This window comes from Eubalaena glacialis, chromosome 8 (genome assembly GCF_028564815.1).
Source record: "Eubalaena glacialis isolate mEubGla1 chromosome 8, mEubGla1.1.hap2.+ XY, whole genome shotgun sequence".
In the NCBI taxonomy this organism is placed as follows: Eukaryota; Metazoa; Chordata; class Mammalia; order Artiodactyla; family Balaenidae; genus Eubalaena; species Eubalaena glacialis.
This window is the reverse complement of record NC_083723.1, coordinates 6,232,635-6,376,813: the sequence shown is the minus strand read 5'-3', so window position 1 is coordinate 6,376,813 and position 144,179 is coordinate 6,232,635. Positions and strand designations below refer to the sequence as shown.

The 144,179-nt window shown below is 36.9% G+C and overlaps 1 pseudogene; it reads right to left on the bottom strand.

The window, feature by feature from the left end:
* Window positions 1-80,285: 80,285 nt before the first annotated feature.
* On the bottom strand, window positions 80,286-80,655 carry LOC133096083 (CST complex subunit TEN1-like; annotated as a pseudogene).
* Window positions 80,656-144,179: the final 63,524 nt, after the last annotated feature.

Sequence of the window (144,179 nt, the reverse complement as noted above, 5' to 3'; positions counted from 1 at the left end):
CTGAACCTAAAACCCATGCACTTCATATCTGATAAATTTCAGTATCATACATATAATATATATCACATGTATGTGTATTAAACATTAATATATACTGCAAATAATAGACATATCTCACAAATATGACAAATCTATCTTTCCATACAGTTGGGAAGAATTCTTGTTAGCAATCTCACCTCTGGTTTTAAAGCTATGAGATACAATTTCTTCTTTTTTCTTTGAACATTTTTTTAATTTTTCACACTTCGAGAATGATCCTTCTCATTATACATAGCTTTTATACATTCTCTTGTGTTATTAAAATGTGATTTTTTTTTTTACCTGATATCACTTTGCCTTAGCATGGTTCATTTAACTTCTTTCCTATACTGGACATTTAAGTTGCTTTAATTTATTCACTGTTGTAAATAATATTGTAATGAAATTCTTTTTTAGAGCTCTACATGAATATCTAAAAATTTCTATAAGTGAAATTTCAGTCTCAATGGTATGATCATTTTAAAGGATCATGGGTGAAAAAAGGCCAAATTTTTCTGAATCCTTTTCCATCCTCAATGTCATTAGCAGTGCATGATATAGCAGGATTTGAGAAGTGTGTTTTCTAGAGTTTTACATTTAAGTATGATGTTGGTTGTTTATTGAGGCTAATATTCTTGGTCTTTTATTCTTTTACTTCTTATAATTATGTTTTATTTGTACAAAAATGGAGTTTTGAAATTTAACAACTATTTATAACATCTATTAAATGAGATATGGTTGTTATTAATCACTATGATGAATAATTTATTAGAATTCACACTAATTAGTATGAAAGAATAAACATAACTGCAGGCACTAAGGAGAAGTTTTCAAAAATGAATGTTGATAAAAATAAACAACCCAATTAAAAAATGTGTGGGCATATCACTTGAACAGACATTTCCAAAAAGAAGAAAAACTATCCGGTAGGCACATTAAATGGTGCTTATTGTAATTAGACATTAAGAAATGCAAGTTAAACCCACAATGAGATGCTACCGTATAAAAATTAAAATGGCTAAAATTGATAAGACTGACAATACTAAGTGTTGGAAAAGATGTGGGACAACTGGAACTCTTACATTGCTGGTTGGAAGTAAAAGAGTAAAATCATTCTAGGAAATTTGTTGGCACTTTCTTTTTTAAATAATAGCTTTATTGAGTTACAACTCATATACAAAAAAAACTGCATGTATTTTATATATACAATCTGATGCGTTTGGACATATGTAAACACCTGTGAAATTATTACCACATCAAGGTAATGGACATCCATCACCTCTAAGAGTTTCTTTGTGTCCCTCTGTGGGTTTTTTTTTTTTTTAACATACATCTACTCTACGATCCAACAGTTCTACTCCTACATGTTTATCAAGAAAAATAAACACATGTGTTGACCAAAAGACATGCACATGAATATTTATGGCAGCTTTATTCATAATAGGTAAAACCCAGAAACAACTCAAATATCTATTAACAAGAGCACAGATGAACAAATTGTGGTGTATTCCAACAATGGCATTGTACTCAGCAATTAAAGCAATTATTATTACATGTAATAACATGCATAAAGCACAAAGCATTATATTGAGAACACACACATACACATATTCCATGTTAATCTGATTTATAATGATATAAATCAGTTTATTTTCTCACCAATTGGTCCAATTTGGTTACAGTTTATAAAATTGCACATTTTAACTTGATTAAATAAAACCAAAATCTCCATCTTGCTAAGACTCTCTTTTTTTGTTGAAAATTATTCATATTTAATGATAATATATATTTCACCAAGACATAAATTTAACAGGATGGCATCTGTCCAATTTTGCTATAATTCTTGTAGTAGCTGAGGAGATAAAGCCATCCAGAAGCTTCCCTCTTTTGACTGTTTTCTATTTAAACTTTGAAAAACTTTTCCTAAAATTCGTAGGAGGGAAAATTGTCTATAAATGATTTTAGTAGGCTTCGCTTTCAAGCTGCTTCAATTCTGTTCAAGTTTATTGGCAGATGGTCTACTCTTTACAGACGAAAGCTGTAGTGATAATTTGCAAGTCAAGCCATGAATGCAACTGTGACACTTTCAACAGTTCATAGAAGAGAAACTTGAATTTGAACATAACACTTTAAGTGGTATACTTACGTTAATTACTAGTGAATCAGGCAATTGTATAGGCAGAAGGGGAATAAAATATAACTTACTCCACCTCCCCGCCCCCATATATTCACATGTTCAAAAAAGCCCAGAAAAATTAACAAGTGTTTAGGTTATAAAAGTCCAACATGGCAGATAAGAGACTGGAACTCACTTTTCAAACCTGCTAGCCCTTCAAGCCTAGGGTTTTTTCCCAGTGCCTGGTGAGTGCACACTTCCTGGCTGTCTTCTTGATGTGTCCTCACATGGTGGAGAGAGAGATCGTCCATCTCATGCTTCTCCCCTTTTCTTGTTTTATTGAAGTATAGCTGATGTACAATATTATATGTTTCAAATGTACAACATAGTGATTCATGATTTTTAAAGGTTATACTCCATTTATAGTTATTAAAAATAATGGCTATATTCCCTGTGCTGTACAATATATCCTTGCAGCTTTTTTATTTTTAGTGTTTGTACCTCTTAACCCCCTAGCCTTATCTTGCCCCCCCTTTCCCTCTCCCCACTGGTAACCACTAGTTTATTCTCTGTAACTGAGAGTCTGTTTCTGTTTTGTTATATTCACTAGTTTGTTGTATTTTTTAGATTCCACATATAAGTGACATCATACAGTATTTGTCTCTCTCTGTCTGACTTACTTCACTTAGCATAATACCCTCCAAGTCCATCCATGCTCTTGTAAATGGCAAAATTTCATTCATTTTATGGCTGACTAGTCTTCCATTGAATATATATATACCACATGTTCTTAATCCGTTCATCTGTTGATACACATTTAGGTTGTTTCCATATCTTGTATTGTAATAACGCTGTTGTAAATGCAATTGTAAAAACAAGTGCTGTTGTAAAAAACAATGTAATTATAAATCATACTGCTATGAACATCGGGGTGCATGTATATTTTTGAACTAGTGTTTTCCACAGTTGCTGCACCAATTTACATTCCCACCGACAGTGTACAATGTTTCCCTTTCCTCTACATCCTAGCCAACATTTGTTATTTGTGTTCTTTTTGATGATAGCCATTCTGATGGCTGTGAGTTGATATGTCATGGTGGTTTTAATTTGCATTTCTCTGATGATTCACCATGTTGAGTATCTTTTCATGTGCCCGTTGGCCATCTGTATACATATCTTCTTTGGAAAACTGTCTATTCAGGTCTTCTGCCCATTTTAAAATCTGGGTGTTTGTTTGTTTTTTTGATGTTAAGTTGTATGAGCTGTTTTTATATTTTGTATAATCATTTGCATATCTTTTCTCCCATTCAGTAGGTTGTCTTTTCATTTTGTTGATGGTTGCCTTTGCTGTGCAAAAGCTTTTCAGTTTAATTAGGTGCCATTTGTTTATTTTTGTTTTTACTTCCTTTGCTTTAAGAGACAGATCCAAAAAAATATTGCTACGATTTATGTCAGAGTGTTCCGCCTATGTTTTCGTCTAGGAATTTTATGGTTTCTGTTCTTATATTTAGGTTTTTAATCCATTTTGAGTTTATTTTTGTATGTGGTGTTAGAGAGTGTTCTAATTTCACTCTATTACATGTAGCTGTCCAGTGTTCTCAGCACAACTTATTGAAGAGACTATCTTTTCTCCATTGTATATTCTTGCCTCCTTTGTTGTAGATTAATTGACCATAAGTGTGTGGGTTTACTTCTGGGCTCTCTGTTCTGTTCCACTGATCTAAGTGTTTGTTTTTGTGCCAGTACCATGATGTTTTGATTACTGTAACTTTGCAGTATATTTGAAAGGTAAGGAGCATGATTCCTCCAGCTCAATTCTTCTTTCTCAAGATTGTTTTGGCTAATTGGGGTCTTTTATGTTTCCATACAAATTTTAAAATGATTTGTTCTAGTTCTGTGAAAAATGCCCTTGGTGTTCTGGTAGGGATTGCGTTGAATCTGTAGATTGCCTTGGGAAGTATGGTCATTTTAGCAATATTAATTCTTCCAGTCTATGAACAACAGTATATCTTTCCATTTGTTTGTGTCTTCTTCAATTTTTTTCATCAGTGTCTTATAGTTTTCTGAATACAGGTCTTTTACCTCCTTAAGTAGGTTTATTCCTAGGTATACTTTGTTTTTAGTGTACAGAAGTGCAACAGATTTTTGTATATTAATTTTGTATCCTGCAACTTTACCTAAATCATTGATGAGCTCTAGTAGTTTTTTGGTGGCATCTTGAGGATTTTCTATGTATAGTATCATGTCATCTACAAACAGTGACAATTATACTTCTCCAATTTGGATTCCTCTTGTTTCTTTTTCTTGTCTGATTCCTGTGGTTAGAACTTCCAAAAGTATGTTGAATAAAAGTGGCAAGAATGGTTTTTTAGATTTCACACATAAGTGATATCACACAGTATTTGTCTTTCTCCCTCCGACTTATTTCATTAAGATTAATACCCTCCAATTCCATCTGTGTTTTTGCACGTGGCAAAATTTCATTTGTTTTTATGGCTGAGTAGTATTCCAGTGTATATATACCACATCTTCTTTATCCATCCATTTACTGATGGACACAGGTTGCTCCCATATCTTGGCTACTGTAACTAATGCTGCTATGAACACTGTGGTACATGTATCTTTTAATTTTTTTTTTCTTTCGGATATATACCTAGGAATGGAATTGCTGGATCATATGGCAGTTATATTTTTTAGTTTTTTGAGTAAACTCCACACTGTTTTCCACAGTGGCTGCACCAATTTGCATCCCCATCAAGTGTACAAGGCTTCCCTTTTCTAAGCCTAGGGTCTTCTGAAGTAAGAGTGAGAAGTAATGCCAGTCACCTTGCCTTATCATGCCTCATTTTATAACACATGAAAACACCTCATCAGCTGAAATCATTAGCACCCAAAGCCAAAAATCTCAACATGTGCTTGCCTTGCCAAATATCTAAACAGGGCTTCCATCAATTGTGGGAATGGGAATAGTTGTGAGAGCTCTTAGGATAACACCGTGGGTGAGGGGGCCAGTAGGAATATAATAAAGATCACACTTCAGGTTTCCAATTCATTTCCACAAATACTAAAGTGAGCTCTCATACAGACCCTGCAATAATTGCTAGAGAAACCAGAGTGAATCAGCTTTGGGATTTTTGTCCAAGGACTTCATAGTCCGAATGTAGCACAGATTGTGCAAAGCAAGTGGTGTTTTAAAGGAAGCAGAGAAGAACAGACTCTTGAGCCGAGTATTAGAACTCAGGTGAGCATTTGTCCGGAAGACAACAAGGAACAAGGGGAAGATGTTTATGCAGAGGGGAGAGAGAGTGCACAGAAAGTACTGAGAACATCTTGACATGCTCAGGGAATTTTTGAAGTTCAGTTTTGTTAAAAAATGTCATAGGTAATGGAAGAGATGATTTTGGACAATCCATCGGGGCCAAAATTACCAAAGAATGTTTTAAAGCTGCCACAAAAAATAAACATTTATTTTGTATGTCACAAAAAGCCATTACTTATTTTTTAAAAGAATATTTGCATCAGGGCCTCCTGAGAAAAATGACCAAGACTCTGGCCCAAGGTTTGAACTTAGAGAGACTTGCAGGGGGGGCAGCAGAGTGGCTCCAAAAAGACCATGTGAGAGGGAAGCACAGGAATGTCTCTCAAATCAAGTGTTTGCCAGAATAAAATAAATAAGTCATGGGGATCTATTGTACAGCAGGGTGACTATAGTTAGTAATACTCTATTGTATATTTGAAAGTTGCTAAGAGAGTAGATCTTAAAAATTCTCATCACAAGAAAAAAACTTTGTAACTATGTGTAGAGATGGATACTACCTAGGCCTATTGGGGGTGATCATTTTGCAATATATACATGTATCAAATCATAACGTTGTACACCTGAAACTAATACAGTGTTATATGTCAATCATATCTCAAATGAAAAAAAATCACCTGCAAAAAAAAAGAAAAGCCCCCAAACCAAAAACCAAAAGGCACCTGTTTGCCCAAACAGGGTAGCCCAGTTTAGTTACCAGAGCTCAGTAAAAAGGTTCTTGCAATAAGACCCGACTCAGATTCCTCTTAGTATCATTAAACTCTTAAATATATTCCTAACCTTATGCAGTTGGCACTATATATATATAGTAGACATTCCTCCAGGTTTCTGATATACATTACAGTCCAAATGGCATTATTTGGTGGCAAAGAGGCAATAGGTAAGGGATAAAAGCAAAGACGTTGCCCCCCAAGGTCTTGGATTTTGAGAGGGGGATCGCCACTGCAGGTCTGGTCCTTGCCTTCTGGGCTTGTAATCCTGGAATCCTGGTTTTTGTCAGTCAGCTAAGGGAAGACACATTTTTTTCACCTGCAGGCTCACATTAAACCAGCTGCTAGGGTGTGATGTGGAAAAGGGCACCTCGTGAACTCATGATGAGAAGTGCATCCGTCAGGCAGAGAGCAGACAGTCTGAGCGATGGAGAGGGCTTTGATCACGTCGGCTTACCAGCCGAAGCCATCCCGGTAGCACGTTTGCCTGTGATGTGGAATGAAGAAAGGGCCGCACATTTACGATCCCCCAGAGCAAGGCTGCAGACACAGGACAACAGCCCTCGGACCTTGTGAAGCAATCACCTCCCTCCTGGGACTGCTGGCGGAGCATCATGAGGGCATCGCGCTTCCTCTGCGCCTGCGCCTGCACGGCTACCTCGTCTGTGTGCTCCCCGGCATTACACCAACGTGTTGCTATAATCGACTGGATTTGTGCTTGTTACTACACCCCCATTCCAGTCAAGTTTTCTGAGCTTAGACTCGGGTCGAGGTGATGGGGTTTGGGTGTTTCATGCTGACAGAATCTGGATGCGCTCCCACGGATGACTGATGCTGTCTATTGTGCGTGGGCTTCACTCTCTCCGAAGAAACCTTCTTTCACTTTTCTGCAAGTTATGAGGAGAGACTGCGAGGCTGCCCACATACACCAACAACACAAACACAACACTGAAAGTCAAATTAAACACTCGGTTTCCAGTACTGATATATTTTCTGCCATATTTGCACATTTTTAGTGTTTTCTCGGAAATTTGGAAAGGGTAAGAGTTGCCCCCTGGGGTGTGCTGCCGTATTTTTTTGGAAAACACAACGTAGAACCAAATGGGAGAAAGACCGAGGCATAAAGGCAGTAGCAGAGACTTGTGGTTTCTGAGAAGCACAGACCTCTGAATACGTTTTCTGAAGAGTGGGTAAGGAATATTAAGTTATTGTAGACAAAATCAAGGTTGAGGTATGTGGGTGGGAAGCCAACAAGTCCTTGTATTTTATAGAAGGGAGCCAAGAAAAATTTGACCTTGATATTAAGCACATGTGAAATATACTGAAGAACAACTTGTACAATTAAAATGAGAGCTGTGTCTTTCTAACGTCAGACTGAAAAATAAAACAGAACACTATACATATAGCAAAATGTAAAAGTAGGACAGGCATAAACATGGGAAGTATGAGAAAGTACAGTAATCCTTAAAGGGAAGGTGGTTTCTATGTGTCTTGGATAAGAGTGTCAAATGCCTCTATAAACTGGGGGCTTCTCAGTATGAGGGCAAGGAGAATGTTCTAAATATCTGAGGACTGAGCCCTCAGACCATGCTTGACCATGGCAAGTAATTGGGGGCACCCACCGAGAGTTATGGTCACTTGTGTCTCAGATGAAAGATAATTTCTTCCACTTCCAGATCCAACATTGACAGTTTGAATTTTGCTATGCCTTTTCTATCATTTCAATTTTTTTTGTCAAGACACATTCATTAAAAGAACATTGCAAATAGCATCATTATTTGCTACATACATAAAGCATGAAATGGGATAAGGAAAAAAAAGAGGTTTGCAGTGAAATGTGAGTGACTTTAAGAACTTAGGGTGAAATAACTTCTAAAGAATAATGCACCTCTGCATTTTCCAGTGCTGTTACATCAGATATAATAACTTCAATTCATTGGTGGAGGAAAGATACATGGAGCGTGTGCTGATTTGGGGGAGTGCATACAACTGAATGGGGGAGAAGTATTAAATAATTTGTGACTAAATGGGGAATTTTATTTTATTTTTGTTACTTAAATCTTTTTTTCTTCTTTCTGTTTTTAATTTTCATAGCACTCGTTGGGAGGAAAGCACAATAGCAAATCCCTACTCCATGTCACTTCAGTATTTGATTGGGAGGATATCTTAAAAGGCTTTTTTTATTGAGTTATCTTTAGTTTCAAACATTTCGGAAAACTCAGAAATGAAAATGTGATGTAAAAGAAGAGTAACATGTACACGGATGAGCTGAAAAATTACAAACGACAGTGATATTCTGGACACGCAGCCTTCATTTCAACCTCTTGGTTAACATTCACTCTCGGTAAAGATTTGATTTTTTCCTACTTGCCTCTTTGTTACCAACTGTGACATTAATAGGGCTTAATTTCTCTCCACAATTCTTATAGACATATTTCTGGGCCGACTGAAAAAAATCTTGCGAGACTGGAGGAGTTAATTAGGGTTGGCAAACTTTTCACTGAAGCATTGAAAATTAGTTACTTCAACTCCTTCATATTTCAAAGTAGGATCTAATTTTAATACAAAATTAAACTGAGGGAAAATCTCCAATGTCTTTTGAAAGGTGCTCCACACTGTGGGTGCTGCCCACCCCAGTGGATGGCAACTCACTCGTTGGAGTACCTGATGGAGATGCCCCTGGAGTGAATGGTGTATGGAAGGATTCTCTGCTCTCAGAAATGTTACTCATCATGCAACCATGAAACTGATGTGATTTGAATGGACGCAATGCTGCCTGCTCTAGCTCCTTTTGCCTTTCACCACCTGATGGGTTGTCCCCCAGCGCCCACTCATCTGTCACTGCTGGATGCCAGGACCTCCTCAGCCAGGGCCTTGGAGCAGCCTTGGAGCGACAGCCGGGATTGAGAGTGGCCGCAAGCCTGGGTGCTGAGCACACAGTTTCTGAGCATCCCATTCCCCACTACTCACGGGTCCAGAAAAAGTGGTCTTGCTAAAGGAGATGGGCAGTGTGAAAACTGGTCATAAATCACTGAAGGGACACTCCAGATTACACTGGGCTGGCCAGAGAGCATCAGGCCAAGATGGGTAGATGTGAGCGTGAAGTTGGCAAAAGTCTTTTGCAAAAAGTCTGTCTCTAACATTGGTTTTATAGATTTCACTTCTCTACATTGTACCCTTGGATAAAATGTTATGTGTCAGTGTCTGACATCACAAACATTTACCTTTCTGCCTGTTCCTGTTACGTTTGGATTTCATTGCGTTCCTTAACTGTGTCTGATTAGTTGATCATATAAATTATGGTAATAGATTTCCTAATTTTAATCCATTCTTAAAACATTTTTTTGGTCATTGCAATTTTCTTTTCTTCTTCTTCTTCCTTTTTTTTTTTTTTTAATTTGACCATAATATGGTAGGCAATTTACTAGCATTTTCCTTAGGATTTATGCATTGGACGTGGTAAGTGTTTCTTTTTGTGAACTATCTCTATCGGTTTCATTATATGTGCTAATTATTTTTTGATGAAAAATGTAGCAACAAAGCCATTAAAAAATTACAAACTTTAAAAAAATGTATTGGTAGTTACTGGTTCAGTCAAGGTTTTAATTTCTTACTATGTTCAACTTTGTTCATTGGTGTGTTTATTGTATTTTCATATAGGTCCAGACAATTCAAATGCTTAGGCGAAACAAAATAGTCAAGTATAATTTTCTGACTCCAGGCTATTAAGAAATTTCTCCAAAGGGTATGCTAAGATTAGTACAGATCTGTCTTAAACCAGTGGGTATGTTCCCCTATGTTTGGGGTCAGAATACATTCTGTCCATTTTCTAGTCTCCACAATTAAGGAAACCTATTAGATGAGAGGGTACTCCATCTGAAAATTAGTCCAAGGTCCTTTCTGATAAAGTGCAAATCTGGGCTTCCCAAGCTAATCATATTCAGGGAACAGCCAGCTTTGATGCAGCTTTATCATCATCTATTTTTTTTTACACTGTGGGGATAAACATCCTTTTACTGATACACTGTCAGACTTTGATTCTGTGACTAGGAATCAGGTTTTAGCTAACCCTGCCTCTTTCTCCATCCTCACTGGCCAGTAGGGCCACTATTCCAGCTCATCAGCTCTTGCATGAATCTTTTAATGGTCTCTTAAAAGGTCTTTTATCTCTATTCCTACTCCATTCCAATTAATTGTTGACCTCATAACTAGGGAAAAATTTCAAAAATGCAAATATGACTATGCCATTTCTCAACTTAAAGCCCTAATACTCCTCTATTGCCCTTAAAATAAGCTCCGACTTCCTTAGGACAGCACAGTGCAGACAGCTCTTTAACATCTGTCCCTGTCCACAAGTCCAGCCCCATCTTCCCCCTTCCTCTTGCACACTGTCTGTGATTCTCCCAGCATGCTCAGTTCCTGCTTGTCCTTCAGGTCTCACCACCTGGGAGCTGAAGTTCCCTCCGTATCTGATCTCATAGCATCTTTTATGTGTTCCCTATAAGACTCATGCCATTTTACTGTAATACATTTTTTAGTGTCCCTACTGCCCAGTAATTTGTATACTTGAGACAGGAAAGTCCAATTGTTCTTATTCAAAGCTCACAGATATACACCAATGGCTAGTCCAGAGCCTCACATACGGTAGGTTCTTAATGTTTGTTGAAAAAATATGTAGTAACAAGGAAATAAGGAAAATAGAAACTACAGGATTTTCTGAGCAATGTAATGGAAGATGTGGATAATTGGAACATATTCCCTACCTATATGAGAAAATATCATGCTTGTTCAAGTAAGCTTGCATAATAAATACAACTACAAAAAATTAAAGAATAGATTATGGAATTGAAAAAACAAGTCTTCTAAAGTTCATCTGGATGAATAAACACAAAACAAAGGAAAGAACATCTTAAAAGCAACACGGGGGTATTATTGCCTCACCAGATAATAAAATGTGTAATAAAGCTAAAATAATCAAGTAATGTGTTTCTTGAGCAGGACTAAATAGATTAATTTAACAGAGTAGAACTTTCAGAGATAATTCTAGGCACAAATAAATGTGGGTGAAGATAGAATGGCAGTGTGTGACAACTGAACAACCAGCTGTAAAAGGACAGAATCAGATTCTCACATTCTGTACATAAAAGCTAATAATCCTATTATAAAAATGGAAGCATTTACAATTAAATTTTCACATCATTATTGGCTATGCAAGAGTTTTTAAAGCAAGGCACAAAAGGTAAAAACCATAAATATTTAAAATAAAAGACGTGAATACACACATTTTTAAATACGGTCAAAAGACCACAAAGTTAAAAGACAATCTACCTAGAATCTTTAGAACTAATTTCAACATAAATGCCAGATACTAGGTTAAGCTTTCTTTCAAATCACTCAAAGACTGAGACAACATAGAATAAAAGGCCAATGACAATCAATTTTCAAAATACGCCTGTGAGGGAAATAGATCGCTTTGATTAATATAAGAAAAATGTATCAAAATGCTACCTTTCCACATTTTTTCTACAATTAACACTTCACTTGTGTAACTGAAAATGAAACCATAGTACTGGCAATTATAATATTTCAACATAGAGTATAGGATGAGGCCAAAACTACTCTCAGAATTCAAAGCCTTAATGCTTTTGAATGACACTAGTGTAATGGATTTCTCTTTTCCTGAAACATAGTAATCACCATTTATTCACTCAATCCACAGGTACTGAGTAAGCATGTGGTATGAACCAGCCACTATTCTAGGCACTTGGACTACATCCAAGAATCAAAGATTCCTGACTTCATAAAGCTTTTCCGCTTATTCTGTTTTCTTGTGATTTGGAGCCAAAAGAGAAGAGAAGAGAAATTTCTTGCAAAAAAGTAGCCACGGTAATTAAAAAGTAAATGTAGGACATTATCTAAGAAGGGGTAAATAACCTGCCCCTACTGGTCAGTGTTGAGGCTGTAAAGGCCCCTTAAGTGACTCCTTCTGGTTCAGAAACAGCCAGGGGTCTTGTGTTCTCTCTTCATCCTTTCCCAGGACAAGAGGTGATGACGGAGGTGTGGGCACAGCCCAGCTGCCCTGGGGAAGGGATGCCCGTTCAGAGGCGTTAGTCAGAGGGACATCACCAGTTGTCCCTGGGCATCATCATCGCCACTGCTGCTACCTCTAGGAGGGGCTCTGACTGGGGAACCGGGGTGGCATGTGGTGAATGAACATCTCTACCCTCTCAAGCTTGTAGCTAAGACATCATGTTCATTGGAATAACCTGGATATTATCAGTGTCTGATTTGATTTCTCCCTGTGAGAGAGAGAAAGTAGAGTCCAAAGTACTTACAATGCAGGTGTCTTTGGCTCTCCTCATGAGCCCTACACCATGACTGAAATATTAACCATATTAGAATATACAAAGAATTTGTCTCTTGAAACCCAAATATCCAAGAGGACCCATATCCATAAATAAGGCTCCGTGACTTACCAAAGGCAACAAAAATATGCAACCACCACTCAGTGAAGAAATTGAACACTGCCAACTGCTAGTGTAAAGTGTTTCTTTGACAAACCGTACTATGACAAATCCTTGTTTTATGGGAATAAAGTATGCTTGTAAATTGATTACAGAAAAGAAACAATACAATTACTGCAATGAAGCCTTGACACTGTGTGAGCTCCCTAGAATGTGGTTTCAATCCTGGGGAAAATGGCATGGGGGGATTGATCATTTTTGAGCAGAATGGGAGCATAAACTGTAAATTAAGTTTGACTGAAGAAAACTAAAGAAGATAAACACACGTATACCTCCATGTTTTTTAAATTTGGTGAGCTGAAAGCGTACTTATTAAACACATGTAAGCAGAAGGAGAAAGATGCAATCACCTATAGTTCCATTATAGGATAGAATCACCTATGATCAACATTGCTATTGCTTGTACTACCTTCTCTGCTGTATCCTTTCTGTAGCACTTATCAGCCTACCTGTCATATTACATTTAAATATCTGCATCTTTTCATTCTTCCCACCACCCCTCAGGATTTATGCTTTACAAAAGTGTGTTCTTTTGTTCCCAGATATAAGCCTGGAGCCTATAACAATGCTTGGTGCATAGTAGCAGCTCAATAAATATTCATTAACTTGATGACTGAATTTTAAAACAAATTATATCTTTTTCTATTTTGTGTGGAACATGTTATAGAGTATGGAGAGATCGTAGTGACACTGGAAATGCTTCTGATGTACTATTATGTGCAAAGAATAGGTTACACTGATATCCCAACTTGATATGAATCCTGGACAGAAATGTATATATTTAGAATGATTTTTTTCTTGGTATAGATGCTTATTTTTCTCTTCTGTGCATTTCTACATTTAATTTGTTTTTACAATAAGTGTATATCGTGTTTATACCAAAAAGTAAAAATAAATAAAATAAATAATATGCAAATTATTTCCAGGAAAGTTATTCATTTGATGGTTGAGGACCTTTGGAGAGAGAAGCATGAGTCCATCAAAGGGAGTGAAGCTAAGTTTCACAAAAGCAAGATCCAATCAAGGACATTTGACCTAATCATGGTTAATGGATGAAGATGCAGCCCAATCAAGCTATAAGTGAATTGTTCTAGAGAATGCAGGGAACTGACCTAATCGCAGTCAATTGTGTCATGATGTTCTGAAGAAAGTTAGATAGAAGTTTCTCAAATTGTAATTCTGTTTCAACAGATTATATTATATATAATCTCATATATAATAGATATTACTACACATAAAATTATATATAATATATATGACTATTCATTCTCAATTCAATGAAAATGTTTTGAAGTATTTAATTGAGATAAAATAAAATTTAATTCCCGACTAAATTTTCTACCCAGGGTCAAATAATCTTATTTATTTATTTATATATTTACTTAATATATTCCTAGATTAGGGATATCTTCATGATGGAGTGATTTATCTATCTTCTCCCCTCATGCCCGTTGTTACCATCTTCAATGTATCATTTAGTGGTAATCCTTTTAATTGCGCCCCCAAATTTATTCAATTTGGGGTAATACTAATTGTAAAATGTTCTTGGTTTTAACGAGACGATAATTGTTTCCCATATTAAAAATAAAAGGGACATTAAAAAAAGGATTCTTTTTAGGAAAGCATTATCTTACAAACATATTTTGTTCATGACTAGCCTTCCTGGATTCTCAGCTCACCAAGAACTCAGCAATCTAATGCCTCCAAACCTGGGCAGACTGTGTCCCAAGTACACATTTTATGACAGTTTCAGTCTTCTCTATAAACAGGCTGTGCTTTGACCAGCAATTTACCAGGACTGATAATTAGCTTACTAACCAGGGGATCAGAAAGCAAGTCTCAAACAAGGGTGGAGAAAAGTCAAATTAAATTAGTATCTTAATATTGTTGAACCACCTCCCATTTTAAGTACAAAAGAGGGAAGTGTTGATTAAACATTTTAATTGATACATTCATTTATTCCTTCAAATGTTCATTGAATACTTACAGTATGTGAGGTGCAGTACTAAATCTATTTCATCATAGTCAAACTATTTTGGGACTATTGTATAGTTGAGTCAATCAGGATATTTTTATTTTGAGGATATTTTTATTCCTCAAATATGCAAGGATATTTTGACATAAGCATGCACTTACCCAAAAGAAATATGCCACTTATATTGTTCCACTGAGGAACACTGAATTATTCTTTGCATTTCTTTAGATCTTCTTCTGCGGAAGTTCCATCTATATTTAGATAAATATAATCATAATATCCCATCTGCAAAAGGGGAAATTAGCATTTTTGCGAGAAAGAGTAAATGAGCAGGGTATAGTTAGAATAATAAAAATGCTACAACTGTGCACATCGAACAATAAATATCCTTCTTCCTTCCCCCCACAGGGGTAAACCTCAACAGTCACAAAGTGTGAGGGAGCAAATATTTTCAACTTCTATATTTCATTAAATAGCCATATTTCGCCCTGGTTATTTGTAAACTGCTTCCTCACTGTGCAGTCCAATTAAAAATTTCAAACTTGAAAATATGAGTGATTATGCTTAGCTAATATCTAGAGGGAGAGCGAGCCACTGGCAGGCCAATCGCAAATTTTATTGATTAGAAATGGTTAAAACCTTAATTTTCAAGGAAGAAGTAGCCTAATTTTTTTCTTCTAGCTTCTAGACACATGAGCCAAGGTGTAATTCCTGGTACATCTCCCTGACTTTAGTCCTGAAAAGCAGGCAGATTTCAGACAGAACCTGTTTTTATCACAAGAATTGTCCAAAAAAGAAGACATCTGTTGCAAGGGAATAAACTATGGCTTGGAAAGTATTCTTTGGTGTTAAAGAAAAAGTACAAATATGTTCAGTGCTTGGTGAGTTGGAATTCACTGCTGCTAAGGGCCTCTATTACTCTATAAGGCAACGGATATTGAAATGCTCTAAAGGGATAAAGTGGGAGCTGGAGATTGGTGTCCAAGCCAGCCTCAACTGATATCTTAAAAAACAAAACAAAGCAAACAAACAAACAAACAAACAAACAAAAAACCCTCTTTCTACAAGGAGAATGAGGGTCAAGAGAAGTAAGCCTGGATTGGTCAAAAGTCCCTTTCCTGCTCTCTCCGCTGATACTGAGCTTTTTCCCACATCCGCTCACAGGTGAACCTAGAGTTGCAGACCAGAGACTCAGCAGGGAAGCACAAAGGTAGAGTTACTCAGTGCTCCCAGGCCTGTGGTCAATGCCCGCACAGTTGGTACGTGGAGAAAAGCTGAAACTCCTTCATTGAAGAACTGTTGGCTTAGCAATAACAGAAAAGAAAACAGGATTCTGAGAATGTGCCGCGGTATGCGGCCTCGTGCAAGGGGAAACACGGTAGTGTGCTTTCAAAGGGAGAGACGGGGCTGGGTGGATTTCAACAAGAGGCATTAGGAGGGCTCTTTACACTGCAATTGGGCTGGAAAAGAAACGAAACCAAAATACAAACAAAAATACTCTGCCTATCTGGGTGATCTGGAAACCTCTGGATGTTTTCCACAGTTTCCTTTTTTCGTGGTAATAAGCACAGAATATCAGCATCAGCGCTGGGTATGCCACCACTAACCCAGAGTCGGCAGGGACACAGTGTTCAAGTTTTGTCCATCTGGCCTTCCACATAGCTTCCGGGCCCAGGCAGGACAGAGGCCCCTCTTTTTATGTATCATAGCAGGTGGCCACACACAGAATTACAGTTGAAATATTCCCTGCATGGGGCAGACCAGGGACAAGACCTAGGGCTGTGGGGAGAGTTGCCACCAGGATCCAGTGACATAGAGCAGTGGTTCCTTCGTGGGCATAGAACCACCTGAAGAGCTTGCTGTGCGTCACTCTCCTGGCCTTTATCCCTAGAGGTTCTAATTCAGTGGGTGAGGCTGAGGTCCTTTAATTTGTTTTTCTAAAGACTTTGTGAACCTCCACTCTCATGTCCTGGTTCCCACACTTGAGTGTGTATCAGAATCACCTGCAGGGCTTTAAACACAGGGGTCTGAGAACTTTCCCAAGTGCCCAGATGATGTTGATGCTGATGGATGGGGACCACTGACCACAGATAGCCAGTGGCCACCCTGGTGTGAAAGGGGAGTGTGCAGCTCTAACAGGGCAGTGCCCCTGAGGGATGCCTGGGACGCAGGACAGCAGAAGTACCAGGACCTTCCAGTGCTGAGATTCTGACTCCCCTGAGGCTGAATGAAGCCAGGTTGTCTGGAGGGAGGGTGTGTAAATGCAGGGTACCCCCTGTGTGCAGCCCTGACCTGGAGGGCTCCCCAGGGCACACATCCAAGGCTCCCTTCTCCAAGTGTTAGTACCCATTCCCCGACAGACAAGGTCTGGTAGGGCCTTCTGTTGATGGAGAGGGACCACTGCCTGACACAGTTGCACCAGATGCTGGAAGAACGGTGTGTGAACTCTGGCCCTGGAAGGGCTGCTGAGACTCCCCCATATTTAGCCGATGGAACAGAACTAGACAGAAATCTGACAGCAGTAAAAAAAGAGAGGTGTTAATTGCAACCTTGCAGGTCAAGTAAGAGGAATGGGCAGTGGGTCGGAGGAGCAAAGCAGGATGCCAGCTCCCCAGCCTGAGGAACCAAGTCCCTGGTGAGGCTCACGAAGAACCACATATCAAGGAAAAGAGAAGAATTTTCTTGGAGGGTAAACATCTACACTGTAGAAGTGGCTCCTGCGTGGGGAAGATGAGAATTCTGCCCCACATGGAGGCCGGACTTTCGCTGCCCCGGGGAGACGCTTAGCACACAGCTTGGTTCTGATGGGCACGGGGAGGCCACAGCTCTCGGGGACAGTCCTGGGGAAGCTTCAAAAATGTCTTAGAAAGTGTGTGTTGTCTTCTAGTCACCCACTACTCAGATATAAATATATATATAACTATATGTATAACTGAATCACTTTGTTGTACACCTGAAACTCACATGCCATTGTAAATCAACTCTACATCAATTAAAAAAAAGAAATCTCTGGGTGCCCACTGTCCTGTTGCTCAGGATCTGGAGCTGGGAGTTTGGACTGAGGGTCTGTTCAGTCCTGAGGGTCAACTTGCAGACACGCGCCCAGGAGCCTGGATGCAGCTGCTTCTCCAACGGCAGCAATGTTCTCCCTCTGTCATATCTGCCATCTTCTATTTTGTGATTCCCTTATCCCTAGAGGCAGTCTTCCCTCCCATTCATATCAAGATTATAATGGATATAAAATAATCAATTATTTTGTTTACATTATTATCTGAGAACAGAAGCTGACAGGATCATTTTACTGAAGGAGCCCTATTAACAATCTCCACGTGTAACCTGAGTTGGAAATGACAAGATAAAACTTTATTCATTGACAGAGTTAAGTAATTGAAATTACAGAAAACTGGAGAGTCTAAATGAAGCAACACTTATTAAAGAAGAGGCAATTGAAACCAGGACACTCAAGGATGCTTATCAAATATGTTGGAACCTCATTAATTCAGTTCCCTTATATGAAAAAAAAAAACAAACCCTACAGGGCTCTTAATTATTAATATGTTCAAATATTATTTTTCCGCAAATTAGTCATGATTGAGAGGAAACCTACTTAGGGCAAAATCTGTATAAACATATTCAAATTTAAACATTTATAAGAAGACTTAACTTGTAGGAATAGAAATGAAATTTATATACTTGAAGTGCTTGATACTCATTCTATGCCATACATAAGGTCTAAATAATGAGACTTGTGTTTTCATAAGTTATCTCATTGTATGCACTTGGTGCGTCCCCCATTTTATTCTAGTGATGCATTTTATTTTAGAAATTATTAAAACTGCCTTTGAAATTATCTTCTAAAATATACTTGATTTTTTTTCAGGTGAGTTTCTCTCTTTTTGCCTAAAACTGAACTTTTCTCATCTCAGGCTGCTTCTCCCCCTGAGTTTCCTGTGTCCACTCTTGGCCCCTGCAGTCTTTCAGTTACTCAAGGCGGAAACAGAATTTTCACTGAGCACTTCCTCTCACGCTCGCAGCAATTCAGCCCCTAAGTTCAGAAAATTCTGCCCCCAACTAACTGCAAATCCTGCCTGAGTCTGTGCCTTCATCGAGCCCACCTGGAGCCGTTCCAGGACCCCTCTGATGAGTCTCCACTGGCCGTTACCGACTTTTCCCTGTCTTCTTGTCACACACATCGGATTTATTCCCTGGATAGTTTATGTACCAAAAGGACACGACGCGTCCCTGCTTACGTCCCAGGAAGGCCTCTCTGTTGGCTCCAGTTGTGTGAACCGCCACAGGCCCCTTTATCATGAGCTCCCGCTCTCAGGGTTACCTTTCTCCTCTGATGTCTTGTTGGCCCTCCATACATTCTGCTTTCCTGTCCTTTGGACTCTCTGCTTCTCCTGATTATACCTGGCACCACAATCCTTTGTCTGTGCTTTCCATTTCTAATGACTTTCTTCAATTTGTAAACCCTTTGTTGTCTTTCAGAAAACAACTCAATATCACCTCCTCTTAGAAGATCTTTTGGTCTCTCACCCTGGGACAAGTCAACAGAGACTAACGGTCTTAGAGCAAATATATGCAGCACATTCGCACATCGGAATCATCTAAACCCCGACTTCTCATTTGGCCGTATTTTGTCCGCGCACAGAAGACCACAAATACTGACTAGCTTGTCGAGTGGCTGATTAAGTGGATAAAGGGAGAAGTGGGATGGACATAGGTAATCCCGCCCTTTTTTCACACTTTGATGATGTCACTCATCCTTAATACTATTCTCTAAGAAGGATGCAGAGAACTGGAGAACATATAAGGGTGGTAAGGAGACCCGAAATCTTGCAATTAAAAAAGCGGAAGGGGGATGTTGAGACTGGCCCAAGAGAGTAAGCAGAACATTCAAATGCTTGACAAGGGTGTCGAGTGAAAAAAAAAAAGGAACTATTATATGTAGCTTCATGGATTAGAAGAGAACTAGTGGGCTAAAGCTACAGAAAGAGATAAGTTATTCACTCTCTCCTGTGTGTACTTTACTTGGAAATAATATTGGTCACTGAATGATGAATTTAAAAATTTAGACATATTCATATGCAAAGCCAGTAGAACATGTCTGACAGCTAAAGAAAAGATATGTCAATAAAAATGGAAGTTGTTAAATCATGGAAGATTGACAAAGAGGATTACAGAGACAGAAGTTGATCATGGCCATCTAAACCCTTTGCTTTTTCCTGGATAAAATAACCTTCCAGGTTAAATAACGTATTCAGCCAGCCTTGCAATAAGAGTTCTGTTTAGAGAGGGGTACAAAACTATCAGAGTCTAATAACACTAACTTTAATCATATAATTTAACTAATTTAACTACCCCTGTTGAGGCTGTTTATAGAACAACCTCATAAAAATTTACTTTGTTTTGGGGAGTATATACTAGTTGAACTGACACAAGTGTCTACTTTGCCTAACAATTCAAATTTGAATTTTAAATTACAAATTGGTTTTGGCAATCCATCTGGGACTCTGATAAAATTGATTTTCTGAGTAAGAAGAGAGAAGAGGAAAACTATGTTGAAATGATATGTACAGAATTCAGCAGGAGAATAGAAAAACAAGCTCTTAATTTTTCTCAGAGAATCAGGTCAAACTCCAGAGGGTAGGTGTTATCAGAGTTGAGACCTGAAAAATAAACAGAGTTCATTCATGCAAAAGTAGGAGCAGGTCATTGTAATCAAGCATCATGGATAATCTTTGTGTGGGTTAAAGAGGTGAGGAGCATTGAAGTCAGGAAGTGCAAATAGCTCAGGGCACCCTGGGGTGGAAAATGTGTGTGGAATCCCAGGAAGGGAGAAAGCAAGCCTCCACAGGTTGGCAGGGACCAATGCATCAAGCACTTTGCTGCAAGAGATTTTAGATTTTATCCAGTAAATAATTGGGATATATTGAAGAATTTTGGGTAGGTGAGTGACATTTTCAAATTTTTAAATGGATAGACAAGGCAACAATAGGATGATGAATTAGAGACAGACCTGAACAGAGACCTTAGGAAAACTATTCTAATAGACCAGCCAAGAGAAGAGCCACAGAGTGACAATAAGAATAGGTAAGAAATGGCAGATTTGCAAGATTTTATATACATTGAATTGACATAATTTAGGGACTGATAGGATTGGAGGCTAAGAGATGATTCATCTATTTCCAAAATATTGAGTTCTGGTTTTGGTGAAACTTCCTAGATAGTTTTAGCCTACATTGTTAGTTTCTTATTTTGAAATTCTAGTTACGTGTTTTTATTTATTTATTTATTTTTGGCTGTGTTGGGTCTTCGTTTCTGTGCGAGGGCTTTCTCTAGTTGTGGCGAGCGGGGGCCACTCTTCACCGCGGTGCACGGGCCTCTCACTATCGCGGCCTCTGTTGTTGCAGAGCACAGGCTCAGTAGTTGTGGCTCACGGGCCCAGTTGCTCCGCGGCATGTGGAATCTTCCCAGACCAGGGCTCAAACCCGTGTCCCCTGCATTGGCAGGCAGATTCTCAACCACTGCGCCACCAGGGAAGCCCACGTGTTTGTTTTTTCTTACTAGTTTTGGCTATTTGGTTTGTATTGTTTCATTCGCATATATAATGTGTCACCAAAGGGGCTAGAGTGTATTGTTTGACTTTTCACAAATATTCCTTCTCACCTCCCACACTAGGAGGAGTCTAATTTCCAACGAATTCATGTTGGGCTTGGATTGAAGCACAAAATAGAGCGGACTGGGAGTGGATCTGATAGAGGCCACACCAGCCTAGAGGCTTCAAGTGCCATTGTGGGGCTCAGCGAGCATTCCTGTGGCCTTGCTCTCTGCTAGGGAAACATCACGTTCCGGGTAGGGCAGCTCGTTCTGCCTGGTGCTGGAATAAGAAGAAATGTGATCAACCTCTCAGAACAAGCCACTGCCTTCAAACACGAGTAAGAAGTTAATGCTTGCGCTAAGAACTGGGATTTGGGGATTGTATGTTACTGCATCAAAAGCTGACTAATTCAGGGGCTGCATGGTCCTTTGGAGCAGAAAACATATTTCTGCACCTAGACATCTTTTTCGTGGTGTCTTAAAGGGGGTATTTCAAAAATGGGGTACATTAAAATAAAGAGTTAATTTGAAAGGTAGAGGATTTTTATAAAAGCACCCTCTTTGGAAGGTAAACCAAAGATCTTGCACATGTTTTTTTTTTTTTTCCAGAAGACCAGTTTTGAGTAACTATCTACTTGCATATTAACTTTTCTTGCATAATCTTTGTATTTCCAGATAATTATTTTAGAATACCTCCTTACATCCTGTATCATTATGGTCCTCTTCTTAGGGATCTGGACATTCCTGATTCACTATTTATAAATTTGAGAGAGTACTTTTGAGAATAAAACATTGTAAGATGTGAGTAGTAATGACATGATGATAAATTATCAGTGTTGTAGACCAGGTACATTATAGAAAACAACACAACCAAAATCTCTCCCTTCTTCCTCTTTTCTTCCTTCATTATGCAATATGGGCTTTGGTGGTGGTAAGAGCATTGAAGACCATATTTTAACATTTTCAAACTAAAAATTTTGTGGTAAAACTCTGTGCAGTGTTGAATTATACTGGTCCCTGCTGCCATGATATGGTAGATCTCTAAGGCTTAAACTGGACCCCCAAAAGAAGGAGTTCTAGCTTCAATAACAAGAATATGCTAGACCCATAATAATCATCCCTTACATACTTCCTGAAATAAATTGTTATATTTATTTCAATACAAGTATTAGTTTTACTACTACTAGTAATAGCTGCTATTTCTGAACATACCAGATACTATGGATTTACATACATTGACTCACTCAAGCCTCGCAACATTCTTAATAATAAGCATGAATATTCCCATTTTATAGACAACAAAACTGAAGTTGAAAGAGACTAAGTGATAGGTTTACTAATGCTGTAACCAGGCTTTGAACCTAGGTCTGTCCATGTTCTCACACACAATTACATCCAACACAGGCTGAAAGGCATGTACAAGTATACAGAGTTACTCTAGAAAAATATTATAACTTGTGGTCTGCCATTATTATATCACTTAATTTTTGTTCCTAATTCCTAATTTTTTTCCTCCTTGAGCTAACATCTGGGTCATTTAAAAAAGTCACAGCTACGCATCTTCTGTGGTGACAGACACCAGCAGTACATCTAGACTGAAAGTTACTGCTTCATTGGATTTCCAGATTCATTATGTGTGGGCTTAGTTATTAGGTATTATACTTCTCTGGTGAGTTTTTTCTTGTAGTTGAGAACATTCTGTGTTCACGAGAATTAAATCATTTTCATTATTTAATTTGTAGGACATTTCTTTATTAAAAGGAGAGAGTTAATACAACCACTGAAGCCCAAATTCACCATTGATTAAAGAGACCAACCATGTCACAGGACAGAGCATGGAGCCAGTGTCAACTTTCATGGCTACATAAATGAATACATGTTCAGCCATTGATACGCACGCACACAAGCATACACACAAAAATAAAAACAACTGAAATTCACTTTTCATTTTACATACTTTTATCGCACATGTGAAATAACAAGCATGGCATCTATTTTAAAGAACTTTAATATACAATATTTAAATTTTAATTTGTGCATTAAATGTTTAAAAAGTCAAATTAGAAATCTTACCTTAAGCATTGTCCATCTTATAATTACTACAGGTTGTGTAATTCCTAAGATGTCAATATATCTCTTTTTAACAGAAAGAAATCAAACTGCATATTAAGTCAGATTTTAAGCTCCTTGTCATCTATGTATTTGTATCATGATTCCATTTGTGTATGCAGAAAATTTACGAGGACAGAGACTTTTAGTATACCCAGAGGATACAGAGCTGGGCTATCCAATAAGGAAATGAAAAACTATCTTTTTTTTTTGCATGGCTGAATTTTAAAATCCTCCAGTCTCTCATTATGTCAAACAGCATATGCATAAACAATTTCTCAAGTTTTGTCTAATAATATGGCCACAAAGTGTTACTTCCCAAAATTATAAAAATGAGGAAATAAACTCAGGTACCCCTTATTTGGGGGAATGGCTATTTGGATAACATTTCTCTCCTATCATGCATTCATGAGTCCCTACAGATTTTAAATAACATAATTTACAGCTGTTCTAAAAGACTTACAAGTTCAGCAATATTCCCCTGGAACAGGAGGCTTGCTGTGTTTTCTGGATTATTGAATTCTCAAAGCTACCATTCGATAAAAATACAAAGCAACTTTTAAAAGTCTGTGCCTATTTTCCTTTCGAACTACTACTTCTTTGTTATTCTCATTGAGCTGGTTTTCCTTCAAAGTTAAGGTAAGAGGGAGATAAGATTTAGAATGAAAAAAATGAGTAAAAAAGAAAAAAGGAAGCAAGAGAGTAGGGAAGGAAGGGAGAAAAGAGTGAGGAAGGAGAGGAGGAGGGAAGAGGGAAGAAAGGAAAAACTATAAGAAAAAGAAGAGAGAAATAAGTTCGACAAGACACTCATTTTTTAATATTTTTGCATGTCTAAAATCAGTTTGTGTCTTGCTATTGATGGATCTTACAGTGTCTGTTTGCCACCCAAAGCATCGATCACATGCATACAGCTTGTTCTTTTTCTTGATGACATGACCAGTCAGCTGCAGTGTTCAATCACCAAATCTTTTAAGAAATTTTGAGGAAGGCATATGAGTCCCAGTTATTATTTGTTAGAATCAAGAAGGTGAGAGCATCAGAACTTGCAGAAGGGTACAGGGGTTTGACAAAATTCCCAGAGATAATAATGAAGCACTTTTATGAAACACTGCATGACAAATGCTTATGATGGCACAAAGGACAATATTGTGTGGAAACATGAGGATATCAACAAATATTATAGCTAAAATTATTCAGAAGAGTTAACGTCTGAAGATGAAGAAGTTTAGGAACACATCAATCAATTCATTTTGCTTATGTTTTTCTTCTTATGTATGTACAAGGGTGATTTATAATAAAAACTTACTAAAAAAAGCTTTTTCAGTAAATATAAAATAGAAATTCTGAGTTATTAGAAAGCACTCTGCCATTATTTGGCAGTTTTCTCTTTCTCAGTTATACATAAATTAATGTTACATTTAAATGATTACATGCATTAAATTTTATTGGAATTTAATTTTTAAAAGAATAAGGAAAAAAAAGAAAAGAGGCAAAAGATGTATGTAATCAGAAGAAAAACCAGAGTATATGAAAAAGTGTTCAACATCACTAATCATCAGGGAAATGCAAATCAAAACCACAATGATATATCACCTCACACCTGTTAGGATGGCTATCATCAAGACAAAAGATAACAAAGTTAGTGAGGATGTGGAGAAAAGGGAACATTCACATACTGTTGATGCAAATGTAGATTGGTACAGGTATTATGTAAAACAGTATGGAGGTTCCTCAAAAAATCAAACATTGACCCACCACCTGATCCAGCAATCCCACTTCTGGGTGTATATCTGAAGGAAACAAAATGAGTATCTTGAAGAGATATCTGCACACCCATGTTCACTGCAGCATTGCCCCATAGCCAAGATATGGAGACAACCTAAATGTATTTTGACTATGAATGGTTAAAGAAAATGTGGTGTAAGACTGACTCAAGAAGAAATAGAAAATTTGAATAGACCAATTACAAGTCAAGAGATTGAATCAGTAATGAAAAAAATTCCAACACAGAAAACTCTGGGTCCAGATGGCTTCACTGGTAAATTCTACCAAACATTCAAAGAATAATTAATATCAATTCTCCTCAAATTCTTCCAAAATATAGAGGGAGAAGGAACACTTCCAAACTCTTTATACAAAGCCAGCATTATCTTGACACCAAAACCAGATAAGGATACCAAAAGAAAAGAAAACTACAAACCAGTATCCCTGATGAATACAGATGCAAAAATATTCTCAACAAAATATTAGCAAACTGAATTCAAGAACACATTAAAAGGATTACACACCATGACCAAGTTGGATTTACCCTGGGATGCAATGATGGTTCAACATACACAAGTCAATAAATGTCATTTATCACATCAATAAAATAAAAGATAAAAATCACATGATTATTTCTATAGATACAGAAAAAGCATTTGACAAAATACAACATCCTCTCATGATAAAAACCTTTAACAGATTGGGTATAGAAGGAACATACCTCAAAATAATAAAGGCCATGTATGACAACCCTACACTTAACATTATCCTCAATGGAGAAAAACTGAAAGAGTTTCATTTAAGATCAGGAAGGAGATAAGGTTGCCCACTCTCACCACCCTTATTCATTTTAGTATTGGAAGTCCTAGCTAGGGCAATTAGGCAAGACAAAGAAATAAAAGGCATCTAAATCAGGAAGGAAGAAGCAAAATTGTCATTATTTACCGATAATATGATCTTATGCATAGAAAACCCCAAAGAGTCAATCAAAAAACTGTTGGAATTAATTAATGATTTCAGTAAGTGGCAGGTTATAAAATCAATTTACAGAAACCAGTGACATTTCTTTACACAAATGATGAAGCATCAAAAAAAGAAATAACAAATACTATCCCAATTATAAGAGCATCAAAAAAATAAAATATGTATAAATAAATTTAACCAAGGAAGTGAAAGTTCTGTACAATGAAAACTCTAAGAATTTACTGAAAAAAATTAAAGAATATACAAACAAATGGAAAGACATCCCATATTCATGGATCAGGAGAATAAATATTGTTAAAATGGCCATACTACCCAAACCATCTACAGATTCAATGCAGTCTCCATGGAAATACCAAAGGCATTATTCCCATAAATAGAAAAAACAATCCCAAAATTGTATGGAAGCAAAAAAGACCCAGAACAGCTAAAACAGTCCTGAGAATAAAGAAAGTTAGAGGTATCATACTTCCTGATTTCAAACTATACTACAAAGCCATAGTCATAAAACCAATATGTTACTGGCACAAAAATAGACATGTAGATCAAGGGAACAAGAGAGAAAGCCCAGAATTATATCTTGGCATATAAGGTCAACTAACATTTGACAAGGGAGCCACAAACACCCAGTAGGGAAAGAATGGTCTCTTATCACAAATGGCACTGGAAAAACTGGAGAAAAACATGCAGAACAATGAAATTGGACCCCCTATCTCACACCACTCACAAAAATTAACTCAAAATGGATCAAAGACTTAAACATAAGACCTGATGCCATAAAACTGCAAGAAAAAAATGTAGGGAAGAAGTTCTTCAATGTTGGTCTCAGCAATGATTTTTTGGACATGATGCCAAAAGCACAAACCGCAAAAGAAAAAATCAGCAAATGTGACCATATCAAACTTAATGGCTTCTGCACAGCAAAAGAAACAATCAACAAAATAAAATAATAGACTATAGCATTGGAGAAAATTTTTGCAAACCATATATCATGTAAGGGGTTAATGTCCAAAATATATAAAGAATTAATATGACTTTATAAGAAAACCCCCCAAATAATCAGTTTAAAAAATGGGCAGAAGAACTTAATAGACATTTTTCCAAAGAGGACCTCAAAATGGCCAATGGGCACATAAAAAGCTGCTCAACATCACTAATCATCAGGAAGATGCAAATGAAAACCACAAGATATCACCTCACACCTGTCAGAATGGCAAGTATCAGGAAGACAAGAGAGAATAAATGCTGTCGAGGACGTGGTAAGAAGGGAACACTTACACACTGTTGGTGGGAATGTAAATTGGTGCAGCCACTGTGGAAAACAACATGGAGGTTCCTCAAAAAACTAAAAATAGATCTACCATATGATCCAGCAATTCTACTTCTGGGTATATACCCAGAGGACATGAAAACTGGATTTCAACAAGATATATGCACACTGATGTCTATCGCAGCATTATTCATAATAGCCAAGACATAGAAAAACCCAAATGCCCATCAACAAATGAACAGATAAAAAAGATGTGGTATCCATAATGGAATGTTGTTCAGCTATGAGAAAGGAGGCTATCTTGCTATTTGTGACCAACATAAATGGACCTTGAGCGTGTTGCGCTGAACGAGATAAGTCAGGTAGAGAAAGGTAGGTACTATATGATATCACCTATATGTGGAATCTAAAAAAGTCAAACCTGTGAAAAACAGAGACTAAGATGGTGGTTACCAGAGGATGGAAGTGGAGGCGTAAGACTGATGGTGTTTAAGGGTACAAATTTGTAATGAATAGTTAAATAAACCATAGAGATCTAATGCACAGTATAATAAATATTGACAATAATAGTGTACTATAATGATGTAATATGACAAATATTGCTCCAATGGTAATGCATATTACAGTATGTAAGTGTGCCAAAGTAATACTTTATACACTTTAAATTTACAAAATGTGACGTGTCAAGTTTATCATATAAAAAAGAAAATGATATATATATATATATAAATATATATACATACAGTGGACTATTATTCAGCCATAAAAGAAGGAAATCCTGACATTTGTAATAATATACATGAATGTGGAGGACATTATGCTAAGTGAAATAAGCCAGACAGAGAAAGACAAATGCTGTATGGTATCACCTGTATGTGGAATCTTAAAAAAAAAAAAGCTGATTTCATAGAAACAGGGAATGGAATGGTGATTGTAAAGGGCTGGAGGGAGGGGGGAAATGGGTGATATAGGTCAAAGAGTACAAATTTTCACTTATAAGAATAATAAGTTCTGAGGCTCTAATGTACAGCACGGTGACTAGTTAATAATATGACATTGTATACTGAAAGTTGCTGAGAGTAGATCTTAAGCATTCTCACACCAAAAAAGAGTTAACTATGTAACTATGTGAAATGATAAATGCATAAATTTTCCTGATCTTGATTAATCACTCTACAATGTATATGTATATCAAATCATCACATTGTACAATTTAAATATACACAATTATATGTGTCAATTATTCCTCAATAAAGTTAAACAAACTAGAGGAAACCAAAGGAATAGCTAAAATTTAAAGGAATGCTTCCTTATCTAGAGATCGCTGTAGCTAAAAAGATAAAGAGAAGGGGAAAAAGAATTTCTTAAAGTGAGTTTGGCATCATTAATACTTTAATATATAATTCTATTTTGGAATATAGATGTTTAAGACTTTTGCCTAATGACTTTTTGTTTTTGTAACTTTTTGAGATTAGTAGCATAAAATGCTGGTAAAATGTAAAGAGCCCTTAAATATAAGTAACTCATCCTGAATTCCAGTCCTGCAAAACAGTTAACATCAAAAGCTTTGTCCATTATTTTTGACCAAGTTTTCTTTCTCCCAACGATACTCATGATTTCTGTGCCATTTGACATTTCTCTGACCCTGCATTTCTAATTAGCTATTAGTCTGCTGCCACATTGCTGACCCATGGCCCTGTCCTTAGTATCAAGGCCTTCAGAAAGGTCCGTATTCACATACCATCAACGTACTCTTCTGGGGGCTTTGTGACTCCTATGCTCATTAGTTTTGTTTTCTTGTCTATTGTAAATATTTAGACCTTGGTATTCCAAATCTGGCCATAAAATCTTTAGCTGGTCTAAAAGTACAATAGGGAAACCAGACTATATCTGTTTCAGGGTATTTGCTCAATGCCTGTCTAGTCAGATCTAGACAAGTACTAGATATGTGAAATTGATTTTACCTTGTATCTTGAAAATTTCCCTATGGTAACTGTTATGGATTGAATGTTTGTGTCTTCCAGAATTCATAAGTTAAAGCCCTAACCCCAAATGTGGCTGTATAGGGAGATAGGGACTTTGGGAAGTAATTTTGGATAAATGAGGTCATAAGGACCTTGATCCAACAGCATAAGTGACATTATAAGAAGAGGAAAAGCACCAAAGCTCTTTCTCTGCGTGCATGCCCTGAAGATAGACCAGGAGGGCACACAGGGAGAAGGCTGCTGTCCTACAAGCCAGGAAGAGGACCCTCACCAGAACCTGAGCATGCTGTACCCTGACCTAGGACTTCTGGTCTTCAAAACTGTGAGAATGTAAATTTCTCCCAGGCTGTGATATTTGTCATGGCTGTAAGAGCAGACTAAGGCAGTGACTTCCCCAAAGCTCAATACTTTTCTAATGCCCCTTTTTCTCCCTACTAGAACTTTCTCCCAATAAACTTTCATGGGCGAGGGGAGGAATAAATTAGGAGTTTGGGATTAACAGATGCACACTACTACATATAAAATAGATAACCAACAAGGACCTACTGTACAGCACAGGGAACTATACTCAGTCTTTTGTAATAACTTATAAGGGAAGAGATCTGTATAATATAAGATCTGTATAAGGGAAGAGATCTGTATAATATATATATGCACACATATATATATGGACCTGAATCGCTGTGTTGTACACCTGAAACTAACAAGATATTGTAAATCAACTGTACTTCAATAAAAAAAAATTTAAAAAGAAAGAAAAAATTAGATAAAACTAAAGAAGTCTGAATAAAACATTGACTTTGCTTAATTAAAAAAATAAACTATTCATAACTTGGAGTAAATTTAAATGAATTTATTCCCTCTTTCAAAGATATATCCTTAAGCTTTTATTCTCTTTTCCTTAATTGCGGGTTAAAATGTTCTTTTTTGGTAGGTAGATTGTATTTGTGTCAAATTATCAATTTCTTTTTATCTTCAAGATGTGTTTACAATATCTCAAATATCTCATTTAATCCTTCAACAACAGTTTGAGGTAGACACTATTATTATCTCTGTTAGAGAAGAAGAAACTCAGGTTTAGGGATTTAAATTACATGCTAAATCCACTCAATTAGCAAATAGGCAGATCAAGATACACCTAGAAGGTTCTCCATGTTCTTGACCATGACACGTCACAGCCTTTATGCAGACAAGTCATCTTTTCTACTTTAGGAAGTGGGTCTCTGGAGAATTTCTTGTGGTCTTGGGGAAATAGCGGTCTTATTCTAAGCACAACACCTCTACTCTATAAGGAAGTGAATAATTTATCTGTCTAGAAGTATGTCTTTCTGCTCAGGTTTACTCCTAGAAATGACCAAAACCATTTGCTAAAAAGGAGGAGAAAACAGGCAGAAAATGCAAAATTTTAGTAGAGTTGATATTAGAGGGACATATTGATATATTAATTCAAGTTATATTTATTATTTCCTATTATACTTGTTAAATATTTATTAGAAGGTTATGTATGTATAGGGTGACTATAATTTATTGTCTAAAATAGAATCCTTTTGAGTGAGAGATGACACTAAAAATAATTAAAATTATAAAATCTTTGTTATATTTATTTATTGAGTCATGAATAGTTTTATTATACTGCTGAATTTAAAATGCTTTTTAAAAATACCATAAAGATAACATATCTCTGCATGTTGAAGCAAAATTGCAAAATTTTATGTCTGTATATTGGTTAGCTGAACCTTCAAAATAACATATGCAGAATATTTATTCTTGGTATATGTTCACATACTTTAGTTTCTTAGCCATATTTGTCTAATATCATATTACTTATATTTTTTGAAGTATATATACGTTCTCTATATTTAGATATCTATAATGTTTTATTTTTACTTTTTTGTAAGTTGCCTGAAATCTTCAAGGTTGCATTTTCGGGTTAATAAATGTAAAATCATCTAAAAGTATATACTCAATGAACCACATTCCTGGGGTTTACCAGGAAGATGTGGTGTCTTATGCCCCAGGGGTGCCTTTGAAATACATTCACATCACTGAATATTTGTGCCAAGGGATTAGCTTGAAAGTATGTAAAATGCTGGGAACTGTCCAGGTGCTTTGAGGTTAGAGCTGTTATGTACTGAGTAGACCTCCCAGGAGAGCACTGTCTCTCTATTTCCTATTAAATTACCAGGTACTTCAGATAGCAGCACGAATCAGCTGAATCACACTTGGGACCACCTCTGCTGGAGAAGGACCCCGATCTCTTACTTGGCAACAAGAAGGGGTTGGTGTATAGAAGTTAGCTCTGGCCTCTGGCAGACCAGTCTGTTCACACAGCTGGCTACCATGGCTTCAGAAGGAAGGCTGGCTAATTCTGTTTCAGAAACAAAACATTTCTAAAGACATATTTAACAAGGGTTACACTTTAGTGATTTAGGTAATTTCCTTTTAAATTTCCAAATTAGAGTTAACAATTTTAATATAATTGAATTTAGGAGAAAACGTCTTAATTGGATATATGTGTTTAAGACATTTATTTAAAATATTTCCTTTTAACTTAAGAGACTTAACCTTGTCCCCCCCACCCCCCCACCCCCTCTTCCTTTCTCTTTAGGTGGGGTGGTAACAAAAACACACAAGGAAGACTTTGGTGGTATTCCTCCAAAGGGGAGGTAGAGAGAGAGCCACTTGCCAAAGGGGGAGTGAAAGGTAACCTTTCCTATTTACAGGTGCGGTCAGGACTCCAGTGTCTGGGATGGGCAGTTGGTGTGATGGTGTAAACTCAGAGGCTTGGAACTTAGGAGACCTGGGCTCTTTGTTCCTTGTCAGGGAAGGCCAGGCACTGCCTCAGGGAGGTCCCTCCCCACCCCATTCCCATGTGGAGGCAGCCAGCAGTGGTCTGTCTCCACCAGGTGTGGTCAGGGGTTTAGAGGCCCAGTGGCGGTCCCAGCACTGTGCATGGTGGCTTGGTGCAAACTGGAAGACACAGTACTGCCATGTGCAGTGGCATTTTCTAATAACTACAAAAGTGTTGATGAGAATGGGGCTCCCAGGTAGCACCCCATTTCACACTTGGTCTCCATTCCCACTGATCCAGATTGGAGCCTACTGACCTGGCCAGCTCTTTCTGGGATCTGTGATAAGGCCTTCACTTTCAGAAGCTTTCTGTTGCAGGAAAGAAAGTGGGGCACGAGAGGACGGTCACATCCCAGGTCTCAGGTGAGTCCCTGGGATGGCCGCCAAGTGTGGGTTCTTGGCTTTGCACAAGAAAAAATTCGAGAGCGAGGCATAGTAAAGTGAAAGAAGGTTTATTAGGGAGAGACATACTCCATAGACAGAGTGTGGGCTACCTCAGAAGACAAGAGTCCCCAGGGTACAGGGTTGTCAGGTTTTATAGGGATGGGTAATATCATAGGCTAATGAGTGGGAGGATTATTCTAACTATTTTGGAGAAGGGGTGGGGATTTCCAGGAATTAGGCCATCGCCCACTTTTTGGCCTTTTATGGTCGGCCTTGGAACCGTCATGGCGCCTGTGGATGTGTCTTTTAGTGTGCTGATGTATTACAAGGACAATATAATGAGGCTCAAGGTCTAGTGGAAGTCAGTCATCTGCAATCTTGGACCTAGTTGGTTCTAACTGGTTTATGTCGTTCTTTTAAAGGTTGTGCCTTGCCCCCTTTCTGTCTCATTCCCACACTCCTGATTGACTTTTACTGCATCTGGCAGCACATCCTCCTGCTTTGTGGGTTGGCACTATTAAAGACACAGCCTGTATCATTGAAAATGCAGTCTGGTTTCTGTTTTTCATTCTTTTTTTTTCCAAGTGAAAATTTCTAGAAAAGGAAGGGGCCACAACAGCTTTTCTCCACTACTTAAAAATCAGAGGTCCTGTTAACGCACCTTTATTTTTTACTTTTCTGAATAAATGTCCATTTGTTTCCAAAGCACTTGCACCGTACTCCACACTCTCCCCACTGATTTGGAATACCATTTTCATAATTATAAAATTATGAAATAATTTTTTTATAATAAATATTACCTTTATTTCCACCAATGCTTATTTATCCCAGCAGTACTTTAAATTATTGAAGCTACAGAATGTTTTTAACTTTAAGAAATGGCAGTTTCTTTTCAGTGTTCTTATTTTTCCAAAACTTATACTCTTACAGAATCTTCTATTTGTGGCTATGGCTTTATGGATATAAACCCACATATAGCTGCGATTGCATAATATTTACAGATGAATTTGGGAAGAAATGCATGTTTGTAATTTTGAAATTTTTTCTATAAATGTAGTACATAAATCCAGTTATTCAACATTTACATATTTCTTTATGTTCCACAGTAAAGTTTTGTAATTTTTAGTAATAGATGAGTTCAGTTAACTTTATTGCTTGATTTTTAAAAGTTTTTTACTTGTTGCTATGAACTAGATTTGTTCCTCCATTGTATTCTGATGGATTATATTTGGTTTATGAGAAATTTTTTTGTTGCTGGTGTTCCTAATTTTTTTAATTGTTGCCTTTTTAAATTTTCTAAGTTTTCTAAAAATGATCAAACATATATTTTTAAAGTGCAAAAAGAAACATAAACATACATGCTCATTGAGGGAATTTTAAAATCTTATAAAAAAATATAAACAAACACAATCACCCACCATCCCACCATTGCTCATGCATTTTTTTCCTCTTGCCTTTATCTATGTATATATGTGCATAAATACCAAAAGTGAAGTTATGTTAGCTATAACATTTTGTGCCTTAATTTTCCAATTAATGAGAATGTTTTCCCACATTATAAATTATTCTTCACAAACATAACTTATAAAAACTAAAACATATTCTAGACTATGGCTATAACTGAGTTACTTTCATTTATTTGGACATTATATTTATTTTCAAGTTTGCTACCATCATTATTATTATTATTAGCATCAATGTACATAAACTTTTACTTGATTTCCGTACTTTTCTTTAGTTTTACTTCACAGAAATGAAATTACTATATTAGATAATTTCAGATGAACTTCGGGTTACATGGAGGAATTAAGCCTGAGAGAAGTAAAATACCTGGCTTTTGTAAAAGAAGGGTAGGATCTGTCCATACATCCTGGGAAAAGTCAAAGAGATCAACAGGAGGGTAAGTAAAAGTACCCAGAGACATGCTAATGTAGAACGAAGAGAAAGAGAATGAAACAAACTTTATTTACATAAAAGTGCGAAAATAAATGTCTGAGCCTACAAATTTCTAGGAAAACTGACAAAGAAAAAAAAAAGACTCATATCGAAGATTTATAAAGAAATCTCAAAACTCAAACTTATAAAAGCAAACAATCCAATTAGAAAATGAATAAAAGACATGAAGAGACATTTGACCAAAAATGACATATGACTAGCCAATGAGCACGTGAGAAGATGTTTAACATCTTTAGCGATCAGAGAAATGCAGATTAAGACTTTGCACCTATCAGAAGAGCTAAAATAAAATAGAGTGATAGTGCCCAAATCTGGTGAGGATGTGGAAATGATTTCAGATGAATTCAGGGTTACAGGGAGGAATTAAGGCTGAGAAGAGTAAAAAATATTTGTTTTTTGTAAAAGGGTAGGATCTCACTCTACCTCCTAGGAAAAGTCTGAGATCAGCAAGGAGGGTAAATAAAAGTATCCAGAGCTGTGCTAGTGTAGAACCAGGAGAAAGAAAATGATACAAACTTTACATACATGAAAGTGAGGGAAAAATGTCTGAGTTGACACCAGACCCGGGCATCAGGAGTCAGGAGCAGAAGAGAGGAGGTGTGATCGGATCCCAGGGTGCTGAACACAGATAAAAATACCTGGAGTTTTTCCACACTAGGCAGGGTCTCTCCCTGAGTGAAAAAACACTGGAAGTTTCCTTATAACATGTCTTCTTACTTTGTGGCTCAGAGCTCCAAAAACAATGTCCCATTCAGTTCAGAGAGGAGCACTCATGTGGAAGATGCCTTTCTTTAAAAATCTATCTATGTATATATAGATTTTAATTTTTAGAGCACCATTAGGTTCACAGCAAAATTGGGCAGGAAGTACAGAGAGTTCCCATGTACTCCCTGCCCTCACAATCTCACAGCCCTCTCTAACCACACTATCAACATCCCTGTCAGGTTGGTACATTTGTTACCATTGATGAACCTACACTGGCATGCCGTTATCATCCAAAGACCATAGTTTACATTACGGTTCACTCTTGATGTTGTACATTCCATGGGCTTTGACATGTATTCACCATTGTAGTACCACACAGAATAGTTTCACTACCCTAAAAAGTCCTCTGTGTTCCACCTGTTCGTCCCTCTCCCCCAAGCTCCAGCAACCACTGATCTTTTTGGTTTCTATAGATTTGCCTTTTCCAGAATGTCATGGAGTTGGAATCTTACAGTATGTCACCTTTTCATATTGGCTTCTTTCACTTAGTAATATGCATTTAAGGTTTCTCCACATCTTTTCATGGCATGATAGCTCATTTCTTTTTTTTATCACTGAACAGTATTCCATTGTCTGGATGTACCACAGTTTATTTATGCATTTACCTGCTGAGGGACAGCTTGGTTGCCTCCAAGATCTGGCAATTATAAGTAAAGCTGCTATAAACACTTCTGTTCAGGTTTTTGTGTGGACATAAATTTTCAACTCATCTGGATAAATACCAAGGAGTGTGGTTGCTGGATCATGTGGTAAGAATATGTTTAGTTTTGTGAGATACTTCCAAACTGCCTTCCAAAGTGGCTGTATCATTTTGCATTCCTGCCAGCAATGAAAGAGAGTTCCTGTTGCTCCACATCCTCCTCAACACTTGGTGTTGTCAGGGTTCTGAATTTTGGCCAATCTGATAGATAGCAGTCGTATCTCATTGTTGTTTTAATTTGCGTTTCCCTGCTGACAAATGATGCGGAGCATCTTTTCCTATGCTTATTTGCTATCTGTATATCTTCTTTGATGAGGCTGGATTGCTTTTTATGACTCAGCCCCAGAAGTCACACAGTGTCCCATCTGTGATGAAGCCATCAAAAGCCTGCCCAAATTGAATGGGAGAGAACACAGACCCTATCCTAGGTTGGAAACTGGCAAGGTCACATTGTAGAAGAGCGTGTAGGTTGGGAGGTCTCTGTGTGATACATGGCCACAGTGTCTTAAATGAGATAGATCAGAGCGTATGAAGAATGCTTGGAGAAACGGGCATCTGTTCAGAGAGGACTAAACAAATTTGGAAAGATATCTCCTGAAGAAGTGTGTGGCCTCGGTTATTTGAGAGATCACCCTTTAAAACACTTGCCGAAAACCAGAGAATCGTGCAATGGGCCGGTCACCACTCCCCTACCTTCCTCCAGCATCTGAATAGATTTTAAATCCATTACACTGAAAGCAATATATTGAGAAAGTCATATAGTATCTATGTAGGTCTCCTGTTATCTCACACTTACAAAGTGAGTGGTGAACTAGATTCTCTCTAAGATTTCTTCCAACTTATCTAAAGCTATATACTTTTATAGCTAAGTTACCAGGAGGCAAATTTCTCCTTTATGTAAAGATGAAAAACATATAAGGATTAGGGTCACTTAGAAGGTGATAGTGAGGGTTACCAGGCACTTGTACACATTTTGAGGGAAACCATAAGGAAAGAAACAAATACACCAAATTGCTTAGTATTGCCTTTCTGTTTTGTCTTTCTGCCCTGATTCTGTGAGGGCCTCCTTCCACAGAGGCACAGACTACCGCAGATAAAGGGAAGGAATAATTCTTCCGGTCCCAGTTTTTTCAAGGCATTCCTGGGGTGAGCAGTTACAAACATGAACTTTTCCTGTAAGTTCTTCACCCATAGAAAATTGTATTAAAAAAGCTCTGAGAAGTCTTCTTATAACCTTAAGGCCAATGTTTACAAAGAAGAGAAATAAATACGAAAATCTTGGAGACATCATTTCCCTATGAGCCTCTCATTTCCTGCATTGCTTTACTTTTCTGTCATTTCCACCGACTTTTCAAGTCCAAATGTCAGGTATCAGAATTCAAAGTGAAACACTTTCCCTTCCTTATGTGTGTTTCTGTTCCCCAGAGTCCTAAGCCTCAATTTCAGATTCTATTTTTATAGTTCTCACAGTGGAGAGTGATGTGGATGGTATTGATTGTAGCCAGTTAGGTGCTGAGAAATTTCTTTTACTAAAAGCTTTGCGGGGCTTGAAAGAGGAGAGAGCCGGGCAAGCAGCAAGCCTCAGTGTCCTGGAAAAGACACTTCCAGTGAGGACCTGCCATTGTTTCTTAGAGCCTAAGGTCCACCTGCATGGACAGTTCTAGCAGGGGCTGCAGCCTTCTTCAGTCCATCTAAACTTCATGGCATTTCACGAGTGCTGGAGGCCGACTGCTTTTATTTTCTTGCACAAAATAAGCCATTTTTATTGAGCACTTAACTAATGACAGGTAACAGTTTATTTCCCAGGCTTTCTTCTTTGCTTGCAATCTCAGCTCAAACATTTCTTCAGAGAAAACTTTTCCTGCCCTCATCTCAAATTTTCCAGCCTGGTCTAGGTCAGGTCCCACTTTTCTGCGACTCTTATGGAATATTTTGAGCTTCTTTGGAGCTTTTATATGCTCAGTAATATTATTAGCTGATTAATATGTCTTCGGCACAGCTGTAGAAAACTTCAGAGAATTCCCTTGCTGATTTTTCTAGCGCAGGGCATGCCACAGTAGTTACTCAGAAAGTAATTGTCAAATGAATGAATAAATGGAGAATTTCTATTCCTTTCTTCTTCTAGTCTCCACTTCTTAGATCAGTAAACAAGAACTTACGAAGGTCGTATAACGTCTTTGGGATTTTGTGGTTAACGTGTGCTGGAGCTGGCCATTGAATTGAGGTCGACCTGCCAGCCCCCAATCCTATTTTGTGCCAGGAACATTCTGTTCCAACTACCTTTAAACCTACCTTGTCTGATTTAATTTTGGTGAAAAACAACAAAAATATTGCTGCTTGGAACAGATTAGTCACAGTAGAACAAACAGAATATTCTTTGGTTCAGAGTAAAGTAAGGATTTTTTTTTTTTAAATTATTATTTATTTATTTATTTATGGCTGTGTTGGGTCTTCGTTTCTGTGCGAGGGCTTTCTCTAGTTGCAGCGAGCGGGGGCCACTCTTCATCGCGGTGCGCGGGCCTCTCACTATCGCGGCCTCTCTTGTTGCGGAGCACAGACTCCAGACGCGCAGGCTCAGTAGTTGCGGCTCACGGGCCTAGTTGCTCCGCGGCATGTGGGATCTTCCCAGACCAGGGCTCGAACCCGTTTCCCCTGCATTGGCAGGCAGATTCCCAACCACTGCGCCACCAGGGAAGCCCAAGGATTTTTATTTGGGTAGAGAAGCCTCTTGGCTGACCTGCATGCACAGTGGTTGCCCTGCAGCAGTGCTGTTTTCTTGAACATGTTGCAGTGAAATTATTAAGACCTCCTCAATCTCTTAATGACACAAGGAATGATCCTTGAAGTTAGGTTGCAAATGAAGTTAGGTTGAAATCTTAAGCTTTCTTTACTCGAAACTTCTTCTAGGTGTCTTTGCACAAGGATGAGATAAAAACATAAGGTGTTATACATCCTCAAGAGTTAATATAGAAAGATATTATCAAAATAGAACAAGAGAGTCAAGTATTTTGATATATCATTGATGGAGCATGCGTTTCGCAAAATAGTTATTCCATTTGGTCTAGTGTGTTATTTAAGTCCAGCATCTCCTTATTGATTTTCTGTCTCGATGATCTGTCCATTGATGAAAGTGACGTGTTAAAGTCCCCTACTATTATTATGTTACTGTCATTTTCTCCCTTTATGTCTGTTAATATTTGCTAATTTTCCTATAATTTTAAAATAAAATCTTTGAATTTTCTAAAAAAAAAAAAATACTGCTGGAATGTTGACTGCAGTTGTGCTTACTTTGTGGGACAATTTCAAGCAAATTGACATCTTAAAAATACTGACCTTCCCAGGCCATGAATATGGTATATCTTTCCATGTATTTCTTTCATCAAGGTTCTGCACTCCACGTACTCTACACATATTTTGTAATATTTCATGTTTTGTTGCCTATTTTAAATGGTACTTTTTCAAATTACAATTTCCAACTTTTCATTCAAAGTATGTAGAAATACCAAGTTTAATTTTTATTCTGTGCCCTGCTAAACTCATAGATTAGTTCTAGCTTTTTTGTAGAGGCTTTGGAATTTTCCATGTGAATAGTCATAATGTCAGGGAAAAGAGACAGTTTTATTTTTATTATTTTCTTTCCAATCTGTGTACCCTTAATTTTTATGTTTTGTCTTATTACTCTAAGACTGTCAGTACTATGCTGAATAGGAGTGATGAGAGCAGCTGCCTAATTCCTGATCTCAGGAGGAAAACACTCAACCTTTCACCATTAATACGATGTTAGATGTAAGTTTTCTATAGAGGCCCATTATTAGATAAGAATATTACTTTCTTCTACCAATTTTATTAATTTCTTTCTTTCCTTATTTTTTTATTGGGGTATAGTTGCTTTACAATGTTGTGTTAGTTTCTGCTGTACAATGAAGTGAATCAGCTATAAGTATACATATATCCCCTCCCTCTTGCACCTCCTTCCCATCCCCCCATCCCAACCATCTAGGTCATCACAGAGCACCGAGCTGAGCTCCCTGTGCTATACAGCAGGTTCCCTCTAGCTATCTGTTTTACACATGGTAGTGTATGTATGTCAATCCCAATCTCCCAATTCATCCCTCCCACTCCCCCCACCATGTCCACACATCTGTTCTCTAGGTCTGCGTCTCTATTCCTGCCTGGCAAATAGGTTCATCTGTACCATTTTTCTAGATTCCACATATGTGCATTAATATACGATATTCATTTTTCTCTTTCTGACTTACTTCACTCTGTATGACAGACTCTAGGTCCATTCACATCTCTATAAATGACCCAATTTCATTCCTTTCTATAGCTGAGTAATATTCCACTGTATATATGTACCACTTCTTCTTTATCCATTCCTCTGTCAATGGACATTTAGGTTGCTTCCATGTCCTGGCTATTGTAAATAGTGTTGCAATGAACCTTGGGGTGCATGTGTCTTTTTGAATTATGGTTTTCTCAGGGTATATGCCCAGTAGTGGGATTGCTGGGCCATATGGTAGTTCTATTTTTAGTTTTTTAAGGAACCTCCATACTGTTCTCCATAGTGGCTGATCAATTTACATTCCCACCAACAGTGCAAGAGGGTTCCCTTTTCTCCACACCCTCTCCAGCATTTACTGTTTGTAGATTTTCAGATGATGGCCATTCTGACCAGTGTGAGGTGGTATCTCATTGTAGTTTTGATTTGCATTTCTCTAATAATTAGTGCTGTTGAGCATCTTTTCATGTGCCTCTTGGCCATCTGTATGTCTTCTTTGCTGAAATGTCTATTTAGGTCTTCCGCCCGTTTTTGGATTGGGTTGTTTTTTTGATATTGAGCTGCATGAGCTGTTTGCATATTTTGGAGATTAATCCCTTGTCAGTTGCTTCATTTGCAAATATTTTCTCCCATTCTGGGGGTTGTCTTTTTGTCTTGTTTATGGTTTTCTTTGTTGTGCAAAAGCTTTTAAGTTTAATTAGGTACCATTTGTTTATTTTTGTTTTTGTTTACATTACTCTAGGAGGTGGGTCAAGAAAGATCTTGCTGTGATTTATGTCAAAGAGTGTTCTTCCTATGTTTTCCTCTAATAGTTTTATAGTGTCTGGCCTTACATTTAGGTCTTTAATCCATTTTAAGTTTATTAAAAATATGGAATGCTTCATGAATTTATAATGAATGGATATTACATTTTTTTCTAAGGCTGTTTCTGTATCTACTGAGATGATCATGAAGGTGTGTGTTTGGCATCTACCTTATTTGATGGTCTATGAACTTGTATGTATGGTTTGATGTGTGTCAATTTTGCGAAGTTTTTATTTGTACAAATATTTCTTTTGCAATGTTCTCTTCCCTTCTTCTGGGATCTTAGGATTGCAGTTACATGCTCATTTACATTTTATATATTTCCCTACATCTCAGTTTAGTCTTCTTTCTTTTTATCTTGGTGTTTATTTTGGGTAATTTCTACTGATTCATCTTTAAGTTCATTCATTCTTTTCTCCCCTGTCTTTCTAAGGCTTTGAGTGGGGCTTTCTAGGTCATCCTGCCCTACTCCCAGCCATAGATGTGAGCTCTGCATATATTCTTTCCTGTCTCCCAGGAGAAGTTAGTTCTCCAACCCTCATCCATCTCATCTGCAGCAGGTTTTCCCCAGTGCACCATGGGTAAGAGGATTTGTTGTCCCTAATCTACCAGCTTAAGATGGTTTTTTCCCCATAGGATTGAGGGGATAGAGGTTTAGTTGAAATTGTGTGCCTTTTCAGCAGGGCCTGTGTCTCTCTCCCAAAGGCTTACATTGTGAGGAACTCTTTCTCAGGACTCTTGCCAGCCTTTTATATTTTTGTGAGCACCCTGGGAGGGGCATGGAGAAGAGCTTGCAAGTGGAGTTGAATTTTTTTAGTTTTTGTAGTTTCCAGCAGTTCTGTACTTTCTTGCTAGCCCACAGTCAGTCTTTTGCAATTCATTACATATTTCAGATGAGTTGTTCTTACCAGTGTCCTCCAGAATCTAACCCAGGTAAACAAGAGTTTACATCTTATTTCTACTTGGAAAAGCCTATCTTTCCTTGGAGTTCAGGTTAAGTGGTTACCCAGTGACCTCAACTTTCTGATGTTCAAGGAAAGTTGTGAATTTGCAGATTTTCTAACATTATTTTATTGTTGTTATAAGGGTAAGAGTTATCCTCTTTCCATCCATCTTTCTTTCCATGTATGGAAAGAAAGTTGTATGTATTGTTCAATCCTATGTACATTGAATACCCATTATATAAAAAACAAAACACAAAACCAAAATGAGAAATATGAATAAAAATAAACTCTAATGACCCTTCTCAGATATAATGATCATTATTATTATGTTATATTCCTGAAACACATCTTCAGAAAGCAAGTTAGAAAGTCATGATAAATACATATTTTTATAATGTTTGTACTTTTTGGTTTCTACTTTTTAAATCTCTTTACCAACTTCTTTCTTCTACGGGCCTCACATTTTGCAATTGTTACTTTTCAGTCATCATTGTTGACACAGTATTAATTTGTTTCTATATTTCCTATTTAGTCAAAGAAATTTAAATCTTTTTTTAGTGCAGCTATAGCAAAATTCAGTGAAGTTTTATATTTAGTGTTTTCATGAACTTTTCAAATAAGAGGTTATTTCTTTATTATATGACTATCACAGTGGTTAATGTCTGTATATGAGAAGAAATAGTCCATTGAAATGTAAGTTGAACATTTCTGTACATGTTTTCTGGGAAGCTATCCACATATTCTCAAAGAGTTGTTAGGTGCCCTCTTAAATTCACCTGTGTTTCAAATGGCACTCTTTTTTTTTTTTTTTTTTCAATTTATTTTTGGCTGCATTGGGTCTTCGTTGCTGGTGCCGGCTTTCTCTAGTTGCTGCGAGCGGGAGCTACTCTTCGTTTCGGTGCGCGGGTTTCTCACTGTGGTGGCTTCTCTTGTTGCTGAGCACGGGCTCTAGGTGCGCGGGCTTCAGTAGTTGTGGCACACGGGCTTAGTTGCTCCATGGCATGTGGGATCTTCCTGGACCAGGGATCAAACCCATGTCCCCTGCATTGGCAGGTGGATTCTTAACCACTGTGCCACCAGAGGAGCCCTCAAATGGCACTCTTTTGTGTTGTTTTTGTTCTTCTTTTCTGATGCAAATTAAATCATAGGTCCTATGTGCTTTTCTTTTTTCTTTTTTTAACTCATCTTTGGAAGAGAAGAGATCTACCTCCATTTGTAAAGTTAAACCAAATAAATACAGTTTTCTCATACCTTGTATGGGTACTGTACGTCTGGACACTGTCAAGAGTCCTTTTCATAGTTTTCAGCATGATTGTTGAAAAGGGTCCGTTTCTGTTACCAGTTTGTTTATCTAGGTGCTCCAGGAAGTCCAGGAAGCACATGGGTCAGTACCTCTCAAGGAAGAAATCTTGGCCCTAGGCATTCTTTACTGAATTTGTTGCGGTCACGTTGACACTGCCTAGATTTCTACATGCAGGTATCTTTCTTATTCTGGCCTCTACTCACAGTACACCGTTTCCATTTTAGTTTGGATCACTCTCTCTTCTTTTGGGGAAGAGCCTCACCAGAAGATGGAGAAGCATTGCCATGGAGAAGCCCAGTTCTCTGCAAGTGTGGTCACTGATGCCTTTGGGTTTGTTCAGGAAGCTCACTGCTGATGCACAGACAGAGTTCTTCAAGTGGTGGACAGAGTGAGAGAGGAGGCCACCCTCTCTCCAGCAGCTCCTAATCACTTCCTCCTTTGCCCTCTCCATATTACTGTGTTCAAGAGGAGTTCTAATTAAAGCTGCCCTACTTACTCACTGCAACAACAAACTACTATCTTTGTTATTTGTACTGGCTCTTATGCCTCCCTGGTAGCTGGTAAACTGCTGCCTACCTTTTAAAATGTAAATTAGTTGTCTGCATTCCCCTGTTCCAATAGCCTTAGATTAAATTCCAGAGGCTTGACCTACATGATCAGACCCTAGACCATCTTTCTAACCTCAGTATCCTCCAAAAGACCCCTTGCTTTCTCGTCTTCAGTCACACTGGCTGCTCACTGTCTTTAGAACATTCCAAGGAGATGTTTTTTGTTCTTGCTCTCCCCCATGCCTACTCTCTAAATATCCACTCAGATACCTACCCCCCTTTCTCTCTTTTAGTTCTCTACTCAAATGTTCCTGCTCAAATGTCCCTTATTCCCTTCTTCCCCTCCCTATTTCCTCATCTTGCATTATTTTACTTCATAGAACTTAATGCTACCTGATACTAGTACAATTTATTTGTTTTCTAATTGCCTTTCTCTCCCAACTAGAATGTGAGTTTTATGAGTGGAGAGACTTTGTTTTATTCATTGCTATACATCAGAAACCTGTAATAGGTGTAGAGGTACTCATCAAATGTTTGTTGAATGAATGGATGAATGAATAGCAGAAAAAGAGTTTCAATGCATTAGGTTGATTACAAATTAGGGAGAAGCTTTCCGTTCTGGGTGACTGTTTCCCTTAGGCAGCCTAGCATACCTGGCTACACGTTGACCTATGGCAGGAAGTGAGATTCCATGCAGATTAGTTCCTTCCTGTCCCAAGGTAAAGTCTTTCTTGCCATCTCTGCTCTTCTAATTCAGGCTGTATGAGAGGTGGTCTGCCTAGATCTTTCTATTGACTCCTTGAAATAAATCTGTTCTTTATCTAGAAGATGAAATCTGTTTTGACTCTTTGAGTCCTCCTTCAATCTATTTCTTCCTATCCTATTTGAAAGAAAGTATAATTGATACATATTCCTGATTTCTATTGCTGAAGGTATTTTTCATTTCAGGTAGCTTCTGGGAAAGGAGGTTTGGATGGTTAGGAAAATATTTCCATTATTCCCAGAAATTTGACTATGTCATTGTGATAGTCAGAATCATGGTCCCCCAGGGGTGGCCATGTCCTAATCCCCAGAACCTGTGACTATATTACCTGATATGGCAAAGATACGTCTGCACATGTGATGTGTTCATCTTGAGATGGGGAGATGACCATGTATTATTTGGTAGTCCTAACTTAGTTGCAGATGTCTTTATAAAGTAAAAGAAGGAGTCAGGAAAATGATAATCAGGGAATGAGATATGTCAATAGAAGGAGAGGTTGAAGTGATTCAAGAAAGAAGCCATGAGCCTAGGAGTGCAGGCAGCCTCCAGAAGCTGAAAAGGCAAGGCAGTGGATTCTCTCCTAGGGCCTCCAGAAGGAACACAATCTTGCCCACACTTTGATTTTCCCAGTGAAATCCATTTTGAACTCCTGGCCTCCAGAATTTTAAGATAATAAATTTATCTTGTTTTAAGCCATTAAATTTTCAATAATTTGTTACTGCACCAATAGGAAATTAATGCAGATTTTGTTATCAGAACTGGGGTACTGATGTAACAAATACCTAAAAATGTGGGGCAGCTTTGGAATAAGGCCATGGGTAGAGGCTTGAAGAATTTTGAGGAGCGTGATAAAAATAGCTTAAATTGCCTTTAATAAGACTATTAGTAGAAATATGAATCTTAACAACTCCTCTGCTGGTGAGGACTCAGATGGAAGTGAAGAGCATTATAGAGAAAACCTATATTGTCTTAGACAATACTTAAATCATCACAAATAGACTGTTGGTAGAAATATGGACATCAAAGGTACTGTTGATGAGACCTCAGAAAGCAATGAGGAACATGTTATTGGAAACTAGTAGAAAGCGGATCCTTGTTATATAGGGGCAGAAAGCTTAGAATCCTATAACTACATGGAAAGCAGAACTTGTAAATGTAGAACTTAGACATTTAGCTTAGAAGATTTCCAAGCAAAGTGTTGAGTGTCTTCTTCTTATTGCTTATAATTAAACATGAAAGGAAAAAGACAATTGAGGAAAAAAACTGTTAAGCAAAAAGGAACCAAGACTTGATGATTTTGGAAACTCTCAGCCTATCTAGATTGCAAAACATGCTAAAATTGGGAAATTCCATACCAGGAAAGCATACTCTGGAGAGAAAAGTCAAGGGTGAGGATGGTACCCTTTCTTTTGCCAGTGCCTCAGAAAGAACAAAGGAAACGGTAGTGTTGAGTCACACAGAGGGCTCCTTGGAGAGATTAGGCGTTTGTTCTTGGGTCTCTTCAGCCATTTCTGCAGAAGCCAAGACAGGAATGTGGTTATCTATGAAAGACCTGTAGTAGAGTTTCTTATCTAGTGAAGAGAAGCCCTGTGACACACAAAGGAAATTCATAAGGTTTTGAGAATTTTTTTTTTTTAAATTAACTAATTAATTAATTTTTGGCTGTGTTGGGTCTTCGTTTCTGTGCGAGGGCTTTCTCCAGTTGCGGCAAGCGGGGGCCACTCTTCATCGCGGTGCGCGGGCCTCTCACTATCGCGGCCTCTCTTGTTGCGGAGCACAGGCTCCAGACGCGCAGGCTCAGTAGTTGTGGCTCACGGGCCCAGTTGCTCCACGGCAGGTGGGATCTTCCCAGACCAGGGCTCGAACCCGTGTCCCCTGCATTAGCAGGCAGATTCTCAACCACTGCGCCACCAGGGAAGCCCCAGGTTTTGAGAATTTTATACCAGCAGAAGCACTGCCTATTTGGTCTGAAAGGGACAGCAGAGAGAACAAAAAGAAAGAGGACTGTCAAACTCCCCAAATGCCGTAGACAGGAAATATGCTGATAAAACTACTGAGCTGCAAACACGTGAAGCCGCAGACTACAGAGAAGTATTCCCAGGCTCTGAAAACTATTGTTAGCCCAGTTGGATTTCAAAATTACGGGGGCCTGGTCACTGCTGTTTTTTTTTTTTTTTTCAGTGTTCTTCTTTTCTGAATAGGAGTGTCTATAATTATTTTCCTATTCCTGGCTCAGAATTTTACTTTGGGAACAGATAACTTATTTCTAGAGTTATCGAGGGTCACAGACAGCAAGGAATGTGCCTCAGGATGAATTTTTACCCAGATCCTCAGCCATCCCAGATTTAAATGACTTAGATAATGAGATTGGGAACTTTTGAGCTGTTGAGATTTAGGTATTTTTGACTTTAAGTTTACTGCTGTAATGGCTTGAAATGTTTGGGAATTTTGGAATGAGATGAATGCATTTTGATGTGGGATGGGTGTGAATTTTAGGGGACCTAAAGGGAGAATTGTTGTAGGCAGAATAATGGACTCCCAAAGATGTTTATGTTTTAATTGCCAGACCTGTGAAATTGTGACTTTACATGTGAACTGTTTTTACTCACAACACTTCTGACACCAAACATGTGGGTATTTTTCCACATCAATAACCAATTCACCAACTCTCAGAGACCAACTGGGTGTCCTGCAATTCAATCCAGCTCTGACACTAACACCTAGAATTATATCAGACCCCACAGGTTTCAGGGCTCAGTCTCATAGAACACCAGTCACAAGTATTGGGTTTTGTCTGACTTGGCTACAATGTCAGGGTTTCCCACTAAACCCCTCCCCTTTTCAGGTTTGATAATTTGCTTACAGAACTCAGGAATTCTCTTTACTCATGTTTACTGGTTTATTATATTATTATAAAGGATATAACTCAGGAACAGCCAAATGGAAGAGATGCATAGGGCAAGGTATGGGGGGAGGAGCACAGTCTCCATGCCCTCTCTAGGTGCCACCCTCCCAGTTCATCAGCTTGGAAGCTCTCTGAACGCTGTCATCTAGGAGGTTTTATGGAGGTTCTTTACATAGGCATGATTGATTAAATCACTGGCCATTGGCAAGTAACCCAACCTCTAGCCCCTCATCTCTCCCTGGAGGTTTGTGGGAGGACCTAAAAGTTTTAATTCTCTAATCATTCTATTTGGTTCATTTTATGTCAACTTGACTGATCTAAGGAATGCCAAGATGGCTGATAATACTTTACTCTTGGGTGTGTCTGTAGGGATGTTTCTAGAAGAGATTAGCATTTGATTCAGTAGACTGAGTAAAGAGATCAGCGTTCACCAGTGTGGGTGAGTATAATCCAATCCATTGAGGGCCAGAATAGAACATAAAGGTCAAAGAACAGTGAATTCCCTCTCTCTCCTTAAGGTGGGGCATCAGAGCTCCTGGTTCTCATGCTTTCAGACTCAGACTGCATTGTACCACCAGCTTTCCTGGTTCTCCAGCTTGCAGAAGACAAACTGGGGGACTTCTTGGTGTCCATAACTGTGTGAGCCAATTCCTATAAGAAATCTCTCTTATGTATATCTCTATATATCCTATTGGTTCCATTTTCCTGGAGAACTTTGACTAATACACGTGCCTTGGTCTTTCTGGTGACCAGCCCCCATCTTGAAGCTCTTTAGGGTCTCCATCCAGTAGTTATCTTATTAACATACAAGAGATATTCCTCACTCTAGAGATTCCAAGGGTTTTAGAAGCTGTTTGTCAAGAATTGAGGACAAAGATCATTTATTATTATTATTATTATTATTTTCATGACACGGCAAAAGGGACTTTGAAGTTGTGAACAAGTTAAGGATCTTGAGAAGGGGAAATTATTCTGGATTCTCTGGGTGGGCTCAATGCAATCATAAGTGTCCTTACAAGGGAAAGAGGGAGGCAGGAGAGTGGGAGTCAAAGAAGCAGAGGTTGGAGTGATGTGAGGGAGGGGCTGAGACAGGAATGTGAGCAGCTTCTAGAAGCTGAGGAAGGCAAGGGAAAGTATGTTCTCCTAGAGCCTCCAGAGGGAATTCAGTCCTGCCAGCTGAATTGATTTTAACCCAGTGGAACCCATCTCAGACTTCTCACCTCCAGACTGTAGGATAATAAATTTGTGTTGTTTTGAGTCACAAAATCTGCAGTGATTTGTTACAGCAGCAATATAAACCTAATACAGTCATCTAGACCCATAAATAATATCAGAAGATTAACAAGAACAAACAAACAAACAAATGCCCAACTGCTTCTTTCAGGAAGGGAAGGGAAATATCTCAAGTCCCAATTTGTGCTCTTGTTATCAGACCTCAGTCCAAGCCTTCCTCCCCTTGACCAAGGTACTTCCTGTAAGCAGATAGGGCAGGGGGTCCCCAGAGAAAGAGAACCAGGAATGGCTTTCTTGACAGAAGAGAAGCCATTTTGGGATCTAAGCCTGCCCTTGAACAGGTCTCACTAATTAACGATCTTAAGGCGACAAAAGAATACAGGAACAGAGCAAAGGCAGTCAAACAATAGTGCAGTGATAAAGCAGAGTCCTAGATCCTCCTCAAGGGATATACATAGTCATATATCTTTGAGTTCTGCAGGAACTAAGGCCGCCACCCAGGTGGAGGACAGGATGATATTGACCCTCCTGACTTCAGTCAACTAAAGCTTGGCCTCTGTGGACCTTTGCCCCATTTCTGTGCTGAATTTCTCCTCTGCTCAATCTCCTTCATGAATATGCATGTACCCTTAGCTTAAAACTTCCCCAATTTTGCTGTTTGAGGAGACAGTGCTTTAGGAAAGATCCCCAGTGTTCTCCTCACTTGCTGCAATTGTCTCGACACCCACCAAGAGGCAAACCCAGTTTTGGGGTGACATTCCTACCCAGGCTGCCCTTTGTAAGCCTTTATCCCCAGAACCTGACAGATCATGGGTGTCATGCTCCCCTTCACTAACTCGGGTCTTGATTCACAGTGAACAAGGCCCAGGGTCTCTGCTTGTCACAGACTCAACTTGACTAAGAGTAACATACATACATATGCCTGTTACCATATCTTATCTCTGGGATTAAGGCGCCCTGAGCACCAGCTTGTCATTAAGTCTGGATTTGTCTTGTTTCTCTTGTCACTGGAAGTCTGACTTCTGGTCAACTTCCTGATGGTTTTGGTGGTAAGCATCTCATTGAGTTAAAGCATAAAATCATCATGTCACATTCCTGTGTCACACCTGGATAATTTTGCATTGTTCTAGGATAAACTGCAAAATTCTTATTGAAGCCTTAAAAGCTTGCACAACCTAGGTCCTGCCTGGCTCTTCACCCTCACCTGGTTCCATATTCTCTGTAGCATTTATGTGCCAACCACACTGACCTCTTCCTTTACTTCTCATGTGCTAAGACCTCTCAACTCAGGGCCTTTGCCCATGTGGTTTCCCCAATATTTTTCCTGTTTTACTCCTTTACACTTCAGTTTTCTAGGAAAGCTTTCCATTATTATTCAAACATTAGACCCTCTAGTTATATTCTCTTTTTTTCCTCTGAGGCATTGATCCCAGTTGCAATTAATCAATTATTTGATTTTACTGCTGTCTCCTCCATTTGATAAAGACAGACACTGTGTCTATCTTGGCCTTTTATTTGCAGTAATTAGTGGAGGACCTGGCATCTAGAAACATTCAGTAAATGCAGGTCGTAGATCCTTTTTTTGTGTCCTCTGTCACTGGAGCTTTAAGCTGGTATAGTCCCAATCTAAGTTACGAGATTTATTACTGAAAGTCTGTGCTTTAGATTTCTTTCCATCTCAAGGCCTCAAATTCCTCTGTTAATTATCGCATCATGATATGCCATTATGCTAACCACTAAGCAACATTCTCTCTTTATAATTACAGTTTGAAGTGACAGAAGAAAATTGAAATGGAGGTAAAAAAATCTTCAAAAGTTTCACAGGGAATGACCCAGCTCATACAGGTTGAAAATACGCATGTCATTTTTTTCTCTAGTAGTAATTCTTTTCTTCTCTATATTTATGTATTACATAATGAATAAATACACCTTTTTGTCCACATAAGATTATTCTACCATAAAAAATCCTTTATTTTAGCAATGGATTGAAATGAGCTCATCTATTAATTCTCCCTGTGCAGGCAATTTTGTCATTACATATTTAGTTCTGGGTTAACAGAAAAGTACTTTCATGCCTTCTGCTATAATATTTACACATGTTATCATGTTTTCTCTGTACCAAAAGTGTTATTTCAAGCAGTTATTTTTTTCCTCATTAAACTCTTGCTTTCTAGAGCTATGTAAACATTGGAACTAAGTTGGAAAAACCTTGAGATTAATTAATTTTACTATCAAATCATATTTAATTAACTTATGATATCTTTTGTTATAGTACAAGGAACACTCAAAGGCTGGATTTTGTAATTATTTTTTTTACAAGAAAATTGGCAAATTAGTAAACAAGGTCGTTAAAAAAGAGTTTTATAAAAGAATGTCTTGAGAGCTGAAGCCAGTTTTGATAGTGATGAAAGTAAATTTCCCCTGCCAACTGCTTCATTGATAATTTGATTTTTAATTAAAATGTATTTCCTTATATTTAATCTATTCTTTCTCTATCACACACTCAGTCCCTTTTTATTTCTGTTATTTAATCTAATAATAATAATAATTGCTATCTTCTCTCTGTACTAGACATTAATGGTAGTTTGGGGAAATTTTTATCATAATAACATGTCACTGTTCTCCATCCAGTGGAAATTATTCTGGGTTTCCTTCCAGTATGAAATATGGCCATACAGTTTACCTGATTCCATTTCATACAAAGCTTGAGAAGACAGATTGCATTTTTACTGATTTATGTATATTCATATTGCAATTTCCTTCTGATACTCAAGAAGTAATTTATGGCATCTGATTAAAGGACACCTTCCACTAGTTACGCCTCAGGTAAAATAATGTAGATGTTTGCTACTTTTACACTGAGTTGGGCCACCTCCTAATACTCAAATAGAAAGGTCTAAATTCAAATATCTTACTTTTTAAAAAAAGATAACTGTTTAGTTGATCATACAAAAGAAATCAACAAAGTGTATCTCTAATAATTTTGATACATTTTTCTGCCCCATTAGAAGGTCAGTAATACTTAATGCTTTGTTCTTGAGGTTCATCTTCTTCTTCTTCTTTTTTTTTCTGAAAAAGTATCGATAGACCCAAATTGAAGGAAGCAAACTGAAATTGGAGTGGGAGAAGTAAAATATCCAGCATTTTTGCCTCCGACATTTTTCTCAAATAAGAGAGAGTCTCATACGAATTTTTTTTTTAAATTAATGCCTAAACTTGATCTATATTTCTATCAGGCTTAAGGAATTCTTCAACATGGCAACATGATCAAGTGTTGCAGAACGCAGTGTGGTTTTGAAAACTGCCAGTGAAAAACCACAAGCCCCTAGAATAATGACTCTGGATTTTAACAGAATCGCACTTGGGGAAACTCAATCTTGAAATTTCCATTAATTCCTGTAGGAAGTGTTTTCCAGGCATGTTGACTGGTGGTATTGCTCCCTTTGTAATCACTGCTGGTCACACGATTAATACAGAGCTGATCCTCTACCAAGTTCTAATCAATTGGTACCAACTCATACTTAACCACACATAATCAATGAACGGATAGCCTGCGTAAATCAATGATTTCTAAATGACATTTGTATACAAATTCTATTCATTCCACCGGCATTTGGAACATGTTTTTCCTTTTTTTTTTGGTACCTGGACACGTACAACTGTGGGTTTATTTCTGAAGTGAAGCTCCAGAAAGAAAACCACTGTTTTTGGAGGACTTGAGAATTGCTGAGAAATGCTTGAGAAATGCTGCTCATTGAAACCAAAACGGTGGTGGGGAGCTGAGTTCCACTCCCTGGGGGCTGCCATCGTGCTTTGCCTCACCTAACTCTTTGCCTCTCTTGTCTCACCAAGCAGCCCCTACTGCATTGACCATGCCTTTCCACTAATTCCTTCACCTGCTGCGTTTGGTTCAGTTTCAATTTTGTGATAGGACCTGAAGCAAAAGTAGAAATGACTTTCGAATAGGTGTAATTTTCATTTCTTAAATTTGAATTTTTAATTTACTTAATATAAAGGGAAAGGTGAATTTCAAAATTTTGAAAGCAAAATTGTTTCTAATTCTTGAAGTTTATACAAAACTGATATTCATTTTTATACATGAGAGTAAGAAGGAATTTCATTTTCTACATTCTGTCTTACTTGAAATATTTCAGTGCAGGCTGCAGGTTTTCCTGAACTTTCCTTTAATCCGGTTTTGTGTTGAAAAATATGAGAGGGAGGTTGGTGAGGAAAGGCTCTTTTACAAGAGCCTCTGCATCCATTTCTTTGGGACACTCTTCAGCACAGAGCATTAGGTATGCAACATGGATGGGCACTAGTTGAAGAATTTATTGAATTTATGATGTTGAACCTTAGAGGATAGTTTAAAATTTTTTTCATTTAATGTCTTAATTTGCAATCAACAGCTTTTACTTGATGTCTAGCTTGGTTTATGGCATTCTTAAAGTTTCAATACAGCAAAAGGATTATAAGTATCTTTAGTTGTAAACATGACAAGTATAGACTTTCTGAATTCAGCAAAGTGTGAAAGTAAAAGGGCAATAAATTATTACTAAGTAGTTGTATTAAAAAAACACACACGGGCCTCCCTCGTGGCGCAGTGGTTAAGAATCCGCCTGCCAATGCAGGGCTCACAGGTTCGAGCCCTGATCCAGGAAGATCCCACATGCCGTGGAGCAACTAAGCCCATGCGCCACAACTACTGAGCCTGTGCTCTAGAGCCCGCGAGCCACAACTACTGAGGCCCGCGCGCCTGCGCAATGCAATGAAGAGTAGCCACCGCTCGCCACAACTAGAGAAAGCCCACGTGCAGCAACGAAGACCCAATGCAGCCAAAAATAAATAAATAAATTTTGAAAAATTAAGAAAAACTTAAAAAAAAACCACACACAAAAAAAACTAAGCACTGCATTGCAGAATCCTACTGTGATCTTTTCTTTCTTTTTCTTTCTTCTCCTTTTTTTTTTTTTTTAATAATATGTGTGCAATGATTCTCCCCAGAACTATCACAGCTTGAGCTGAAATAACTGCTCTAATATGTATGGCAAAAGAAGGCACCCTCATTTGTGCTGATAAAATGCAATTCATGGCAACTCCAATCTTGTGGGTTTAATGTGATTCAAAAAGCTGTCTGCAATAAAGGAGTATATTAGAGACGCTAAAAGCTGATACTATTTCATTTTTGTTAAGTTTTGGAACAATTTATCTGATGGGGTAAAACGTGCATTAGATTTTCTGATAAGTAATTTTTCATTCACCTAAATTTATTTCCAGATCCAGAAACTTTATTTTGTGAAATGTGTCAATGATTAGAGTACCCATGGGCTTCTACTTCTACGTGTTGGATGTAATTGCTGTTTGCATGAACCTCTTACAAACGGCAATGAGGAGTTGTCAGAGGATGGAAAAAGAGGGAACTGGTTTGTTTGACTGAAGTAAAATATTTCCAGGGGGTTTACTTACCTGGCACTAACATCTACACTAAAAACGTGAAAGAACAGCTTAAACAAAGGGCATTTGAAGTGTATAATGCCTTTTATCCTCCCAGAAGTCCTATAAATCAGGGAGGGCACAAGATTTTCAGGATGTTGAAAAGTCAAATGGTCCTAATCATCTTCTAACTAAGTTCTGTCTCGATATCCCCATTTAAATGATTTCTATTGCAACTTCTGCCACTGGCTCACCACAGCCCTCTTACAATAATTTCCCCCATATCTCATTTCCTTATAACACTTTATAATTTACTTATTTTTATGCATATTGTTGATCCTCTGTTTTTCCCACCAGGCTGTAAGCTCCGTAGGGCAAGGAATTTTTGTCTTTTTGTTCCCCTGTGCCCAAATCAGCGCCAATTGGTGTTCCATAAACAGTGGTCAAGTGAGTGGACAGATCCTGTGGCCACAGACCAGGAAAGCCCAGCATTTTAATGTGAATTTAGTACTCAGGCTGCCACATCCTGAAAGCTGGTGGGTCACTAGGAAACCCCAGAGCAGTAGATTTGGGGTGGAAAAGGAGTCCTGAGTGATGGGGTTTGCTCCCTTCTTCTGCCCGAGAGAAGGGATGACCCATCAAGTTGGAGGCTTCCAGCGGGTCATGAGGAGCGCGCCCTGCCCTCCAGGTCAGCCCTCGGCGTCTCTCCGAGAGCGGCTGCGTAACCCGGCTCTTAGCTCTGCCCCCAGTTCTGCCAGGTTCTAGCCGGGAGACAGGCTATGCGCGTTTATACCTGTCAGGGATCAGGGTTCTCAGCACGCGTGCCTCTGTGCCGTCAGGTTTTGTTTTTCCCAGGAGTCTGGGAGGGAAGCAAGCTGGGCACTATTTCCACTGTAGAGCCAGAGAACCTGAGTGCATCCTGAGTGCATCCCGAGCGCATCACGAAGGGGCCTGGCCATGGGGCCCATCCCATGCTGCAATGCTGTTGTCCCGTCAGGGCACAGTGAGTCCAAAGCCAGCGTGAGACACGTGCTCTTCCGTTAGCTAGGATCCGAAATACTCAAGTATTTGGAAGTAGCTTGTTTTATCTGATTAAAAAATTTGTTTTAAAAAAACTAGCAAAAGACAGAAAATCATCATCAACCCCTTAACTTTAACTCAAACATTTGAGAGAAAACATGATTAACATTTTGGTGACATACACATGATAGCTGAGATTACACAAGCGTATACAAGTTTGTAGTCTGTCTTTCAGTTAATTTTATATCATGCATACACTCCAATATGAGAAAAATTTAACATTTTTGAAGACTGTATATTATTGCAAACGATGGATTCAGTTTTTAACTATTACACTACTTGTGGTACTATTATTAAAATTTTATTATCTTATTCTTTGGCTATTTATTTCCCTGGAGTAGAGTCCTGAAAACAATTCTATAATAATTTCTAATATACATTTTTTTAAAAAATTAATTAATTAATTTTTGGCTGTGTTGGGTCTTCGTTTCTGTGAGGGCTTTCTCTAGTTGCGGCAAGCAGGGGCCACTCTTCATCGCGGTGCGCGGGCCTCTCACTATCGTGGCCTCTCCTGTTGCGGGGCACAGGCTCCAGACGCGCAGGCTCAGCAGTTGTGGCTCACGGGCCTAGTCGCTCCGCGGCATGTGGGATCTTCCCAGACCAGGGCTCGAACCTGTGTTCCCTGCATTAGCAGGCAGATTCTCAACCACTGCGCCACCAGGGAAGCCCCTCTAATATACTTTTGACACTTCTGATGTGCTTAACAAATTTCCTCTAATCACTGGTTTACTTGCATCCCACGTGTTTGAATATGAACATGTTTTATTATTCACATCAGAGTATTCTTTAATTTCCCTTTTGATTTCTTATTTTACTCATGGGTTATTTGAAGTCCAGTTCTTTATTTCCAAACATGTAAGTAGTTTTAGTTACCTTTTACATATTGATTATTAGCTTAATTGCACTGAAGTAAGAGAACATATTTTGCATGTTTTAAATTCTTTAAAGTTGTTGAGAATTGCTTGATGGCTCAGCATATGGTGAATTTTAAAATTTGTGTATATATTTGAATGAATACATATAAATTAGTGTGGCTTCTATATATACTACCTAGGTTAATCTTGTTAGTCGTATTTTTCACATATTTTATTGTTTTGTTGATTATTTTTGCTTGTTCAATTGATTGTAGAAAACGCACATTAATATTTCTGTAACTGTAGAAATTACTGTACAACTGTAATTGTAGATACATCTTTTCTCCTTTAATTCTATCAAGTTTGTCTTTACTATTTTAAGGCTAAGTTATTAGATGCACAGAAATTTAGAATTGTTTTATCTTCTGAGAGGGCTGGGACTAGGCTGAGTCAGTTGAGGCATCAGGGGTAGAAAATTTAAGGAGGTCCTCAAGCTCAGAATCATGCAAGTGCAGGGTTGGCACTGAGAGTGAGTCCCTCCCTAATCTTGGTGCCCCACATGCCTCACCTTAGTCCCAGCCCTGCCTTATGGCAAACTGAAATTTTATCATAATGTCCTCTCTCTCCTCTTTCTATCTAGTGCTTATTTGGTTTTCCCTTAAAGCCCTTTTTGATAGATCTTCTTTTGTCCTTTTAATTTCTCCATTCTTTTATTTTAGGCGTGTTTCTACAAAGCAAAGCTTTGCTTTCTGAAAGCTTTGATTCCAGCCTGATCATCTTTGGCTTTTAATTGGAGTGTAGAAATCATTTCCAGTCAATATGTTTACTCATATATTTGGGTTTCTATTTACCATGTTACTATGGTTTGCTGTTTTTATCACTCGTTCTGTCTTCTCATTTCTTTCCTTTCCTGTCTTCATTTGTATTTTTAAATATTTTTCCATCATTGTTTTCTCCATTGACTAGCTAAGTAGTTATGCTGTCAGTCTCAGTTGCTCCGTTGAAGTAACATGTCTTTTTCTCCATCTGCTTTCACAGATTTCCTTTTGACTTTGTTTTTCAGCATAGGTGTGCTTTTCTTTTTATTTATCCTGCACATGGTCTGTTGTGTTTGTTGAATCCGTGGTATGATATCCTTTGTTATCTTTTCAAATATTGTTTCTGTTCCAGCCTCATTTTTCGGACTCCAGGACTGCAGTTTATATGTATTAGACATCATCTGCATTTTTCATCATTTGTTTCTCTGTGCTTCATTCTGCTACTTAGGTGAGGAGAAATTACCCCAGAATCATGAACCACACTTTGAAAGCTGCTCCCTGAGGTGCGACCGTTCAGAATCTCAGCCAGCTCTGCCTTCTCAGTGGCCTCTGAAACCTGATTGTTTTTCTTCTGAGCCCTGTGAGTCTTTAGAACATGTGTCTGTCTTCTCAGCTTCTCTGTAGCCTCCTCTATGAGCAAATTCCCCGAGGAAAACCCTGAGAACCAAGGTTCATCTCTCTGGATTTTCTTCTTCTTGGGAGTCTCAACTACATAATTATTCACCATCTCTAACTCTACTTTGATTTAATACACACATTTAAAAAATATATATATTTTTTGTTTTTCCAGTTGTTCTTTTGGTAAGACTCACGCAAATGCCCTGTTCTGCTAATAACTAGAAGCAGATCTTCTTCCATTTCATTTTGAAAAAATTTTTTGCCATCATCTTTAATGCAAGAGTAATCTGAAAGCTAAAATGTGATTATTAAAAAAATTTTTTCTTAGACATTTAAAATATGCCTAGCTTTAAATAGTTAAGGAATTTTCATTCTGGACACTTGTGTAATGAAAGATGTACATCATCTCCATGGTTAAATTTGTCACTAAAGAAAAAGTCATTGTTTAATGTTTCCTATTGGGAAATTCCTGCCATCTGCCAAAAATACAAAACAAGCAAAACACTCTTGAATATTAACAATTTTTTAAAGATGGCATAGGGTTTCAGAAGATATGAAGAGATGCCTGCCTTTTCTGTTTGAATAAAACTTCCATATATTTTCCCAGACCATAATTAAAGTGGACTCTCTCAAAAAACTCAGAGGTTGTCGCTTAGATACAGCTTATTGCCTTTACCTCCCTAAGAAGTGCTTTCACCTCCTTGTCATAGATGCCACTCAGATTCTGGTGAAAGCTCTGTATCTCTTTTAAAAAGAAAAAAAGAGAGAGACATAGAAAACCCAAAATTCAAGTATAGTTGTAGGGGGAGGATAAGGCCTACTCATGGACCCTAGGTTAAAACTTCTTGACCAGGTTTAAATTCTGAGAAAAATTCCATTTTCATCCAAATTCTTCAAATATTTTCATTTGCTTCATTGGGAGAATCCAACTGTGAATGTACGCACCTTCATATTTATATATTGAGAAGCACTGCTTTAATTTCTTTCACTTTGCTGCTGTAGATCCAGACAACTGGTCTGAAACCAGCTATTCAGAAACCCACTTTTGTAAACAAACAAAAGCATATATATGGGCAAAATAAAGCCCGAGAGTATCTATTTTCATTTAAGATTACGATTAGAGGTATTTTAAAAATTACACACACATATTCAAAGCTGAAATAACATAATTCATTAAAAAACTTTTTATTCATTCCCAAGTATATTCCTAAGATTTTTATTTTCTTTTTGTGTGATTTTACATCACCACTCCTTCTTACTACTTTATATGATTAGTATCTACATTTGTAGAACGTGGGAAAGGATAAGTTTAAAAAATGATTTTAAGCATTTCTTTATTTCATTACCTTGCAAGTTCATTTGAAAATGTTTTCCTGCTGAGAAACAACTTAAAATGGAGAATTTTACACATGCAACAAAAAGATATAAATCTTTTTTAGATTAGTTTCTCTTACAAAGCCTAAAAAAATCAGGAAAGTGATGCCCTAACGTAGTTTAAATTCTATTAATTTTTGCTATTTTTAGTTTTTTCTTTCACGATTGAAATATTTAATTCTAAGCTGATAAAAATTGCTAGTTTAATTAGGATATAGATGAAATACAGCGAAGCATTATTAATTTAGAGTCTATTAATAATGTATTTGAGGTAATTTGAAAAACAAGAGTGCTATTTATGCAATTTATGGGTAAACAATTTTCACAAGTAAGTTAAGTATAAACAAGATTTTATAGGGACTATTTACTATTCTAAGAGAAGGAATTTTCAGTCACTTTAACAACATCAATTTGCTAAGTTAATTCAGAAAGATTTTTATCTGAAAATTACTGAAGATCCATTAGGTTCTCTGCTCTGCCATACTTTATGAGCACAGTTCATTATGCCTTCTCTATGTAATGGAAGACTCTTCTTTTTAATATTCTAGAATGTATCCTTCTCTTCACACCTGTTCATCCAAATGAGTGTGTAAATCAGTCGTCTGTATGAATTGGATTATAGAGTCTAACATCAGACCACATGCCAAACATAACAAAGAACTGGAACAATCAGGTAGAATGCAAAAAATAAATAGCTTTTATTTACAGTAAGCATACACTTACACTTATATGTCATCATAGGGAAACAAAAATCAATCAAAATTGTTAGCTACTCTAATTAGATGAAAGAAACTATCTCAACTCTATTTACTTCTGTGAATGGGGGAGTCAGAGCAAGTTGACAGTGAATGGAGGGCTGAGGCTTGCAGGGTCCCCTGGGTTCCCTTTTAAGCTATTATTAAGGATTTTAAAATCTCATCTATTTCATGTCATTTATGTAATCAACTGACTATATAAAGATACATGAATCATCAAAAGCCCTAGGTAATGGAAAAAGGCCAGGAAAAAATTAAGCAAATGAAGAATAATAAAGGAAGAAATAACGTAACTATTTACAAAATAATATAATTTTCCACAAGGAGAAACTTAGGGTATAAGCAAAAGTGTATTAAGACTAATCATAGTGTTTTAGTAGTTTTGATGCTAACAGGTCAACATAAAAAGTGTGTTTCTATTAATATATGTGTCATTACCAATAAATGGTAGATTAAAATGCTCAATAATAAAATAAAATTATAAGATACCAGGACTAATTAAAAATTGACAAAAAATGTATTCATCTATATGAAGGACACACAAGAAAATCTAAAAAAAAGGAGAGATGGGCCATTTTTCTATACAAGAAAACTCTATAATGAAAAGTCAATTTTACCCAACTAAATCTTTCAGTTAAACGCTAGTTCAAAGAAAATTCTAATTCTAATATTATTTATTGCTTACGTTTGCACATGTACATTGTTTTTATTCACCAATTCACCCAAGAAATATTTATTGATCACACTCTGTGTGCCACTCACTTCCCTGAGTGCAGAGGACACTGTGACTTACAAGGTAGGCAATGGCCCTGCATTCATAGGTGTGTTCTCCTGAGATAAGACAACAAAACCACAGTGAACAAATAAACCAGAGGACAAGCTGGAAAACCCTCAGATGTGATAAGTGCTATACCAGAAGCTACCATCCTGCCATGTGCTAGAAACTGGGGTTGCTTTCAGTTGCCGGGTCAGAGGGACCTGCAGATACCCACCCCCAGGGGAGATGTTCCAGGATTTGTCACTCAGAATTCAAGTCATAGGCAGATTCCTCACAGAGTCATGGGGCTGGTGAGAGTGGAGAGATTGGTGATGTATCTTGAGGTCAACAGCCCTTGTTGATCAAGTGGGTCATGGGGAGAAGAGAGCAGTCAAGGATAACTCCTGAGTTGTATTTTGTGACAATGGGTGGCTAGAGCTTACCTAGATAGACTCCTCCATTTAATACAAAAACATATGCCTAAATCCCACTGCAGGTACAGCCCCATTACCCTTCTTTGCTTTGCAAAGAGCTTCTAGAAAGAAGTGCATGTACTTGCTTCCAATGCACTCTCATCCTCTCTCTCTTGAACCAGGCTATGTTTCCATGGGCATGGTTCTGGTTCAGGTCAGGAGAGACCCCTCCAATGCCAAATCCAAAGATCAAATTTCACTTGTCAGCAGTAGAAACCGTTAAATTCTTTTCACTTGGCTTTCAGAATAATACTACTTTGGTTTTTCTCTCATCACACTGACACTAAGAAGGGAAAGTCTGTGAGAAGAGTCCAAAAAAATGGGAAGCAGAGCCATGTGTTGGAAAGAGGCAAATTCCAAAAAAAAAGGATACATATACATATAATAGGAGAATGAGTAGGTTTGGAAGCATGGTACATATTTTTTTTTTCCTTTTAAATTTGTTAAGGCATGTTTATAGCCCAGAATGTGGTCTATCTTGCTGAATGTTCCATGTGACCTTGAGAAGAATGTGTATTCTGCTGTTGTTGGATGACATCAATTATATCCAGTTTGTTGATGGAGCTGCTGAGTTAAACTATGTCCTTACTGATTTAGATGTGTTCATTTCTGATATAGGGATGTTGCAGTTTCCAACTGTAATCGTGGATTCATCTATTTCTCCTTGTAGGTTTCTTGGATTCTTACCTTATATATTTTGATGCTCTGTGGTTAGGCCAGACACTTTTAGGATTTTAAATCTTCTTAAAGTCTTCTTACTAATTTATCATTATATAATGCCCCTTTTTATCCCTGAAACTGTTCTTATTTTGAAGTCTGCACCGTCTGAAATGAATATAGCTACTTCTCTTTTCTTTAGACTAGTGTTAATCATGGTATATCTTTCTTCGTTCATTTATTTTTAATCTGCATGTGTCTTTATATTTAAAGTTAGTTAGGCTTTGTATTTTGACCCACTCTGATAATCTCTGTCTTTTGATTAGTAAATTTAGACCATTGGCATTCAAAGTGATTATTGATACAGTTGGAATTATATTGACTATATTTGTTACTGTGTTCTATTTTTTACCCTTGTTCATTGTTCCTATTTTCTCTTCTACTCTTTTTCTGCCTTTTGTGATTTCAATTAAGCATTTGATTTGATTTGATTTTCTCTCTTTTCTTAACATGTTAGTAACACTACTTTTTAAACTTTTTTTAGTGGTTACCCTATAGTTTGCAATATGTATCTACAGCTAATCAAAGATCACTTTCAAATAACACTACTGTTTCATGGGTAGTGTGAGTACCTTATAATAATAAATATTCCTAAGTCCTTCTTCCTGTCTCTCATTTCACAGCTTTTATTTATTTCACATATAAATGTATATAATCATGCATGTATATGTATATATACAAATATACATGTATATATATGCACATACATAATCAAATATATTCCTGATATTACTATTTTGAACAAGATGTTATTTGTTAGATCCCTTAATAATAAGAAAAAAAGTTTTCATTTTACCTTCACTTATACCTTCTTTGACTTTTGTTTCTTTTTATAGATCTGAGTTTCTGACCTATGTCATTTTCCTGTCTCTAAAGAACTTCTTTTAACATTTCTTGCAAGGCAAGTGTACTGGAAACAAATTCCCTCAATTTTTGTTTGCCTGAGAAGTCTTTATTTCTCCTTCACTTTTGAAGAATTATTTCACAAGTTATAGCATTCTTGTTTTGTTTTTGTTTTTTCTCTCAACACTTTATAAATATATCACTCAACTCTCTTCTTGCTTGCATGGTTTCTTAGGAAAAGTCATATAACTCTTATTTTTACTCCTATATAGATAAGGTGGTTTTTCCTCCTTGGTTTCTTGCAGGATTTTTTCCTTATCTTTGATTTTCTGTAGTTTGAAGATGATATGCCTAGGTGTAGTTTTCGGGGCATTTATCCTGCTTGGTGTTCTCTGAGCTTTGTGAATATGTGGTTTGGTATCTGACATTAATTTGCAGAAACTCTCAGTCATCACTGTTTTAAATATTTCTTCTGTTCTTTTCTCTTTTTCTTCTCCTTCTGGTATCCCATTATGCATATATTCACCTTTTGTAGTTGTCCCATAATTCTTTTTTTTTTTTTTTTTAATTTATTTATTATTTATTTATTATTTTTATTTTTGGCTGTGTTGGGTCTTCGTTTCTGTGCGAGGGCTTTCTCTAGTTGCGGCAAGCGGGGGCCACTCTTCATCGCCATGCGCTGGCCTCTCACTGTCGCGGCCTCTCTTGTTGCGGAGCACAGGCTCCAGACGCGCAGGCTCAGTAGTTGTGGCTCACGGGCCTAGTTGCTCCGCGGCATGTGGGATCCTCCCAGACCAGGGCTCGAACCCGTGTCCCCTGCATTGGCAGGCAGACTCTCAACCACTGCGCCACCAGGGAAGCCCCATAATTCTTTGATATTCTATTGTTTTTCAGTTTTTATTTTATTTCCTTTTCTGTTTTGGAAGTTTCTATTGAGATATCCTCAAGCTGAGAGATTCTTACCTCAGTTGTGTACAATCTACTAATAAGTCCATCAAAGGCATTTTCATTTCTCTCACGATATTTGCATTTCTTTTGGGTTCTTTCTTAGGAGTTCCATCTCTCTGCTTACATTGCCCATCTTCACTTACACGCTGTCTACTTTAATCATTAGAGTCCTTAGTATATCAATCATAGTTGTTTTACATTCTCAGTCTGATAATTCCAACATCCCTGTCATGTTTAGTTCTGATGCTTGCTCGATCTCTTTAGACTGTGCTTTTCACCTGTAGTATGCCTTGTCATTTTTTCTCGATAGCGAGACATGATGTGCTGTGTAAGATGAACTGGTGTAGAAGGACGTTAGTAATGTGGTGGTGAGGTGTGGGGAGAAGGGATGCTTTCTGTAGTTGTTTCTTTCAGTCCTCAGTCTTTCAGTGAGCTTATGCCTCCGGACTGTGAACTCCAGAAGGGTTTCTCAGTTTTTTTCTCCCTGCTTAGATGGGACAAGATGGCTAGAGTGGCCTAGAGTTTGATTTCCCTTTTCCCATGTGAAAGACTGGAAGCTGGTTGGAGTTGGGTGTGTCTCTTTCCCAGATCAATTAGATTCTGATATTACTCAGCCATTAAAAAGAATGAAATAATGCCATATGCAGCAACATGGACGGACCTAGAGATTGTCATACTGAGTGAAGTAAGTCAGACAGAGAAAGACAGTTATCATATGATATCGCTTATGTGCATAATCTAAAAAAATGATACAAATGAACTTATTTACAAAACAGAAACAGACCAACAGACTTAGAGAACGAACTTATGGTTACGGGGGGAGGGAAGGGTGTGGGGGGAGGGTTAGTTAGGGAGTTTGGGATTGATATGTACACGCTGCTATATTAAAAATGGATAACCAACAAGGACCTACTGTACAGCACAGGGAACTGTGCTCAATATTCTGTAACAACCTAATTGGGAAAAGAATTTGAAAACAAATAGGTACATGTATATGTATAACTGAATCACTTTGCTGTACACCTGAAACTAACACAACATTGTTAATCAGCTATATTTCAGTATAAAATAAAAAGTAAAAAAAAAAAGATTTCATCTATGCTATTGGTTTCCATAAAGAAAAAAAAACCCAGTAGGTTAAATAATTTCTCCTGAGGGCACCGTTGATGAGAAGAGTAAGTGCTCTGGTGTATTTCAGAACAGTTCTCTTCTCTGCATACTGCTGGCAGCACGAGGGGATCCCTGTGACCCTCTGTGAGAACCTGATTCAGCTTCTGGAGGTAAAACTCACAAAAGTGTGGGGTCTCCCACGACTGGGTCCCCCTGGAATTTTTATCTCTCAGACTTGTCCACTCTGAGCCACCAGCAATTAGTTAATTGCAGTTCTGGTTTTCCTACCCAGTGCTGGTTCCTGTGGAGATTTTGGTTCATGAATTTCTGCTCTGGTGATTAATGATTCTTTGTATTCACCTTTGGTTTCTCCAATCTTAGGGGCATTGGTTTGTCCTGTGATCTTATTTCCCTTATAGATCCAAGAAGGGATGTTGATTATTTTGTTTGTTCAGCTTTTTACTTATTGGTAGAATATACTGGTGATTTCTAGGCTCCTTACAGGTGGAACCAGAAATCAGAAGTTCATATTTCTATTAGAGGGCAGAAAATTTCTTTGCAAAGGGTCGTGGCATGTTTCCCAGATTTGACATCTATGTACAATAAAATCATAAAGCTTTTCGGTAAAAAAATTTTTAGAATTTTTTCTTTAGTAATCATATCTTAGTATGAACAAATATCTTAGTCTCATAATAAACAGAATTCAGTGATACATTAAAATAATAATAGCTAAAAAATCCCCAATAATAATAGCTAAAAGTTTTCAACCTAGCAATGCAAGAATGTAATATAAGGACAGTTACAAATATTATATCAAATATAAAAGTCTGTTTCTGATGTGGTAACATTTAGTATATATTTTAATATAAAACCTAGTTAAATAGAAAAAAAAAAAGGGTATTTCCTCAACATAATACAGGCATTCTATCTAAAACCAAAATTCAACATACACACTTTATAGGAAGGATAAGAAAAAAAAGAGTAAAGATATACTAATTTAGGATAAAATCAATGACAAATTTAAGATTATTATAAAAATTACCTTAACATTTGGGAAAATTTGATTGACTATGTGGCATAATATTTCCATGATTTTGAAAGGTAATATTTGTTATCCCATTATAGGATAAACTGATATTTTCATAAGGAGAGATTAAGGAACAAAATGATTGATAACATTGGAATAAATGGAGCAAAAGTTTTGTTTACATCTTTAATATCAAGATAAATATCACTTACGAGTTAAATGTAAATAAGCACAAAATTTAGAAGAAATAAAATATTTATCATATATTAGAAAACATTATTTATTTAACTTTGATACATTAGATGGGTCAGAGAAACAAGTGTTACCAGGTCTGAGTAAATGCTTTGGGGAACTTATTCAATAGATTTTTAAAGTGCAGTCATTAAAAGTGAAGGTTATGAAAACAGTATAGACATATATTTTAAGTAAGTAAAAGAACTCAAAATAATGTGTAAGTGACTGTTAGGACTATGTAAGATAAATTACACAAAAAATGTAAATAGGTCCTATATGCCATATGTCAGCACTTTAGCAGATAGTTTTGTTTTTAAATATTTTATATTTACAGCTAGAGCTAAATCTTCATCTATATCTACAAATACTAATATATTTATCTAGGTCTATATTTACAAAAAAATAACCCAAACCAAAAAACAGTAGAGAAGACCCATTAGGTAAGTAAACTTATACATTAAATTTTCATTGTCTTCATTATAAAAATATATACAAATTATTAATTGTAAAAAAGAAAATTTAATAATCAAGAAAAGAGACAAATGGACTGGTGAAGGAAGAAGAGAGAGAAGATGGAGAGGAGAAGAAAGAGGAGGAAAAGGAAGGACTTTTTTACCTTTTTATGTTTTATACCCATTGTAGATATTTTGGTGAATATTCCTCAAGAATGTTTTCAGTCCTTCCATGTCAATAAACGTCTAGCTTTCTATTACTCACAGCCTTGAATTTAATTCTTTAGATGCTCCATGATTTACTTATAATTTTTCTCTGCTACACAATTAGATACACATATGAGTACAAGTGGCTTGTGGGTGAACAGGTTTGCATACATGCCGGTTCCTTTACATACATTCGTGGAAGAACAATTGCTGGTTCAAATGGTATATATTTCTAAGGTTAAATTTTTTAATGCTAAATTTATATTATGGAACAGCATGCAAATTTACCATAAGTATATTTGGAGAGTGCCAATCCCGTACATAAAGTTTCCTCTCTTCTACTATCATATACCTCATCCTTCTTTATATTTTCCATCTTTGATTACCTATGGCCACTGTGCCTTTTTCTTGTTTAATGAACTCTGTGTGTGAGAATGAGTTGCTTTGTTAATTCCCTTTGCCCATTTTAGAAAGGAGATACAGAATTTTTAAACTATTGATGTCAGTTTTACATTTCAGATTAAATATTTTATCTTTCACATATGGTACAAATATTTTTCTCTCAATTGGGCACTTTGTAGGTGATCTTTTGGAAGTACAGAATTTATGTATCTAATATTTTTTACTGTTTATGTCATAAGTAAAATTATTATATTTTTATATATACTTACTATATTAAATTATATGTATTTAAATTATATTACATAATAAAATATTAAATATAAATATTCCTTGTCACAGACTATATTCACATATACATTCTTCTAACTCTTTCATGGTTCCTTTCTTAACATTGACATTTTTATGAATTTGAATTTCATATTTTTGTTTGTTGTTTGCAGTTTGATTTTATTCATGTAATTTTGGAGATACAAAAGTTTTATATTTTTATGTAAACAATTCATTAATCTTCTGATTTCTTGCTTTGGTGTTTGCTTAGAATGCCACCTGCTATTGTCATTATGAAAAAAGATGAGAGGTGGCTTACTCTTTGAAGAGTGGCCCTGCTGGCGTTACACTTACTGATTGGGTTGTATCTTACCTCCACTCAAATGCACTCCATCCAGAGCTTGACACACAGGCTGTCAGCACACATTTGAGACAAGGTTTCATGAGGAGGGCAAACCTGGCTGGACAGGATAGAAGTGGAGGGTTAAATCAATGTCAAAGAGTGTTCTGCTTATGTTCTTTTATAAGAGTTTTATGGTTTCTGGTCTGATATTTAGGTCTTTAATCCATTTAGAGTTTATTTTTGTATATGGTGTTAGAGAATGTTCTAATTTTATTCTTTTATATGTAGCTGTCCAGTTTTCCCAGCACCACCTATTGAAAAGACTGTCTTTTCTGCATTGTATATTCTTGCCTCCTTTGTCATAGATTAATTTACCATAAGTGTGTGGGTTTATTTCTGGGCTTTCTATCCTGTTCCATTGATCTGTGTCTGTTTTTGTGCCACTGCCATGCTGTTTTTATTACTGTAGCTTTGTCATATAGTCTGAAGTCAGGGAACTTAATACCTCCGGCTTTGTTCTTTTTTCTCATGATTACTTTGGCAATTCTGGGTCTTTTGTGGTTTCATATAAATTTTAAGATTATTTGTTCTAGTTGTGTGAAAAATGTCATGGGTATTTTGACAGGGATTTCACTAAATCTGTAGATTGCTTTGGGTAGTACAGTAAGTCCTCTACATACGAATGAGTTCCATTCTGAGAGCACGTTCATAAGTCTGATTTGTTCTTAAGTCCAACAAAGTTAGCTTAGGTACCCAACTAACACAATCAGCTGTATAGTACTGTACTGTAATAGGTTTATAATACTTTTTGCACAAATAATACATAAAAACAAACACAAAAAATAAACATTTTTAATGTTATAGAACAGTACCTTGAAAAGTACAGTAGTACAGTACAACAGCTGGCATACAGGGGCTGGCATCGAGTGAACAGGCAAGAAGAGTTACTGACTGGAGGAGGGAGAGGAGGTGGGAGATGGTAGAGCTGAAGGATCATCAGCAATAGGAGACGGAGGGCAAGCTGCAGTTTCACTCACTCCTGACTTTGATGGAACAAATGTTTGCATCTTTGAAAGTTTGCAACTTGAAGGATCATATGTCAGAGACTTACTGTATGGCCATTTTAACAATATTAATTCTTCCAGTCCAAGAGTATGGGATATTTTTCCATTTCTTTGTATTATTTTCAAATACCTTCATCAATGTTTTATAGATTTCAAAGTATAGGTCTTTCACCTCCTTGGTTAAGTTTATTCCTGGCTATTTTATTCTTTTTGATGCAATTTTAAAGGGGATTGTTTTCTTGCTTTCTCTTTCTGATAGCTCATTGTTAGTGTATAGAAAAACAACAGACTTCTATATATTAATCTTGTAGTTTGCAACTTTACTGCATTCATTTATTTTTAAAAGAAACTAAAATATTTTGGGGTCTTTAAAAGTGTTGTTGGCCCCTAACATTTTGCTAATATCAGCTCTTCCTCTCCTTTCCTCCACCCTCTGTTTCCCTCTCTCCTCTCCTCCTTACCTCCTGCTCCCCCCACTCAGATTCCTCCCATCCCCTCCCCACTCTTCTCCTGTTCCTGCCCTTCTTTTCTTTTAAATATTTAGCTCTCTCTGCTGAATAAGGTACTCTTTCTTCACTGACACAGAATAGCTCCATTTTCATACACAAAATTCTTGCAAACTTTTAGCCTTTCTGGATTCACTATTCTGTTTCTTCAGTCACATTTTCTGTGCTCTTTCAATTACTATATTTTCTTTCTAATTTATATTTGGAAATACAAACCCTCCTTATTTTTTCTTTCAATATTTCATGACTATTCCTATACATGTATTCTTCTAGAATTTCTCATACATATCTTAACAGATCTTTAAAATATCTCTGGGTTTTTAATTGCTTCATAAAAGTTGTATAAACTGATTTGTGAAGCATTGACATGTTCAGTACTGAATCTTCTCATTAGGTAATGTGGTGTTCTTACATGTGTGCAGATTCTTTTTAGGTTTGACAGTAAATAACTTTAGTATCTTCATATATGAATCATGTACTTCTTACAGCTTTTATTTCTAAATATCTTAGACTTTTGTTACTATTGTCTATTTTTAAATTGTATTTTCTATCATTATTTTTGGTATAGAGAACATATGTTGCTTCTAATTTTTTCTCCAAAATATTTTTTAACTGAAGTATATTTGACATATAATGAACACTGTGTAAGTTTAAGGTGTACAGCAAGTTGATTGGATACATTTATATTGTTAAAAAAGCAACAGGCTCAAAATGGAGTCACTTGGGCTAAGCAAAACAATACCTGACCTAATTGCAGTTTTGACCTTCCTCAGGAATGTGATCCTAATGGGTCAGTCTGGAATTTTCTGGTCAGCACCAGTGAGGTAATCCTTTTAATATACTCTATTGTCCCCCAAAGGAAAGTGAATGAAACTAATCTTTTTTTTTTTTTTTTTCCATTTATGACTTCCTTGTCACACCTCCTCTCTACCTTCAAAAGCGTTTCCCTTTCTGTAACCCTTTGGAGATCCTTTCTATTGCTAGATGGGATGCTGCTGGATTAATAAATCATTCAGTGAAAACAATTAGATCTTTAAAATTTACTCTGGTGAATTTTGTTTTTTTAGCAATTTACTGCAGTATGATTGCCATTGCAGTGTTAACATCTCTATCTATATGTGTCTTCTTAAAAGTGCACCAAACTCATCTGTTTATTAGTAATTTCCCATTTTATTCTCTTGAGTTTTTTCTTGCACCAATTATTGTCCATCATTTTACTTCTGAATATTATGCACAGTTTTGAGCAGGTCTATTGTAATAGCAAAGGCTTCCCAGTGAATGTTAACATTATAAAAATTAATTATGGCTTCTGTTTTAAATATGGTTCTGACTATTTTTATGACATAATTATAGGGTCATATTTTTGAAATATCTTTCTATCAGGATATTTTCTCTTTTTAAAATCAATGATGGATTTGAATCCTATCACACATCTTTGACAGCTGTTAAGGTGATCAAATGGCTATTCTTTGCAATATTTGTTTCAGATGTTTTTCTGCCCTCAATTCCTGAGCTTGGTATTCTTTTTCCTTCAATCTTTGCCAGGTTTTAAAAATGAGAATGTTTTATGAAAAAGCTAGAAATATTTCCACTTTTTATACTTTGGGTTGTTTTCCATGAAATGAAAATTATCTTTTTCTTGATTGCTTAAAAGCACATGTAACTAATTTCTCAAGTAACCAATTTCTTTCTAGGATGATTCTTGACAGCTCTGTGTTTACATGGTTATTGGTCTGCTCAGAAATACTTCTGACTGACTCAATTTGGGGCTTTATATTTCCTAAGAAAACCAGAAATTCATAGAGATTATCTAATTTATTATTTACTATCTAATAATTTAATTATTTATTATATATTTTCTATATATATCTGTATACATATATATTGATCCTCTTAACCTCTAATTGCCATATCTCTTTTCTCATCTGTTTCTTCTTTTTTCTTCATCACACTAGCTAGAGATTTGATATTGTACTTTGTTTTATTTTTTATTTTGTTTTGGAAATTGAGCTTCCAAGGTTTTTTTTTTTTTTTAATTACCTTTAACATCTGTTTTCCAATTCATTTCTTCTTTTATCTCTATTATTCTTTTCTTCTACATCTTCAAAGTTATCTTTCCAAGTTCTTGAGTAAAATACTTAGCTCATTTCTTTCCTTTTGATTAAAAAAATTGCTGTTTTATTGGCTTTCTATTTTTTCCTATGAAGGCAAAGTTTTCTTATATTAAAAAATCTAGTTATTTGGGTTATTTGCTCTATTTTTAAATTATTCCAGTGATTATCTTTAAATTTATTTTTTTAAATACAAAATAATACCTATTGAGAGCACAGTATAGTTTTTTAGATTCTGTTTACATATAGGTAACTTTTTCATAACTTGTTTCTTCTCTTTCAACATTAATTGATAATGTTTAAATTCTATTGTAGAATTACATATTGTGGAAACTATGCTAATATAGCCCTGTAAGTACTTGGGAGGCTTATTGCCTATTCCTTCTATACCATGACTTCCTGCTATTGTGATATTCACTAGTTATGATAGTGAAAAGTTTATATTTTCTACATATGATATTTAACTGGAGTAGCCTTTCAAGTACATTTTTTTTTGCCTTTGGCAGAATGGGTACATTGTCGTTACCAATACCATAATTTTTAAATGCTGTTTAATACTTGAATAACAGTGGCATGGCACTATTTGTTTACAATTCTTTTTCTTCAAAATTATACATATATAATTTATTTGCCTTCTCATATTTATAGTTGTATGTGAGTTTTCTGGGATTCTTTTTCAGGGAAATTTATGAAGCCATTAAATTTTGGGGGGATGGCAATCTCCAAATATTTGGGATACACAGGACAATTACAGTTTTCCACCAAATATTCTTTATATTATTAACTGTTTACTCTATCCTTTAATGTAATTTGCACTATAATAACCCATTTTTAAGAATTAATCCATGTCTTGGCATTGGCTAGATCTTTTCTTTGAAACAGTGGCTACTCTATCATTTTCTGAGCTGCTTTAAAAAAGACTCTAAAAAAAAAAGATAACTCCTAGGGAAGTAGAATGTTTGCAGGAGTGCGCTGAGGGGATCCTTGGCAGCCTGACATATACCATGTGTCAACCAAGCCCTCTCTTAGAAGGACTGACCAGGAAATGGAGGACCAGGACTTTCTATCTTGTGTCTTTCCCCAGTGATCAACCACCTTGGATTTTGTTCAAATAGTATGAAAAATAACAATACAAATTCATAATCTAAACAAGACTTTGTCATTTAAAAGAACTGCACTAGGAGAAGGAATAAGGGCAGGTTCACCAGGCAGAGGCTGTGGACTACCACAGCTTCATTCCTTAACACCTCCCAATGACAGTCACCTTTCACATAAGCAAAACCTAAACCTCTCCAAGAATAGCCTTGTGCTTAGCAGGGGAAGAGGGGCAGGTAGGGAGGATAGACCTTAATGTATTCAAAAAGGAAGGGGGATATATGGGAGGGCAAGAGTAGTCAAAGTAATTTTGAAAAAGAACAAAGTTGGAGGAAACATACTACCTGATTCAAAATTTACTATAAAGCTGCAGTAATAAAAAATGTAGCGGCAAAAGAACAGATAGTCAATGGAAAAAAACAAGAAATCTGGAGATAGACCAATGCAAAGATAGTCAACTGATTTTTTGATGAAAGTTACAAAGACAATTCAGTAGAAAAAGGATAGTTCTGGAGTTAAACAACTTCACATCCTTATACACCAAAAATTGAACCACAACCTAAACCTCACACCTTATATAAAAATTAAGTAAAAATAAATCATATACCTAAACATAAAGTGAAAAACTATAGAACGTCTTAAAGAAATCTTAGAAGAAAAATCTACGTGACCTTGGGTTATGCAAAGAGATTTTAGATACCACACCAGTGGCATAGCTCATAAAAGGAAAAAGTGTTAAATTAGACTTTGTCAAAATTTAAAATATTTTCTCTGCTAAATATAGTGTCAAGAGAATGAAAATACAAACTTCAGGTTAGGAGAAAACATTTGCAAATTCAATTTCTGACAAGGGACCTGCATCCAGAATATATACAGAACTACAAAACTCCAAAAAAAAAAAAAAAGAAAAGAAAAGAAAACTTAAAATAACTCAAATTTTAAACTGGGAAAATGATTTAAATAGACACTTTCCCAAGATCTACACATGGAAATTTAAAGTATATTCAACATAATTATTCATCAGGGAAATTTAAATTAAACCATAATGAGGTACACTACAAACCTACTAGAATGGTTAAAATTTTAAAAAGTAATGATACTTTTTAAAAGGATCCTGAGGAACTGGAAGTACTCTTGTTCATTGCTTGTAGGAATACAAAATAGTATAGACACCGTGGAAAACAAGTTTGGTAGTTTCTTATCAAATTAAATTTATGCTTATGATATAACCCAGCACCCAGGGCAGTGCAATGGCCTTGCTGGCCAATCCTTGATGGGATGGTTACTTCGTGATAGAATTGAAACTAAAAGGAAATGCAGCTGTAAGATAATGAAATGTGGATTGGGACTGGCATCTGATGGTTGAATATTACCAGGTCTTGCCACCTCCTGGCAGTGTGACTTTGGACAAATTATTTAACCTTATTGAGCCTATATGTGACTCATAAGTTAAATGGAGACATACCAATCTTGCAATCATACATTAATATGAATATTTTTTAAAGTTGTTTAGTGCCCTCTGCTTTACACCATGATGTTTAGGGAATTTTATATTATCATTATCACAGTCAGCATTATCATCTATATTTTCTTATTATTAATCTGAAACTCTTTGGTCACATTGCAAAAATAAAATAGAATGAAAGTTATCAAAGGATGTTGTATATGGATGTCATATACCTCTTCCTGCTCACAGAGTGGTCCTTTTTCCTTCCAGAACATGGATGCTCACTTTGTCCAAGAGCAAGTGTCAGCGTAGGTATCCCCATGGATGTCTTTCTCTTCTGTTTAACCAAAACATCTTTTCTTTCTTCTCATGGGTATAACTACCCACTCAATTTCTGAAAACATGTAGAAATTGTAGAAAATGTAGCGCTAGGACTACAATGGGCTAAGTCAGCAGTGTATTTTAATCATTATCTTCTTTTATTTTTGAACTAATTGTGTCACAGTAATTAATTATAATGAAATATTAAATATTTGATAATTAAGGTTTTTATTGCTCAGAATACTGTTTTATACTTAGTGTTTTATTGAATGGAGTGAGTTCAGAATCAAATCCATTTTTCCCCCCAGAGAATTTTGTTTTGACTCTGAATTCATCCTGATAGTTACAAAATATATAAGAATAATGTCACATTTAATTTGTGTAGTTGGGCAACTTGATACACTGTGCTCACTTTTGCACTGATGCTATGATTTTTTGAATGGTGTATCCTATTACTTAGTTTAAATGCTGGTATTATATAGCACTTGTAAATGATGATTTTGTCTTGTTTCAGCCTTTTCTTATTAATATTAAAATAATTTAAATTAAGTAGTGTGTTTGAATCCTTTAACATTGTTTACTAGGTTTTTTAATTTTGAAATTTTATTTTATACTATATTTTCAATAATTTCTGTGAGGTATTTTAATAATTTAACTGTGACTAGCCATTAAATTTAATGATTATTTTTCTACAATCTCTATTCTAGTGAGCTCCCTGACACCATAATTCGGTTTAGAATGTCTACAAAATTTCCAGAAGCATTATTTAATTTGTATAGAATTTGGCCATAATTAAAATGTAGATAATTAGAGAAAATCGAAACCTGACAAAGAGTTAAAGATTCCATTAGTGCTTCTGGCACCTTACAAATCATCAACTAAAAGAAAATGCTGAAAATACCAACCTTGGTACAGTATTGATCCTCCCATGCATTTCAGCCTCTCTATAAATAGCTTTTTTAAAACATACATATTAAGTGGACTAGGAAGGAAAAGCAATCCTTGGTTTACTAAATAGGATTGGAAAGAGTTTTATAATTGCTTTCTTCCTAGACTTTAACAGATGCCAGAAGAATTCATTTATGATGACCAAGACAACTCTATTACAGTTTCACAATTCATTAACTTAAATAGTTAATTTCCATGAATTAACCAATTACTCAATTTTATGTCAATTGACAATTGTCCTTTAATTTATAAAACTCTAAGTCAATACATTTATTTGGATGTCTTGAGACTGTTACTTTAATGAAATTAAATCAACTGACAAATTTGTTAGAATAAAGAATTCTCTATATAAAACATAAAGTTGACAAACACTAGACTATATACAGATTTCAGTAGGTATTTCATCCAAAAATATATAAAAGAATGAAATAAAAAAAGAAATGACAGTAATAACTCTTAACATTTTAAAGTGCTATTTACACTGTATGTGGTGATTTGCAATTCAAATAAATCACTATTTGTCTCCACCAAGGCTTGAAGAGAAAAAATAAAGAACTGCAATATATACATTCTCCTCCAGCTCTGCTGAGTCTTATGCCCTTCCTCTCCTGGGGGAGCAAGGGAGGGGAAACAGGAGAGTGAAGATAGATAAGTGAAATTTAAGGAAATTAGGGAAAAAAGAGAAGTGAGAGACAAAGTTGAAGGAACCTTATTACTGATTCATATCCAATCAGAAGGAGAAGGATAAATTTACACACAAAAGGAAAAAGAATAGAACACTCTTCTATCCTATAGTTCTGTCTCCCTCTCCAATCCTCCAACTAGAGATATATATACACATATATTATACTCTTTATGACTCAGTCATCCTTTGCATGATTTTACATATAAATAGAATTCATGTGAAAATTCATACCTATGTAATATGTCATCTTACATCTTACTGGGATTAAGTTTTGCCAAAAGCAGATAAAACAAACTCAGTATATTATATTCACTTCAATTCCAAATGAGCTATAGAAAATGTTAACCTTGATTAGAGATGGAAATGACAGTCTAGTACTTTTATGTGGTTAATATTGAAACTAAGAGTTACTACACATTTACTTATTAGTGATATGTATTCTCAAAGTCTGGAGGACTTTTAAAGAAGTGCTGCTGTATTTAACTCTCAGTTTAATCTATGTGTTTTTGAATTGGTATGTTTAATAGAAAAAGGAGGAAGTTGGATGTATTTGGCTTGAATGCCTGCTTAGTTACTGGTTTAGTAAGTTTGTACAAAACACTTGACCTCTTCATGCCTCAGTGTTCTCATCTGTAGAGTTAAGAGTATTCTTTTTGAATGGCTGTTGTACTAAATTAGAAAATGTCAAGTCACTTGCACAATGTAAGGATATAATGTGTTTTACATAGTGCTTGCTACATTTGCAGTTGGAATTCTCTAGGTCATACTAGTCGGTAGTGCTCCTGTGATTCCTATAACCAGGCTCACAGCAGGGTTTGTTGGGAGGATTTTCTGTGCCGGTTGTATCGCCACAGTCAAGGGGATTTCTAATGCATTTGACTGACAGCCATTTTTCTGTATATTTTCTACTTGATTTCTTGGTCTCATAGGCCACTGAGGTATAATCTGCCCCACCGTCACTTCCTGCACAGCCTTGTTCCTTTGTATATTCATGAGTCAGAGTTGCTGCCTTGAACCCACATGGTGTTGAGATCATTAGCACATTCCTCCAAAGCATCTGTCCATTGGTGCTTGGACCCCATCATCCAAGTCCAGGGATGAGATGTGGCTGATGGTTCCTCCCTACTTTCCCCTCACATTGCCAAAACTCCATACAGATGTCAACTGTTTGGTCCGGGCACCAGGTAAGACAGCATCCAGGTGTTTTCATATCAACTCCTCCCACAAACCTTGCCGCAGGTAAGGGAGTCCATTCACCCTTCCTGCCTCTCCTCTTCTGTGTAATTTTCCCCATATTTTCTAGCTACTCTTAGCAGACCTCGGCATCTCATGAGCTGATATTTTCTCACATTTTGGCAAGCCATATGTCCTAAAGTTCAGCTGGATGTGGTAACCTAAGTCAAGTCTTATATATGAAATTTCTATTTTATTATAGTTTCCAGTGAGCTAGATATTAGAACTGTAGATGGCTGTTGTCAATATATTTTGTTTGGCCCAGTCTTGGTTAGCTCAACCTGGTCCAGGTGAAAGAAGTTCCAATCAAGGAGACACAAATTTCAAGTATAATATCTGAAATTTAATGCCATATTGCTAAAATTATTTTTGGTCCAGGGCACTGAAATTGAATTCAGGGCCTTACAGATGAATGGCAGTGATGCTTTTGGGTTCTGGTCAAACAAGATCAGTTTTATCCTAATTCTATTCATTTATATTATACAAAATACATATGTAATTTTGACTATCATTGATATTCCTGCACTGCTAATGGAGGGTTGATGATCCTGTCTTTACCAAGAAAATATACATTATCATGAGGTAACTATAGTATTCTCTCTGGGTGGAATACTGTCTAGGCAGCAAATGCAAAAGGACAAAAACAATTAATTTTCTGGAAAGTGTGTTTCTATAATGGCAAATATTGAGATAAAATGGAAAAATTCAGTATATTAACTAGATATTTTCAAATACTTAACCAATTGTTGAGTATTTGTTGGACATTTTCTGATTTCCAACATTATTTAGACATAGACCGTGTTTATATTACAACATAACATTATATTATTGGTCATGTTAAACATTTTTTGTAATCAATACATCTTTCTGGAATATATTTAGACCTAGCATATCCCAATTATTACTATTTTTGTTAATAATTAATGAGGGGATGCAGTCAATAAGATACACAGAACCCTCTTTGTTTTGCATCCATGAAAGTAATATTAAATTAAGTGATTCAAAGTATATTTTTTAATGAATTGAATACAAAAGAGTATACATCAGGGCAATTCTTACCTCAAAAATATGTGTTTTCAGCTTCAAGTGATCCACTCTGGCATCCTAGGTTTATCAAATGCCTTAGGCAATTGCCCATCTCCACTTTATTCCACTGTACATTGCATGCACTTCAAAAATTCAATTTTGCATTAATGTCATTTTGTGTGCTGGGTTATTATATTAGTTGTCTGCATTGATCTTGCTGACTAGATACTTGATAAAGTTCTACTTTGCTGTACTGCTCAGACACAGCGATGAAATTCTTTCTCCATTAACAGTTCTGCAAATATGTGAGGAAAACTTTAGAATATGAAAACCTACCATGAAACATTTCCCTTAAAACAGTTAAACAAGGAGGTATCCTGAGTTTTACTCAAGCATAAAGTGTCAATGTAGTTCGTAGCTCAAGAGAAAAAAACTGCTCATCTGGAGGTAACATAACAGTGAAAACATTTGAGAATATGGTTCATAAATGATGCATTCTAAGAGGTGACAGAGCAAAGGTGAATATAGAGTATGCCGATGGTGTGAGAATATAGCAAGAGACAGAAATAGTCACGAGGGGACAGCAGGCAGGAATTGGCTGTCAAACAGGATTAGTTTGTAAGACTCAAGGATGTGGAAATAAATATTGAAAACAAGACTGTAGAAAATAAAATGAGAAGGAGAAAAAAGCAGTAAATAGCAATAAGATTAGATCCTCAAATGAAAGATGCAAAAAATCAATTAAAAAATATATAGTCTCATAAAAGGGGAGAGAGAGGAGGAAGAGAAGGAGAAGAGGGGGGAATGAGACAAAAATGGAATAATTTTGTCATCACATATTTTAAACATTTTGTACACACTTCCTCTTATAAGCTGTTCAATAATATTGTCGTAGGCAGAATAGAATATTGACCCCCCCCAGATGTCCACACTCTAATTCTAGGGACCTGGATTTATGTTAGATTACATGGCAAAAGGGAATTTGCAGTTATAATTGATTTAAGGATCTTGAGATGGAGTGATTATGTTGGATTATCTGAGTGGACCCAGTGGGATCACAAGCGTCCTTATAAGTGAAAGAGTGAGGGAGGAGAGTCCCGTCAGAATGAGAAGGACTTGACCAGCCATTGCTGCCTGAAGGTGGAGGAAAGGGCCACCAGCCAAGGGATGCAGGCAGTGTCCAGAAGCTGGAAAAGACAAGGAAATGGATCCTCCTCCACAGCCTCCAGAAGGAGCACAGCCCTGCAGACCCTCAATGGGTTTTTAGCCCACTGAGATCCATTTTGAACTTCTGACCTCCAAAACTGTAAGATAATACATTTGTGTTGTTTTAAGCCACCAAGTTTGCAGGTTTGATCTCTGGTTGGGGGAACTAAGGTCCTGCATGCCATGCAGCGGGTAACCCCCCCCCCCAAAAAAGCCACCAAGTTTGTAGCAATTTTTTTATAGCAGCCAGAGGAAACTAATAAAAATCCCATTAAGAAGTTGGCATTGTATCCTCATTAGAAATGAGAAAATCTACTCCTTAACCCATGTTACACGGCAGAGTCAGAGCTGAAATGCTGGTGGTTCCTCCTCTCCAACCTAATCTAGCACCATTACTTTAAGCTGCCACTTCTCTCTAGACATAGAAACCAAATAATTAAGAAATGGAATGATTTTTTTTTTTTAAATGAGCATCTTGAGATAACTGATAGTTTAACGATTTTTTTTTTTTTTTTGCCAACTATGAACATGTATATATTTGTGGGCATTTACACACAATTGCAATGATCAGGTTTGTTAACTTCATTAAACAATGAAGCCCTTGGACGGAAGGGGCGCTGATGCCACGGGGGTCTAAGGCGGCAAACCAAAATCCAAGTCTGGGAATGACAACCAATCACAAACCGCCAACGAGGCTTTAAGCAACAGCCAATCAATAATTTCACTGCTTTGCTCCTGCCTTTGCTGTATAAACGCCCCTTCCCGAACTCCTAACCACTTCTGGGTTGGCTCTGCCGCAGTCAACTGATTTTTGCTCAAATAAACTCTTAAAATGTTTAATATGTCTCAGTTTATCTTTTTTTTTTTTTCCCTCTTCGTCACAGCTTTATTCACCAGGACCTTCTGGAACCCTCCAGGACCCACACGAGGCCCAGCCTCCAGCGGCCCAGAACCCAACCTCTGATCTCTAGGCTCCCATTTCTGGGGCGATCCCGATGAGCAACCCCTCCCCTCTTCTCTCCAGCTCCAAAGTCTGTCACTCCGGAGAAGCTCCTACATCTTCTCTGCAGCAGCTCCAGGGCAGGTGGGTGAGGAAGGGCGTTGCCAGGAGCTGCCGTTTTGCTCTCTACTGGCTGCTGGCCCCCTTTCGCTGGTACAGCCTCTCCTCCCGGATGGCTTGTTCTAACCAGGGGAGACTCATTCCTCCCACACAAGCCAGCACCCGGGCCTTCACCACGCAGCCTCCAGCCTTCTGGTGACCCAGCTCCCCAAGGACGGTGTAGAGGGAGCCCACCTGGGCTTGGAGCGGTTCCACCAACTTGGTCCAGACGAGGATCGGGTGCTGGTCGGATCTGTGCTGAGCCACCAGGGTCACTCGGGACCGCGTCGTGTCGTAGCTGTTCAACCTGCCGAACGTTCTCAGTGTGTCCCCATCAGGAACGGCCGGCGCTGGCCTCCCAGGGGAAGTAACAGATCCCAGGCTCGGGCAGCATCATTGCTCCTGTCCGGACGTCGGGTCCTTGGGTTCCCTCTTTCCGCCCCCCCACGTGTGACCAAGTGACGAGGGAGGGGCGGGTTGCCGAGAGCGCCTCGCTTGCCCCCCAGGGCAGTTTCCTGACCTTCGTCCGGGGTCCCCTTGCGGGGCGCGGGGGCCGCTCTGAGGCTCCCCTGGCCGAGAGCAGGGGTCTCGCCGGCCTCGGTGCGCACACCCGCGCCGCCTCTGCCTCGGCCGCGGTCTGTCCCGCCTCAATTGATCTTTTAACAGGTTCCAGTGTTCTAGTGACGCTATGCCCACGGGCTGTGCCCTGGGCAAGTCTTGCCAGCACCCCCTCCTCAGCAGGTGAGCAGTAAGGCCAGGGGGCAGGAGGTGGGCATGTCCCCTGCCCACGTTAAAGGCTACAGGGGTTTGATTGAGGTATTTACTTCCTCCGGGTCAGTTGGGCTCGGGTAAAACAGTGTCTTATGAAGGCAGTCATTTTTTAGGAGAACAGAGCGCTGGGTACATTCCAAATATGTATTTTTCAACTTTTCCTACTGGAAGCATAAGCACAGGGTGTCCTTCTGCAGTCTTCACCCCGAGAACCTGGAAGGGCTCCTGGTGTTAAAACCCACAGAAGTGTGAGGACCCCGAAGACCAGGGCCCCTGGTGTTTTTAACTCTCAGGCTAGTTCACACTGAGCCTCCAGCAATTCCTCAGTTATACCTGAGTTCCCACCTGTGCTGCCTCCATCAGCAGGTGTCTGCTCCCAGTAAGCTGTGCTTCTCTTCTCGGTACCCCTCTGACTGTCTGTTTTCAGAGCAGCAATTTGACCTGTGACCTCAGTTCTCTGATGGATCTAAGAAGAGTTGTTGATTCTCAGTTTGGTCAGCTTTTTCCTTGTTGTGATGACTTCCAAGCTCTTTTCACGTTGGACCAGAAAGTAGAAGTCTGCTGTGTCTCTTCACATGACTCTTATTTGAGCATCTCCTTGCTTTCCCATGGTCTTGTATACTTGTTTAGTCTTATAATCAAACGTTATCCAAGATCTTTTTAAATTCTTTTATCGGGGGGGGGGGGAAGCATTCTGCCTCCGTTTCTTTATCTTTTTGTTTCTTTCAAAAGACCTACCATCAAATGTGTAGCAGTTGGGCTAGATTGGGAAAAAATAATGCCATAAAAGGTTTTTACTCAGTGCTTCTCTTCCTATAAGATCTAGGAAACTTTATTTTTATTGAATAAATTTGACACGTAACATTGTGTAAGTTTAAGATGTACAGCATGTTACTTTGATACATTTTTATGTTGTAATAAAGATGCTGTTATAGCTATATTTATCATATTACACAATTATAGTACAATATTATTGTCTATATTCATTATGCTGTGCATTCCATCTCCATGGCTTATTTGCTACTCACTACAAGTTTGTACCCTTAAACAGCATCACCATATTTTGGTGCTTGGGTGTTGGGCACATATACATCTATGGTTGTTACATCTTCTTGATGTACTGACACCTTTATCATTACATAATGACCTTCTTTTGTCTCTTGTTACCCTTTTTGGCTTAAAGTCTATGCCTGCTCCCTTTTGGTTTCCACTTGCTTGGAATATCATTTTGCATCCCTTCACTTTGAGTGTATGTGTGTCTTTAGCGCTGAGATGAGTCTCCTGGAGGCAGCATATATTTGGGTCTTGTTTTCTTTTAATCTGTCCAACCACTCTGCCTTTTGATTGGTGAGTCCAATCCATTTATAATTAGGGTGGTTATTGATAGATGAGGAATACTGCTATTTTATCTTTTGCCTTCTCATTATTTTTCTCTCCATTGTTTCTTTTTCCTTCTGTTTCTATCTACCTTTGTGAGTTGGTGGTTCTTCCATGGTGATTTGCCCAGTCTCTTCTTTTTTAATGTTTCATATCTCTGCTTTTGATTTTTGCTTTGTTGTTACCATGCACTTTACATAAAACATCTCAGATAAAATTTGCTGATAGCAATTTATCTTCATTCACCTATAAAAGTTCCATTATTTTACTCTTCCCTTTTAATATTTTTGATGTCACAAATTATCTCTTTTTATGCTGTGACTTCATTACCACATTGTAGTAGCTATAGATATATTTAATGATCTTTTTCCTTTAACCTTTATGCTGTAGTTAGGAGTTTAATATACTATTCTAAAAAAGAGTTATAGCTTTCTAATTCTGACTGTCTATTTATCACCTTGATCAGAGTTTTGTTTCATATTGAAGAGCTCCTTTTAACAGTTCTTGTAAGGGAGGTCTAGTGGTGATGAACCCCCTCAGCTTTTGTTTGTCTGGGAAGGCTTTTATATCTCCTTCATATCTGAAGGACAACTTTGTTGGATTGAGTATTCTTGGCTGATGGTTTTTATCTTTCAATACTTTGAATATGTCCTTCCACTTTCTCCTGGCTTGTAGAGTTTCTGCTGGAAGTCTGCTGATAGCCTAATGGGCGTCCCTTGTAGGTTACTGTCTTTTTTCTCCAGGCTGCCATTAAAATTCTCTCTTTATCATTGACTTTTGACAGTTTTAATATAATGTGTCTTGGAGAAGGTCTTTTGCATTGAGATAAAAAGGTTTTCTATTGGCTTCATGGGCTCATATATTCAGTTCCTTCCCCAGGTTTGGGAAGTTCTCAGCTATTATTTCCTTAAATACACCCTCTGCTGCTTTCTCCCTCTCTTCCCCTTCTGGAATACCCATTATTCTTATTTTGGCTTTTCTAATGGAATCAGATAGTTCTTGTAGAATTTCTTCACTTTTTAAAAATCTTAGTTCACTCTCCTCTTCCATCTGAATCATTTCTAGATTCGATCTTCCAGCTCGCTAACTCTCTCTTCCATCTGATCTGGTTATTTCCAGTGTGTTCTAATGCATTGCATTCTTCATCTCATCTGTTGAGGCCTTCAGCTCCAGAATTTCCGTTTGGTTCTTTTTTAGAGTTTCAATCTCTTTGGTAAAGTACTCCTTTTCTTCATTAATGTTATTCCTGAGATCATTGTATTAGCTTTATGAGTTTTCCTGTCGCTCACTGAATTTTGTCATAACAGCTCTTTTGAGTTCTTTATCAGTTAGATCATGATATTCCATGTCTTTGTGTTTGGTTGCTGGAAAATTGTCATTTTCTTTTTGTGATACCATATTACCACGATATTTCATGGTGTTCAATGAATAGTTCCTGTGCCACTGCATTTGAAATAGTGAAAGCCTTTCTTTTTTAGGTAAAGCTTTGTTTATTTTGATTCTAACAGTTCAACAAGCTGGCAGTTAGGAGACTTCCTTTTGTCCTCCAGAAGGCTACACTATCCACACGTTTTTAGTTTCTCTTATAGGAGCTGATGAAGCTAAGGTCAGAACATGGTAAAAAGAAAGGCTGGGGGCAGAGGGAGGGGAGGTGTGTACTTAGCATTTGGAGCTTTGGTGGGGGGGGTTCCATGTCTGGTAAGGGATCCTCAGGTGGGGAGGGGGTCCCAGAGGTCTGGGTCAGAATCTGGGGAGACAGCAGGAGAGCTTCCCTTCAGATCTCTTTGCCTACTTCCCTTTCCTTTCCCTCCCCCATCACCGACTCTCTCCTCAGAGAGAACAGGTCACTCCAGCTGCAGGACACACGGCAGGACAGACCCCCACTCACTGCCTTTACCCCCGCCTCCTCTGCCAGAAAGGTCGTGCTGTCCCACGCGGTGCCTGACCCAGCACCACCTCTGCTGCCACTCCCCTTACTTTGCAGCCTCTGAGGTCCAGTCTGCCCACTTTTGGGGGCACAGATGGATGGATCTCTCAGGTGACCTGGTAGGCTGTATAAAGATGCTTTTTTTCAGTTAAGGATGTCCAATTAGTTCTAAGTTGAAGGGGAGAGAGAAAAAGAGTGAGTCACATCATCATAATGCTGATGTAACCCCCAGATCTCTTTTTATTGGGGTTGGTGTTTGAAGACCACACTTGGGGTACAAAGGGTGTTTAGTGCTACAAGGTATCATTTCCTCTAAGACTTTTCAGGGCATAGAGCTAGATAAATGTAAATAAAAATAAATTTGAGTTTGTATCAATATTTTGACTCAAATTTAAGATTCTAGGAAATTTACTTAATTGCTTTGAATTTATATTTTGAATCACTTTTCTCTTGACACTAAAAATCTTTGTTCCTCATGATATTAAAATATCTCTTATCGATTCCACATGCATATTTAATAGTTTAGAAATAGCAGATGCGATATTACTACTCACAGCTCTGCTCTTGAGTGCCAGCTCAGATCTCTTTCAGTTATTTTGTCCTTGCCCAGCAAGAGTAGGTAAATAATAAATCTGAACATTTGAACCAAGACTAGTAGGTAAATAATAAATCTGAACATTTGAACCAAGACTAGGCTCTTATGGTCATAATGCACTGTCATGAGGCTTGGTGATTTGTGTAGGACTGATCCTTACATTTTGTCATAGATCAACACTCTACAGCTGCGAATATCTACTATATTGAAAAGCACACATTCTTCCCACTAGCGTCATCTCAAGACAAAATTACAGAAAGAGGCACAAAGAGTACAAATACTGTCTCGTCATTAAAACTCTAATAGAATGTTAAATAAGCCTCACAGATTGCTCGTGGGAATTGAAATCAAGCCAGGAAAATCCCAATGTTTTATACATCCATCACATCACAGACATTACAAGTCCTGAATCTATTTTCCAGGGGCTGGTCCATCTGCCTTTCTTCCATGATTTTAGAATGTGCTCTCAGCTTCTCGCTTGCTCACTTAGCTAGTACTGTATTTCTAGTCCTTTCTTTTCTACCTCACCACATCATCAACTGTGTGTCCTGATCCTTCTTTTACCTTGAAACTGTTAACATTTAGTACACCACTTAAAAGACAGTTGGAATTTAAAACAACAAATAAAACAAAACATAGAGTAAGTAAAAACTCTAGCAACTTCTAGTTTTCAACAATACTTCCTATGATTGTTTCCTTGTTTCTTTTTTCCATACTAAGAAATTGATAAGCTTTCTGGAATTGAAGAGAAGAGGACATTTTCATGTTCTTTTTTGTAGATGGATGAGTCTTTTAAAATTATTTAGTTATACTTAGGTATAGTCCAACTTCCCATTTTATACAGGAATAAACTGAGGAGTCAAACAATTAAATACATCAATGATTACGTTGATGTTCACCAGAATAAAATAGTGGTAAAATATTGAGACTAATATGTGCATAAATCTGAGGGAAGAGATCAAAGGTGTGTCTATATGATGGTATTCATCTACAGTAAACATAAAAAATATAGACAGTATTTCAAAGAATAGTCAAGATGATCTTTGAAATAATTGGCAGTGTCAGGACAGATGTTTCACAATGAAAGAACCAACTGCTGATAAAAATAGGGCAAAAAAAGGAAACAAATCCTTATTATCGCTGCTGACTAGGGAGGCTTACCATCAACCACTTTGATGAAGTTTCGAGGGATGCAATGTCAGGAGCACCAGACAGAAGGTGGGCGTGAGAGGCTGGCTGGCAAAGTCTTTCTCTTGAAGACATGAGCATCTATGGTAAGGGAGTGGAGGCAAACCTCACACTGTACCTTGATTTACAGATTAAGATTCAGAGAACGCTACACACAGATCTCATTTCAGATCACCAAAGCCACAGCATTGGAAGCCGCAGCCTGGGGGAGACTAGAGCTAAGTCCAGATCTTCCTGCAGATGGAGGTGTGTGACATCGATATGGCAGAGAGAATCACTAGAAAGAGTCTCTTCTGGAGTCACAGCTGGTAGCTGGTGTGTGTGATACGATGGTACAGTTGCCTATTCAATCTCTGGGAAGAATAACTGTTGAGACCCTTAATGAATCAAATAAAAGTCAAATTGAGTAATAAATAGCCAGCAAGAATAAAGCATGGTAGGGACAAGAGATAAATGACACCAGGGAGTTCCAAACACATTAGTGAAAATAACCAAGGGGAAGTGATTAAATTTCCCTATTATAGAGGACCTTAGTATTATAAGAAAACACAAGAGAATATAGATTGTCTTGAGGAATGGAATGCTTATTTTAGACACAACAAAGCTCAGAAGTCAAAAGAAAATTGACGTTTCAATAGGAAAAAAAGATATCATTAACAAATCAAAAAGTTGTGACAGAATAGAAGAAATTGTAGCTTATTTTAGACAAGGTTAACATGCAGAATGTATGAAGAACTTCTGTGGACTAGTAAGACAAAACAAAATAAACTAATGCTGTTGTTATATAAATAAACTGCAATGCATAGAATTAGAAGTACAAGGAGTAACGTTTACATGAATAAATACTCAGTCTTATTAGTAATAAGACTTCTACTTTTAGGTTTTTATTTTATAGAAATAATATTATGCATAGATATTTGAAAGGAGGCATGAATTAGAATATTCTTTTAAGAATGTATCGTAATAGCAAAAAAATTGGAATAGCTTTTATAAATATCAATAGGAAAATTGTTAATAAAGCTTTAGTGTGTCTATATTGTGGGACACAACAATTTAAGAGTGACATATAGTTAGTAGTTCTAACATGAAAGAAACACTTACATATACTTTTAATCATAAAAAAAAATTAAAGAAAAATTATTTAAAAATATGTCTTTATATATAGGTGTAAATATGTGTAAGTATGTAGCAAAGAAATATATAGTGAAGAAGGGATCTGGAAGTAATACCTCTGAACGGTGATCACTTCACAGATGAGAAATAATTTTTGGATATTTGAAGAGGATCTTTCTGTTCTTTCTATATGTTTTTAAAATTTTTAACCTTCTACAAAATCATTAATGATTTACTTGCATAACATTATGAAACACATAAATTAAAAACTTACAATATACAAAGAACTTCAGGGAAAAATAATAGATATGACACTACTTTTATTCCTTTACAAATTGATCAGACAATAATAAACAGTAAACTTGAGTGAATAACATAATTAATAAATAGAAGGATGGAGTGAGGAGGGAAACCATGGAGAAACGAGAAAAAAGTAAAAGAGCAGTTTTTAAGAGCATGGATCATGCAAGCAGATTTCATGGGTACGAATGCCACCTTGTCACTTACTACCTGTGCAACCTGGGGCAACGCACTAACCATGTTTGTTTCTCAGTTTCCTGGTCTTTTAAATGAAATGATAAAAACGGTAGCTGCCTTATGAATTGTTATGCAGATGAAATGAATTAGTAGATGTAATATTCTTTATCTGGAAGATAGTAAGTCTGATATATATATATATATATATATACACATATATATGCTAACTTGTAGTTTTACTTATGTCTATTTTTCTTTTACAAATTTGTGGGTTTAAAAACATTTTTATTTTATATTGAAGTATAATTGATTTACAGTGTGTTAGTTTCAGGTGAACAGTGAAGTGATTCAGTTATACATATAGATATTTGTGTTTTATTTTAATGGGCATTGTCTTCATTTATCTCATCCAAAATGTACTTAAAGTCATAGTGTTTCATAAAAGTAAGTTCATTGGAAATGCATTCATGTTTCAATGACTCATCCTATTGGTTGCCTTTCTTAACATTAGATTGCATCAAACATTTTTTATCATGGTTACAGACCTATTTTGAATATCTGTTTTTAAAATGTCTTCAATTTCTTTTTTTTAAATTGAAGTATCATTGATTTACAATGTTGTGTTAGGCTCTGGTGTACAGCAAAGTGATTCAGTTTTACATCTCTATATATTCTTTTTCATATTTTTTTCATTATGGTTTATTACAAGATATTGAATATAGTTCCCTGTGCTATATAGCAGGACCTTGTTTGTTTATCTATTTTATATATAATAGTTTGTATTTGCTAATCCCAAACTTCTAATTTATCCCTACCCCTTTCCCCTTTGGTAACCATAAGTTTGTTTTCTGTCTGTGAGTCTGCTTCTGTTTTGTAAATAAGTTCACTTTTATCATACTTTAGACTGCACATATAAGTAATATCATATGATATTTGTCTTTCTGTGTCTGACTTTCTTCACTTAGTATGGTAATCTCTAGGTCCATCCATGTTGCTGCAAATGGCATTATTTTGTTCTTTTTCATAGCTGAGTAATATTCCACTGTATATATGTACCATGTCTTCTTTATCCACTCATCTGTTGATGGACATTTAGGCTGCTTGCATGTCTTGGCTATTGTAAACAGTGCTGCTATGAACACTGGGGTGCATGTATCTTTTCAAATTAGTTTTCTCTGGATATATGTCCAGGAGCGAAATTGCAGGATCATATGGTAGCTCTATTTTTAGTTTTTTAAGGAACCTCCATACTGTCCTCCATAGTGGCTGAACCAATGTACATTCCCACCAGCAGTGTAGGAGGGTTCCCTTTTCTCCACACCCTCTCCAGCATTTATTATTCATAGAAAATGTCTTTAATTTCTTCCCTCTCTTTTGGTTCACCCCATGATTATCTCTTCCTGTGTTTTCACAGCCTCTTCCACCAGGTCCCAGTCTAACCATGTCTTCAAAGCAGGTGAGAATTTTTTCCCTGTGTAGATGCAGCCCTGGAGCCAGCTCCACTGAATTACTGGTGAGGAGATATCGTCTTCCTTAGGCACACTTTCTAAGACCTTTAGCTCCTGGTCTAGATTGGGTGCAGTACCTTCTCTTTCTCTGAGAGTAGGCAGGTAGGCAGTGATTGGCACACCCCAAGCCTTGGGGTCTTTCCTCTATTTTTCTCCCACCCAGGAGATAGTTTTGGCTCCCTGGCCTGAGGAACCAGAAGGCTCACAGCTTTAGCACTGACGTCTGCATTTCTCTTCTCTCCTTGTTACTGAGCATGAGTATTTCTTTTTTTGATTCTATTATTATTATTCTTGTTTGAAGTACAAAATATGTCCAGGGTGAGATCACTCTCAGCCTTATTGACTTATTCATTTCATTCTGGCTTCTACATGCACATCAAAACTCTTCTTTCAAGAACATAATGGATCTCCTAACTGTGGGGTCCCATGCATATTTTCAGTCCTCATCTTACCACTCACCTCAGCACTATTTGAAATAGCTAAACAATTCCTTGCTTCTTGGAGTTATTTTTCCTTGGTTTACATGATACATTATTCTGGTTTTCTGCTTACATTTCTGGTCAGGAATTCTTAGTTACTTTTACCCATTATTTTTATTTACCTGTCTTCTAAAGTCAAGTTACTTAGCATTAAGTCTTGTGTTATATTTTCCTCCCTCTTATGGTCTGTCATGAATATAACATAGTGGTTATGAGTGCAGAGTCTTCAGGAAGAATGCAAGGTTTTAAATTCACTTACAGGTTTTATGATCTTTGCTTGGCAAGTTGCTTAACTTCCTGTGTCTCAGACTCATCACCTGTAAAAGGGAGTTGATAATATTTAGGTTAACGGGTGTTTTGACTATTAATTGGGATGACACATGTAAAACACTTAACATGGTGATTTAGTACTCAGTACATCTTAGAAATTATATTTAATATTCTGTGCCATCTATATAACAGTCACTTCTAGATTTATAACTCCTGCTTGAATTTCTTTTTTGAAAAAATTTTTTATTGGAGTATAATTGCTTTACAATGTTGTGTTAGTTTCTGCTGTATAACAAAGTGAATCAGCTATACGTGTACATATATCCCCATATCCCCTCCCTCCTGGACCTCCCCCCCCATCCCCCACATCCCACCCATCTGGGTCATCACAGAGCCCTGAGCTGGGCTCCCTGTGCTATACCACAGTTTCCCATTAACTTTCTGCTTTACACGTGGTAGTGTATTTATGTCAAACGTAATCTCCCTATTCATCCCACCCTCCCCTGCCCCCCCTGCGTCCACACGTCCATTCTCTACATCTGCGTATGTATTCCTGCACTGGAAATAGGTTCACCTGTACTACTTTTCTAGATTCCACATATATGCGTTAATATATGATATTTGTTTTTCTCTTTCTGACTTACTTCACTCCGTATGATAGACTCTAGGTAGGTCCATCCACATCTCAACAAATGGCAGAATCTCGTTCATTTTTATGGCTGACTAATATTCCATTGTATATATGTACCACATCTTCTTTATCCATTCATCTGTCGATGGCCATTTAGGTGGCTTCTATGTCCTGTATATTGTAAATAGTGCTGCAGTGAACATTGGGGTACCTGTGTCTTTTTGAATTATGGTTTTCTCAGGGTATATGCCCAGTAGTGGGATTGCTGGGTTATATGGTAGTTCTATTTTTAGTTTTTTAAGGAACCTCCATACTGTTCTCCACAGTGGCTCTATCAATTTACATTCCCACCAACAGTGCAAGAGGGTTTCCTTTTCGCCACACTCTCTCCAGCATTTAATGTTTGTAGATTTTTTTGATGATAGCCATTCTGACTGGTGTGAGCTGATACCTCATTGTAGCTTTGATTTGCCTTTCTCTAATACTTAGTGATGTTAAGCATCTTTTCTTGTACCTCTTGGCCTTCTGTATGTCTTCTTTGCTGAAATGTCTATTTAGGTCTTCCACCCATTTCTTGATTGGGTTGTTTTTTTTGATATTGAACTGCATGAGATGTTTGTATGTTTTGGAGATTAATCCTTTTCCAGTTGCTTCGTTTGCAAATATTTTCTCCCATTTTGAAGGTTGTTTTTTCATCTTGTTTATGGTTTCCTTTGCTGTGCAAAAGCTTTTAAGTTTAATTAGGTCCCATTTGTTTATTTTTGTTATTATTTTCACTACTCTAGGAGGTGGGTCAAAAAAGATCTTGCCGTGATTTATGTCAAAGAGTGTTCTTCCTATGATTTCCTCTAAGAGTTTTATAGTGTCCAGCCTTACATTTAGGTTTTTATCCATTTTGAGTTTATTTTCATGTATGGTGTTAGGGGGTGTACTAATTTCATTCTTTTACATGTAGCTGTCCAATTTTCCCAGCACCATTTATTGAAGAGGCTGTCTTTTCTCCATTGTATATTCTTGCCTCCTTTGTCATAGATTAGGTGACCATAGGTGTGTGGGTTTATCTCTGGGCTTTCTATCCTTTTCCATTGATCTATATTTCTGTTTTTGTTCCAGTACCATACTGTCTTGATTACTGTAGCTTTGTAGTATAGTCTGAAGTCAGTGAGCCTGATTCCTCCAGCTCCGTTTTTCTTTCTCAAGATTGCTTTGGCTATTCAGGGTCTCTTGTGTCTCCATCCAAATTGTAAAATTTTTGTTCTAATTCTGTGAAAAATGCCATTGGTAATTTGATAGGGATTGGATTGAATCTGCAGATAGTTTCGGGTAGTATCGTCATTTTCACAATACTGAATCTTCCAATCCAAGAATATGGTATATCTCTCCATCTGTTTGTGTCATCTGTGATTTCTTTCATCAGTATCTTACATTTTCTGTGTACAGGTCTTTTGCCTCCTTAGGTAGGTTTATTCCTAGGTATTTTATTCTTTTTGTTGTGATGTTAAATGGGATTGTTTCCTTAATTTCTCTTTCTGATCTTTCGTTGTTAATGTATAGGAATGCAAGAGATTTCTGTGTATTAATTTTGTATCGTGCAACTTTACCAAATTCATTGTGACCTCTAGCAGTTTTCTGGTGACATCTTTAAGATTTTCTATGTATAGTATCATGTCATCTGCAAACAGTGACAGTTTTACTTCTTCTTTTCCAATTTTTATTCCTTTTATTTCTTTTTCTTTTCTGATTGCCGTGGCTAAGACTTCCAAAACTAGGTTCAATAATAGTTGTTAGAGTGAACACCCTTGTCTTGTTCCTGATCTTAGAGGAAATGTTTTTAGTTTTTCACAATTGAGAATGATGTTTGCTGTGGGTTTGTCGTATATGGCCTTTATTATGTTGAGGTAGGTTCCCTCTATGCCCACTTTCTGGGGAGTTTTTATCATAAATGGGTGTTGATTTTTGTCAAAAGCTTTTTCTGCATTTATTGAGATGATCATATGGTTTTTATTCTTCAATTTGTTAATATGGTGTATCAAATTGATTGATTTGCATAGACTGAAGAATCCTTGCATCCCTGAGATAAATCCCACTTGATCATGGTGTATGATCCTTTTAATGTGTTGTTGGATTCTGTTTGCTAGTATTTTGTTGCAGATTTTTGAATCTATGTTCATCAGTGATATTGGTCTATAATTTTATTTTTTTGTGATATCTTTATCTGGTTTTGGTATCAAGGTGATTGTGTCCTCATAGAACGAGTTTGGGAGTTTTCCTCCTTCTGCAAGTTTTTGGAAGAGTTTGAGAAGGATAGGTGTTAGCTATTCTCTAAGTGTTTGATAGAATTCTCCTGTGAAGACATCTGGTCCTAGACTTTTGTTTGCTGGAAGTTTTTAAATTACAGTTTCAATTTCATTACTTGTGATGGGTCTGTTCCTATTTCTTCCTGGTTCAGCCTTGGAAGGTTGTACTTTTCCAAGAATTTGTCCATTTCTTCCAGGTTGTCCATTTTATTGGCATATAGTTGCTTGTAGTAGTCTCTTATAATCCTTGGTATTTCTGCAGTGTCAGTTGTAATTTCTCCTTTTTCATTTCTAATTTTATTGATTGGAGTCCTCTCCCTTTTTTGTTGATGAGTCTGGCTAAAGGTTTATCAATTTTGTTTATCTTCTGAAAGAACCAACTTTTAGTTTTATTGATCTTTACTATTGTTTTCTTTGTTTCTATTTCATTTATTTCTGCTCTGATCTTTATGATTTATTTCCTTATACTGACTTTGGGTTTTCTTTGTTCTTCTTTCTCTAGTTGCTTTCGGTGTAAGTTTATATAGTTTACTTGAGATTTTTCTTGTTTTTTGAGGTGAGATTGAATTGCATAAACTTCCCTCTTAGAACTGCTTTTGCTGCATCCCATAGGTTTTAGGCTGTCATTTTTTGGTTGTCATTTGTCTCTAGGTATTTTTTGATTTCCTCTTTGATTTCTTCAGTGATCTCTTGGTTATTTAGCAGCGCTCTGTTTAGCCTCCATGTGTTTGTGTTCTTTACAGTTTTTTTCCTGTAATTGATTTCTAATCTCTTAGCATTGTGGTCAGAAAAGATGCTTGATACAATTTCAATTTTCTTAAATTTTCTGAGGTTTGATTTGTGACCCAAGATGTGATCTATCCTGGAGAATGTTCCGTGTGCACTTGAGAAGAAAGTGTATTCTGCCAATTTCAGGTGGAATGTCATATAAATATCAATTAAATCTATATGGTCTATTGTGTCATTTAAAGCTTGTGTTTCTTTCCTTATTTATTTTCTGCCTGGATGATCTGTCCCTTGGTGTAAGTGGGGTGTTAAAGTCCCCCACTATTACTGTGCTACTGTTGTTTTCCTCTCTTATGGCTGTTACCATTTGCCATATGTATTGAGGTGCTCCTATGTTGGATGCGTAAATATTTATAATTGTTATATCTTCTTCTTGTATTGATATCTTGATCATTATGTAGTGTCCTTCCTTATCTCTTGTAACAGTCTTTATTTTAAAGTCTATTTTACCTGATATGAGTATTGCTACTCCAGCTTTCTTTTGATTTCCGTTTGCATGGAATATCTTTTCCATCCCCTCACTTTCATTCTGTATGTGTCCCTAGGTCTGAAGTGGGTCTCTTGTAGACAGCATATATAAAAGTCTTGTTTTTATCTCCTTTCAGCCAGTCTGTGTCTTTTGGTTGGAGCATTTAATCCATTTACATTCAAGGTAATTATCGATATGTATATTCCTATTACATTTTCTTAATTGTTTTGGGTTTGTTTTTGTGGGTCTTTTTCTTCTCTTGTGTTTCCCACCTAGAGAAGTTCCTTTATCATTTGTTGTAATGCTGGTATGGTGGTGCTGAATTCTCTTAGCTTTTGCTTGTTTGTAAATTTTTTGATTTCTCCGTCGAATCTGAATGAGATCCTTGCTGGGAAGATTTATCTTGTTTGTAGGTTTTTCCTTTCCATCTCTTTAAATGTCCTGCCACTCCCTTCATGCTTGCAGAGTTTCTGCTGAAAAATCAGCTGATAACCTTATGGGGATTCCCTGGTATGTTATTTGTTGCTTTTCCCTTGCTGCTTATAAATTTTTTCTTTGAATTTAATTTTTGTTAGTTTGAGTAATATGTGTCTTGGTGTGTTTTTCCTTGGGTTTATCCTGTATGGGACTCTCTGTACTTCTTGAACTTGGGTGGCTATTTCCTTTCCCATGTAAGGGAAGTTTTCTACTAATCTCTTCAAATCTTTTTTCAGACCCTTTCTCTTCTTCTTCTGGGACCCCTATAATTCGAATTTTCGTGTATTTAGTGTTGTCCCAGAGGTCTGTGAGACTGTCCTCAATTCTTTTCATTCTTTTTTCTTTATTCTGCTGGTCAGTAGTTATCTCCACCATTCTATCTTCCAGCTCACTTAATTGTTCTTCTGTCTGTTATTCTGGTATTGATTCCTTCTAGTGTATTTTTCATTTCAGTTATTGTGTTGTTCATCACTGTTTATCTTTAGTTCTTCTAAGTCTTTGTTAAACATTTCTTATTTTCTCGATCCATGCCTCCATTCCATTTCTGAGATTTTGGATCATCTTTACTATCATTATTGTGAAATCTTTTTCAGGTAGGTTGCCTATTTCCTCTTCATTTATTTGGTCTTGTAGGTTTTTACCTTGCTTCTTTGTCTGTAACATATTTCTCTGTCATCTCATTTTTTTTTGATAAGTGGGGCTGTGTTCCTGTCTTCCTGGTTGTTTGGCCTGAGCCGTCCAGCACTGCAGTTTGCAGCCAGTTGGGTAGATCTGGGTCTTGGTGCCAAGATGAGGACCTCCAGGAGACCTCACTCTGATTAGTATTCCCTGGGGTCTGAGGTTCTTTGTTAGTCCAGCAGTTTTGACTTGGCGCTCCCACCGCAGAAGCTCAGGCCCACCCCCCGGCCTGGGAGCCAAGATCCCACAAGCCGCACTGTGCAGCAAAAAAGAAAAAGGGGGGTGGGCAGAACTATAACAAAGAATAAAAAATAAAATAAAATTAGAAAAATAAAAAAGTTTACTAAAAAAATAAAAATTGAAATGAAACAACAGCAACAAGGTAAAACAGAGCCACACACACACACACAAAAGCCTGAAAAGGCCTTGGCTGTGGGTGGTGGAGCTTAGATGGGGTGGCCTTAGGTGGGGGTGAGGTCTAGGCTGAGGACCTGGTGGCTGGAAAAGGCCCCGGGGGGTGGGGGCGGGACTTAGGCTCAGCACGACTGGAGGGGCCCTCAGAGTGTGGAGCTTTTGACCTGGGACCCCTAGGAGGCTTGCTGGGGGCTGAGTGGGTGGAGGAAATGCTGGCCATGTTCCCCTCTGATCCCCCAATCCCCTGAAGGCCTCTCCCTATCCCTGCTGATCTGCTCACCGTGGGTGGGCCTCTCCTGGCATGGGATCCTCTCCCCTCCCCCAACCACCCCTCAGGGGCGCTGGTCCCGTCCTGCCTCCACTTCTCCTCCTGCCTCCCTCCCGCCACTTCCTACCCCGTCACTCGGGGGTTCCTCCGGTCCCCTTAGGTGTCTGAGATCCCCTACCAGTGCCTGGTAGGTGCCCTAGTTGTGAGGAGATGTGAACTCTGAGTCCTCCCAGTACCCCATGTTCTTTTTTGAAATTTTGAACCTTCTGTCTCCCTTCCAACTTGACATATTCAATTGGCTCTGTAACATGCACCTCAAGCATAAGGTGTTCAGAATTGAAAACCTGATCTCTCATGACCTTTTCCCCCTTCACTTTCCCACATTTTAGTACAGGGTAACCAGTGTTAAAATCCAAGAGAGAGATTCTTCACACGGTTTTTCCTTCAGCCCTAGTTCAGTCTATCACCAAGCCTTGCCACTTCTATTTGCATGGTTCTAGTGAGGTCATTTCACACCCACAGCTTCAATCTGCATCTCCTCCTGCCTTAATGACTTTGATAACCACAAGCTTGCCTCCTACCTCTCGTTCATTCTCTACACAGCAGCTAGATTGAACATTTTACAAAGTAATGTGTAGAAATGAAAGGTGATGTATACATTGGTTTAACATATACTATTCCAGAAGTGACTTTTCATTAATTGTTTTTGAGACTTCAGTAAAAATAAACAGAGTTTTCAGTGTACAGAACATTCCCCAAATATCATATCCAAGAAGACTTTTCATTAGTTTAAAGGGAATGACCTGAAATTTAAAAATATTAATTTCAAATAAATAACAATTATAATGGAGGCATTTAAAAATATGCTGGGTGCAATGGAAAATAATATAATAGATATTAGATTGGGAAACTTGTCTGTAAAACTAAAGAAATAAATATGAGAAATAAATAGCCAAGGCACTGAAAAAAATGAACAAAAGCTCCACGATAGCCATGGTAGATGTTCTGGGGTAGAAAGATAATATCAGGTTGAAGATAATCAGAAATTTAGGAAATAAGAGATGGAAAAAACACTAAGTCAAAGAAAGTAGAGTTATGACTTCAAAATTTAAAAGACCTTCACCAATGGGCACCTTAGTACTTTTAAAGAGACCCGTACCTAGATACATACCTTGGTACTTTGGTGAGGGGTGGTAGGAGAAGCTGATAAGGAAATCATCATTCAAAATGTATACCTTAGCTGAAACAGTAACAAATTGATAAATATGAGAAATAAATTATGTGATAATATACTTTAAAAAATCTGTGATGTAAGAATCAGAATTTCCTGAAGTAAAGCATTCAGGAAAAAATTGACCTATTTTGAAAACTTAGTGATAACGACATCAAAGATATGACTACAGGAAAAAATGTTGCAGGCATTCATGCAACATTGCAGGGCCACTGACAAGTTTTAAAAATCCATACATACTGTTCCAGTATGATGAGCATGAACACATTGTCATGGAGAAAAGACAATACAATGTAATAGGTAAATAGTTCTGGAAGACTAAATTGAAAAATGAGCACTTAAAAAAAGACTAGAAAACTATCATAGATTTTATAATAGAATTCTGAACAATACTATTAAAAGTTAAACTTTTATGTATGTTTTCACTCTATTTCCAAAATCCTCACAGTTAGTTGCTTTTATGACTACATCTAAAGGTTGAACATATGTATGTGTGTTTATTGAAGTGTGCAAAATTAAAATAGCACTTTTCTCTGTGTAAATGTGTTCAGTTATGCAATAAATCAAAAGTATAGCCCAGAACTCATTTCGTTCCTTGTATGGCCTAATGGGAAAATAGGAACTAAAGAGCAAAGGATTACATTTTCTTCGTACTATAACAGATGGATGCTCATTTGCGGAACAGTGATGTGTTCTGAATAGACATAAGAAATTTTCAGTAAATGCAAAAAAGATTGGTGTGCATTTTCAGTTTTCTCTTCTCCATATCTAATTAGAAGTGCATTTATCTGGTGGACAAACAATTGATGTCTGGATATAATTATAGAGTACCCATGAATACTTGATTTAGTCTTCCTGGTAAAATTTTGAAGTAAAATAAGGGTATAATGTAATTAACTACATGGAATAGTGCAGTCCTCTTTTCTTATCTTCAAAAAAGTGGGGCTGACCTATAATAATAGGGCCCAGAAAATAAAGCCTAAGTATGAACTAAGGCTTGAGAAGAAACATTAAGGGGAATAAAATCTCCTTTTAGCTTTAATCTGCATAAGAACTGAAAATGCCCTACAAAATTAGTAAGCATGATATTCCACTTGTATTTTTCTTCTTTCTTTAAAGTAGAGTAAGCTTGAAAATAAAAAGTGTATAACTTCTAGTTTCCTGTCTGGCATGTAAGGAAATTGATAGTTATCACTCTGTCCTAATAAGCAGAAAGCTGAACAAACAGAAAAATCAACACTTTTTCTTAGATCCATAAGAGAAGTGAGATCACAAGGTAAATTGTTGCCCCCTAAATTGGAGAAATAAAACAGGCAAATATGGAGAATCACAACTTAGAGCAGGAACCCACAAGCAGAAACTTCCACAGGCATCAGGGCTAAACTTTGTTTTTGGACAAATTGCTGGAGGCTCAGGGTGAAAAATTCTGAGAGTTAAAAATCTCCAGAGGGATCCATTCTTTTATGAGTTTTACCTCCAGGAGCTGGACCAGGTTCTCAGGGGAATATCAGAGAAAAATCCTAAAGTGCTTCTGGCAGGGAGCAGGTGTAGAGCCATGCTGAAATATGCCAGAGCATCCTGTTCTTAACAGAGCCTCAGGGAAAACTGCTTAATCAGAGCCTAACCTGAGGGGGTTTTATTTGTGCCTAGCTGACCTGGGGGAAGAAAAATAGGCAACTCCAGTCCACTTTAGCCATCCACTCCCACCTAAGGGAGGAAAGACTGAGAAACATTTGTGAAGGTCAAAGTCGAGGGGTACAGGCTCACTAAAATATGAGACCTAATTATAGAATATAGAATGCTTCCCCTCCCCCACACCTCACCACCACATTACTAAAAACTTTTTCACATTAGTCCTTTTACCTATTACTTTATGTCTGGCTATCAAGAAAAAATTACAAGGCACACTAAAAGGCAAAAAAGACAGTTTGAAGAGACAGAGCAAACATCCGATTCACACACAGAACCAGACTCAGTTATGGCAGGGATGTTGGAATGATCAGATTGGGAGTTTAAAACAACTATGGTTAATATGGTAGGGCTCTGATGAATAAAGTAGACAGCATGCAAGAATAGACAGACAACGTAAGAGGAGAGATGGAAATTCTAAAAAAGAACCAAGAAGAAATGCTAAATATCAAAAATACTGTAACAGAAAATGAAAATGCCTTTGATGGGCTTGTTAGTAGAGAGTTATAGCTGAGGAAAGAATCTTGAAGATATCTCAGTAGAAACTTATAAAACTGGAAAGAAAAGAGAAAAAAAGACAAAAAAGTAGAACAGAATATCCACAAAATGTTAAGACAACTACAAAAGATGTAACATACATGTGATGGGAATACTAGATGGAAAAGAAAGAGAAAAAGAAACAAAACTATTTGAAATTATAATGACTGAGAATCTGCCCCCAAATTAATGTTCAGTATCAAACCACAGATCCCTGAAGCTTGGAGTACACCAAGTAAGAAAAATGTCAAAAATACTACACCTAGGCATATCATCTTCAAACTACAGAAAATCAAAGCTAAAGAAAAAATCTTAAAAGAAGCCAGTTTAAAAAAAAACTTACCTATAGAAAAGATAAGAACTATACCTTCCTTCTCATGAAAACCCATGCAGGCAAGAAGGGAGTGGAGTGAAATATTTTAAGTGTTGAGAGAAAAAAACCACCAACCTAGAATTGTGTACCCTGTGAAATTATTCTTCAAAAGTAAAGGAGAAATAAAAACTTTCTCAAACAAATGTTGAGGAAATTTGTTGCCGGTAGACCTGTTTTACAAGAAATCTTTCAAATTCTTGAGAGAGAAGGAATAAGATATAGGTCACAAACTCAGATTTATGTAAAGAAAGGAAGATCATCAGAGAAGGAATAAGTGAAAGTAATCTGGGGGTCTGGATTCTAGCTCCCCTGTCTCTGGAAGTTTGTGGTACTGGTATTTATTTTTCCTGTTCTTAACTGATCTAACAGATTATAGTTTCTTGAAAATGATAATACCAACAATGTTTTTAATTACTTACACTTATGTATATATGTAAATATATGAACATATGTGTATAATTACATGTTATGCATTATATATAATATGTATATATATATGCTTATGTATAGGTATAATGAATTCCAGCAATAATACAAGGGGCAGGAGGGAGAAATTATTATTGTTTGGTTATTATAAGGTACCTGCAGTTTCTGTGAAGTTGTATATGTTATTTGAATGTGAACTTGAATTAGTTGTAAATGCATATTACATCTCTAGGGAAACCACTGAAAAAGTACAAAAAGACGTGTAACTGAGGAGTGACATCAGCAAGATGACAGAGTAGAAGGCTCTGGACTCTCCCTGCCCTCACATCACACCAATCCAACAGCTACACATGGAGCAATTCTCCTTGTGAGAAATCCAGAAAATGGTTGAGACTCTTGCACACTGAGCAAGTGAGAAACTACCTACATTGAAACTGGGAGGAATAGCTGAGACATTGGACCAATATCTCTCATGGACATAGATGCAAAAATTATTAAGAAAATATTTTTTAAACAAATCCAAAAATGTACAGAAATATTATATGCCATGAAAAATGGGATTTCTCCCAGGTATGCAATGCTGGTTTGACATTTGAAAATCAATTAAGGTAATCAATCACATCAACAGGCTATAAAAAGAAAAATCATATGATCAAGTCAATAGATTAAAAAAAAATTGACAAAATCCAACATATGTTTTGCAGGTATAGTGCAAAAAGAGAAGAAATGGATTACGGACTTATAGCATGATACTTGAGGTTGATGATCATGAGTTTAATGCAAGACTACTTAGTGTTGACTGTCTCTTCTCCAGCCATTCAGCACATAGACTCAAGGGAGGAGTTGTCATATAGCTGGGTTAAGCTGGGTTGCAGTTTTGCCAAGCAATTATAACAAAGAATGATTATAATGACTGATTATGGAATTTAAGCCAGGTGAGGAGTGTAGTGGGCCCATCAGAAGAGTAATGGCCAGAGAAAAATGTTGGTTGAATCAGAATAATGGTTCTTATCAGTTGGAAGATCGTTGAGTTCAGGGTACTAGAGGAAGTTGTTGGAAAAATAGGTGTAGTTCATAGAGTAGATGCATGAAATTAATGCTAAGGAGGAGTTGCAGTAATGAAAAGAAGTAAGGTTAGCATGGGGATGATGACTGAGGTCAGGTGAAGAGCAAACTCATTTGAGGACAGGAGTCTGACAAGGAATTGAGAGGCCTGGGTATTGGTATTGAAATCACCAAGAATGAAATAGTATTAGTGACCCAGAGCCATTGGTGTTGGTGGAGGAGAGCCACAGTGGAGGATTGTGAGGGGTGTAATCTGATAACATAGTCAATCCTGTTTTTGTTTTGTTCTGTCTTATTTTTGGAGCAGGAAGAGAAGTGGTCTGAAATGAAACAGTCATCAAGAAGGACACCTTCTCCGCCTGCAGGCTTAGTGGCATAAAGGTTATAAGAAGAAAAAAAAAAAAAAAAGGAGAGCCAATATTAGAAAATTAAACAGGGAAGACACAAGGTTCTATTAGATCAGGAAGGTGAATGGAACATTATATATATATAATTTTGCTGATAATGAACTGTAAATTCCAGTTTTGAAGAGACAGAGCAAACATCAGATTCACACGCAGAACCAGACTCAGTTACGGCAGGGATGTTGGAATTATCAGATTGGGATAATTGATAATTATTGATAATTGATTGGAACTGTATTGATAATTGATAATTATTGATAATTGATTGGAACTGTATTGATAATTATTGGATAATTGATTGGAACTGTATGGATAATTGATAATTATTGATAATTGATTGGAACTGTAAATTCCATAGGGAATATTGGGAGGGTTCAGGAGCTGGGGAGGGTTGGAAAAAAGGGGCAGAAATGTGGACATAAGACAAATGGGTATCTTAAGGGGTTTAGACTAACAGATGAGAAGGAAACATGGTATTTAATTTGATTTTTGGAGGCATTTCTTTGTATATTCTAAGCACATCTTTTCTATGATTTATGTGTATATATATATTTATGTGTATATTTATATATTTATATGCATATGTATGCATTTACACACACATATATGTACTTACATATGCCTACATATCCATACTGTGGGTAGCTTTTCAATCTGTTGATTGACTTTTACTTGATCCTTTATCCATGATATCTTTTTGTATTAGTAAGTTTAGCTACTTTTATTTTTTAGGTTTATTTATTTATTTAATGCGAAGTGTTTATTTTATTGTTTTTCCTCCATATATATTTTAAATACAGTTTTTAAAGGTTATGCTCCATTTACAGTCATTACAAAATATTGGCTATATTCCCTGTGTTGTGCAACACATCTTCATAGCCTGTTTTAAACCCAATCTAAAGTTTAGTTTAGTACTTTGGCCTTTGGAATTATGTTTAAGAAAAATTTTCCTTCTCAAATTGATAAGCCCATTGTCCTAACACATCAACATCACTTTTTTCCTCTCTTTTTGACTTTAATTCATATGGAGCTCTTAGTCTGTTCAATAGATCTACTTGCATGTGTCTGTGCCAGTACCATGCTGTTTTTATTACTATACCTTTTTAACCTAGCTTGATATATGGTAGGCCAAGCTCCGTTCCCCAGCATTCACACATATTTCTAATTATTTTTTTCTAAAACCGCTTTGGCTACTCTTAAACATTTATTAGTCCATCTGAATTCTGAGTCATAGTGTGAAAAATTGAAGTATTACTTAAAATACGAAATATTTTTGGAAATGTGAAAATATTTCAAATGACTTTAAAAGTTTTTAATTAGTAGCAAAATAATTTTCTCAAGGAAAAGGATAAGAAGAAAAATATGTAACAGTTGAAAAGCCAGTATGAAGGCCATTAGAAACCCACAACAATGAAGAATATTTAAGAACTAGAAATCAAATACAATACTTATTGTAAACCCAGAAGAGCTTATTGTATCGTATTGTAGATGTGGAACTAACTGATTCAATTTCAACTGTTGGCCAACCTTGCATTCCTGGAATAAACCCATCTTATTCATGACGTGTTATCTTAAATTTGACTTCTGATATTTTTTATATATATTTGTTTTGCTTCTATGTTTGTAACAGAGATTGACTTGTACTTTTTCTTTCCTTTCATGTCCTTGTTAATTTTTGATGTCAAGTTTATTTCAGCTTCATAGAATGCAGAGCTCTCCCTCATTATCATTTTCATAAGATTTTGTACAATTAAGAAAAAAAACAGTCTATAGTTGAAAACCTATCCATTCAATGAGCTCATCTGGTCTTCAGATTTCTTCATTTGATGGATAGGTTTTCAACTATAGATTTAATTAATTTAAAAAAGGGAAGACTATTCATGTTTTCTATATCTTCTAGTTTCAGTTTTGGTGAAATTTTTTTAAAAATAAAATTGTTCACAGTAACCTCTTTTTAACTATGTGCTGTCTATGGATCTTGAATGATGTTTTCCTTTTTACTTTTTTCTATTCATAATTTTTGCCTTTTCTCTCTTTTTCTTGATCAGTTTTGATATAAGCTTATCACTTCTATTAGTCCTACTCAAGAACAAATTTAGTTCCGTGGATTTTCTGTATTGTATGTTTTCTCTTATTTAAAAAAAATCTGTAAAATTCCCTTCCTTGTACTTTTATATTGGGTTGAATTTACCTCTTTTTTTCTAATTTGTTGAGATGGATATTTAGATAACTTAGATGATTAATTCTTAGCCTTCCTTAGTTTCTAATACTGTATGAAAGACTATAAACTTTGATCTAAGCAAATGTTTAGCTGCATTCTACAACTATTATGTCATCATCTCATTTTATATGTATATGTATATTTACTGACACTGATAGGACAACATAAGCTTTCTTTTGGTTAGTTTTTACATGGTAGCTTTTTCTTTAATTTAAATTTACTTGTACTTAAACTTTCATCTTTATGGAGTTTGTCTCTTGTAAGCAGCATCTTAGTCTATTTTTAGTCCAATATGGCGGCCTTAGTCTTTTAACTCACATATTCAGGCATTTTCATTTAATGTGATTATTGATATATTTGGGTTTTTTCCTTATATTTATTTCCTATTCTAACCACTTGTCTTATGTTTCTTTTTTTTCTTCTTTCTTTCCTTCTACTGGATTAATCAAAAGATTTTTTACACAGTATTTTCTCTCCATAGCTTATTAGCTATGTGTATTTTTAATGTATTAAAAAAAACTTTTCTTCTATTTTTAAAATATACTTACAGAGTTTTTAAAATCCTTGCTTAAAAACTCCAAAGGCTAGACTACCTCTAAAATTGTTTTTTGTACTTCTTTTTTTGTTCATTTGATCCTATTTCTTGGAATGGCTTGTAAATTCTTTCACTAAATGCAATACGTTGTGTTAAAAAGAATTGTAGGGGCTTACAAGTTGTTTTCTTACAAGAGATGGGATGGAGCTAATTACCATAATCCACATAGAGACTGAGCTAACTCAAGATTTCCTAGGACTCAGTAACCCTCTAAGTCTCCTCCCCACCCCCAACCCAGTTCCTAGGATTTATCCCCCCTCAGGTGTTCTGAGAAATTAAAGTGATGCTTGGGTTCTGTTTTCTCAGAGAGAGGAGCTGGATCCTGAATACTGATCTTTGTTTTCTTAGATCTTAAGAATGTTAGACTTTTTGTTTGGCTTCTAACTCTTCTGTTCCAGGGAGCTTCAGAATTTGGTAAATGACTTGGGAAGGAGACTGTGAGATTCCAGTGTTAAGTTTAGAGTTCTCTGACCTTTGGTCTTTTTCTTTCCTCTCTCTGGAGTTTTGTAAGACTGTAAAAAACACAAAAACAAAACCAAGAAACTTTCAGGTTTCTTTGATTCTTGTACTTATTTTCTGTTTGGTCTCAGTTTTTTGCTATTCGCCTAGAATTGGCAGATGGTCTGAGTGAATGTCTGCTCACCTTTCAGGAGGTCCCATTCTCTGCGATTTTGTACCTTCAGGTGCTGGTTGCTTTGGTACCTCTCCAATGCCTTCAAACAGGTTTTCTCCCTGTATTTTTTTTTGGATTTTTAAGTTACTTTTAACAGGATTGTTGGACCGCCACAACTAAAAACAAATGGTTGGTGTTCTCATCCTGGAGGTTCTCGGATGGATTGTTGGCCTGTGAGAAACAGTGCAATTTCTGAAACTCACTTGTAGAGATTGGTTATTGAGACACCCATCTGTGAACATGAACATACAGTGTGCTTCTGGTCATCATGCTTTTAGACAAGTCTGTCCCTTAAAACTGTGATGAGATGAGCCTTGCTAGGAGACCTCTGCAACCCATATCCTGAGACCATGGAGGGGGTGGGGGAATGAGGCAGGATGCATTCTTGGGAACTTTGAGTACTCTTTATTTGCCTATGAAAATGGATCTGGAAACCAAACTGGACCATTAATTTCACAGCTGAGTTCCTGCAACTAGCTTGATAATGATGACTAATGAGGATCTGTGGATGGCTTTCCATTGCATTTTAAAAACATACATTGAAAGTTGTACTTTTATGCCTGGCATTGGTACTAGTAATATGTAACCACTCAAATTAAAAGAAAGAGCAAGGGAGGGATCCTCACTATTTGTGTGACCAATTGGGTTGCTAATTCATGGCAGTGCTTTCACTACTAGTGTCTGTTACAGAAACGCCAGAGTGGGTTCTGCAAGAGGAACTATAGCAAAGTTAAGAAGTCTATAAGTAGATGATAATATTAATGTATGTATTTGTTCCTAAATCCTAGTTTGCTGGATTATTTGTGTTCAAAAAGTGTGGTAGAATCTATAATGATTTATGTGACTAATGAAAATAGCTGAAAGATATAATGTTATAAGCATTCTCTCATTTCACACACATATACACATGGACAGAAAACAAAGAATTACCATACATTTATGGTAACTTGATAGCATGAAAGCAATGTACTAAATTCAACCATTAGATGAGACAAACAAAAATAAACAGACTTAATACAGTGACAATGTTGAGTATATGAGTCCCTTGCTCCTGGAAAGCAGCAAAGGTTGAAAAATTCCCCCACCCTTTTGTGTTCTGAGAAATGGCTAACATCAAAGGACCACCTTATATTCTGAGACAAGATGGACCTCCATCCTTCTTTAAGAGTTAATTGTTTACCAGTCTTTATAAAACCCTAGATCCCCTTCCTTTCCTCTGGGACAGTCCTTATTAATGAACATTCTCCTTATTGCAATAGCCTGAATAAAGTTATCTCCTTAATTGTCTGGTGCATTTTATCTTTGACAACAGAAAAGAGAAGACTTTAATGAAACTGTAATTTGTATCCTTGAAGAATGTTATTCTATATGATAAATGAGCGTGATGATATGCAAAGAAGCAACCTTAGTTATTTAGAAAATTACAAGTGCCAAAAGGATACAATTTAAAAGCAGCATTTACAGTGATAGAGAACTAGTGACTTAGCTGATATAGCAGAAACATTTTCAAGAACATAGTTTAAAAAGACAAAGGATAGAAACTGAAATTTGAGATAAGTGACATGGAACATTGATAAGTTTCAATTTCAACATAGTAAGAGTTCTGTAGGAAGAGCCATAGAATGGAATAAAGGCAAAAATCAGAGAATTGATTGTTGAAACATTTCGAGAACTGAGGAGACATATGCTTTCTAATCAAAGGATAACCAAGAGGCGAGGGAGAAAGAATATATCTGGATTTATCCTAGTGAAGCTTCCGTGATCCAAGAGAAGATCCCAAAACTCTTCAGAGTGAAAGTCTTGAAAAGGGTACAAAATAACAGGATGCAGAATAGTAGAGATATTCTGATGCATAATGTTGTCAAATAATAATGATAGTTAACACATTTATATTTAGCACAGGCTTCGGTATAAGTTCTTTGGGCATGTTTTCTCTTTGAATCTTCTTAACCTGATGAGATGGGTATTCATTATTAGCCTAATTTTTCAGAGAAGTAAGTTTAGAAACAAAAGTGTTAAGTCACTTGCTTAAGGTCACACAGCTGGTAAGTGGTAGAAAGAGATTCAAACACAGACAGCCTGGCTCCAGAGTCCATGCTGTGGTCTGGCTTGAGGGAAATGCATTTATGTAGAGAAAAATAACATCTAAATGTAAGGGCAAAATAAATATAAAGGTAGGACAAGACTGAGACAATTTACTTGATGAAATCACATAAGAAGACAATGAGTGCACAGAGAAAACTTCTAAGCCCCAAGTTCTGAGAATTCCAATATACAGAGGTTGGGCCAAGGACACACTAAGAGAATCAGGAGAGTGGTGCTCCAGACACTTAGTGAAGAAAGTGTTCCAAGAAAAAGGAGTGGATAGAAGTATCAAATGCAGCCATCAGGTTGGATGTGGAGAAGCAAATAGACACTGGATTTGGTAATGCGGGGGTCACTGTAGAAGCTGGTGGAGAGAGGCAATCTGACTGGTGCAGATTCATGAAGGAGTGGGGACAGGAAATAGGAACCCTCCTTGATTACAGGTCCAAACATGATCATTGGTTCACACATGGCATAGAGCCAAGTCCAACTTGATGAAATAGCTAAACAAAGTACAAAATTTTAGAATACTGGATAAAAGTATGTAGGGATATATTTATATCTTATACTCAGTGGGATCTACTTAAGCAAGTCATGAAATTGAGAAGTTGGGCCAGAGAAAAAGTGAAAATAATTGTAAAGAAAAGTTAAAAAGCAACAAAAGATTGATGAAGGTATTTGCCTTCAATAAAGCAAAGAAAAGATTTCAATCTTCAACAAGTCAAACAAATAAATATAAAAACTTCAAACAATTTGAAAATGCAAATTAAAGAAAATGAAATAAAAATAAGTAATACAAATATAAAAAGAAAAATCTCATACACAGGACATATGGAAGTGCAAATTAATAAAATTGTTTGCTATTCTTGTCCATTAGTTGAGAAAAAAATTAAGACAATTTAAAATATGCTACCTTGGAGATAATGTGGGAAGAAAGATTACCCTCATACATTGTTGGTGGAAATGTAGATTGATACAACATTTTGGAATCAGTTTGGAAGTCTTTATAAAATGTAATTGATATTTAAATTTTAGGATTTAGTTCTGCATACATCATGACTCTTGTGTAAAATGAAGTATGCACAGAAATGTTTACTGTAATATTATTTGTAATAGAAAAAAAAAACTGGAAACAAATTAAATACCAATCCATGACTGCCCTCCTAAATTCATTACAGAATAGTCATACTCTGGAATATTATGCAATTTTAATGAAAAATATTAAATTACTTTAGTAACATGAAATGACCAAGTGTTAAGTATGATAAAGCAAGTTTTTGTATAATTTATTAACCCAATTTGATAAAAAAGAATTAAGTATCCCACCAATGATACATTAAAAAAAGTCTGGAAATCTACATGAAAAATGTAAACTGTGGTAATGTCTGAGGTGTGGGATTTGGGTGTGGGGGAGAAGCAAAAATGGATCACTATCTCATTTACTCACAGTGTAAGCAAGCAGGACCCTATGGAGTCTTTCCAGGACAGAACCCCCCTCCCCCATGTCCTCTGCCTGCCTCTTGTCTGTAGAAAACTTTAGCCCCCTAGGCCTTCCCCAAGTTCCAAAGAATACATTTAATCAGAGAAGTGAGAAAATGCAGAAAGAAAGGCAAACAGTCAAGCATGACAAAATATTAATAGTTTAGCCATTAAGTAAAGTCAAGGACTTTTAGTTCCTCCTCAAGGGCTATAGATAATATTCTGAGCCATGTCCTTTGAGCTGTTTTGCAGATACTGAAACCCCTGCCAGGTGGGAGAAGTTAACTACATGCTGCCCACAAACACATAGACCCCAGGCTGGTTGGAATCAGAAGATCAGTGATGTTGACTCCTGATTACCTCACCACCAACCAATCTGAAGAATGTCCACGAGCTGATCACACACCCCAAAACCTCCATCTCTCATCCTGTCTTTAAAAACCTTTCCCTTAGAGCCAGTGGGGAATTCGGGTCTTTTGAGCATTAGCTGCCTGGACTCCTTGCTTGGTGCCCACGATAAAAGCTGCACTTTCCTTCACCACAACTGTGTGTCAGTAGATTGGCTTTACTGTGTGCGGGTGAGAGGACCCAAGTTTGGTTGGTTAACAAAAGGTTCATTGCATCACATGAACTTTTTAATAAGTAATCCTTTTTTCTAAATTTTAAAGGAAGAAAAGTATTTCTATACCAAAAGCAAGTCTACATGGATAAAAGACATATATAAGAAGTGAAAGCTAAAAGATCTAAAGAATATCTCAAAATTAGAAGGATCACAATAAGGTTAAAGCACTGGAAAAAATCATTAATTAGAGTGTTTCTGCTTAATATGTACATTTGCATAAAGTATGCTTGCATATTTTAACATATGCATAGAAAATTAGATCCATGGAAAAATGTGCTAATGGTGACTGTTTCTTGAATGACAGCATTTTCTACTTTTATATATTTCTGTAAACTTTCTGTTTCATTTTTCTAAAGAGCAGTGATTGTGTTTTATAATAAAGTTGAACATTGTATTAAATTTATTTTATGTAACCGTTTTGTAAGGTCTAGGAAGCTGGCCTGGACAACAGCAGAGCAAAGCGTGCAGCAAAGCAGAAAGACTAGATTGGCTCTGAGTCTTGTACCCCTGTTTGCTTTGGCATTATTAGATTCAATAATGAAGACTAGAACTAGGAGATTAGATATTGATTATTTACATTCTTTGTTTTTAGCGGCTTGAACTGGGGAGTGAACTGCAGCTGGGTCATCAGCTTCACACAGACATTAAGTGGGTTTTCAGATTCTGAACACTTTCCCTTTGAATCCTTTGACTCTTCTTCCCTGGAAATACATCTGCTCCATGGAGGGGACGGTGCCCCCTTCCCATTGACTGAACCCCAGTTCAGGGGAGAGGCCATGTCACCACAAGACTGTGTGGCTCAGAGGCATTTTGTTTGGTGAGCCTTGTTTGAGAACCTCCAGTCAAGTGCAGGGAAAGCTGCTCCAAGTTTGTTGTATCCCTGTTTCTCCTGACCTTGACCCTTCATTCAACAGGAAACAGGATGACCTGACCCTTCTACGGGGCAGACACTGTGGCAGGTGCTTCAGATTCCACATTGAGCACCATCGTGGGGAAGGCAGGGAAATTAATAACTTAATTACAAGTCTAATAAGAGCTGCAATGTAGAATTTTGCTATGGGCTGATTGTGTTCATCCAAAATTCATTTGTTGAAGCTCTAACCCCTCCAGTACCTCAGAATGACACCGTATTTGGAGATAGACCCTTTAAAGAGGTAATTATGTGAAAATGAGGCTTTTAGGGTTGGTCCTAATCCAGTATGATTCGTGTCTTTGTAAATAAGATCAGGGCACACAGAGGGGTGCCGGGGATGTGCTGGCACAGAGGAAAGACTGCAGCTGAGGAGAGAGGCCTCAGAAGGAACCAAACCTGCAGAAGCCTTGAACTTGAACTCCAGACTCCAGAACTGTGAGAAAATAAACATCTGTTGTTTAAGCCCCCAAGTCTGTGGCCGTAAGGCAGCCCTAGCAAACTAACCCAAGTTCAATGTGCTCTTAGAAACTGTGATGGGCAAGGACTGCTTTCCACAGGGAGAGGCACTTGAACTTCCACGTGGAGAATGGCTAGTGAGTAGCCCTGAGTATCCAGTAGAAGAAGCCCTAAGAGAAGTGGGAAGAGATTTAAGGAGTTTAAACAGGGCTTTCATAGGAAATTTTTGGAATTTTTGGAAGATAAACCCAGCTACAACGAGGACACAAATGAGGAGCTTGGATCCACAAAGGAGACAGGACAGGTGCACTGGTGTCTGAGGGCAAAACAAGGGAGGTGAGATGTTGCTAAAAACCAGAACGTAGCGTGGTCCACAGGTGCCTGAAGGATGTGAGGTCTGCCCTAACCAGCAGCTTCTGGAGCAAGCCTGAGCGGACAGCAAATTGAAGGGGCTTCTGGGGAGGTATGGGGGGTGAAGGGCTGGGGAGGTATGGGGGGTGAAGGGCTGGGGAGGTATGGGGGGTGAAGGGCTGGGGAGGTATGGGGGGTGAAGGGCTGGGGAGGTATGGGGGGTGAAGGGCTGGGGAGGTATGGGGGGTGAAGGGCTGGATACCGTGTTTTCAGACAGCCTGGAACGAGTTTGACTGGGAACCACTGGCCGTTTGGAGAGATGGATTTGTAGATTCCTTCAACTTAGATTCTTTCAACTGTACACGGTGCTTCTCATTGTGAGAAAAAAGCGGCAGCACCTGGGAATCTTGGAAGATGCACATTCTCAGCCCCCTTCCCCAACCTACCGAATCAGAAACTTGGGGGTGTGGCCCAGAGAACCACACTACTGGGATATCATCTAAGGGATGTGGGGATGGATTATAGGCATAGGAAGCCCTCGTACTGATGGAGTTTCCATCTCAGCTTATAATTCTTTTAGTTCACTTATCTGCACGTGGACATACGCACTGCAGTCTATGCCAGACACGTAATGAATGAATCTAAGAAATGCCCTGCCAGGACATCATGGCCAAGTTTTGTGAGGTTGCTATCTTAAGTTATACGTTCGAAGATGTTTGATTTTCGATGTGTTTATTCTTCTCCATCCACTCCCAATATCCCCCCACCACCCTGTGTTGACTTAATTTAACATTTATTTGTGCAGTTTATTTGAGAAAAAATTTTTTAGCTTTCATAACTTCTCTCTCCTTTTTATATACAGTAATTTCCCTGTTACATGACTGTTCAAATCTTCTTTGCAATTTTAAACTCTGAAATAAACTTATCTCCTGTAGATGAACATCCATACAACTATCATCCTTTTCAAACTCTTTATTAATTCATACTTCTGAAAATTTTGACATAATTATGATTTCATCACTGATATATTTTATAGCTTTGGTTCTCACTCACTGGTGTTTCTGATGCCTCTGAATTCAGCGTGATGTCTTCTTTATATTACCGTTCATCATCATTTGCAAACGTGGAAGATAATAAAGGATGAAGACTACATGCTCCCGTGTGTTATGTACAGGGCTTAGCACTTAATTGGGGTTAATAAATTTATTACCATTTATTACCATTATCAGAATGACTACAATCATGACATTGCTAATCCTGACACAAGATCTGGGCTGTGCCCTGGATCTGCATTGTTTGATGGGCTCAAGCACTCCTTCATACCCTAGCCAGCCTTCTGACTGTGTGAACTTGATCTTGTTTAGCTTTATGTCTCATGTGCAAAAAGACTCTTTTGTTATTTTCTTTCTTAGTAAGAACTATAAAATAACCATAATCTTTTCCTTATGTATTCAAAATACTCTGCCTGAAAACGTACTTAAATTCTAGAAAGGTTTATACTAATTTAAATTACAATGGCACCGTCTTTTGTGCCTGTCATGATCTTTCCTAGGCTTTGTCACTTCCAAAGCAACACATACTGTATTTTACTTTGTGTTTAAAAATTATTTATGCTGAGTGATAAACTAGTTTTTATGAATATTCAACAATGCCTTCCAAGTGGTGAAATGTTCTGAACGTTCTCTTAAGTCCTTCCCACACCCAACTTCTAAATTAATCCTTCGAAGTACAGCTGTGACAACTGTCCCTCCCCTGCTCAAAAACCATCAATGACTGTTGTTTACCAAGTAAAGCTCACTCCTTGGTCTGATTTCTGCCTCCTTGATAATCTTATCTTGACCTGCTTTTACAGTCTTACTACCTTACATCTAACTTCCTAATGTTATCAAGACCAAGCTTGTACTGCTCCCCGCAGGACAGGCCAATAAATCAAGAGACAAGTTGTTGGGACAAAGAATAGCGATTTTATTCAGAAAGCCAGCTGACCTAGAAGATGATGGACTAGTGACCCAAAGAACCATCTTGCTTGAGTTAGAGTTCAGGCTTCCTTTATACTAAAAGAGGAGGGAGTAAAGTCAGACATTTCCTGGTTCCCATCAGCCTCCAGAGAGGATGTGTTAATTTCTTCCTTCCTGCAGCCGTTCACAGATGGTCCTGGTTGGAGTGTTTCCTGTGAGCTAAACAAAGGTATTTTAGCTTAATGCTCATTACCTGGGAGGCAAGGTTCCCAGAGACGGGCCATTATGTAGAGTTTAAGCTTACAGGCAACATCCCTTTAGTGATTAACTTGTAATAGAATACAAAGTTTCTCCCCTATGACACTAACATGGTCTGGGAATGCTTTGCATACAAATAACAGAATGATATATTAAAATGGTATAAACAACAAAAAAATTATATCATAAAAAAATAAATACGAAGGTGAGGGGCAGTGGTTGTTAGTATCATCACGGGCTGGCTCACTTTCTCTGCAGCAACCTTGGCATCCCAAACTGTCACATTGCACAAAGAGACAGAATAGAGAAAATCCCCATCTTATATCTGTCATCAAGTATGAGAAAAACCTTCCCAGGGCCTTCCAGCAAATTTTCCTTCACATCTGCTGGGTCAGGCTTGTTTCATGCCCCACTGAAACCACACACCTAGTGGGGGCACTGAGGCCCTCACACTGCCTGGCTGATGAACATGCAGCTCCTGGCTCAGGGGAGGAGCCCAGCTTCCCATAAAGGAAGGGCATGACCGCTCAGAGGAGGATGCGGGAAATCGGGGTTCAGCTGCTGAAGAAAGGAGGAAATGGCTATCGTGTAGACAGCCACCTGTCTTCCTCATCAACTAAGCTGTTCATTGTAAAATTAAGACTAAGAATCAAGCATTATGTGTCACAACAATTACATTGAATGGCATGCAGCAACAGTCACCCCTGAAAAAGCCTCTATAATACAGACTGTATTATCCTGTATACTGAATAGTGTAACCTGTATAATGTATCCTGTACACTGCAACTCTTAAATCAGGTTCATAGACTAAAGCCTGAGTTATCTGAGTCCACTTACCTCCACTTGGGACTCGTTGGCCTCCCTTTGGCCAATATCACAGCCTCCTTCATAGACTCTACCTTCTGTACCACTTTTCCAAGGCAATGGCCTTTTCATGAGTTCATTTATGACTGATCAGTCCTGGAAATGACCCTCTTCTGAGTGCTTTCCAGTGAGCAAAGAGCCCTCATGCAGACATGTGGGGGGACCAGACTGGGCCATTCTTACACTACTGGAGGCTCTCAAGTCAATGGACAAAGTCTGGAATGCTTATTATTTAATAATTCCTGGATGTATCTGCCTGTGCCACTCTCCTGTCATTGTTTATATGATTCCCTCTCCCTGAATTAAAGCTGATTACATTCCTCCTCCCTAAAACCAAGAGTGCATTTGATTTATATAGTTTGTCAAATAATATTTTTATTGAGTTCTAATATGATAAAACTAATATGTAAAAGAGTTGATTTGGGGGAGATCCAAGAGGCTGGATTACTTTGGTCATAAATTAAATAAGAACATAGATATAACCAAATTCTATAGAATTATTTACGGTTTTCTTTGAAATAAAGTAATCATAAGTACATTCCTAAAGGTAGGTATTTAGATTTGTTCATTCATGTATGTGTGCGTGTGGAGAGAGAGAGGGAGGGAGAGAGGTATTAATTTTATTAATGCATTAATAAGGGAAATATACAAATTTATACATATTTGACAAAATAGCCTAGTAATTATTTTTAATGGCTACATCTTTGGCAGTGTTTTCTTGTTTTAAGATGAAAGGTAATAGGTTATATATCCAACATAGAGAATCATTCACATAGAGGAAATGTGATACTAGCCAAATAAACCTCTTTCAATTATTTACAGGAAGCATTACTTATTTATCCACTAGTTTAATTGACTTGAACTATACACAGGGCTAAAACATAAGGGCTTTTTGCAATAGGTTCAGGGCATGAAGAATTTAATCTCATGAGTATTGTAAGAAATGATTTTTCGCCATTACTCTCTCTCAAGTAAGTATAGCTTGAGAGACACATGTATCAACTCTGTCAATGTTTATATTATTTGAAATGCCATACAAAACACACATAGTTAAATTATTAAGTTATTTATTAAGTTATAGTTAAGTTATTTCATGATATCATTGAATTATTTAATACTGAAATATCTCTTCAATAATCTGAGTAAGACTAAATACAATACCTATTTATTCTTTTTTACTGGTGCCCTTTATTTTTCAAGGTAATTATGTGTTGTTTGTTGCTTTACTTTTATTCTTTATGTCATGCCTAATAAGTGGTGTATTTCTTACAAACACATTTAACTTTTAGAAAATAGCTACCATACCTAACATTTTTAATGTTCTCTTTAAAAACTGATGATAGTTTCAGGTAAGAAACAAAGACAATTTTTTCATTTTATGTTAATAACTTAAATCTGTTTTAATTTGTGTCAAATATATTTTTTGCAAATTTGGTTTTATCAAGTACTCAATAATTAATATCAAATATTATAATGTTTTTTAAAACATGGTTTTAGTAATAATCTGAAGAAAGATAAAATATATGTTAATCTTCCTCCCAAAGTGTGTCTTCCTAATTAATATGCCACCCATAAACATTAAAGATCCAATGGTCATTTTTAATGATTTATGTTAAATTCACATATTTGAATTGATCCCGGGAATTTATGACTTTTAATCCAGAAGAATTTCTGAAGATGGATTTATTCAGAAGCTCCTCGCCATTCTAGGAAGCTCCTTGCCTGAGTCTGTATTATACAAGTGACCCTTTAATCTCTAACTAATAGATCGCCATGAACTTGTCTTGCCCTTGCTCACAAACCAAAACACAAGGAGTCTTCTGGGGCAGGAAACCAATTTGCTCTTCTGAGTCTATACAGTGTTTGGAACTCGCCTGAGTTGAGGGTAAAACTGCTTGACTGACAAGGGAAGCTGACGCCAGATACACACACACACATGCACACACACACACAATCTGATAAATGGGAAAAAATATCGCTGGTAAATAAAATAATGGTCTAACTCAGTAGGAGAGGAAATCAACAACTGATAAGAATTTTAGGAGGAGATTTTTACTTGCTGTCTCTGTATAACTGGAGGAAACTTTATCTAAATTACTTTTCAGAATGTAACCTCTGACAATGTCCATTTTTGGCAGATGTCTTCTATAAAGAAAAGAGATTGTGGCGTGGTAGTCCAGAACAGCATTTTCTGTTGTGGGATCTTGATAAGGATACTCAAGTAGAATCTCAGTGAGTTTTACTGGATACCATTAAGGACCCCTGGTCCAAGGTATCTTTCTAAAGTTACCTTGGAGGCCATTCTTCTCTCCTTTTTTTCTTGGGGATGGGCCTTCAAAACAGTCCCTGTGTCTATCTCTCAGAGACACTATGAGTCTTCTTTTCTCTTAAATCATTTAGTAGCATCTGTTTCACAGAGTTTTATAGTCTTGGCTGGGACTCTTCAAATTTGTCTACTCTTGTGGCATTTGTGGCGAGATATATTTAGATCTATGTCATATTTAAGGTTCACCTGGAGGCTTTCCCAATATTGATGGACAAATGATGCAACTCATAAATCCTAAGATCCCGCAAGATCATGGCCAGATCTGTGGCTGGAAATTCCAGTTACATTTACCTCTCAGTTGCCAGTCAAGTTTCCTGGCTTGTTGCGTTTCCTCTGGCAATACTCCTGCTCCCTGTGATGGGATATGGATGGGATGTGGCTCGACTGGTGGGTATTAGTGACAAATATTGCAATGGGCCTATGCTTTTCCAATATGGAACATGAAGATTTACTCCTTGAACTAAGCTTGAGGTGCCTGATAACATCATTTCCATGAGTAGGAGGTTACATGTCCATTTCTGTATCACCAACACTTCTCCTTTGCAGCATTACTGATTAGAGCACATTATTTTTAATTACTGTAAAATAATAAATCTGAGAGTCCTATGTTTTGTTTACCACAGCTTCTTTAGTACCTTTAGTACTAAACATTACCTTTAGTAATGTTTAGTAAACATTATTTTGAATGAATAAATAAATAAATGATTTAGTATTTAAATGTCTTCTTGAGACTTCCCTAGCAGTCCAATGGTTAAGACTCTGTGCTTCCAATGCAGGGGGTGAGGGTTCGATCCCTGGTCGGGGGACTAAGATCCCACATGCCGTGCGGCATGGCCAAAAAAAAAAAAAAAAAGAAAAAATATCTTCTTATAGATTTTAGATGTCTTCTTATAGATTTTAGTGGTATTCATTCATGTGTATTTTCAAAAAATCTTAAATCCTGAAATATTCCCTACTTATCCAGAAATATTTTAATTATTTGATTATTATTATTCTAAATAGATTCAATTTTGTAATTACCCAAATGCAGATATCCCCAGATACTGGTAATTGTATTAAAGTTTCTTGAATATCAAAACTTGTCAACTCCTTAATAAGTAGGAAATATGTAAATTCCAGGAGTTAGTGGATTGCCTTCAGGCTACTTCATTTAAGTTTAACTATATTGAGTAAATTGTTTTATTTGCCCCCTTCCTTGCACTAACATAAACATTAACATATCTTTAAATGTTAAGCTCTGTTTGGTCCCCTACATCACACACACAAAATGTCGGTATGTCCCACTAGATTTTTCAAAGGTCTGTACTTTCAAGTGGACACACTCTTCATAATTTTTAATGAAGTTTAATAGTGCTTTGTAGGCAGTAAGGTGCTGTATCAGTGGATGAATGGACACTCTCTCCAGGTTCACTGGTACACACAGCACATTCCATTTTCAGTTGTTTATTTTTATGTAACTATCTCTTGCTTTTCTGGTTATATGAAAACTTACATGCTGCTTACTGAATAGAACAATTATATGTTACTAATCTTTCTGCAATGCAAGAAATAGTGTAAAATGATCATTCTTTCACAAACATAGCAATTGCAAGTGGGAAAGTGAAATAAATGTGACCCTGAATACAGAACAGATGAAACCATGTTATTACCTTTCCTCATCATCAAATGACCCTGAAAAAAATTTCTCTCCACTGGTTCTTATGATTAAGCTGAGATAAAACCATGACACGGTATCAACAACTGTCATTTCCTCTGAACTGACAACAAACAAAACACATACTTATAACACACTGGTACTTTAAGGGTAAAAGAGGCAGAAAAAGAGAAAGAAGCCGGAAGGGAGAGGAAGAGGGAAGAATGAAAAGGGAGGTGAGGCAGTTTCCTGAATCACGAGAGCATTCATCACATGCGAGCATCCAAACAAGCGCACACCCACAGAGGACACGGCAGCGGTGCATGAAGCAACTGGGCAAAAGGAGAATGAATGAGGTTAATGTAGTTATTACCTCAGGCATATATAATACATCATAAATAAGTCATTCAAATAAAATTCTATCTCATTCTAAAATGTTAATCTTTTTGTAGGTTTATAAAAAATAAGCCTGGTCAACTTCCTTTTTTCATTAATTAATAAGTGTTTGGATGTCTGGTTTAAAATGGTAAGTACAGGAGTTTTGTTCTTTTTCCTTGAACCTATGTTGGCTCTTGAATGTCTTAAAAGGCATATAATTTGGCACTCTCTCTAACCTATTTAGTATTTAACTAGAAGGGGCAGGAAGAGACTGTGAGTCTATCTATAGAAGCTAAGTCCCTCTTCCTATGTGTGTGTCTCATATTCCCCTTTGCCTTCTTTTCAGGTTTTTCCCAACCAGACTTGCTTGCACGAAAAGGTCAGTGATGAGGGAGAACTGAACATAGACTCACAAGGAGGAAAGTGTACTTATGAAGTTCAACACAGTTTCCTGTTGGTAATTATTATTATATATTATAATATAATATATAATATATATTACTGAGTATATATTTTTTAAACATGTAATCAAGATAAAATTCATTGAGATACTTTGCATTCTTTTTTTTTTTTTTGAATTATGAAATTTTTTAGTTTTATTTTTCTGAAGGATAGCTTGGGAATGAGAAAAGAAGCAACAGGAAAAAAAGACAGAGAAGTTTCCATATACATTTCCTATTTCAACACTCACACCTCAAAATATTTTTTTACAGAGAAATCATTAACAATTCCTTGACGTATTTCAGGTGCTATCTTCCCTTTCTTCAAGGGAAACAATGCATCTGGCAAAATCTTTATTTTCTTTCTTTCTTTTTTTTTTTTTGGCAGCCATTACCTTCTTTAAAATAATCTACTTGTATTTGGTCTTGCTTTACTCTTTAAGAAATATAAGAATGAAATAAACACCAGGATTGAAAAGGACAACTTAAGAACCAAGCTATCTTCTATGTTGAAATACCCATGTCATCTGAAAAGACAGATACTTGAAAACAATTTTTTTTAATTCAAGGCTTAAATGTATTAATCGATACTTTGCATTCTTATTTTTCACAAATATGTCTTTAGCACTTGGTGTCTTTAAAACATTTCTTTTTCCCCTTAGCTTTATTGAGATATAATTGCCAAGTAACACTGTGTAAGCTTAAAGTGTACAACCTGATGACTTGATATATGTATATATTGTAAAATGATCATCCCAATGAGTTTAGTTAACATAGCCATCACCTCACCTAGTTACCATTTTTTTGGTGTGTGTGTGGTGAGAACAGTCAAGATACTCATGCCAAGCTACTCTTGGCAACTTTCAAGTGTATAATACAGTACTGTTAACTATAGTCACCATGCTGTACAGTAGATCCCCAGAATGTATTCATTTTATAATGGAAAGTTTGTACCCTTTGACCAACACCTCCCCATTTCCCCAACCCACCCCTAACCCTAATAATATTCAAAATATTCTTATTATGATTATATTATTCACAAGGCATAGACACAAATTTAGTGTCTGTCAATGGATGAATGGATGAGAAATGAATAATGCTGCAGTGAACATAAGTATGTATATTATACATAATGGATAATGCAGTGAACATGGGGATGCAGAGGTCTCTTTGGACAGTGATTTCATTTCCTTCAGATATTTACCAAGAAGTGGGATTGCTGGATCATATGGTAGTTATATTTTAGATTTTTTGAGGCACCTCCATACTGTTTTCCATAGTGGCTGCACCAATTTGCATTCCCACCAACATGAACAAATCTTCCCTTTTCTCCACATCCACACGAGCACTTATATCTTGTCTTCTTGATAATAGTAATTCTAGCAGGTATGAGGTGATATCTCATTGTGGTGTGTTTTTTTTTTTTTCGCCACACCATGCAGCGTGCAGGGTCTTAGTTCCCCGACCAGGGATCAAACCTGCACCCCCTGCAGTGGAAGTACAGAGGCTTAACCACTGGACTGCCACAGAAGTCCTCACTGTGGTTTTCATTGGCATTTCCCTGATTATTTCTATCTCTGTATTATATCACTCACAAGTTTTATTTATTTACTTATATATTTTTAAAAACTGCTCATATTTTGAATATCAATGAGCTCAAAAGCTCTCAAAATGTTCCCCTTTCCCTTCCCTTCGTCTTCCTTTTTCCTGTCCTCCTACTCTTCTTTCTTCTCCTTCTTCCTCTTTTTTTCTTTGTGTAATCAATGCAGAACCTTTTCTATTTTTCTGAGCATGTAAATTATTGATGTTCCTTGAGTTCTCTTCTGCTTTCTGCATCCAGTTTTCAATATATGCTGTCTCCCAGAGGGTAGAGTTATCTTTAAAAAAAACATATTTTTAAAAATATACTCTCTCTCAACACATTTTAATCCTCATCTTATCACTATGTATCTCTGAAATTATTTCTTCATGGCCCTTGTTTCTATCTAAAATTATCTTGTTTGTTTTTGTATGAACTTCTACTGATAATCTCTACTGTACACCCCCTTCAAAATAGATCCCATAAGGGAAGGGACTTTTTCTGTCTTATTACCACTTCCATCATCAAAAACAGGGCTCAACAAATAGGTATCAGTGGCTCAATAGAAGATTAACTAAAAATAGGCTGACTTTCTCTGGAAAACTAGGAAAACATAAATTTCCCTGCTCTAGATTGCTAGACCCCTGTTTATGGTCTTCTCCACTCAGTCTACTGGCCCACTAACCCAGTGATTCAAAATGAATAGGCGAGTCTCACTAACAACACCCAAAGGGAAAATGAGGAGAAATACTGGTAAGAATTCAAGTATCCAGCTTTTGATTCAATCATAAGACCTGCATAGAGTTCAAGTAATTCTAGTATGAAACAAGAACAAAACAAAAAACCAATATGGAGCCTGTGGAAAGATCTTGGAATACTACGGCAGATGATTGGTGTAGTCAAGAGGCTTCTACAAGGCGATAACCACACAGTGAGCAAATGATGGACAGAGTAAAGGCTTTCGACATAGGCACCAGGGAGGGTGGCATCCATGCACTGAAACTTTGGCCAATTTATGGGAGAAATAGATTAGGAAAGAGCCTAGTAAATGCTGATTCACTTCTTGAAAGGGAGAATACTGTTGGCCACGTAATTGAAAGGAAAGTAGAGCAAAATTGTACCAGCTCCTCCTGGCTCAGCACAAGAGGGGCAGGAGGAAGATGCAAACAGCTGGGAAGCAAATGAAGAGAAGTATCGCATTCCTTTTTCACTGAGAGAAGAAAAGCTTGAGGAGTAGGTAAAGTGGGACAGCCTGGATTATTAGGGAAGAAAATGGCAGTCCTTCTCCTGTTAAAGCGAACAACCACGGCAAACACAGGAGATGCAATTTGCTGCTAGATATGGCGCTCACTTTGGCAGGTCCTTTGGCTTTAACTCTCTCTTCTCTATCTGATTCAGCACATCGAGCCGTATATATGTGGAAATTTCCCCTTTCTCTCTTCATCTGCAAATAATTTGAACAGGTGTTTAAATTACTTCTTATTTTTAAAAATCCATCAGGGGTTAGTAACAAATTAACCACCCCTTTCCCCAATGGAATGGCATGTTAGATATTTGTGCTCTGTAGTGATTAAAGAAATTTTAATTGAAAAATGAAACATAAGGTCTACTCCCCTGACTGCTCACTTTACCCTGCAAAGTAAACCACTGTTTGGAAAAATGGGAAAAGCGTCTTGGCTAGACTGTGAGGCAGTTATTGGTAGAATCGAAGGTGGCAGAAATATTTTATAGAGACATTTGGGAATATATATGAACAAATCTTAAAATTTTGCATAGGCTTTGGTGAAACAAAATTCCTCTCCCAGTAATTTCCCCTAATTTTGTGTACAGATATATGTTTTAGCATTATTTATAATAGCAAAAAGATGCTAACAACTTTATATGTATAATATATAAGATAATGTATATTTATACATCTCTGTATATGTATATGTGTGTATATATATATATATATAGATAGATAGATAGATAGAGAGAGAGAGAGAGAGAGAGAGAGAAGAATATACCATTTTAAATGTTTATCATCTCCTTTTTTCCTATATTTCCATGAATTTTCACTGCTAGTGCAAGGTGCTACTACCCACCCAGGGTGGAGATGACACTCCAACCAACACAATCCCAGGCCCTACTGTTGCGTCCAATCCTATATCCTTGGTCCATCTGGAACCCAGAACATCACACAGTGAAGTCATGAAAATGTACATCATAGAGTAATATTTACTGGCTGGAGAAAATGTTCTTAGTATATTGCTAATTTAAAAAAAATAGATAAGAAACCGATTTATGTTATAACATTAATTTTCAAAAGCACATGAAGGTACGTAGAAAATATGCTGTTTATGTATATGCTTGCTCTGATGAGATTAAAAATTAATCTAGAGAGACTAAAATTTAGAGATTAAATGTGTTTTTATTATTTATGCATTGAACATTTATCATTATGTAATATGAAAACTAAGCACAATTCTGATCCATTTTGGTTTTATAAAAATTTTTAAAAATGTATTTTTAGCTTGACATTGTGTGTTTTGGCAATGCCACCACACCTTCCCTCCCCATACCTGCTCCCTCCCAGAACTAAAGCTCATGCAGGCAGAAGGGCAACACTGCAAATCAAACTGTTACTTTGTACCTCACTTCTCATGCTGCAGGTTTAGCCTTAGTTCTGTTGGAAACAACACAGTTGGGGCAGGAACCAGTAATCTTCCCCATAAAGGGGATCAATGAAGTGATCACAGGAAGTGACATTTCAATTGTTCTTTAAAGATAAGCATCTTTCTGACAAGTGAAAATGTAAACAAAAGCACATCTCAAGTACTAACAGCTGCATGGCAAAAAGCAAGGATGCTAAATGTTTGTAGCATCTTTAATAATCACAGAGGAATAATATTAGTGCCATTTTGGGAGAAATTACTGTGTGCCAGGCCCTTGATAGCTGACTAACTCTGGGTTTCACATTTAACTCTCACAGGCATGGGTCTTATTTTTCTCCCCTCTCTCGCTTTTCCTCCCCTCCCCCGTTCTGCTTCTGGAAAAAGCGAAATCAGAAATTTGACAAATTCTGCAGCAGAGTTAAATGAGGTGAAAACTCAGGAGAGACTTGGATCAGTTATTTGACTCCTTTTTCCTTTCTGATTCTGGGAGATTTGGAACAGTGGTGAAGAGTGCATGGATAGGAGAAAGGTCATGTCTGCAGGCCTAATAATAATTGTTTTCTTACTTAAATTTACAGCACATTTATTAATGGCCATAAAAGGCAGAAAGCATGTATTGAGTGCCCACTAGGTCCAGGGAGTACAAAACAAGTTAAACATGATCCCATTCTCAGAGATCTCCTGGTGGGGTGATTTGTGGTACTTTGTTTGGTTAACTCTCTGCTTACATGTCCAGTTGGCAGAATAAATGGATGAGTGAATAGGCGAATGGATAGTAAGTTTGGCTAATAGAAGATGCAGAATCACTCTAGGTGCATCAGGCACTGGAGTCAAGATCAATTAGAACCTCTATTTGCTATGAAATCAGCAGATAACATTGTTCTCTATCTGGCCAAAGGAAAAGAAAAAAAAAAAATTTAAATAGCCTCTCTTCAGGTTGTAAATTTATTTCTAATCCTCACTTAAGTATTGCTAGTGGCCTATGCTTGCACCCCAAATGAGTCCCCGTGAGTATCTGTGCTCACCCAGAGCCCAGATAAGGCAGTGAGAGAGCCAGGAGGAAAGATGAGTGACATTCATCGTTCGCTATGAAACAATAACAAAAATGCTTACTTCTACCTGTTGATTGAAACTGAATCTGGCTGTGAGTTGTAGTTTCCATTATACAAATATTTGTAGGGAGAAAAATTCCTGGCAAGTCATACTAAAAATGTAATGCATTTTATTAAATATTTAGTATTGTATTAAAGAAAGAAATGTTTATGTCAAACATTTCATGAGAATGAAAAAAGCAGCTCACGGTAAGTGAAAATTTGATCCAATGCATACAAATCAGAAACATTTTAAAGTATGGTAATTAAAATTACAGGCTTCATTCCCATATCGTGATTTACTATACTGGAGTGTTGTTCACATGTAAAAAAGGATATAGTATTAAACGAAAGGATTGAAAAATAAAATCAAGTTTAATCGTCAGTAGTGGTCAGAGTTGAATTATGTAGTTGATCCTATTTTTAGTACTCGGCTGTTATTATGTAGATCCTTCAGCCCTTCCCTTAATCACTCTCATCAACTCTGTCCTCCTTTTCATTGTTCTCTAATTCCAGCCAGTTCACTTCATCATTCTTACATCAGAATCATCAGCAAAGAACAGGTCCAGGTCAGCAGAACATTTTAGTGTCCGAAAATGGAATATAATGTTCCTGTTCCATGACATAATATCCATATTGTATCTCAGAAATTATATTAGCCTTCCTTGGCTTAAATCATCAAACTATTATGTTTATAATTTTGCCTCCAAAACAAATCATAAAAATGTTTTAGTTGGAAATATACATTTTTTTTTACTTTTTAATTTTTTTACTGAAGTATAGTTGATTTACAATGTTGTGTTAGTTTCAGGTATACAACGAAGTGATTCATATATATATATATATATATATATATATATATATATATATATATATATATTCTTTTTCAGATTCTTTTCCCATATAGTATTTTTTTAACATCTTTATTGAAGTATAATTGATTTACAATGTTGTGTTAGTTTCTGCTGTACAGCAAAGTGAATCAGTTATATATATATGTATATATATATATATATTCTTTTTCAGATTCTTTTCCCATATAGGTTATTACAAAATATTAAGCATCGTTCCCTATGCTATACAGTAGGTTCTCATTGTTTATCTATTTTATATATAGTAGTTTGGATATGTTACTCTCAATTTCCTAATTTATCCCCCTCCCACTTTCCCCTTTGGTCACCATAAATTTGTTTTCTATATCTGTGAGTCTGTTTCTCTTTTGTAAATAAGTTCATTTGTATCATTTTTTGTAGATTCCACATATAAGTGATATATGATATTTGTCTTTCTGTGACTTAGTATGATAATCTTTAGGTCCATCCATGTTGCTGCAAATGGCAACATTTCATTCCTTTTTATGGCTGAGTAATATTCCATTATACACACACACACACACACACACACACACACACACACACACCCCACATCTTTTTGTCCATTCATCTGTTGATGGACACTTAGGTTGCTTCCATGTCTTGGTTATTGTAAATAGGGCTGCAGTGAACATTGGGGTACATGTATCTCTTCGAATTATGGTTTTCTCCAGATATATGTCCAGGAGTGGGATTGCAGGATCATACGGTCACAGCTTCCATTTTATGATGGAGTGTTGTTACTCAGGCCCAACTTTATAGCTTGGGTCAGACAACACCCAGTTCATAAAGGGCAGTTCAGTTTGCATGGTAACTTGGTGGGCCATGGTTAAGTGTTCAGTCTTTACTAAGACCCAATAGCTGGCCAAAGACTATTTTTCAAAAGCAGTTATTTGCAGAGGATGGCAGGGCTTTGCTCCAAAATCCTAAGGGTCTGTATTATGATTCACCTATAGGAGCTCGCACAAGGCTCCAAACAGCACCCCTACCTGCCACTGACACTTGCATCTGCTGGATGCAACTGGATGTTCCAGTTTCTGAGAGCATCAGAAATGACGTAAGATAAAAATGAAAACAACGGTAGGGAGATGATGAAGATGCCTTCATTCTAATTCCAGTTTCCATGAAATCTATCATAGTTGAAATTCTTATTTTTAAATAACCTGATGTATTTTGAAAAGCCACTGCTCCTTCCCAACTTGAGCTGATTTGAGCATCTATCTTTTTTTAAAATGAAAAGCCCTACACAAAAGAGAAGCCAATAAATTTTTTTTTGCCAGAAGAAGTGTTGCTTAGTCTGAAGTTGGAGAAATAAATACGAGTAACAAATCAGGGGCACTAGTTCAAACGCATTCTGCCTGTTCCTTCCATCATAGTCTGTGCTCCAATATGTGAGGAACAAGAGAGGGAAGGTCCAAAAAATGAGTTCTGAGGAGGGTGTAATTCATTCTGTTAGCACTGAGAAACCACTGGAGAAATGTAATTCCTGGGAAAGACACAATGCACTGTTGACACTGATTACTCTTGAGGGAGTGAGCGTAGGGTAGGGGTCTTTCAATTTTACATTTAAAAATACGTACTGTTTGAATTTTTTAAAGCAAGCATGCCTTTTTTTTCAGTAAATAAAATGAAAATAAAAATTATTTATGTATTTCTGTAGCATATGATACAAAATTGAAAAGCCAAAACATAGTTGAATTGTAACTATGTAAGAAGTACCTTTAGAATCATAAAGGTCTAAATGTGAGTCCAAAGCAACTAATAACATCAGATTTGATTTACTTAAGATCTCTGAAATCATGGGGACATACTGGGGCAGACTAGAGATGCACACAAGGGCAGGAGCTATAGATGGTCCGTGGCCATTGTCTGGGCTGGAGGGATGAGGGCCTGGGCTTGAGCCGTGGCCCTGGGGAGCAGGTCTGGGGAGAGCTGTGCAAAAAGACAACAGATCCAAACATACTGGGGCGATTTGACAACACTTAGTACCTGATGGAGTGTGGGAAGGATGAATATGGAAAACAAGATGACTTCCAATTTCTTGCCTTAAAAATCAGGTATATATTAACGCTCTCAGTGAGACTATAAATAAACATGCATTATGGATTTAGCATAGTTTAAAGGAAAATGCAACAGGAATATTTTGAATTGAAGAAACACATTAATTCTCAAATAATTGGGGATAAGAACTAAAGACATTTTGAGAAGGAGAGATTGTGAGTTAGACTTGCCTAAGAAGTGTCTGTAAATTTTGTTTACGTGAGAGCACACGTGGGGCTCTACTGTCACAGAAGAGGGGTGAAGAGAGACAGCAAACTGCACCTCGCTTATTGTCTATTCTTTCAGGTGTCCCCGGGCCGCTTGGACACGGCCACACAAAACAAAGGCCTCTGTGACCCCCCCATGGAGAGTGGAAGTGGAGGGCCGCACCACTCAAGTTGACTGAACCTCTAATGATACGGCCTTACGCCAAGACTCTGAAACTGATGAAGCTGTATATCTAGCTTGCTAGAGCCTTGATTGGAACACATTTTACTTTAAGTCATCTACATTTAACATAAATATTTAATCAAAGTTGCCAAGTGTACTTTGGAGTATCAAACAGCAGTCATTACTTAACTCAGGTGTCTAGACTAATCAAACCTTAAGAAAAAGCACCAGATTTATAATGATACCATCATTTTATTGAATCATTCCAGTTAAATTTGATATCAGTGCAGAAATCACAACATTTGCTTTTCTCTGATAGAAATGCTGCTCAGGGCTATAATTTTCATTTTGATTGAAGGGTATGCAGCTTGTGGTGTTTGGGATACCATGTGAAGTTCAAAACCATGCAACTCTCATTCAGCCCCACCTTCTGTGACCCTTCTTTGAACTGAAGAAAGCAAATGGAAAATGTTTTACACACCCATTCCCTATCTTCTTTTTTTTTTCAAGCTAAATTTCTGCCCTCCTGAAACAGGCAAATCTTTTGCTAAAGCTGTTGAACTGCGCCAGTAATATTATTCCTGAACATCAAGAAAATGATGTTATTGGGGGTTTTATCATCCTTTGTTCACTCCTAGATTGAGACAAAGACTAAATGAGATGATATATGTGGAGGCTCATTCTTAGAAAAATAAACCATCAAACTGTGTTACTGCCCCCCCACCCCCGAATGTTATTGAAATGGCATTTCTTTGTGTTCCACTAACTTTTCTAAAATGTTTTAGATACATGCACACCAAGTTCATTGCAGCACTATTTACAGCAGCCAGGCCATGGAAGCAACCTAAATGTCCATCGACGAATGGATAAAGAAGATGCGGTACATATACACAATGGAATACTACTCAGCCATAAAAAAGAATGAAATAATGCCATTTGCAGCAACATGGGAGATTGTCATACGGAGTGAAGTAAGTCAGACAGAGAAAGACAAATATCATATAATATCACTTATATGTGGAATCTAAAAAAATGGTACAAATGAACAAAACAGAAATAGAGTCACAGATGTAGAAAACAAACTTATGGTTACCAAGGGGGAAAGGGAGGGGAGGGATAAATTGGGAGATTGGGATTGACATGTACACACTACTATATATAAAACAGATAACTAATAAGGACCTGCTGTATAGCACAGGCAACTCTACTCAATACTCTATAATGGCTTATATGGGGAAAATAATCTAAGAAAGAGTGGATATATGTATATGTATAACTGATTCACTTTGCTATACAGCAGAAATGAATACAACATTGTAAATCAACTATACTCCAATAAAAATTTAAAAAATCTTTAAAGAACATATTTTATTATATTGAGATATACAATTTTGTATATTGCCAAACACACAAAAATGTTGTATTTGGACATTATAAAGATATACTTGTCTTCAGTGCTAACAGATAGTTTTTAATTTTTAATGAACTGCTCTTGATAATGCTATGTTTAACTTATTGAGGAAACACCAAACTGTTTGGGGCGCCACTTTTACCATGTAAATATTTTTTCGGAGAATCATCAATGTAATGTATGTGAGAGACTTCCTGCTTCAATAGAAATGCAGAGTTGGGCAACCCAGAACACACTGTAATAATAATCATAATTATTGTTATTAGTTTAGAATCATGCTTATGGGTGGTAAAATACACTGTGATTTTTCATATGCTTTGACATTCATTTTTTGAGCTTCATGCCAACACAGGATGTGAAGCAAAACTAATAATGTACTCATTTTATAAATGGGCCAACCAAGGCCCAAAGAACTTATATATCTTAGCTTTACTTTGTAACCAGAGTGTTGTGGTCAGGACCAGAATCCTGGTCTACTAGTTCAATGCCTTTTACACTTTTTTATGATATATACTTATATCTTTTTATTTTAACCCATGATTTCCACTCAAAAGAATTGAAAACAAGTGTTCAAACAAAAACTTGTACAAGAATGTTCATAGCATCACTATTCACAATAGCCAAAATATAGATAAGCAAATTGTGTTTTATCCATACAAGGGAGTGTTATCCAGTCACAAGATGAAATGAAGTACTGACACATGCCATAACATTCATGAACCTTGAAAATATGAGGCTGAATTAAAGAAGCCAGACACTAAAGTTACATATTATATGATTCTATTTATATGAAATGTCCAGAATGGGAAACTCATACAGACAGAAAGCAGTTTGGTGGTTGCCAGGGTATGGGGGCAGGGGTAGTGGGAAGTGATAGCTGAAGGGCATGGGCTTCCTTTTGGGCGATGAAAACATTTTGAAACTAGACAGTGGAAATGCTTGTGCAACATTGTGAATGTACTAAATGCCACTGAATTCTACACTTTAAAATGGTTAAGATGGTAATTTTAGGTTATGTGTATCATATCATAATAAAAATCGCTATTAAAAAAACAAAAACAAAAACAAAACAAAAACATGAGTTGCTTTTGGTTTGAGAAAAGGTTTTTGTTACATAGTTGTAATGGAAAGCGAAAGAATGTTTCCCAACCTAAAAAGAGAAGGTTTGGTAGCGTCACAGTTCTTCCGTGGTATGTCCCAGGGAGAACCTTGCCCAGGATTTAGCAAATGGGGCAGTAGCTCGGGTCTTGCATTTTTCCAGCCCAAATGTATTATTGTGACCAGTGTGCTGTGTAGTTGTTTGGGTGGCAGCCCCCAGGGGAAGACGAGGCTGTGACGTGCAGCCTGTAGGGCAGAGAAAGAGGAATCTTCATGGAGCTGCCGAGAAAAATCAGTAAATAGATCACAAATATCATTGTTTGGAGGCAGGTGAGGAAAGCGTGCCCAGCAGTGGGCGAGGGCTCTGCAAGGCTCACTGGTTGAGGCCAGATTCTTTCCATCAGAGGGGGAGGCTGGCAGGCGTGATCGCCATGGAACAGCATGGATAAAAGGCAATATGAGGGCATCAGTGCCTTATAATGTGCAAAAACCTTAAATTCAAGTATCTAGACATCCACAACTGCCCGTGTAAATCTGAGGCAATGTTGAGGAAGAGACCCAGGGTCCAAGAGGGAGCGAGTGTTAACCAGCCAAGAACCTAGTTTGTGAAAATCTACAAACTTGAAGATGTGGTTCATAATTCCGTCTACCAATTTGAAGTTATGTTGCCTAAATTGTATAAGCTTCAGTCTTCCTAAACCTGGATCTATCCCTGGTACATATGTCTGGAGAGGAAATGGTATTTTTAGGGGTGAGTACAAAGCTACTCATGTCCAGCTACACACTCAAAGGAACAAGAAATCCCATCTTGTGTTTTTTCTTAACAGCTGGCTCCTGCTGAGATATGATGTTGACCTTGACTCAACACATAATGTGTTACTTAAGTTAATATTTCACATTGCTATCAACCTTGGATTGGGGATTTGGGCCAGAGTAAAGCAATAATGAAATTTAAAACTTTGTGAAATAATGGGAAATTTAGATGAAAACCTTCCTCTTCCATTATTAAATTCAAGGCCCTAAATTGATTTTTTAAAAATTACTATTTTTGCATCTGCTACCATCCTATGAACTCATATCTCCTTGCTCATTGTGTGGCCAGAATTCCATGGAATCTTTCTGTATTCATAAGTTTGTAGAGATTGTTCATACTCAAAAGACAACACCAACACATTGTCAAGATTCTTCCCACCATCAGTTCCATGTACTTTCATTTGTCAATGATAAAAAGGAAGCTAAACTCTATAAATTGATGCTTATCTAAATGTGTATTTTTCTCTGAAATATTGTTAAATATGTGTGTGTATAGTGCACATTGTATAAGTTGTTTTTCCACTTACATTTATGTATTCTTGTGTTTTTTAATAGTTTCATGAAAGTTGAAGTCTTAACTATGTTAAGATGATTCATATTTGATAGTTGATATTATGTATTTTATCCAAACTTAGTTCAACGTACATTCTTCTAAAATGTGATCTATTTTTCCTTAATTTTAAATCACTGAAAATTAGATTTTATTTTCTTAGTTCATATAGTGAATATTTTATCCACAACTTTGAAATAAAGTACTGATCACATACCTTAGAGAGGTTTTGGAATCAAAAATTAATTTCTGAAGAGCATAGCTGTATTTTATCAAGAATAAGTTTGTAATGTTGCAATCATTTTATAAGATTAGATATACGCATCTATAAGTAATTTTATTAGTGACTCACTCACTAAATGGCTTGTTCCCATCAATTTTGAGGACTAAAGTTTTAAGAGCATTAGAAAAAAGGCAGCAAAATCCTATTGATTCATGTCGTCCAATGATATATTTAATTTATTCTACTCTTGTTGCCCACCACCTACGATCAGTAATTTATCAAAAAGTCAATCTTTTTTTTTTTATCCATGTGACCCAGCAATCCCACTACTGGGCATATACCCTGAGAAAACCATAATTCAAAAAGAGTCATGTACCACAATGTTCACTGCAGCTCTATTTACAATAGCCAGGACAGGGAAGCAACCTAAGTGTCCATCAACAGATGAATGGATAAAGAAGATGTGACACATATATACAATGGAATATTACTCAGCCATAAAAAGAAACAAAATTGAGTTATTTGTAATGAGGTGGATGGACCTAGAGACTGTCATAAAGAGTGAAGTAAGTCAGAAAGAGGAAAACAAATACCATATGCTAACACATATATATGGAATCTAAAAAAAAAAAAAAAAGGTTCTGAAGAACCTAGGGGCAGGACAGGAATAAAGATGCAGACCTACTAGAGAATGGACTTGAGGACATGGGGAGGGGGAAGGGTAAGCTGGGACAAAGTGAGAGAGTGGCATGTACATATATACACTACCAAATGTAAAATAGATAGCTAGTGGGAAGCAGCCACATAGCACAGGGAGATCAGCTCGGTTATCGTGTCCACCTAGAGGGGTGGGATAGGGAGGGTGGGAGGGAGACGAAGAGGGAGGAGATATGGGGATATATGTATATGTATAGCTGATTCACTTTGTTACACAGCAGAAACTAACACACCATTGTAAAGCAATTATACTCCAATGAAGATGTTAAAAAAATAAAAAAGTCAATCTTAAGAAAGGATATTTTTCAAGAAACAGAAAGTTAAAGGTTAGAGAACATTCAAGCAATCAACAGATTGGAGATAAATTCTTTTACAACAATCTTATCTTTCTGTTTCCTAACAGGAATGAAAGAGAAAATGTAAATGAAAAAAGGGGTAAATTTAAGTGATAAACTTATATTCATCAAAACACTGATTTACACAGTAGACTAAATTTGATGAGTATTAGGTACAAGTTGCTAGGGATACAAAGATTACTAAAGTATGACTCTTTGAAGAGACAAATATGTAAGTAAAATAATGACTGACTGTGTAGGAAACTTGACTTGGTTTGGGGTAGGGGCATGAGAAAACATTCTTCAGTTTCTTCTCTGGGCTTCTCACTCACTTCTTCATGTCAATTTGCTTCAGGATTCTATCCCTGGTTGTTTTCCCTTCCTGGACTATTCTGTCCCAGGGTCTTATTGCCAAATTTAAGCTGAGCATCTCCAAATCGCCACCTCTGTCACAGACTTATCTTCTGAGGGCCAGACTCACATATCCCACCTCTACTTGCTCTCCCAAAGTGGATGTCCTAGAACCATTTCATGTTCATTGTGTAGAAAATATAACTCATCATCCCTAATCATTCCTCTCAAATTTATATCTGTGATTTCAATGATTCATTCATTCTTTATATTTATATATTGAGCTCTAAGTCAGGTTCAGAATAAGGTGTTAGGAATAAAAGTTTAACATGACAGACTGCATTCATGGAGCTTATAAATTTATTATACACATTTGCACACACACACCAAGATTGCCAATCACTATTCTGATAAGTGATTTGAATTAAAGAGAGCTTCAATCAAGACTTAGCCAAGCCAAAAAATAATAATCCATGTTCTTAAGCAAGTATATTATTGCAGACTAGCTTTGATGGAAAGTGAGGGAAACACTGTTTATTAAGCCACATTCAGGCTGAGTCCTAGAGGACAAAGAGGATTTGGGTGGTGGAGAGTGAGGCAAAGAGCACTGTGGGAAAAGGGAATGGTTGAAGATGTGAACAAAACATTCAAGAAACTTGCAATCATAAAATGTTTACAAAAATTCACCATGTTCCAATTCATTAAGAAATTTCAAAGAATCAGTGTAATAGAGACCACATACACTGACCATTGCATTTAATTTGGAAAGCAATAGTGACAATAATAACCAATATCATAAGGATGAGAGAGGAACCTGGACAACCTAGACACTTATTTCTTTCTCCTTTTGGTAGCTCACCAGAGAGCTGACTCACTTCTGGTTTAACTCAACAGAAGAACAGGCTGTTTCCAACCTTGAGAAACATTGGCTTCATTTTTCCATCAGGCTTACACTGAACAGAAAGTTCCAATGTTTCAGCTGCATGGATGTCCCCAGCCAGTCCTTCATGCCGATGATGTGTGGGATGGCAGGGCCAGGTTCTGCTGATGGAGTCCTTTCCATGTGCACTCAGGCCCCCTCCTCCACCCCACCCTCACCTCCAAGTGTACCTTCCCCAGGATGGTGAGGGGAAGGGCTGAGACTTTCATTGTCTTCTCTGCCTGTACATTTTCCAGGGACATTATTTTACACTTATTCTGCATTGCTTTAACGATGTGTGCCTGTACCCTCTTTGGCACATAATGATAGTAACAAAACTTTAAATCTAAGGTCTTGTACATAGTATTTTTAATTTTAGAAAATTCTTAGTCATTATTCTTAAGTTTTTGTCTTTTGTATTGCTATCATTTACTCTTTTCTCTGTTTCTGGCTTTCTTATTAAAGAGCGGTTGATATTGCACTTCTATCTTCCTTATACTTTAAATTTTCTCTCCTTCTCTTCAACTCTTTACTATGTTCTAATATTGTGAGGTAAGTATTTAATACACTTTTCAAGGTTCAGCACTTACTAATGACCTAATACTATCTCTGTCTCATAAAAATTTGTAGTATATTTCTTTTGTTTTATCAGTTGTATACTAATAATAATTGCAATAAAAACTGAGAAGGGCATTTTAACTCCTATTGCCTTATGGGTATGGGAAACCTTTTTTAAATCATAAAAATTAGTAAGTGTTATTTTGTTTCAGAATGTTATAAGAAGACCAATATGAGATTTTCAAAAATAAAATTATATTTCATAAAAATAAAATTTTGTGAAGAAAATGAAACAGAAATATGGGTTCAAGTAGAAGAAGGAATGATGTGAAATGATTACTGACCACTGAAGAGTATATTTTTAATAAAAGATGCAAGATAACAAAGTGCTATAATATTTAGATAACATTTGATACACTTAAAAAAACAAGTGAAAATACTTTTATTTTTAAATGAGAATGTTCACTTTTTAAAAAAAATTAATTAATTAATTAATTTATGGCCGTGTTGGGTCTTCGTTTCTGCGCGAGGGCTTTCTCCAGTTGTGGCGAGCGGGGGCCACTCTTCATCGCGGTGCGCGGGCCTCTCACTGTCGCGGCCTCTCTTGTTGCGGAGCACAGGCTCCAGACGCGCAGGTTCAGTAATTGTGGCTCACGGGCCCGGTTGCTCCGCGGCATGTGGGATCTTCCCAGACCAGGGCTCGAACCCGTGTCCCCTGCATTGGCAGGCGGACTCTCAACCACTGCGCCACCAGGGAAGCCCTAAAAATATTATTTCTTAACTTACTTAGGAAAGTGTGTCTTCTGATGACATGAAAATGAAATCCAAACTGTGTTCAAATACTCTAAATTACTCTGCAGTTGTTAAGTCTTGTGTCCTGGCAGAATTTTAAGAGTTAAATGGATCTGCCAATTTATTTGTGCAATTATATTGGAGACCATATTTTATTTTCTACGATTGTGTAGTGTGGATCTGTAAGGATTGATATTGTAAGGGTTGACACTTTTCCTTAACCAAAACTTCACTTCAGAAATGGTAGAGGGTATCTTCATATATTGCTTTTCAAAATACCTTGCAGAAGTGTTATAAGCACAATTAATTGTTTGCAATTTGATTTGAGATCTACAGGCGGAAAAGGTGAAATGTAATTTCCAAGTACTTATGTTTACCATTATGGCTTAATGACGTATCTTAGCCGTACAAACCCAAAGGGGACATAGCCTGGGGACAAGATTCTAGTGCTTTATGCACAGAGGCCGCCGAGTGATTCTCATTAATGTTAATAGGAGTGAAACCCACTGTAAACCTTAAGGCAATGATCACAGCACATTGCCTGATGCTGTTACAAGTAAACATCATCTATGAGAGAGTAGTTTCTGCACATGCATTTCAAAAACTGCTTCACTATATTATTCACATGAGTATAAACCAGTAATGAAAGCGTATCTAGGCACAGATGAAATGTATTCAGTTTTAGTTAGTAGTGTTTTAAAAGCTGCAGCTCAGTAGAGAATTTTCAAGCAGAAATAATCACCAAAAATGTAGTAGCATATAATCTGCTAGAGTGACTAACCAGATCTAAAATCCAATTTTTTTCCTTACATTTGAAATACTGAGATTTCCTACTATGTAATAGGAACTGAGATTGATACTAGGGATAATTTACTGAGTACAAGAATCATAGTTTCTGTTGTTTCAAGTTTCATAAGTAATTAATAACAGATAAGGTCACAAAAAGAACTATTTATAATCTGTGTGCATCAAAGGATGTGTGGTCTTGGGTTTTGGTCTAATATGTCATGAGCTTATAACTTGGCACTCCATCCTAATAACACGTGAAAAAGGTAAATGAGCTAAAAATAAAGAACTCTTTTAAAATATAGCAGAGAAGTGAGGTCACAGGACAAAGTACAGTCCCCCAAATTAGAGACAGACAGGCAGATATAGAAAATTACAACTTACAGGAGCAGAAACCTATGAGTAGAAACTTCTGCAGAAAACAGTACCAGGTATAGCATGTCTGGTTTTCGACAAAAAATTACAAGGCGCACTAAAAGGCAAAAAGTACAGTTTGAAGAGACAGAACAAGCATCAGGACCAGACTCGGATATGGCAGGGATGTTGTAATTATAAGACTGATGATATAAAACAACTAGGATCAATATGATAAGGGCTCTCATGGATAAAGTAGACAGCATGCAAAAAACAGAGGCTCACATTGGTAAGCAGAGAGATGGAAATCCTAAGAAAGAACCATAAAGAAATGCTAGAGATTAAAAACACTGTAACAGAAATTGAAGAAGGCTTTTCATGAGCTCATGGCTAGACTGGATGTGGCTGAGGAAAGAAACTTTGAACTAGAGGATATGTCAACAGAAACTTCCAAATTTGAAAAGCTAAGAAAAAAAAGACTGAAGAAAACAAATAGAATATCCACGAACTGTGTGACAACTACAAAAGGTGTATCATAAACATAACAGAAATATCAGAAGGAGAAAGATTGAGAGGAACAAAAGAAATATTTAAAACAGTAGTGACTGAGAATTTCCCCAATTAATATCAGACACCAAACCACAAATCCACAAAGCTCAGAGAGCACAGAATAGGATAATGCCAAACAAATCTATGCCTAGGCATATCATATTTAAACTGCAGAAAATTCAAGGGAAAGAAAAAAGTTTGAAAGAAGATGGAGGGAAAAACCATCTTACTATAGAGGAGCAAAGATAAGAATTACATCTGACTTCTCCTCAGAAACTATACAAGCAGGAAACAAGTAGAGTGAAATATTAAAAGTCTTGAGAGAAAAAAGCCCAGCAAACTAGAATTCTCTGCCGTGCAAATATATCCTTCAAAAGTGAAGAAAAAACAAAGACTTTCTCAGAAAAACAAAAATTGAGGAAATTTGTTGCCAGTAGACCTGCCTTACAAGACATGTTAGAAGTTGTTCAGAGGGAAGGAAAATGATATAGTTCAGAAACTTGGATCCATATAAAGGAAGAGATTTAGAGAAGAAGTTAGTGAAAGTAAAGACTTTTATTTTTCTTATTTCTAATTGATCTAACAGATAATGGTTTATTCAAAATAATAGCAGCACTAATGTACTCAATGATTACAGTTTATTATAAGTAAAATGAATAATATTAATGATACATGAGACAGGAGGAATTAGAAATATTTTGTTATCATAAAAAATGTGCAAGGTGTTACAAAAGAGTGAAACAGGAAGTAGTAATTTAAACTGGATGGTCAGGGAAGGCCTCATATACAGGACTGATCACTTGTCAAAAAGCAAGATTGGAAACACAGATACTGGATAGTTCTTGGGAGATGCGCTTGTTGTTGGTCTAGGTAGTTCGAAATGAAATGGTAAATGTGAGTAAATATTATGTAATAGACACGACAGAAAATCAGCAGAATTTCTATTTATAAGATTATATGTTTCTAACTATATTAATTTGACTACAAATTTGGCATAACAGAATCACATAACAAAGATCAAATCTGAGAATCCCAGGGAATATCCGAGTTTTATCACATAGCAATGCTAAAGAATGCTTCGTTCTGTAGCAAAATCACCACAACTGTCTGTTTGGCAATAATTTCAATGTTAAAGACTCTGACTAAAGTTTTCCTTTCTAGAGTATCCTCTGGAGTGAACTTTGATCAAGGATCTGACTTTTATCTGACTATTCATCTTTGTCTTCATATTTAGCTGTTCTCACTTTTCTTCAATGTTTTTGCAATGATACAGTATCAAGCTTATATCCACCCTGCACTAGACACTCTAGCAAGTGTTTCCTGATGCACTTGTGCAAAGCATCTTAGGAGATCCTACTGAACAAGGACCAGTCTGCAGCCATGTGCTCCAGGAATTTGGAAAATACTATTCTCTCATCCTTGGCTTCCATTGATTTGTTGGTAAGCCCGGTGTTGGTCTAATTGCCATTCTTGTAGGAAATCTCTCTGTTCTCTCAGTTTTACATTCTTTTCTTTGCCTTTCCTATTCTATAGCTTTATTCTGTTCTTTCTTTGTATCTAACTTGAGGTTTGTTAGTCTTTCTAAATCTACGTGATTTTGTCTATTCACTAATTCTAGAAAACTCTCACCTATTATTTCTCAGAATATTACCCCACCCCTGCCCACTGTCTCTACTATCTCCTTTTGAATTTGATCAGAAGTATGTTTGAACTCTTCATGTCCTCACCCATATCTTTTAACCTCTAGTTTATATCTTCATTTCTTTGTCTTTGGGCTTCCTTCTAAGTAGTTTCTTCAAATCTGTCTTCCAATTCAGTAGTGCTGTCTCCAAGCTTGTCTCACATGCTATTTACCCATTTATTATATTTCTAGACATTCTGTTAGATTCACTCCCCAATTCTCCTTTTCATTTTTAGTCAAAACCTCTTTTATTTTTAAAACTATGTGAAGGCATCTTTTTTTTTTAATTAATTCCTATTGGAGTATAGTTGCTTTACAACGCTGTGTTAGTTTCTACTGCACAGCAAAATGAGTCAGCCATACATATACATATATCCCCTCTTTTTTAGATTTCCTTCCATTCAGGTCACCACAGTGCATTAAGTAGAGTTCCCTGTGCTATACAGTATGTTCTCCTTAGTTATCTATTTTATACGTAGTATCACTAGTGTATATGTTTCAATCCCAATGTCCCAATTCCTCCTGCCCCCCTCTTTCCCTCTTGGTATCCATACATTTGTTCTCTATGTCTGTGTCTCTATTTCTGCTTTGCAAATAGGTTCATCTGTACCATTTTTCTAGATTCCACCTATATGCGTTAATATACGGTATTTAGATTCCATATATATATGTTAGCATACGGTATTTGTTTTTCTCTTTCTGACTTACGTCACTCTGTATGACAGTCTCTAGGTCCATCCACCTCATTACAAATAACTCCATTTCGTTTCTTTTTATGGCTGAGTAATATTCCATTGTATATATGTGCCACATCTTCTTTATCCATTCGTCTGTCGATGGACACTTAGGTTGCTTCCCTGTCCTGGCTATTGTAAATAAAGCTGCAATGAGTTTGAAATTCTTTCTTCCAAATAAGATTATGTTCTACCAACTTGGGGTCACCTTAAATTAAATTTTAGATGTGATTTTTTATATCAACACAATGTTAATTCCATTCCCCAAAGAAAAGGGCAGTTTACAGTTCAGAATTTATAGGGAATGCTGGTTTTTGCTTGCTTTGTTTATTTGTTTTCTTTTGCCATCTACTTGGGAGTTTAGGAACTCCTTTATCTGTCGATATCCCACCCTTCTCCTCCCCAGCACACATTTGCTTCAATAATTTTTCAATTTAAAAAATTTTGGGTTTTGGTAAAGTTTGGATTCAGAAGATTTTCTTAATTCTTATGCATTTAAAATGATGCAATAAAATCTTTTAGCTGGGATTTTTAAGTGTTCTTAGTTGGAAGGGTTTGCCCTTATATCTTGCCTACTACATTTTTAGAGTTTATATTATAAACTCTATTCATGTTTAAGGACCCTAGAGAGTTTAGTTTCCTATTCTCTGCAAAATTCTCTAGCCTTTTCTTACTGGATTTTGGAGTTAATAGTGGTTTTAATATAGGAATAGTGTTAATATAGGATAATATTAATAAAGAACCCAAGGAGGAGGAAGATAATACATGAAGTTATGATATCTGTGTCCAGAATGGTTAAACAAAATGATAAGGCAAGGTAAAATTCTGAAAAGGGGCATAAGACTTTATTTGGAAGGAATCAATTTCTAACTGTGGATTTTTTATGGATTTCAGGCTTGTATTCAAGGAATAATGTTGTACTAAGAAGACCAGATTGCCCTTTTGATGATAACAGGTGAGTAGAAACATAATTCTAATGCTGATCCTGACAGAGGAAACATAGATAGACATCTTCAGAATTGTAGTGGTTGATCCCAAGATCTAAAAGATAAAGAAGGTCAAGAGCATAATTACACACAAGAAGGAAGAAAGACAGACACCACAATTAAATTTCACAATTTTCCTTATTTTATATTTTATGCTTAGCTCATGTTCACTCAAATACAAGCAAAAAATGGAAAACAGTTGTTAAAACCCAGCATCAGTAATATAAAAAATCTTTAACAATGAACTGGATAAATATCAATAGTATGTATATATATGTATGTGTATATATTATATATTATTGTTTACATATATTCCACAGTTAGCACTTCAGTAACTTCTGATTTGTCAATGAGAGAATATCCAGTTATTTAGTAGTACAGTTGTTACTTTTATCCCCCATATGCATTGATTTCTTCACCAAAATGCTCACTGTGTCTTTTGATATAAAGCAGTGAACAAGGCAGAAAGGTCCATATTCTCATGGAACTTAAATCCTAGAGAGTAGAGAGGGGAAACAGACAAAGTACACAGGTTGGTAGGTAGGAAGGTAGATAAAACAATTTCATTGTTGATAAGTATTACAAAGAAAGTAAAGCAGGGGCAGAGGGTGAAAGTAAATGAACATTCTGTTAAATAGCTTAATCTGAGAGAGAACCTACGAAGGGAAACATTTGAGGATGAAGGAATAGTGAACATAAGGATCCAAAGGTAGCAACAGGCTTGGGGTGCTCAGGTATACTAACAGCAGGGCCAGTGTGGCTGGAGAGTGATGAAAATGGGGGACAATGTTCACAGATGAGGGAAGTCTGGGCACTGTCATGAAATGGTTCTACTTTTGTCCAAAATATTGTAGGACTCCTGACCCAACCCTGGGGTCTTCTTTTACTTCCTGGATAGTAGAATGTGGCTGCATTACTTCCAAGATCTACTAGAGATGACCTTTGACATATCTCTAATTGTTTTGTGATTTCACTGAAGAGTAAGATGGGGAAAAGACACTGGGTTTGGGGAGAAAGATTTGGGTAAAATGTGGTGGTTTGAATGTACATATCTATTCCTGCTTCTTCACAAAGCACAATTGGCACTATAGAAAAATCAGTATCAAATAAAAAGACAAAAACATGGAGGAGGACAGAGAGAGATAAGAAAAGGTATGTTGGGCAAAATTGTGGAATCTATAGAGTGGATAAGTGAGTGAAAGCTGAATAACAACAAAACATTCTGTGACTCACCCTATGCCTGAGGGTGGGGAGACTAAAATGTAGACGATCCAGACCACCGAGCTCTAGAAAGACTAGGAAACTGGCAGTGTGGGATCTTTGAATGTGGGGATGAAGAAGCTTACATCCCCTTACATCAGAAAGGCCCTAGGCAGAGAGGGCAGGGCCCAGCCCAGGGCCTCGGGGAAACTCAGAGCACTGACCTCGAGACCCACATCCCTCTTTCTCTACCTATTCTCATAAACGGGGTGGTCAGGCTTATGAGCTGTTCAGCCCCAAAGCAAGGCCCCCAGATACGCTGAAATGGGGCTACCCCTCAGGGTGACCTTAGGAGGAAGGGCTGGACACAAGCTCTGCCCACAGGAAAATTTCCAGGCAGCCTTATTAGACACTCATTCGTAACGTACTGGGTAGTCCAGGAGCACCAGGCATGAAAGGCACAGACCAAAGCAAGGAAACTCTTACACAATGAAACCCACCAGGAAGCAGAAAAACTATAGGAGACAATGGAGGCATGTCTTCATAATTATGAGAAAAAAGTATTTTCAACCTGGCATTTATGGCCAAACTGTATATCAAATGTGAAAGCAGAACAAGGACATATTTAGCAACATAAGATCTCAAAACATTTCTCTCCAACGCCCTCATTCTCAACAATTCTTTAAAGTTTGATTTGGGAGTCATGGATCATAGTGATTCAAAACTGGGAGGAGCCAGTGGGAACCTGAGTGTGGTGAAGTATGACTCTCAACAGCTCTGCATCAGGAATAGGGACCAACAAATCCAATTGGGGCTGAAGGACGGAGAGCAAAAACGTGCTGCCCCTGAGAGGAAAAATTAAAAATATATATATATACACACGGAAAATAGAAAATATATTTGATGAGATGAGATATGGAAAGCAGATCGATAACTGATGGAAAGGTCATTCCTTCAGAAAAGCAATGTTGTTTAAAAGCCACAGATTTCCCCAAGAATGGTTCAATTGGCTGTTGGCCTTTAGAAAAGATAATTAAGTAAGTAAATTACTAACAGAGTAGGCTGTAGTTAAATTGGGAATAACTAATCTAAATAATGGGGAAAAATCAAATTGGACTTGCAATTGGCCTCTGAACTGGGGGCAGCGGGGACAGCCTTGTGGGACTGAGGCCTTAACCTGTGGGATCTGATGCTGTTTACCCGTGGATAGTGTCAGACTGAGTTGAGTTGTAGGAAACGCAGCTGGTGTCAGAGAATTGCTTCATGGAGAGGGGGGTGAAGGGGAGACTCTCACATCGGAATCAGGAGCAAAATTGTACATACTCTTTTGTATATTTTATGTATCTTTTTCCAGGTTTATTGAAGTGTAATTGACAAAATTATAGCATATTTAAAGTGTACAACATGATGATTTGATGTATTTATACACTGTGAACTGATAAATGTGAAATGACCACAATCACATTAATTTTTTTAATTAATTAATTTTATTTATTTATCTATTTGGCTGCGTTGGGTCTTCATTTCTGTGCGCGGGCTTTCTCTAGTTGCGGCAAGCGGGGGCTACTCTTCGTTGCGGAGGGTGGGCTTCTCGTTGCGGTGGCTCCTCTTGTTGCAGAGCATGGGCTCTAGGTACACGGGCTTAAGTAGTTGTGGCACACGGGCTCAGTAGTTGTGGCTCGTGGGCTCTAGAGCGCAGGCTCAGTAGTTGTGGCACAGGGGTTTAGTTGCTCTGTGGCATGTGGGATCTTTCTAGACCAGGGATCGAACTGGCGTCCCTTGCATTGGCAGGCAGATTCTTAACCACTGCGCCACCAGGGAAGTCCCCACAATCACATTGATTAACATATCTATGACCTCACATAATTACCTTTTTTATTTTTTATTTTTGGTGAAAACAAGATCTGCTCTCTTAGTCTAATTTCAAATATATGAAACAGTATTAATAAATATAGTAACCAGGCTGTACATTAGATCCCCAGAATTTTTTCATCTTTTGACTGAAAGTTTGTACCCTTTGACCAACATCTGCCTATTTCTCCAGCCCCAGTCCCTGGCAACCACCATTCTACTCCTCGACTCCTTTTTCAGACTCCACATATAAGTGATACCATGCAGTATTTGTATTTATCTGTGTACCTTATTTCACTTAGTATAATGCCCTCTGGTATCATTTATGTTGTTACAGATGACAGAATTTCCTTTATTTTTATGGTTGAATAATGTTCCACTGTATTTATGTACCACATTTTCTTTATCCATTCATCCCTTGATGGGCACTTAGGTTGTTTCCATGCCTTGCCTATTGTAAATAATGCTGCAATGAACATCAGAATACAGATAGCTCTTAGAGATAGTAATTTCATTTCCTTTGGATATACACCCAGAAGTGGAATTGCTGGATCATATGGTAGTTCTATTTTTAATTTTTTGAAGAAGCTTTGAACTGTTTTCCATAGTGGCTGCACTAATTTACATTCCCACCAACAGTGCACAAGGATTTCCTTTACTATACATCCTCACCAACACTTATTAT